This window comes from Myotis myotis, unplaced genomic scaffold (genome assembly GCF_014108235.1).
Source record: "Myotis myotis isolate mMyoMyo1 unplaced genomic scaffold, mMyoMyo1.p scaffold_m19_p_3, whole genome shotgun sequence".
Classification (NCBI taxonomy): domain Eukaryota; kingdom Metazoa; phylum Chordata; class Mammalia; order Chiroptera; family Vespertilionidae; genus Myotis; species Myotis myotis.
In genome coordinates, this window is record NW_023416335.1 from 49,385,386 (window position 1) to 49,529,564 (window position 144,179).

Genomic DNA, 144,179 nt, shown 5'->3' on the forward strand with positions numbered 1-144,179 from the left:
GCAGCTGGGTGCCTCCTTTTTTTCATGGCGGCATTTGCATTTCAAAGGTAAATTGTGGAGACTTCACATGCTGGAGAATACAGGTTACAAAAGATTGTTTTGTTGGTGGTGTTTGAAAAATCCAAGTAAGGGTGTCTAAGAATTGGGTGGAAAATGAAGACAAATATTAAGTTGAAATGTGATAGAACTATGGAGTCAGGGAAATAGAGATGACATTCATCTTCTACTGCTGCTATAACAAATTACCACAAACTAAGTGGCTATGAAGCAGCACAAATGTATTACCTTGCAGTTCTGTGAGGTAGAAGTCCCACACAAGTCTCACTGGGACAGCATCAAAGTGTTGGTAAAGCTGCACTTTTTGCTGAAGGCTTTTTGGAGAAATCTGTTTAGTTGTCCTTTCCAGCTTTGAGAGGCTATACATATTCCTTGGCTCATGGCTTCCTTCATGCAAATTCAAAACCAGGAGCACTGCATCTCTGACCATTCTCTTGTAGTTATCTCTCTCTCTCTCTCCCTCTCTCTCTCTCTCTCTCTCTCTCTCTCTCTCTCTCTTTTTTTCTTCTTCTTCTTCTTCTTCTTCTTCTTCTTCTTCTTCTTCTTCTTCTTCTTCTTCTTCTTCTTCTTCTTCTTCTTCTTCTTCCTCACTGTTCCATTTCAAGCATCCTTGTAATTACCTTTAATTTAGTGAGTTAATCAAGGATAGTCTTCCACTCTCAAGATCCTTAACTTAATCTCATAATTAAAATCCCTTTTGCCATATTAATTAGCACTCATTGGTTCTAGATATTATATCATGGAGACATGTTATTCTTATTCTGTTTATCATATCCTTACAGGTTCTTGTGTGTGTGTGTGTTTTTTAAAAAATATATTTTTATTGATTTCAGAGAGTGGAAGGGAGAGAGAGATAGAAACATCAATGATGAGAATCATTGATTGGCTACCTCCTGCATGCCTCTACTATGGATCCAGCCCACAGCCTGGGCACATGCCCTGACTGGGAATCAAACCCCAACCATGGCCTCCTGGATCATGGTGTGAGAGTGAACCAGCGATCTTTTCTGTCAAAGGAGCTTGCCATCATCTTGTGTTCCACCACATCAATATGACCTTCAGATTCTCAGGGGGCCACCATCTTAGGCTCCATCTTACCCCTCCCCTTCCTCTGAGTTAGCCAATCACACAATAATGGAAACCCAAGTTCGGAGCCCTGACCAATCAAGTCAGAGTCAGAATGAGGGGTAAGGCAGACCCACATCAGAAAATAAAACCTGAACAGACTTCCCATTCAATGTTCTTTGTCCATGATTTCCAAGCCGGCAACAGCACCCTTCTGCAGAAGGAAATTTGCCTTGCCAATCCATTTTCAAGTGTTTGTCTCATTCCCAGGGCACTGCCCATGAGCACTTCAACAATGGGTTGCTGCTCAACCACTAAGCAACACCAGCCAGGGTCTTGTGTGTGTTTGTGTGTGTACATGACTGTGTACACAAACCCACAAACATGCACATGATCCACGGTATTTTCAGAACTTATGTTCTATAAAGTCACTCACTATGATCCATTAGAGCAGCGATTTTCAACCTTTTTCCTCTCATGGTACACATAAACTAATTACTAAAATTTTGTAGCACACCAAATTTTTACTGATCTGACAAAAAAATAGGTATAATTTTGATTCACCTACACCAGATGGCTATTGTATTGGCTGTTGTCACTTTTTTTTACTGGACAACCTAAGGTTGGTACCCCTGACTAAACAGTTAGGTAGTGCATGCTTTAAAATTTATGCAACACATAGGTTGAAAATCCATAAATTGAAGAATAAAAAGTCATTGATCTTAGGAGCAATACAGTCTTAGGTTCCACTGAGCCATTGGTCACACATTTAGGTTGACTGATCAATAAATAACCTTGTTTTATGTGTATTTGTTTAAAGACACCTTATTTAATATATATTGTTGATTTATTAACATTGAACTCACAACCAATAGCACTATAATTCATGCTTACCTAACACACATATTCTCTCTGTAAAGCATCACAGTCTTGTGCTCTTAGGAACAAGGAGATCACTTTACCTCTATGCTTAGGTGTTATTTTAAACAGTGAAATCAATAAAAGCAGAAAACATGAAAAATGTGGCAGTAAATACACCACAAAAAGACACTTGTTTACAGTATGAGAGCTGAAACAAAAGGCAGATCCATGCCTTGTTGAACCTCATCTGGGAATGTGGGTAACAGGGGACTCAAACTTTCATGACATCAAATGACCACAAAATTATTCGGGAACAAAAATACATTTTGGTGAATAAGCAAATTAAAAAATGTAATATATATATATATATATATATATATATATATATATATATATATATATGCCAAGTGACCAGAACACCAGACATAGGAACGACCAGAATAATCAGTTGCTATGATATGCACTGCGGCCAGCCAACTGGCCCAATCAGGGGGTGGCCCCTCCTCCCGGCTGGCCCCAGCTGCATCAGGGGTGGGGCTGGCCAGCCAGCCTCTCACAGCTCCTCCCCTATAATCAGGGCAGGCCAGCTAGACCTCACCTGTGCACAAATTCATGCACCAGGATTCTAGTTTATAAATAATGACAATAAAGAGGGTTGACTATAAATATATTTACATAGCCATATGTATATGAAAATTTTTACAAAAGCTAAGATGTAATCTAATTTGTACATTATACAGTTTAGAGAAATATGGTAGTATCTTTAAATCTCTCTTGACTTAAATTATTATTAAGATTTATTACTTGATACTCCTTAAAAACTTTTTCTAAATTACCTATTATCTCTTCCTAACAACATTTCATATAAAGCTTCATTAAAATAATAAAATCAATAAAATGCAAAATATAGCATTATTGAATAAACAAATGTAGTTGTTTTGTCTTGCAGATCTACAAGATCATATAAAATGCTATGCATGGAAGATGGTAGAGCTGTATCCTATTTTTTTTTTTAAATATATATTTTATTGACTTTTTACAGAGAGGAAGGGAGAGAGATAGAGAGTTAGAAACATCAATGAGAGAGAAACATCGATCAGCCGCCTCCTGCACATCTCCCACTGGGGATGTGCCCGCAACCAAGGTACATGCCCCTGACCGGAAACGAACCTGGGACCCTTCAGTCCGCAGGCCGACGCTCTATCCACTGAGCCAAACTGGTTTCGGCATATTTTAACAGAGAAAAATGTTGAGCTGCTCCATTGTTTAGGGAAATTAATGAGAAAAATGCTGGTAGCCAGATAGAAACTCAGTATTAGAAAAACATATTTAAGAAAGATTAAAAATACTTTATGCTTTCATCAATTTGCAAACAAGAAAAATTACACTGTGGTCTTCAGTAGGACAAAATGAGCCACCTGGAAAATACCACCCATACATCTACCTACCACATGGAAATACGGAAAGAAATTTCTTTATGTGCTTTTATAAGTTAAACTTAGACAGTAACCAACCAAATTAAACTTATTGAAATTACAAATGTAGTTATCTAATTTTCTTTTACTAATAGAGTCAAAATATTCTGACATGGGACTATGGGTGAAAGATACAGGGGGGTACATATATGTTTACATCTTTAGATGCAAGTATTTGTATTTCTGTTTTATGCTTAGACATGAAACTTAGAAATTAGTGGTAATTTATTACTGCCTCTATTTCTTGTCATATAGACCAAAAACAAATAAACAAGATTTCTCCAAAGTTGTAGACTTCATCACCCCCATGTGAAAAACAGAACTCTTGTTTCCCCACAAATGAAGCCCTAAAAACTTGCTCCAAACTCTTAATTTCCCTCACATACCCAGCAAATTACTGAAGACAAGAAAGCTAAAAATTACCTTTGATTCCTGTCTTTATTTTACTACCATATCTAACACATCATCAGGTATTCTTAATTCTACCTTTACAGCATATTTTGATCTACCCATCTCCACCTTTACCACATTAGTTCTAGCTAATTTTTTTCCTCCTGGACTTTTTTCCAATAACCTCTTAATTGACTCCCCAGCTTCTACTTTTGCCCCTATAAAATCATCCTTGAAAGCAAATGTGTATTCATTGTTTAATGTGAATCATGCCCCATTATTTGCTGCTTGATATCCTATAGTTACTTTCCATTTATAATATAAATTCCTAAGCAATTTATAAGCCTTTATATAATAAGGCCCTTATCTATTTCTAACATCATCTTATACCAATACCTCTACTTTTTCCTTTAATTCTCCACACACCAAACCCACCCTAACCCTGGGACATCTGCCCTAACCCCTTTGTAAAGTCTAATAACTCCAGACCCCTTTACTCTCTCTATTTTTTTTTCTTAACTCTTATATACATTTTAAGTGACATTATCATGTATTTTAAAATTCATTTTTCTTTTCCAAGTTTAGTAGAGTATAAACCCCAGAACAGGGACTTATTTATCTTATACTGTACCCTTGGGTATACACTAGTCCCTTGCATCTAAGAAGCTTTCACTGAATATGTATTGAATTCAAGCCAAACTGTTATTACAGAAATAACGTTATATTTAATATTAGTTACACAGAACTAAAAACAGTAAATATTAATTAAATAAGACCAAGTGATAGTAGTATCCTGTATGTGTGATGTTATTCATTCATTTAAATACTCTTTTCTTTATTTTAAATGACTTATAAATACTGTTTATTATAGGTATCTCTTTTCAACAAATGATATCAATTCACTCAATATTTATTAGGACTAATAATATTTTGCTGGACATGGGTGATATGAAGATGCAAACAATCTCAAAAGAGCTTGTTCACAGGGGGTTTGTTGGTCAAGGCCTGAGGAAGAAATTCATATCAAATCTAGACACATACAAGTATTTTCAATTTTATATAAAAATTCTAAGTAATATTAAATGCATTCCTTTTATATTTCTTAGATATTATTGATGTAGGAGTAGAAAATAAATACAAAGAAATATAAGTTATGGAAGAACAAAACAAAATACCCTCCTAAAAGCATAAATAAGTGATAAATTTTTTTAAAAAATAGGAGCTTATACAAATAAATAGAATGTTTCAACAAATTTTAGAAATTTGAAAAGAATGGAATTAGCTTGATTATGGACAAGCAACAGCCTTAAGTTTATTTAGAGGAAACTGCACAAAAGATAGAAACTGATCCCTTGGTTGGGATTGGAAATGCCCTGGCCTCAGTGACAACAGGCTTTGCCAAAGACAAGAGTAAATACTGAAGTTCAAAAACTGAAGAGGTTATTTAAAATCATTGGTTTGCAAAAGCATAACCATAAAATTAAAAATGGTAATTGGACTTCATAAGATATTTTTAAGCCATCAACTGGGAGAATATTTTTGCAAATGATGTATTACAAAAAGGACTTAAATCCTATGCACAATATATGTACTAAAGGACTCTCAAAATAATTATTCTGAGTGAAAGAAACCAGACAAAAAGTGACTGAATTATTAAAAATATGGAAAATTCTAGAAAACTTAAATTGATCTATTGTGACGGAAAACAAATCAGTGGTTGCTTGTGGAGGAAGTCATAAGTAACTTTGAGAGTAATAAATACTAGTATGTGCATTATTTTGTTTATGGTGATGTTTTCTCAGGTCCTTACATGTGTTAAGTATACCAAATTATATACATTGACTTTAAATACATGCTGTATATAGTATGTCAATTATACCTCAATAAAGCTGTTAAAGTAAAACAAAGCCAAAAACAAAATTAAGACTTGGTTAGTCAATTTCAATCCATCGGTATCAGAAGAGCTATTATTTACTTCCATATTGTTCTTCTTAAGGCCTGTATGTGAAATATTTGAAGGAAATTCATTTTCTGCTGGATGATTGTGCCACAGATTAAAATAGAAGGTCTCACTACCAGATCCTTGTTTTGTCCCCAAAAAGCCTATAGTCAAAATTTTTACTGATAAAACAGTCCTACCCATTAGTGGATGAAACTCACTCAAACTATAGATATAATGTGTTCCAAATATTATCTGTTACATGTCATAAGCCAAGCAAGAACCATCACACATTTGCATGGAACTACTAACAAGGAAAATAAAAATTACAAAAAAAAAAGCAAAATGTATTAGTAGGATATAAAGCTAATTGGGATACGAGGACGTAACTGAAAGCAAGCATAAGATAAAACAAAGTCTCCACAATTATGTTTTACTTATTTTATTTTTTATTGATTAAGTTATTACATATGTGTCCACAATTATTAAAACCAGAGAAATTTGTAAAATAACTTTAGCTATTAAACAAAGGTAAATCTTACAGAAATGAAATAATCAGAGATCAAGACTTAATTCTTAAATTTTAAAGTATTATGTTGATATATTGTTGAAATATAATAACAACAACAAAAGAACTAAATACAATAAAGGACAAGAAGCCTCTAAGATTATGGAACAAATGATAAAAAGAGAAAATATGAGAGACAAGGCTTAAAAATAACATGAGGTCTAAAATTTGTCTAATACAAGTTTAAAAGGAAAGAAAATAATGGAATGTAGAAAATAATAAAATAAATAATGGTCAGTAATTTTCTAGAACGGGAGAGAAATTGAATCCTCAGATTAATAGGATTCAGTGACCAGAAGAGATGAAAAATTGCTTACATATAGGTACAACTACTTAAGTGCTTACATAAATGGGAAAAATACAGAAGAATAAGAATCAGAGTGACATTGGACTTGATGTCAGCAATAGTAGGTGCAGAGACAACTGAGCACTTACTTGGGTGCTCTGAAGAACACGATTTAGAACAAAGTAAATTGCACTGTTATTAGGCCCGAAGGATAGTCACCATTCAGACAGGCGTGTTACAGAATGTTCACCTCATGTAACTTCTTTTAAGAACTTTCTTAGGGTATATGTTAGAAAAATGGGGAACAAAGGGAAGGTAGGAGGTCTCAGAAAGCTGTTACTCTCCAAATTTAGGAGAGTAACAGATGTAAACCCAGTCTTAGCAGAAAGACCTGCTGGGAATATTTTTCTAGGTAGGTAAGAGACTTGATAGAAAATAACCAATGGATGTAAGTGTGGGAAAAGGAAGATGCAGTATATAACATAACAAATGACATTGTAAATATATATCAAAAACAAGAAAGGCTAGACCAAACTATGAAGTGACTAAAAATACATCAATATTTAAAGCGAGTGAATGACTGTAAGAAAATTAAATTTTAGTGCTCAATATAGGTCAAGAAATCCTACATTAGACTTACAAAGAAGGGCATTAGTAATTAGAAATACAATTTAGCTCAGCTGAGTATAAAAATAGATTGTGATAATAATCTGAAGACAGTTTATTATTTTCTAACTTTTAAATTAAACCTATAAACTAAGTACCAAAGATTTTCTTGTGATTGTAAAATGGAAATATTAATAACATTGCAGCTAAATGTCAGTAACTGTAAAATCAAAGGTAGAGCTGAAAGAAGATGGGGCACGGACTAGAACAGGAAGATTGACAAAAAAAAAAATCTAATATATTCATCTTACATATCAGGGACTAAAGAGATGGAAAACTTAATTGAGGTTTAAGTATATTAAGTCAAGTTAGAAAAGCAATCAAATGAAAAACCTAAAAACAATATAAATATCAGATACTGGGAAAGGAGATGTGGGAGTGAGGATGGCACAATCCATTTAAATCTACACATTTCTTATTGGGGGATGAAAAATAGTATGCATTTGTTAATCCAAGAATAGAGCCATAAACCTAATATCTAGAGTAATAAAACTAAATATAAAGAAACTTAGGAATAAAAACATTTAAAAAAATTATAGCAAGAAGAGGAAACAAGGATACAGGAGGAGAAAACAGATGGTTGCTATTCAATGCTTTTGATTTGATACCTAATTCATCCATTACTTTGATAAACATAACAATGTTTGTCTGGGTGGTGTGGCTCACTGGTTGGGTGTTGACCTTTGAATCAGGAGGTCATGGTTTGATTCCCGGTAAGAGCACTTGTCTGAACGGTGGGCTCCATTCCTAGTTGAGGGTGTGCAGGAGGCAGGCTATCAATGATTCTCTCATCACTGATGTTTCTATCTCTCCCTCCCCCTTCCACTCTGAAATATTAAAAAAATCAACATAACAACATTTGAAAATCAATTAATGTTAAATATTCTATTTTTTAAAATTTTCAACCAGTAGTAGGTGACTATTTCATTTGTGTTATAACCAGCCACAACACTTTACACATATCTGCTTGATTAGTTTTTCCTGCTTAGTCATTAATGGCAGTTTGTAGCATCAGATTGTTTCTGGAGTTAGTACCCAACCTCCATAGAATGCAGCAAGTCACACATAGCCCTCCCTCTACCTACCTCCACCCCTCTCCTTCTACCCCCCTCTGGTGGATGTAAACTTCTTCCTTCATCCCCAAAGTTCCCTCTAGAACTTACAGAATTCACTGCCAGTTAGCATTTGTATATTCAAACTTTTGAAGGTCAAAACAGTAGCAGAAACAATAATGGTAACTATTTTTTGCTGTCCTAAAGAAAGCATGGCAATATTTTATCTGTTTATTTGTTCTGGATTCTATATTTTCCCCAAGCAGATTCCAAAACTATAATTTACATTTTTTAATAGTTTTCAGCAGACTTATGATTTTTTTTCTAATATTTTTATTTTATTTTATTTTTTGCAAAACAGATGTACTGGGGAGCACATGAACAACAACAACAACAACAAAACCCATGTAATTTAAAATATATTTTTTAATCATTCCCAATATGGGAAACCTCAGAAAATGAATGTATCAAGCAGCAAGTTCTAACTTATTTGTGTTTCCGTATTATTGACTGCTACCATGTGTCTTCTGGGAACTTTGTAATTCAGAAGTTCAGAAAAGACCACAACCCTGAATTACAATCACAGCTTCTTATTCAAATCCAAACACCCAACATTGGTATTCAGTCTTCTCCATCCACTACCCTCCTTACAGTTATTTGACCTCATCTTCTTTTTCCCCACTTTATCCAGCAAGCATTTATTTATACCCTAGGTTTACTTCTCAAGGCTTTTTAACAGAGTGGTTTGTTTCTGAGTAAACATGGGGTAGATTTTTCCCATTAGTGAAATTCACAGAAATACCCTAAATGTTTTCTGCACCAAAGAGAGTTTATCCATCCTGCTTACATTACATATACTTAAATTAGCTTGTTAGGTGAGCCTAAATCTTGAAAGAACATTATTTTTAAATTCCAGTCTTTTTCCTCTCCTCGAGAGATTGCTATTCTACCACAAATATCATAAAAAGATTCAGAAGATAATCTTAAAAGAAAATTGTTAATATTTATTTTTGTTCCACACTATTTTAAAGATGTATTTATAATTTTTCAAAGTTACATATATGTGTTTACTGCTGTGCAAAAGCAAGGACACAACAATAAACACATATATGTAATTTAGATGATTTGTTATACTATTTTGTTAATATATACATGTTTTATACCAAACTCAAATGCCTTCAAGAGCCAAGCACACCATCATTTTATATTACATTAAGGAAAAGATATGCTCCCAATTAAACTATGATAAAATACTTACACATTACTTAGAATACAAATTTTACCTATTCTAAAAATTAGTATGATCAATTTAAACATATGTTATCAACTATCTTGTTCATATATAAAAGGGAAACATAAGCAATAGGATAGTTGAAAATTTTTAAAACATCTTCCCACTTAAAACAAAATATCTTAATCTTTTTCAACCCATGTCCACAGTATTTTGGTCAATATCATCAGCTTTATATTAAGAATAGTACTGGGCCCTGGCTGGGTAACTTGGTTGGTTAGAGCATCATCTGGATGTACCAGGTTTGTGGGTTTAATCTCCAGTCAGGGCACGTGCAAGGGGTAACCAATGAATGCATGGGTGAGTAGAGCAACAGGTCAATGTTTCTCTCTTTCTCTCTTTGTCTCTCTCTTGCAAATAAAAAATAAAACAGTGAATATTGGTAAGGGAGCATTTCTTAAAATGGTGGTCTACTCTGGTGTGGGAACACTAATCAGAGTACGCCAGATGTTCAAGACCAATTTGCCACAGGCATATGCAAAAGCAAGGACAGCTATCTTACCGTATGCACTGCGCAGGCGTACCTTTTTATAACCCAAATACTGATGTCACTATTTGGCAAGAAGCCTCTTTAGTCTAAGTTGGTATAAAGGTGTGTTACTGACCAGCCTAGGTGACTGCTTTGCGTAGCTGCTTTGTGAGACTACTTTGAAGAACTGCTTTGTCTGAGGGCTCCTTGTTAGCAATGGCTACTTGCCCTGCATATCTTCTCCACCTAATACCCGGCATTTGAGGACCTGTGCTCCCATATCTGGTCTCTGAGATTTTCACCCAAGCTACTGCCTCCAATTTTGCAAATCTGGATGGCATTTATTCCTTGATCTTTCTAGAAAGCAGGTTTCCATACAACAACCAGGCTTCTATTATTTCCTCAAGGATTTTTAAATATTTTAGCTGACTGAAACGTGGAGGAGTTGCAGTTGTCCTGTCAGGCTACTTGGGATTCCAACCAGTCGGTGTAGCCATGTCCAAATGCCTGCTGCCCAACAGCATTTGAACAATGCCATCAATTTTAAGATCTGTCATATTTCAGAAATGTGCTGCAAGAAAAGGTCCTTCCTGGAAACAAAATAATGTGGTTAAATAAAGAGTTGGATTTGCTGAAAACTGGATAGTAAATGCAGTACCAAAAGACCTATACATTTAGGAATTCTATTTTCTTTTTAAGATTGAGCCAGTCAAATAAAAATAAATGGAAAATTAAAATTCAGAAAATACGTTTCAAATTCACAATCTCTTTTTTAGACCATGAAAATATCAAGATAATAAAAAAACAGCACTCTTATACATGAATTACCTGCTTCATAACTGTATACATATTTAGGTTGTTCACTTATGTGATTCCCTCATTCTTTTCTACTACTAAAACTCTCAAGATAAAAAAAAAGCACAAATCTACCTGATTTCACTTCATGAATAATTTAATCTTAAAAAAACCTAACAACAAAAATATTAATTCACTAATATTTTATTTTTTGTTAATCCTTACCTGAGGATATTTTTCCATTGATTTTCAGAGAGAATGGAAGGAAGGAGGAGTTACACACAGAGAGAAACATGGATATGAGAGAGAAATATCGATTGGTTGCCTCCCACACATGCCTGACCAGGGCCAGGGATTGAGCTTCCAGCAGAGGTACACGCCCTTGACTGGAATCAAACCCGGGACCATTCAGGCCTCAGGCCAATGCTACAGTCACTGAGCCAAACCAGCTAAGGCACTTTGTTTCTTTTTTTTTTTTTTTTTATTTCACTAATATTTTAAATGAGTTTGCCCTTTTGTTTTAATATCCAAAGTATATTTAATACACAAAAATGTAACATGTTAACGATCTCTTGCTGAATAATGAGTTATCCCCAAAACTAGCATCTTAAAACAACAAACATTTACTACCTCCCTGTTTCTGTGTATCAGGAATCTAGTTGCAGTTTAGCTGGATGCTTCCGGTTCAAGGTCTCTCATGAAGTTGCATAGGAACATCAGCCAGTCCTATGGTCTCATCTAAAAGCTCAGCTTGTATGACTATGACCACAGGCAGGGCTTGTCATGCGGTCTGATTCTCCATAGGCTGCCTCAGGACATGGTAACTGACTTTCTTAAGGTCAAATGATCCAAAAGAGAACAAAAGACAACAGTGAAGGCCAAAGTCAGAGTCATTTTATAACATCATTTCAGAGGTGACATTCCATCATTTAATGCCATATTCTATTCATGTATACCAGGAGAAGGGGTCATTAGAGCCACCTTAGAGGCTGCCTACCACATAGAGCTATAATATGGTGCCTGAGGGTAATATGGGAGACTAAATTTCATCATCCATTCTTTTGTTGATTCACTTCATAAATATTTATTGAGTTGCATTTAAAACTAGTCAGTTTGTTGCTCAGGTTGAAATTCTTAAACAAAATAGAATGATCATTGGAAGTTAATGAAGGCATAAATCACATAACGTTTTGAAAGATGAATGTATGTTACTAAGAAGGGAAATAGTTCAAGATGAGGGAATAATAGCAAAGTCAGGGAAGAATGAAATACTATGGCTAATGTTGACAATTATAAATAGAAGGTACTACTTGGAAGGAGAGTGAAATAGATAGTCATTGGACATAATTTTGAAAAGCAGAGAAGACCCAATAAAGGATCTTATGTGCCTGTTAATAGGATTTATAGATTGCCATTTAAGCTGTGGGAAACCACTCTACTGGAGAGTACCTTGATCATCTACACTAATAAAAGAGAAACATGCAAATTCATGTCACTCCACTATGCCCACCAACCAATCAGATGTGTAGGCAAATTAATCCAACAAAGATGGCGGTTAATTTGCATACGCAAGCACAGAGCGAAGACTGAAGACTGAAGACTGAAGAGGCTTGGCTTCTCCGCTGCAGCTGGACCAAGGGCCTGAGTCCCAGGTGCCGGAGGAAAACTGGTGCCGGCAGCCAGGGGAAGGAAGGCCTATTTCGCGAACCTTCGTGCAACGGGCTTCTAGTAGTAATATAAAAATCCTTCAGGGTTACAACATTGAAGATTAACTAGAGGACAATGTTACAGACAGGAAAACAATTTCTATAAGGCCCTACTCAAAGTAGGAGGTGATTAAATTAGCAGTAGAGATGGACTCTGAGGGGAAAAAAAAAAACAGATTCAAGAATTATTTAGGAACTATAATTAATGGGTTATACTCCTCAATGAATGGTGGGGAAGTGGAGGCTATAATCAACACTGAAGTGCATTCAGGTTATTGCTGTCTTTGGTAAAAAGTGGTGGCATAATTTGAACTGTTAAGAAATGCATTTCTAAAGCAGTTTAGATGATGTAATTGTGACATTTCAAATCTGAGGTGCCTGTGGCAGTAGAGTAGTGGTTGAAAGCACAGGCTTTGCAGAAAGAAATATGTCCATTATAATAGTATAGAGTCTATAATATAAATGTGACAAGGATTTTAACTTAAAGTAGAAACACAAATCTCTGTAAGCTTGATGAAAATGGACACCTTGACCCATAAATCTTATAAAAGTAAAATTTTATTTTAATAGTGGGAAAGATATATAGGGTGTCCTTAAAATGTATACACACACTTTGAGTAATTATAAAGGCAGTATTTATTAAAATACATTTCTTTTTCAAACTTGAGCTATCAGCTGTTAAAGTGTATACACATTTTTGGGAGACACCCTATAATATTGTTAAGGAATCCGAAATATACCTGGCCAGGATCATTCAGTGAAAGGATCACTTTGAGTCTTCTCATATTCACTCAGGAGATCCTTAGCTGGTGATATTGGTATTCTGCTCCCCAAGTCTGAGTGGGGTGTAACAGAATCTCCTGTATTACAGTGAGATTTACCAAGTCTCACCACCTTGAACCAGGTGTTGGATAAATATACCTTCTTTGTCACACCAGAGTCAATTCACTACATTGTTCTCATATCTATATATATAAAAGCCTAATATGCATAGAGTCCCCTCGGGAATTCGATCACTCGCTATAACTTGTGTTGACCACCAGGGGGCAGCGTGAAATGAAGGAAGGCCCCGGCCGGCAGCCAGGAGCCACTAGGGACCCTATCTGTGCACGCATTTTATGCACTGGGCTTCTAGTTTTATAATAAAGATCTAGTATCATGCATGCATAGATAATGTAACTATAAAATTATGTTTATGGGTGTGAGTTTACAAAATATAAGCCTGGTAGGACTGACTGTATAGGGACTTGCCACATTTAGTCTTCTGATTGTGATCTGTTCCCTGACCAAACTTAATAACAAAGAACAACATGGTGCAGATTTTTTTCAATCTGGTTACAAAACATGCTATTGCTAGCTAACTTAATTACTGCAAGGTATAGCATTGCTCTCATTCTCAGAAATCAATCAGATCTATTTTTGAGCCACCTCTAGTTCCAGTTATCTTGTTTTAAGGGACAGTGACTAAGAGATCCTTATAATTTTAAAATATTTTTCCAAAATTCTCAATAGATTTATGTGTACAAAACATGACATATTCACAAAGTCTTCAAACTTCAAGAAATAAGTTTAGGATCAAGTGAACTAGTATTACAAGTTTATAAATTCTACTTCCTGTTGAAAAGCCATTTTATTTCTTGTGATGCTATTACCAATACTTTTTGATGGTGAAAATATTAAAAACTAGAGGCCTGGTGCATGGATTCGTGCACATTGAAAGGTAATTAATTAGAAGAAATATTTTAGAGGCCAGGAAGAGACCACGGGAGGTCTTCAGGGCATGTCCAGTCTATCTCACCCAGTCCCGATTGGCCAGACCCCAGCAGCAGGCTAACCTAATGGTTGGAGCATCTTCCCCTTGGTGGTCAGTGTGCATCATAGCGACCGCTTAAACAGTCAAATGAACAGTTGGACACTTAGAATATTAGGCTTTTATTATATAGGATCATATTTTTCAATTTCCATTCTCTTATTTCCAGAGAGCTTGTGCATAATATTTTTGGAAAAGATACACTACACTGTGTAGATGCTCACTGGTTCACAGCTCTAGTCCTCCTTTCTGATCTGCCAAAATGAGGCATTGTGAAAGTACTGAGAGTAACAAGTGCTACTGCTGGCATTCCTTTCCCAATAAAAGAAAATATTTTATAAATTTATGAGTCACCTTATCAGCAATATCACTTTAGTAGGAAAAATTATTGGTATTTAAATTATGTCATAGTATGAGCATTATTTAAGGTCATCTGTATCGTGAGACCACTTCCAATCTATTAGCCTCACTGTGGTGGCTATTGGCATGACGATATTATGATTGTACTTCAGGGACCTTGTGTATAATTAACATTGTGCCTCCTCCTACATTCTGAGGGCCATCACTGAAGAAACATTAAATAAACATTCTCTCCTTAGACTGTTCTAAATCTGTTGGCTTGGTTGAGTGCTCTAGCTAGGTATATAGTTACAAGTGGCATGGGTCTCTATTTTATGTTTCAGTACGGGTTAGGCAAATGAGAAGTCCAAGGCTTATTACCAATCTGTGCCTAGCCTTTCATGACTTTGGGTGTAAATTTATTTTCTTTGTCAATGGTAATCATTTTGATTTTGAATCATTTTTCTAATTACTTACTTATAAATCATTTTACTTATGAGTATAAAACGTGATTACTGAGGGTGGTAATAGCTAGGTTGCTGTAGCCATGGTGTCTCCATATACAGAGAAGTAATTCAGTTTGATCAGTTTATGACATATTATTCATTTGGAACATTGAGAAAGATAATAAAACTCCTGTTAGTCCACTCATCAAACGTGTGCTTACCTTATCCCCTGGAGGACAATTTTATGATGCTATTATTATGGAGAGTCCTTGCTGACTTAAAGAGCTGTTGGGATGATTGTTTTTTGGTTAGTAGCATTGACGTTTTTCTAGCCCACAACAAGATACCACCCCAGCCACCCTGGTCCTGCTGATGTGAGCCCAGGTTGCAATTTCAGTCATCTGCATAAGAACAACTTTGGAATTCCAAAGGACAGGTGGAGAACTGCCCCTTTGGTACATTGAACACATTGGGAGGTTTGTTCTATTTCTATCCAAAGCCTCTGGCTTCACTATATAGATTCGTGAATGAATCTGTTTTTGACGAACAATTTTGCCAAGTCCATTACAATTCCCATATGTTTTGCATACAATTATCTGAGGTACTTGGTTATAGTAACTTTGCTGAACATCATCTAGGTGATATCCAGTGTTGCTCACATTGGGCAGATGGACCAAGTCAACCATCAGTGGTATTAAAGCATCTGTCCTCCAATTTTTAAATAAAAGATAACAGCTATCTGAGTCAGTAAACACAGGATAAGCATAACTGAAAGACATGTTCAACTTGGCTGTTCAGGATACAAGAGCTTTGGAAGATGAGTCCCAGATATTAATAGACTCTCGTACTATTAAAGTTTATTTTTTTCAGATAGTGTACCAACTCAATAGGTAAACCAGATGGGCACATTTCTGGATAAGCCATTTTTTTTGTTTGTTTAAGGATTGTTGATTGCTATTATTAGATGGATTTTGTTAGATGTGGGAAACCGCCTATTGTCTTCACTAGCAGAGAGGTGTAGACAGAGAACCTGGAAGGCTGATGACCTTTGAAGCCCTAGCAAAGGTCAGAGCTGTGCACCACCTCTGTTAATCCAGATAATGGTAGCTGAAGCAACTTCCCCACCAGATAGTCATGTAAATCCTTATTGATAAGATAGTCTGTGTGTTACTGGAACTTCCCTGCCTAAGGGCTATGGGTGTATATCAAACCAATAAAAGCTTGGTGAGGCCTGAGCACCGATGGAAGTCCTTCCCCTTGAGTTGGACTTGCCCGCCTGGCCCCCCCAATATTTCCAAATTATCTCTTGTCTCTTCTCTTTCATTTGTGTGCGGCTCCTCTTCCAGATCCTGAATCCTGAACCACGCAGGATGTGGAGGGAAACATTTACCCAGTTAGATGAGCCATCTTGCTATGTCAGTCCTGGTATGTGTCTTTTCAGCTTCTACATGGCAGCATGTTTCTTCATGCACATTTCAATGGCCTCCAGGACACAATATCATACAAACAAATTTTTTCTAATATATCTTATATCACTGGTGTGTATAAGAGGATATAGATTATAATCAAGAGAGGCTGGGGTTGAGTCCTGTAATTTAAGTTTGCACAAACTTTAATTTGGTTTGAACTAGCTGGGGCAGTGATATTATCAGTTGTTGAGTGTTAGATGGCCAAGTTTCTTAAGTTCATTTTAAATCCTGGGCTTGTTTGGTTCCTTTATTGCATTTAAAATAACTTGTAGAGGTTCACCAGGAATGTCCCAATATCGGCTTTACTAGGGACTGATGAAATTTGTAGCCTCTTGTTTCATCCTTGGTTTACTTCTCTGGGGAACACAATCTACAACAAATGTTCCTTGTTATATTCACTTGAGATATTTTCACCAATACAATTAGTTAATATTGGTTAATGTTATTACTAAATATTACCCTGGACAAACTAATATTAACATTAAATAATATTAATATTAGGTTGTCCTCTAGTATGTAGTAAGCCTCTAAATGTTGTCCACCTGTTCATTTCTAATAAAATAGTCACACCAACATATGACATCAGCCATTTCTTCCCCATCCTAGTACTTTCCTAACCATACCGATAGCCATCATTGACCTGTCTTTTGAGCTATATTACACTGCTGTCCTATAAACAACTTGTATCTGTCACTCAGGTAGCAAAATTTAATATATTAACTTACTATGTCACAGTGGCTGGAGTTACCACACAAGCAGGACTTTCCAATGAGGTACAGTCTCTGACAATAATAAAACCTCATGAAGTTAAATGTTCACTTCTAAGAACATCCCAATCTGGAAAAAAAATGTGAACTCTCCTCCCAAGAGATGACATCCGATCTCTTAGTAAAGCTATGTATATTACATATTTTATCAAGTATCATTACTTAATGTTGGTTAATGCTTCTCTGGAACTCTTACACTGCATAACCAGGACAGAGGGTACTATTTTCTTCAACCATATTTTTGTAAGCCACAGGTACCATTCGCACAGGCTGAGGATGAACCCTACCAGAAAGACAATCTTGTGGAATTTATTTCATTTTGTTAAATCAGTTAACCTGCCATTCTTTTGGTTTGAAGACGTTGTCCTTAGTTGCTGTCATTCTAGGGATACCTACTGTGAAAAAGAGATTTTTGAAGATGTACTACTTTGTGGTCATTATTACTTTACCCATCCATTCTTTCTAAATTATTAGTCATGGTGTAATTTAGGGCCAATATAACAGAGTAGGTAGGAATATGGACTGTAAAGCAAGACTGCCTGGGTTTCAGATGTATGGAGTCCTCAAAAATACAAATCAAAATAGTACCCATCTTACATATAGGGTTGTAGTAAGGATTAGAAGTTAATAAGGGCAGGATGCACTTTAAAACAGTGTCTGAAACATAGTAAGCACTGCATACATAGTGTGAACCATTATTTACTATTAACTGGACAGACACAGTCACCAGGTATTTGCTTGAGGAAATGATTTGCTTCATCCTCTGATCTTGAAAAAGAGAAAATAAAGCACAGCCTGGTATTACCACAGTACTCAGGTTTTCATTTATAGGACTAGAAAAATAGGGATTTCCACTTCAAGAAGCCCCCATCACCAGACTCTCTCTCATCTGTCCAGATTTGTTCTTTCTGAAGAGCATAAATTTTATCTAACAGAAGGAACTTGTGTCTGCTTGGAGTATGCCTGTGGGCTCAAACCTCTCCACACTTGAGTAGCAATTAAATCAATCAAATCTTCCTCTGCTATGATTCCAAGTGCTTTCAGAATGTGCAAGTTGCCTGAAGCAGCTTCTCTCCTTCTGCTTTCAATGAAGTTATCTCTGTACCCACCTGTCCAGTGAATGGGGGAAAAGGATAGCATGTGTTTTCCAAGAAGCCCCCTCTGTACCTGCATTGAATGCTTCTTGTGCTTCTTGGCTGGTGCAAGGACTCACTTGGATCCTGCTCCCCATCAGACTACTGAGAAGGGGAGAGGGGACTCTCAGCTGAACCCGTGCATTGTGGGCCATCGCTGTATGAGAGTCTTTTTCTCCCATTATCTTTTTAAGACTTAAAGTAGGAGTTCATTTATCAAAAGCATGTTTTTGTGCCTAGTAAAGCAGAACACAGGGACAAATGCTGGTGAAAAATGAGCACTCCGCTTCCTGGGTGGGATTCTTTTTGCAATAAATATAGCGGAAGCAAGTAAGGGCTGGGAGTCATAAGTCAGTAGACTGGATCTTACTTGTGCTGGAGGCACTGGTGTTGGGTGATGAAGGTTTTCAGTCCTGTTCACGGGAGATCCTTTCAGGCTGTAAGAAGCTCTGAGCATATCCCCGAGAACCCCCAAACCTATCACTGTGAAATTCCAACATAATTACTTTACATCAAGGGTGGGACATGTTTCTCTCAAGGGCCATCTAAGACTCATAATATCATTTGGTCTGGTCCTGCCAAGGCTTTAGGGGTGAGTTAATTAAATGTTTGACCAACTATAGCAGGCTAATTTTTAATTTGGTAACTTTGTATGGCCCTCAAATGATGTTATAAATATCCAAATGGCCCTTGGCAGAAAAAAAGGTTTCCCACTCTGGCTTTACATGAATGTGAAAATTACTTTTTTTTTAGCAAGCCACTTCACCTGGATCTAATATCTGTGTTCCGGTTATAGTTTTTATTGCTGCACTAGAACCATCATGTCACAATCTACAGGAAATGCACAGTGACTAGGCAGCACACATATGGACTCATATTATGGCTATATCACCATGATCAGTATGTGCACAGTATACGGAGGGTGTCAAATGGCCCCGAAGATCCAGCCTGTAGTCCTTGGCTCTCTGTCACTTACTAGTGGAGAGCTGTTAAGCTAGTTACTTAATGTCTCTGTACTATAATTTTCTCCACTGCTAAATGTGGATAATAACATGCCAAGATATGTGAGATGATTAATGAAGCTAATTCAAGTAACCTAAATGAGTAGTGCTAAGGTTATTGTTGTTACTACTATTACTGTAGCTATTACTATGCTTCTTAGCATGTAAGAGCTATGTTTTCTTACCTAAGAATGATTAACAGTATATATTAAGTTTATACTCTGTAAATTTCTGTGCTGCATACCCTATAAGGATATTTTTTATTCTAAAGTTTTATAACAGCCTACAAAGTGGTTTTTATTCATATTGCCATTTTTAGATAAGTAAACTGAAGGAGAGAAAGTTTAAGTAATTTGCCAAGGCCGCCCCCCCCAAAAAAAATATATATATATATATTTACATGTTGCTACTTCTTCCCTTCCCTTCCTCTCTCCCTTCCTTTCTGCTTCCTTTCCTTCTCCACACAATGCTTTGTAGTTTGGTCTTTAACTGAATTTGGTAATTTCACAAATATGTAACCTTATCACGATCTCTTTTCCAGTCTTCAGGTACCAGGTGTAATTTTACACATGCTCAGCAAACATTGGGAGCCTTTGCCCATTGTCAATAGAGCATATAGGCAGTGGAAGCAAGCTGAGTTCTGATAGAACAGTATGTCTGTAGTGGACGGTGTGACCTGGATGGAGTTGGTGAGCCTCTCAGGATTTTAGTTCATGAATCTGCATTCATTAAATTATCTTCATTGGTTTGAGTTAACATCCCATCCACCATTGAAGATGGAGACGGCATTTAAGAACTGCTCCATAAATACTAAGTCACATCCTCCAAATCAACTTCTTCAAGAATGTCTATGACATTTTGTATGACCATCTAGCCTCACTATCATTTAAATTGTATTTCTTATATCAACACTGTAATTATTCCATTTGGATAAAGATAGTAAGCTTTTTAATTTTCTCAGTTAAAGCATTGGGTGGGTATTCATTTTCATACTTCAAATTGGAATCAAGATATATTTCTTCACACAAAAATTCTCTAGTCCTGCCATAGTTGATGAATCTTGTATTCAGAGTGGGAGAAAGGGTGTTTTGGTTTTAAAATATCTTAGGTTTTTCAAATAGGAAGAAGGTTTGTACTATATTTGAAAGAGCAGAAACAACTTTAACCGGTGATAGATATGATGAATATTGGGAATTCAGTCTAGCATAAGGGCTGTTCATAATTAAAATGAACACAGGGAACATAGACTATTTCAGTGTAAGGACTGTTTAAATAAGTGGTCTCTGAGGTAGAGCTGGCAAACGCTGTGAGAATCAGCCTCTAAAATCCTGCTTTAAGCAGAATTTTCCTGCTTATTAATTTGACAGCTTTTTCTGCTGCTCTCAAGCTAACTACAGCAGTTTTAATCAGAGAGAGAACATGTTGTCAAATTGCTGTGACTCCAAGCCCATCAAAAGTGTAGAATGCCTTCAGGATTTAAATGAACCTTGAGGGGTCAAAGCTCTTACTCCCTATTTACTGTGTCTAATGCCATCAACTTCGGGGACTGTAACCAATGAATGAAAACTCTAATAATGCCTGTCTTCTGCTTTCCATTGACAACTTCCTCTATTCTGTAGAGCTGTGCCAAAATTATGTCTCCACTCACTGTAGATGTTATCTTCTTTTTAAGTGCTGCAAATTTAGATACTATCATATATAACAGAGTATGCTGTGCTTTAATGCTATGAAGAAGTCAGTTACAGAAAAAACTAGTGCTAATCATACTGTTACTGGTGGGGAGAAGTTCTCATCCCCACCTGTTGCTTATGGGAGTGCATTTCGTTCTATATACCAAGAAAAGGAATTTTCTAAGACTCACCTCGGAGGATGAGATATAGTAGAAAGCTTTATTTCTGTGGAATCAACCTCTGCATTTCCAATGCCCCATTTCCTTTTATCACACCCCTGGAGAAGTCCCATTTTGCTTTTAGGGCTAAAATCAGAGCCAGTGTCCAGAGTTCCCATTCCATATTAGGAGATAGTCCAATACAGCATCAGGTTAGCATACTTGGTGTTTTTAGTTATGGTCCATTAGTAAATTGCATGTGGGGTCTGCATGGCCATGGGCCACATGGGAGATTGCAAGAATGCCAAGAGCAATATGAGCCGAGAACAGTAAGAGAGCAAAATCCTTTGTTTAGGGGATTATGTATTCCCAAATTTTCACACACTTGAAGTGGCTCTGCCTACTATGGCCAATGATCCCTGTTTCCAGTTGTGACTGAAACAAACATGTCCCCCAACTTCATTGCACATGCATCTATCTCCCCTTTGTCCAGTTCCTTCCCCCAGTGATGTTCAGGGAATGGGCTGGTGGTTCCCTTGGGATTGTGAAATTGCAGCTTCTAAAATGACCTAACTTAGAATGTCTGGTATTCCCTTTGCTCCTTTCCCATTATTAATAACTAGCTAATTACAATGATAGCAATAGTACTGCTTGAGTCTTTAATTTTTTAAATTATTTTCCCATGAATATTTTCATATCAAATCCATCATAGAATAACACAGGTAATAGACGTACCCTTGGCTTTGTGCTGCACCTTTTTAAATTAAAACATATGAATACAGGAACCATGCCATTCCTTTGTACGGTTCCATGGTAGCCAAATACAGAAAATATCTCCAAAATTTCAGGCCCATGATCCTTTCTAATATGTATAGAGTTAAATTTAAAATATAGTATTGGGGCCCTGGCCAGATAGCTCAGTTGGTTGGAGCGTTGTCCTGTATACCAAAATGTTTGCAGATTCAATCCCTGGTTGGTGTACCATATGGAAGGCAACAGATCAATGAGATTGATGTTTCTCTCACATCTCTCTCTCTCTTCCCCTCTCTCTAAAATCAACAAAACCTTCAGGTGAAGATTACAAAAATAGTGTTAGATGGCAGAAATACTTTATTTTGTAACTTCTGACATATTTTTATGAATTTCATTCAATTCCTCTCCAATTCTTTTGGTATGTCTCATTTCAATAGCATCTCTTTCTCATCCTCTTTCCTCACCTATTTCAATAGCTGAGATGAGCTGAGAGCACTGAGCTGCCAAATGTCAAGTGGTCAATTTAGACAAGTCAAAATGGAAGTAATTATCAAGCCCTTAATCACTTACCACAATAGTATAAGCTGTGTAAACAAGAGAAAGCCTTACCTCCCTCAATGTTCCATTTTTTCCACCTGTGAATGAGGGTCTGGTGGATCTGTGCAGATGTGGCATTTTCTCACTGCTAAGGGAGCCCCAGACAAAAGGCTGCTGAAATTTTATTCACCCAGGAATCAAGGGAAGGAAGAGAGGGAAGGCTTAGGAGTGGAAAAGTACTGAGTATGAGTTAGAATGGAGAAAAGTGTCTCCAAGACACTCCGATAAAAAGGGGTCTTGGCAGAGATGTTTAAGAGAGACGCCAAATAGAGGCTGAACTGCAGATCTGAGTAAGAGCACCTGGGCGGGCTGAGCCCTTGACTGCAGCTTCCTTGAGTGTGCGGTATCCTAGCTATGCATTAGACCTGATGTAAGTACGGCCACTTCACCATGAGATCTGCCAGGTAAAACAGGACCTACTAGTATGTAATTTCCAATGGTCCAGACTGAAAGATCACACAGAAGGTTTTGGGCTGGAGTGTGAATCCATACCAATGCTTTTTTTTGTTGAAAGATAACAGACTTGTAGAGTTATTCATGTAATTAAAAGATAGCACTATGGGCTGCAGTGTGTGTGTGTGTGTGTGTGTGGCGGTGCGGGGGGCAGAGGGGTGAATAAGAGATGTGACTAGTGTTTGCTAATCCTGAAAAACAAAAGTTCCTTATTACTCTCATGTTACTAATAATCTTACATCACAGGAAAAGGCAGAGAATCTTAGCATTTTTTTTCTGTGTGGAAAAACATACTATTTGGTATAAGATAGAGGCAACAGAAACTTGCCTAAGCATTTCTAAAATGTACAAATTAAGCTGCTAGGTCTTTAAGAATATGAACCGTGATATTTATATGTGCCATGTCACTAAGTTTATAGGATACCAAAAAATTTTTACTTGGTATTTTCAAGTACATAGTAGCCCAAATAATTCTTAGCTGGCATTTTCACTTTGTGCAGAAAATTAGTCAAATTTGAAGCTCAATGATAGCAAAAAGTAAGTCCATCCTGTATCTATACATATAGTGTTTCTCTTTTCTTTAAAAAAATAATTTTTCACATTTCCATGGGAAGCATTTGTAAAGAAAGGAAAAACAATGGAGTATTTCACACATGCATTTGAAAAGAAAGGAAAAACAGTGGAATATTATAAATGCATATTTATATAACTATATAATGTGCATATTTGTAAACAGATTTGTATATAACAGTGATGGCGAACCTATGACACACGTGTCAGAGGTGACACACGAACTCATTTTTTTGGTTGATTTTTCTTTGCTAAATGGCATTTAAATATCCTATCTAATAAAAGAGAAACATGGTAATTAGCCGTACCTCCGCTACCCTTCCCATTGGCTAATCAGCGAGATATGCAAATTAACTGCCAGCCAAGATGGCGGCCGGCAGCCAGGCAGCTTGACGTGAACATGATGCTTGCTTGCTTCAGTGATGGAGGAAGCCAACGTTCCCACCTACCACTGCCAGTCTCTGAGCTTGCAGTTTGAAACATTGTTACAAATATAGAAGCTAAACAAAACCCCAGAAACCTGCTTTCAGCCAGCCGGGATCTCAGAGCTGGAGTTGAAACAGTGTTTCGATTATAGAACCTAAACAAACCAGATACCTGCTTTCAGCAGCTGAGGCCTCAGAGCTGGAGCCAAGCCTCAGAGCTAAAGCTGGCCCAGAATAAAAAAATAGTAAAAAAGGAGCAGTTGGGAGCATCAGTCACCCGCCAGCCTGAAAACAGCCCTCAGCCCCTCACCCAGACTGGACAGGCGCCCCAGTGGGGACCCCCACCCTGAAGGGGGTGTGACCAGCTGCAAACAGCAATCAGCCCCTCACCCAGGCTGGACAGGCACCCAAGCGGGACCGCCACCCTGATCCAGGACACCCTCAGGGCAAACCAGCTGGCCCTCACCTGTGCACCAGGCCTCTATCCTATATAGTAAAAGGGTAATATGCCTCCCAGCACCGGGATCAGTAGAGCTGCGAGGCCTCCCAGCACCAGGATCAGAGTGACAGGGGGCAGCACCCAAAACCCCTGATTGCCCTGCGGCTCTGTGTGTGACAGGGGGCGGGGCCACAAACTCCTTATCCGCCCTGCTCTCTTCATGACAGGGGAAGGCACCCCAACCCCCTGATCAGCCCTGCTCTGTGCCTGATAGGCGGGAGCTCCCCAATGCCCTGATCACCCTGCAGCTCTGTGTGTGACAGGGTGCGGCGCCCCAATCACCTGATCACCCTGTGGCTCTGTGTGTGACAGGATGCGGCACCTAAACCCACCCACCCCCCACTTGCCCTGCTCTCTGTGTGATGGGGTAGAGCGATAACCTCCCCATTGGCCCTGCCCTGAGTGTGACAGTGGCGGCGCCCCAACCCCCTGATCGGCCCTGCTCTGTGGGTGATAGAGGGCGGTGCCCCAACTCCCCTATCGGCCCTACTCTGTGAGTGACAGGGGGGAGCTCCCCAACCCTCTGATTGATCCTGCTCTGTGCGTGACAGGGTACGGAGCCCCAACCCCCCTGATGGGCCCTGCTCTGTGTGTGACAGGGGGTGGCGCCGCAATCTCCCCATTGACCCTGCCTTGAGTGTGACAGGGGGCGGTGCCCCAACCCCACAATCGGCCCTACCCTGAGCGTGACTGAGGGTGGCATCGCAACCTCCCAATCTGCCCTGCTCTGTGCATGTCAGGGTGTGGCGTCCCAACTCCCAAATCAGCCCTGCTCTGAGCCTGACCAGGGGCTGCACCTAGGGATTGGGCCTGCCTTCTGCCACCCGGTGGCAGGCCTGAGCCAGCAGGGCATTGTCTCCCAAGGGGTCCCAGACTGCGAGAGGGTACAGGCCGGGCTGAGGGACTCCCCCCCCCCGCCCCCCCGAGTGCATAAATTTTTGTGCACCGGTCCTCTAGTATAAAATAAATATCAAAAATGTGTCTTCGTTTTACTATGGTTGCAAATATCAAAACATTTCTATATGTGACACAACACCAGAGTTACGTTAGGGTTTTTCAAAATGCTGACACTCCGAGCTCAAAAGGTTTGCCATCACTGGTATATAAAGAGAATATTTAAATTTGTTCTATGTATCATATACATTATATATACTCTGTTCCAAATTTTCAAATTTTATATAAATTTTCCTAGTAGTTTATCCTGTTTATTTTTAATATGTAAAGTTCTCATTTTGTTATTTTAGTAGACAGAATTTTATAATTAAAAATATTATGTACACTTGCTTAAAAAATTGGTTTACTAAATGTTTTTCTGATACTAAGAGTCATGTCACTAAAAAGCATTTTGTCAAGTTCTTAAATTCTTGTATCGGTCCTATTATATCAAGCACCATTAGTAGCCCTAATTTAGAGGTGCATGAAGTAAGCTTAGATATTTAAGCAACTTGTCTAAAGCCACACAGAAATCAATGTCATGATTTGGAAGCCAATAACTGATAATAGACGTTGACCTTAATCACTTTTCTGTGATCTTCTCATAAGTTAATGGCTATGTGAAAAATGTAGAATTAAATAATATTATATAATGTGACTTGTTAATGTTCTATTATGCAATGCCTATATACATAGGGAGGGGCAAAAGTAAGTTTACTGTTGTGAATGCAAGAAACACAGTTTATTCTTATATTATTATTTACTAGAGGCCCGGTGCACAAAAATTTGTGCACTCAGGGTGTAAGGGGCTTCCCTCAGCCTGGCCTGTGCCCTCTCACAGTCTGGGACCCCTCGGGAGATAACGCCCTGCTGGCTTAGGCCTGCTCCCAGGTGGCAGAGGGCAGGCCTAACCTAATCCCAGGGGCAGCCCCTGGTCGGGCTCAGAGTAGGGCCGATTGGGGAATTGGGGCACCGCCCCCTGTCATGCACAGAGCAGGGCCAATCAGGGGGTTGGGGCACTGCCCCCTGTCACGCACAGAGCAGGGCCCATCAGTGGGATTGGGGCTCCTTACCCTGTCATGCACAGAGCAGGGTCAATCAGGGGGTTGGGGAGCTCTCCCCTGTCATGCACAGAGCAGGGCCGAACAGTGGGTTGAGGAGCTCCCCCCTGTCATTCACAGAGTAGGGCCAATAGGGGAGTTGGGGCACCACCCCATCACACTCAGGGCAGGGCGGATCAGGGGGTTGGGGTGCCACACCCTGTCACACTCAGGGCAGGGCCGATGGGGAGGTTATGGCTCAAGCCCATCACACATAGAGCAGGGCCCATGGGCGGGGGGTTTGGGCGCCGCACTCTATCACCCACAGAGCAGGGCCGATCAGGGGGTTGGGGCACCACCACTGTCACACTAAGGGCAGGGCCGATGGGGAGGTTATGGCTCAATCCCATCACACACAGAGCAGGGCCCATGGGCAGGGGGTTGGGCCGTCGCCCTCTATCACCCACAGAGCAGGGCCGATCAGGTGGTTGGGGCGCCGCCACTCTCACACTCAGGGCAGGGCCTATGGGGAGGTTATGGCTCTACCCCGTCACACAGAGCAGGGCCCGTGGGTGGGGTGTTGGGGCGCTGCACCCTGTTACACACAGAGCAGGGCTGATCAAGGGGTTAAGGCGCCGTACCCTGTCACACACACAGCCACAGGGCGATGAGGGGGTTGGGGAGCTCCCCCCTATCAGGCACAGAACAGGGCTGATCAGGGGGTTGGGCGCCTTCCCCTGTCACGAACAGAGCAGGGAGGATAAGGAGGTTGTGGCCCCGCCCCCTGTCACACACAGAGCCGCAGGGTGATCAGGGGGTTTGGGCGCTGCCCCCTGTCACGCTGATCCCGGTGCCGGGAGGCCTCTCAGCTCTGCTGATCCTGGTGCTGGGAGGCATATTACCCTTTTACTATATAGGATAGAGGCCAGGTACATGGGTGGGGCTGGCTGGTTTGCGCTGAAGGGTGTCCGGGATCAGGGTAGGGGTCCCCACTGGTGTGCCTGGCCAGCCTGGCTGAGGCGATGATGGCTGTTTGCAGGTGGTCACACACCCTTCAGGGTGGGGGTCCCCACTGGGGTGCCTGGCTAGTCTGGGTAAGGGGGATGATGGCTGTTTGCAGCCGGTCACACACCCTTCAGGGTGGGGGTCCCCACTGTGGTGCCTGGACAGTCTGGGTGAGGGGCTGAGGGCTGTTTTCAGGCTGACTGAAGCTCCCAACTACTTCTTTTTTTTTTTTTTTTTAATTCTGGGCCAGCTTTAGCTCTGGCTCCAGCTCTGAGGCTACTTCTGCTGCTGAAAGAAGGTATCTGGTTTGTTTGGGTTGTATAATCGAAACACTGTATAACTTCAGCTCTTAGATCCCAGCTTGCTGAAAGCAGGTTTCTGGGGTTCTGTTTAGCTTCTATATTTGTTACAATGTTTCTTAAACTGCAGGCTCAGAGGCCAACAAGGCAGGCGGGGAACGTTGGAGTCCTCCGTCACTGAAGCAAGCAAGCCTCATGTTAGTTTCAAGCTACCTGGCTGCTGTCCGCCATCTTGGCTGGCAGTTAATTTGCATATCTCGCTGATTAGCCAATGGGAAGGATAGCGGTCGTATGCTAATTACCATGTTTCTCTTTTATTAGATAGGATTGTATTAATTTCTATATAAACAACTGTAAACCTACTTTTGCCCCATCCTGTATGTGTACACACACAGACACCAATCCTTATTCTTCATTTATATGATACATCTAACTAATACTAGTATGGGCTAGATTTATAAAAGAAAATTTGACAATTTACAATTTAGCTAAGATTTAGTTAGGACCCTTCTTAAGTGAGCTTACTGCTGACATGCACCCATTCAATTGTTGTATTTTGAATCATGCAGTACTGTTTATTGAGGACAAAAATTAATTTTATTTTATGCTAGTTTTGGAGACTGATAGATTTCACTGAATGAAGTAAATAGGAGGCAAAGATATTGAAACAGGGTTAGTAACTCCTGAGTATATGTATTCATGGTTGTGTGGGATGTCCTGGTAAACAAAACTCATAATAATCACTTTAAAAATCACCTTGGTAAGTAGTACTCACAGACACAAAATAGATGGTTCTAGTTTTGAAAAAAGGTATCTGTACCATGGGACTGTCTCCAGTGGCAGCATCACATATGGATTTAGGCAGATATTTTACTTTGGACAACTTAGATGAAAATGAAGTGATGTGCTATAAAAAAATTGTTAAATAATTTAAAAAATTGCCTAATTCATGACAAAGATGCTGAAATGAAACATATACAGCAATAATTTAAGTGATTTTTTTCATAAAGTATAACAATAGAAAATAGTTCTATTTCATATATTGTTCCATGTAATATTTAATTTTAAGCTTATATACTGTAATTACTAAATTACAAAATAGTGATTAGACCACTAGAAACATGGGTGGTTTTCTTATATTCAAGGTCACCTTATATATTTTCGATGGATACTACATTAAAATTTCTTTATATGGCCTTATATTTTGCCCCCAATACAAAATCACTAAGTCAAATGACAAAGATCTCAGTATGTTAAAGAGAACTTTATATAAAGCACCATTTTATGAAAACGTATTATCAGTTTTCCTCTCAGAAGTGAATGTTCAATCACAAAAACAATGTCTATTTGGAACAGGTTTTGATTTTGTGAAGAGGAAGGCATATTATTTTGTACCAGGTGATACTGACCGACTAATCCATTCATGCCCTTGTTTTCTGGCACAAGAATAAAAGCTTGTTAGGGTTATTTACATAAGTTTTGAAATAAAAAAGAAGAAGCCCTGTTCCAATATTTTATTTCCTAGTTCCTTACTTTTGGCTGAGCCTCATGTAAATATAGTACCTTATGTAATGCCTTATGCCAACAGATTTGAAGAGTCCTTTATACTTTTGATTATACAGGTAAAGAGCTTTTATAGGACATTTTGTTTTTATCCCTTTTCATATCTACTTGCATGCTTTTTCTTGGCACAGGATCTCCAGAGATGTCTGTTGTCTGGCCAGGAGGTCCGGCAGCATAACTAGCCTCTCAGGCAGCTGATTTTATTGTAGCTGCTTTCCCAATTGCCAGCAAATGAAATAAATTGTAGCAGACTGAAAAGGTCACCTCTGCACTTGTCCCGCTTATATTAGCTCAATGATCACTAACCTAACGCTACACAAAGAATTTCACAGCAGCTAAGGCAACAGTCTGGTGACTCAATCCCCCCATAGTTATCTCCTTCAAAACAAAATCAAAGCAAATTGCTGCTGCCACTGACTTAAATGTGCATGTGGCAATTAAATGATTTTCCCCCTGACGTTTTGCTTATTTACTATAAGTAATCGTGCACTTTTTTTTTTATCACTTCAATATGTTTATATAATACTTAAATATATGGTTGAAAGAAAGGTCTTGTTTTAAATAAAATATAAACTTAAAGCATATGTGATATGAATATATATGCATAAGTGTAGAATTCAATACAAATATAATGTGTCTGTATCATTCCATTATGGTTCCCTAGAATGTTATCAAAATATGAGTGTGTAAATGTAGCACCTCTCTTTTTAACTTATTATAATACCCAGAACTATACAGTATTGCTTATGGAGTTTGCTTCTGAGTCACAATGTTTGCATGTAAATTCCAGCTATCCTAGCTATCCTTGGGAAAGTAGCTTAATCTCTCAGTATCTCAGTTTTCATGTTGCAAAATGAGTATAGTCAGAGGTACATTAACAGTCAGTGCAGCCAGGCAGTACTGGTGCCATTTTTGACAGGATCCCGTAGTCCTCCTCCTGGACCAGTTATTAACCCTTCAATTTCTAGAACATGGGGATATTGAGCGTGTTGCTTGTGAGAGGGTGGTATGGCTAGGATAAAAGGGGAGAAATAGCCACACACACATGGAAATATTCAAGAGTTTATCATCAGGTGTGATGGCACTGGAGCATGCTATATTAGCCCTGTTTGGGAGCACAGGGTAAATGAATATGAATTGCTTCTCCAAGGCCAACAGGACAATTTCTTTCAATTAAAATATCTCTGACTTCTTTTAACTGTTTAATTGATTAAACTGGACAAGTCATTCTAATATCCTTTTTATTAGTTCAAAGTCAATTGGCTAGGGACATAAATTATATCAGCAAAAGGCCTTCACCTTTGCTTTGTAATGTTAACATGAGAATAGCATCCCATTATACTCCCATGTTTTGCTCACACTCAGGGGAGAGGATGACACAGGGTGAACAGCACACCACAGGGCAGGAATCTTTGGATCAATCTTAGAATTCTGCCCATAACAGTGGATTTTAGGTGATCTGGAATTTAATGATATTTTATGAACAGAATTGCTGACATTTATTATCTTCCTTTCCCCAGAGATGGTATTTGATAACTATCTAAATCAATCTTTTTATGTAGAATAATATATTCAAGTACTCTAACCTATGTACATATAAATCATTTAATGAAAAGAATGGTTTTTTGTCATTAATTAGACTTAGAGTTCTAAACTCTTTTGTTCTTATTCATCATGGCCATATATTGTGGACTAAAGCAGACATTCTGTGCTAGTGATTATAATTGTAGAATAATAGAGAAATAAAATATAAATGTTGCAGAAAAATAGATGAGCTGTTAAAATTTATAATACTGATAAAAAAAACTTACTTTATGGCAAAAATTTAAAAATATATAATCAGATGATCTAGCTCAACAATAAGACTTTGTCTCTTTATTAACAGCAAAATAACCAAAGAAAGCAAAACAAAATGCTCTTGGAAAAAATAAGAAGTAATTTTTTTTCTCTATTGATTTTTTGTTTGTGGCTTGATAAAAAGTTTATTTCAGGCCTAAGGCAATGCTTAATTTAGCCATTAATTTAGTTATGTAAAAAATATCCCATACAATCTTAAAGCTTAATATATTATGGATTACAATCATACATTTTAAAGGTGAACATTTAACAAAGTAGTTAAGTACCCTGTGATATTTTCAAAGACCAGAGTAGAACTTCCAAAAAGAATAATTCAGCATTACTATATTCAAAACATGGTTTTTTTACTTGATATTTTATCAACATTTTTGATTACTTTCTCTGTTATCATAGAATGACAGCTTAAAGCAAAACAAACATTCTTCTTTGAAAATTGCAAGGGTATGTTATTTATATTGACATAATTCTGTGAATGTTGGAGGCATTCATGATCTTTACTCATATTGAAATTTTCCATAGATCTTTCCTTTTCAGAGATAAGAAGCCTAGGGGCTTCCCCTAGGACAGAAATGATAACAATAAAAATGACAGCTTTTCAGAGAAATATGTGTAAAATTGCTTAGTAGGCTGATTGGCTTTGTCTGCATAGAACTAATTTCTGGAATTGCATTGGTTAGATGGGGTAAGAGAGCTGTTTCTGGGCGAATATTGGTAAAATAGGTAAGGCTTTAAGTAATTCATGTCTGTCACTTCACATATACAAGCATTACCTTGATCTAATTTTTTAGAGTTATTTATTCTAGGTTTTTCAAGTAAAACATCAAATATTTATTTAGTCACTATTATATGTTCTATTGACACATAAAAAACGAGTATTTTTTCATTCTAGACTCAGATGGAACAGGTTCAATTTAGGCTCCCTTATTAGCTAGGATGAAGCTAATAAGGGAGCTTTAGATTTCTCATGATAAAATGTGGTTCTGATAACTAAGAGATAAATTAACCCAGAAGTCATTGGGCTATTTTTTCGTGGTAAATGAGGTAACTATCTGGACCGTTTTTCCTACTTTACCTCACCTCATGTATCTGGCTAACTCGAATTAGTCATAATTCAGCTGCCAGTTCAGATATCAAGCCTTGTGGAAAAATTCCCACGCCATTATCTTTATCCCCTCCTTCTTCAGATGGAATTGTTTCTGTTCTTTGCCCTCTTACTAATATTTCTATCCTAGCATTTAACACTACATTTCTCTTACGTTTCTCTCCCTAGTACTACAAGTGTGCCAGGAATATTATTTGTTCAATGAATATTTTTGAATAAAAATGAACTTATATGTTTTATTTAGTCCTGAGAGTACAAAACAGCAAATTAATATGCACTGGTATTTAAAGATGGGCAAACTCAGGTTTAGTGAGTTTAAGTGATTTTTCTGGATTGCACATTTTAACTGTAAATCATGTAAGCCCACAGGTTTTCTATATTTGCGTGCTGTCAAATAAATTTAGTAAAAAATGTGGCTACTCAATAATTATTTTTAAAAAATTAGTGAACAATAAATACCAATTCTTACATAATTCCAAGTACATAATTATATATATATGTATAAATACTTTAAAAAAGTTTGCTTTCACAAATCTGTCTTAATTTTTTGGTAATTAACTTTGTACTTAAGATGTTAATACTTTGAATTTAAAAACACCACACAAGAAAAACTTTAGATAAAAATGCAACACTTCATTAACTAGCAAAATAAATACATTACATGATAATCTCTAGATAACATAGAGATTCATATAAATCTACATGATATAAAACTGAGAGTGTTAAATTAGAGCTCTAACTTGAAAGGTGAAAACATAAACACTGAAAAAATAAGAGAAAATATTTTAGGGAGGTTATCTAAAATGCCTGAAAGCATAAAAGCTAAAAAATAAAATTATAAGGCAAATAAAATAATAGCTTTATAATAAAGGTAAAGCTAAAATATAAAAATCATGTAATGATGGAAATTATGCCAACCAATTTTATGTTGGACAATACTATAAAACTATTTAGGTAAATCTACAGTGAAGCTAAATAAGCAAAGACAGTTACTTAAGAATACAGAGAATGTTATATGATTGGAGTACTTGCACAAACTCTTTTGTGAGGAATACATTATTAAAAGAATAAGATTCCAAATTTGAATTGCTAATATTTCAAAAATTTGTATATATGTTGCATGTATAAGAAATTATTATTTAATAATCTGCATATGCATGGATTATCAAAATGCCTTTCAGAATGATACTATTTGCATTTATTTTCTTTTATTGTTTGATAAATAATGTAAACCTTGCATATGGGAAACATTTTTAAATGTAACTCATGGGAATAATCTTATTCTAGAATCTTGTATGGGAAATGACTATTAATATACATAACATGAGAATGGCCTAGTTTCCAGGAGTTACTCAAAATTCTAGTTAAATATATGTTGGATCTTAGCCTAAAATCCTTGGCAACCATTATTGTTCATGGCTACAGATAATTCCTTGAATGAATTAAATATTTTCAGTAGTAATTATCATGAATTGAACAAATAGTTTCAGAGTGCTGAACAAAATTTTTTTCTCTGGTATAGGAAAGACTTTCTAACCATATTAAAAAAATATATTTTAAAATGTACATTATGTTGGTGCTAATATCTTTATATTTCAAAGGATTCCTCCATTTCAAATAATTGCTTGGTTGTTCTCATATGGTGCATAAGAAAATGTTTTTTATTTGGTAATCTGTTGCTTAATATATACTCTAATTTTTTCTGCTCATCTTGAATTGATAAAAAAAGGACAATACCATGAGAAAAAAACAATGTTTGTTCCAAACCTTGGGTAAATAATGGAGAACTTATTCTAAAATAATAATAAAAAATTAAAAAGTGTGAGTTTTATAATACATATTTAAATTTCTTGCCCAATAGGGCATACATTAGTTAGGAGATGAAAGGAGTTTGAAATCTAATAAATATTAAAACAGTAAATTAAATTCACTCTTATCTCCTAATAACAAGGACATGTGGTTATTTTATTGGCTTTACATAAAATGCATGTTATACCACTTATATATTGTAATTTTTAAAATTCTATACTTGTTAATGGTAAAATATTTATAAAACATTTTAATGTACTCTTATTTTTCAGTTATGAGAATAAGTCACTATATCACCAATTAACCCAATATACAATTTTCATTTCATAGAGGAATGCATGCTATAATCAAGAAAAGGTTCAATTGCCTTCATTGCCTTCTTTGATCTTAAGGTCATTATTAGGTCAAAGGTCTATATATAATCGGTAATTCATCAATGAAGCTATATTTTACTGCACCAAAGATTATTCTGTTCATGTCAAAGATCACTAAACTCTACACAGAATTAGTCTGATGTGAATCTAAAAAGGGATACAGTCAAAGAGCTTAGGATAGAGAATAATTTGCAGAAATAGGTCAAACCTCTAAAAATCCGTAGCTTTAATGGAACAAGCTGTGCACAGCAGAAAGAAAATGGCACTTTAAGTATTTTTTTTTAAAACTTAGAGCAGTAGTGAATGCTTAGCAAGGAATTGGCAGATGGTCTCATTAGATAAAATGACTATTAAGGAGTGTCAATGTAATAAAATGCAGTGTGCTACCCACATTCAGGCTAGCGAGTTACAAAATATGTAATTCTGCATTATTGTTGTTTTGACTGTTATGATTGTTTTATTACAAATCCTGACATTCCTGCAAAGTTATCTTGTATGTGAATATTATGTGATAAAACCTGAAACAAACTCATCTCCAAAGAAATATTAAAACTTCATTTACCCTTGATTAGCAAACCATATTTTAGCCATAGTAGACAGAATATGTGTAGCATAAATGAAGATAGTTTTGGCACATTCTCAAAATATGATGAAGAACGGTAGATGGTAGCCCGATTGTGGAATTCAGGCCATGACACTAACTTCTGTGCCTTATGATCCAATTGCCCATGTACTAGGGAAGCTCTCCCATCTCTTATGGTGTGGGGTTGTGTTTTGCAGAACAAGCAGGGTTTTTTAATATACTTAAGTGACCTTTTCTGACATTTCTATATCTTCACTGATTGAAGAACAAATAAAATTTCTAAAAGCCATCTTTTGATTGTGTTTATCTGGACAAATAATGAAAATCCAGAGGTAAAGCTATTGAAAATTTCTGAGAGAATTTTTAGACTAACATCAACTTAATACCCTTTAGTAGAATGCTATAAAGGCACTTTTGCACACAGGGAGAAAAGAGTTCTAATTCTTTCTGTATAAATTTGTTATCCGTGTGCCTAGGCTGACACCTGGGCACCAATTGACGAACCAGATGACAATCTGTGTGCCAAGACTGGTTTGGTACAGGGAGGCTAGGACTATCCTGAGTGACATTGCCTCAGCCAGCTCTCATTAAATGTCACTGATGCTTTGTGAAAGAAATAGGTCCTGTGTCAAATAATAGGGACATACTATAAAAATTTTCAAAATGATTAAATGATTAATTCAAAAGTGTGTGTGCATGCTTAAACCTCTTCTTATGATAGATCTAGAATGAAATTTCAGAAATGCTAGTATAGAGAAGTCTAAAACATAGAATAATCTATCTGTCCCATTAATACTCTATTGTGCTCTACTTTAAAGTTGTATATGCATCTTTTTTTAAGAATATATTTTATTGATATTTTACAGAGAGGAAGGGAGAGGGATAGAGAGTTAGAAACATCGATGAGAGAGAAACATCGATCAGCTGCCTCCTGCATACCCGCTACTGGGGATGTGCCTGCAACCAAGGTACATGCCCTTGACCGGAATCGAACCTGGGACTCTTCAGTCCACAGGCCAATGCTCTAGCCACTGAGCCAAACTGGTCAGGGCTGTATATGTATCTTTTGAGGGCTAGTCATCCAATCTTTCTGAGATGTGATTTCCTCAATTGAAAAATAGGTTATTAATGGTACCTCAAATTGTTATTTGCCAGGAGCCAGTCCATCCTTGCTGCTTGACACAGTCGCTGCAGGGAAGAAACATCTGCACAGCATATGTTTCAAGGAACCTGGCGTATATGGCATACTGTTCTTAATATGTTTGCTCACCTTGGCGCTATGTGTTTTAACCAAGGTCACCTCTCCGAGAAAGGTTGTTTCCCCAGGTAGGGATTTTCCCCTGAAGTTAGGGAGGGAATAAAACCCCTTAACTAAGTGCCAGGCAGGTAGTTAATCACTTTAACTACAAACAATCATGCTTAAGCTACATAATCTTTACTCCCTGGAATGGAGATAAGAAATGCCCTAACCTTTGGAATAGAGATTGATAGGATTGGAATCAACTGGTATAAATACAGATGTAACAAGACAACAGGACACAGAACCTAGACGCAGAACCTAGACACAGAACCTAGACACAGAACCTAGACACAGAACCTAGAGAGAGAACATGGCAAAAGATCCTGGACAGAAACTGGCCACAGAACCTAGACACAGAACCTAGAGAGAGAACATGGCAAAAGATCCTGGACAGAACTTGGCTGGAGAACCTAGACAGAACCTGGCTGAAGAACCTGGCTACAGAATCTGGCAACCGAATCTGGGAGAACCTGGACAGAACCAGTCTGGAGAACCTAGCGACAGAACCTGAGGACAGAACCTGACTGGAGATCCTAGATAGAACCAGGAGAAAGAACCCAACCATGCTGGTCAACTGAATGCTGTCTCCGTGTCATTCCTTCTTTTCTGACTCCGTCCACACCTTTGGGGACCCCTGGACCTGCTGGGGCAGGACCCCAGCAGTTACTTAAATTAAAAGTATTTATATTTCAAAATTGGCTGGCTCATAGTAAGTGCTACATAACCATTTCTTTTTTAAAAAAAAAAAAATCAGATGGGGGAACTTAAAGAGAAATAGAAAGCTTTTCTTTCAGAATAGTTGGGATCTCTTGTTTATTACACAGGGATATAAATTATCTGAATTATATCTGATTTAAACTTTTGGTAGAGTTTTTTTAAACCATATTTTTAATAAAGTCAGAAATAAAAGTTAAAGTAACTATATTTAACAAATCACAATATTAAAGAGAAATATTTATAGCCATTGATCAAAAGATGACTGACTTTTGCACTGGCTAAATACATGGTTATCCTACAAAATTTACATTCTATATCTAAAATAGAACAACCTGACCCTCAGGAATATTTTATTCAGGCAATAATATAATAATAAACTCCCATTTTATAGTATTATTGCCTCATAGGAGAAATATAAATAATATTTTAAAATGGTTATTTGTCCCCTTTAGGGAATGTAATATTTATCAGTACTCTTGCCAAGAGGTAATTAAATTATATTTATAGTTTGAAAGAAGTTTTAAGAACTAAAGAAAATATAACTTAAACTCAACTGAGATGAATATTAAAAATAAAAATGTTATGCGTTTCAGCATGTGAACTAAAAGCCAGTGAATTTCACATTGCCCAAATTAGGTCCTCTCTCAAGAAACTAATGATCATTAGTAACATTGAAAAGCTGAATGTTGGAATGCAAAGCCTTCTAATACAAAAATATGTTCACATCTTTATATTCAGAATTGTTAACATTTAAAAAATCATTTTCTAATTATTTCTGAGGAGGTCCAAAATTAAGACACATCTGCTAAATTAGTGTATAGAATTAACTGGAATTTAAATGAAGCAATTTCTATGTTTAAATTAATCACAGGGATGATTTGGGCAGAAGGTTTATTGTTTTCAATTTACATTAATTGTACGCTATTTGTAAACTATACACACTTTTTTGTAAATGTACATGACTAAGGGATATAATACAAACAAACAGAATCTCAAACTGTAAAAAAGCAACAACTTTTCTTTTCAAAGTAACATGGACATGGCATTACAGTTATTTACCAGCTGGAGTGGTTTCACCTATTGTGAGCTACTTTTGCCTATCTTATGTGAACATCCGGCCAACAATGACATTTATAGGCGAGTCCATGTGCATTCATTACTGTGTATGAATGGAAAGGTTACACTTGGTAAAGCAAGCTTCTTTGCATTCTTAGTAACTGAGGAACAATTTACACATCAAAGACTGAGCTGACCAAATAGATTAGAGTTTTTCAATAAACCCTTATTAAGGAAGAGGTGATCTAATCCTCTAATCCAGTGTGAACTCTAGTCTGATCTTGAAAGTAAGCAGAGTCTGTCTGCAAGGATGAATTAATTTTATTATATTATTTGAAATCATTAAAAGTGGGGCATGAATGGGAATCCATATTACTGGGAATATGTATAATAATTTACTTGCACATACCTGGAAACAAAGATACTGCTTATTTGTCATTTATCAAAACTTGACATTGAAAAAAATGACTTGATGCTCACAGAATAAAAGTCTTTTTCTGGCTCCTTTTTCACTTCCTCTGTGACAGCTGGATATCTAAGATCTTTTAGTCATGCTACAAAGAAGAAGGAATGAACCAAACCCAAGATCAGAACTCGTTCCCTGGTGAAGTACAGAAGTTAACCCATTTTTTCTTTCTTGAAGTTCCTTCCCCTCTCAACACTTGAAAGCCGAGAAGAAAAACGATAGTGGCTGTGTTATTTGGGGTAAGAATGCAGAGGGGCAAAACCAGCCCTTTCTACTCTATGCATGAATTCTTATTCATCAGTGAAATTTTATGGAACAGATTTTGTGTGTGTAATCTTTGTCTTTTCTTTCATTCCATCAAGTTGCCTCACACAAAGAAAGAGACTTTATAATGGCATAGGTCCCTCAATTGAGATGTTTTAAGCATATTTAATTGAAATGAAATAAAGTAGAACAATAATTTCTATAAAGCTGTAGGTTCAAATACCAGCTAAAATTACAAGTTACATAACCTTTCTAAATTTCAAATTCTTTTTCTGAACTACAGATAATAATATATTCCCTACTTGCCTCACAGCATTTTTGGGAAAATGAGATGAATGATACAGGTGAAAACATTTAACACAGAGTACAAGACCATAAACATTTCTCTTGGCTACCATCCTTTTGTGCCTTGTTTATTTTTCTCTTTCTAATAGTGAAAATTCTCCTGAAAAATAGTTAACATAAATCCTGAAGTAAATATATGGAAAGTGAGCTTTACTTAGAAAAAGCTATAGAACATGAGCAAGTTGAAGAGCAACTGTGGGTTTTAACCCTGGTGCAAACACATCTGCTATATGAATTTGGACAAGTTAATTAATATCCTGGAGCCTTAATTTCTTCATTTGTAAAATATGATAGATGTAAAAATTAAATAAATTAATGTATTTAAAATGCGTATCATTACATTATAATTATCCAGACACATTGATTGCTTCAACAATGTGAGGTACGATTCACATTGCCTATTATGCAGATGAGGAATTTGAGACATCAGAAATGTTCAATGTCTTACCCAGGAGCAAAGAGTTAGTAAGTAGTCAAATAGATATTAGAACCAGTATCTCATTTACATCAAAATCTAATTGCTTTTCATTTAAAATGCTTTTCATTTAAAAGTCATCTGAATTTCAATGGCCTCATGAGAGGGAAATTCTCACAACTTGTAAAGAACTTAACAGCATACACTATGTTTACAGAAATAATAATCATAATCCAAAAATTTGGTGTTGATTACCTGGATGTTTGTGACATAAAGGAGAATCTGGAAATTAAACACAAATATATTTTTAAAATTATTTTGATTATTCTGGTTTTGATTAAAAGAAAATTCAATAAAACCTTTAAAATATAAAACAATTGAATAGCATGAGGTCTCAGGAATATTTTACTGTTTGTGTGTGCATGTACACACTTCTGTGTGTGTCTTTGAAATATGACAGCATATTCTGAACTATTTGTATGTATAGATGTCACTATGATTAAAATAAGTAAGGGAAACAAGTTTCCACACTATAAAAATTTGAACATCCTCTATTTTGTGGCCCTGATTCCCCCCCCCCCCCCCAGAATCATTTTTCTGAGATTTACCACACTTTTCAAACTAAACTTATATTAAAAGTACTAGTGAATCACCTAGAGGTTCAAGGAACAGGCAAAGGTTGTTAGAATATTTTACAGGAGGATTGCTAGATTTAACAATAAATTAATATATAAATATATTCAACATACTCAGTAAATTCAAATTTCAGATAAGAAACAAAATACTTATTTTAGTATAAATATCCAACAAATATTATGTCTGGCATACTCATGTTAAAAATATTATTTTTTTCCTGAAACTTAAATGGGTATATCAGTTTTATATGTTGCATAGTAAATTGTCATACATTTAGCATTAAAAAATACCCAATTATTATCCAATAATTTATGGGGTTCACATATCAGGCTACATCTGACCCACATGTGGGTTCTCTGTCCAGAGACCCAAATAAGGCTGAACTGAATGTGTCAGCTGGACAGTATTCTCATCTGGTAGCTCAACTGGAAACATATCTACTTGCAAATTCCTTCCAGCTGTTGACAAAATTATTTCCTTTTGGTTTGTAACTCATGATCTCCTGTTTCTTCAAATCGGGGCATGGAGATGCAGAGCCTCTGCTGCTTTGAGTCACTGCCTTCGGGGAAGACCTTGAGTCTTTTCAAAAGTGCTCACACAAAGGCCAAGGGACATATGAAAACATGCTCAAAGTCACTAATCATCTGAGAGATGCAAATCAAAACAACAATGAGGTACCATCTCACACTTGACAAAATGGCTGTCATCAACAAATCAACAAACTACAAGTGCTGGAGAGGATGTGGAGAAAAAGGAACCCTCTTTCACTGCTGGTGGAAACTCAGACTCGTGCAGCGACTGTGAAGAACAGTATGGAGTTTACTAAAAAAATTAAAAATAGAACTTCCATTTGACCCAGTAATCCCACTTATAGGAATATATCTCAAGAAACCAGAAACACCAATCAGAATGGATATATGCATCCCTATGTTCATAGCAGCACAATTCAACATAGCTAAGATTTGGAAACAGCCTAAGTGCCCAACAGCAGATGAGTGGATTCAGAAAAGAGTGGTACATCTACACAATGGAATACTATGCTGCAGTAAAAAAGAAGGACTTCTTACCATTTGCAACAGCATAGATGGAACTGGAGAGCATTATGCTAAGCAAAATAAGCCAGTCAGGGAAAGATAAATGTCACATGATCTCACTCATTTGTGGAATATAATGAACAACATAAACTGATAATCAGAACCAGAGTCATAGAAGCATTGACTAGACTGTCCAACCTATGAAGGAAGGTGGGGGGTGAGGGGTAAGAGATCAACCAAAGGACTTGTATGCATGCATATGAGCAAAACCAATGGGCACAGATGGGAGTGTGAGAGCATGTGCTAGGGTTAGGGGCAGCTGGGGAGAGGTCAATGGGGGAAAAGGGAGACTTATGTAATACATTAAACAATAAAGAATTTATTTATTTATTTTTTTAAAGAAAGTGCTCACATGATTATGTCAGACCTAACCAGGATAATCTCCCTTTTGATTAACTCATTGTCAACTGATTAGGGACATTAATTACATTGATGAAAATCTCTGCATTGTTGTCATATATTGTAACAGAATCACTGGTATGATATCCCATCAGCTTTACCATATTCTTTTGGGTAGAAATAGGTAGAAGTTCTGTCCACATTCAAGGAGAGAGGGTTACAGAGTATATCTCATTTGAGGTCACTCTAAGAGTATTTACCACACCTGACTTTCTGTAATTTATTTAGAAACTTTATCCAGGAGAGAGTGTGTGTTTTGACACTTAGAGATAGTAAATCTAGATGAATTATTTTCCAAAGTGGTATGTATAGAAGATAACACAAGAATCAAGTATTTAGAAGATATATGTGGTATACAGCTTTTTACTAGCTGTCTCTATGTTGCTGTTTACAAGAGTTATCAAATTATCCCCAAATCAGCAGAGATGACAAAATTAGCATCACATTTATTATATGAAAATTGTCAATAGCTTTAGAATTACTGTAACAAATGATTATCATTATTTGTTTATTAATTTTATAAATATATAAGTTCCACTCTGAAGGAAAATTTTGCTATGCCCCAGCAGTACAGAGATGAGCAATATTCTGCTCATCCCTGAAAATAGCTTGTGGTCTAGAGTGACACAAGCATATTCAGATAAGTGTGACTTCCACATTATAAAACAGAAAATGATTGATTGAAGCTTGTTTCACTGAAATTTTAGTTTGGAAAAAGATACTGCAGGGGAATTTTGCAATCAAATAAGTTTTGGACATCTCAGGATGTCTCATCCTATATTCTTTGCTTGGAGACACATGATGCACATTAAAATGGAAAGTCTTTGGAAATATACTATACTAGAGGCCCTATGCACAATTTTATAATATAGGATAAAGTACTTAAATTACTTTAAGTAGTTGGTGTAACCTGTTTTTTCAGACTCTTGAAAGAGATTTTCATGTACACATAGTGAAAATCCTGTAACTGTTATATATTGTTTAGAATTCTATCAAATACAGAGGCAATTGAAGGCTGGGGAGGGGAGGAATAGCCTACTGGTTGTGTATATTTAAAATGGCACATTGCACTCTTCCTGCATCTATAGTAGGATTCACCACCTACTAGTAAACATTTGTCTAAGTACCAATCTTAGAGTTGTTTTTTTTTTTTTTTTTTTTTTAAGAGATCTCCCTTTTCCTCTGCCCCATATCCTGTTGTTCAGTAAACCTTGTCTATTCTGCTTCCCAAATGTGTCAGTGGATAAAGGGTATCTCCCTGGTCGTTGCAGGAGTCCTGGCGGAGAAACTTCTTGGAGACAGATCATCAGCAAAGGTCATTTCTGGGAAGTTGTTAAAAGTGCTTTCAGCGGCAGAGATGTGTTGTTTCGCATCTGTGTGTGGATCTCAGTGAAGGAAAAAGGAGAGGAGTGATATCAGCAGTTATTTTACTCTTGACAATTTTATAGCTGTTTTGACATGTCTCGTAGCAGTGCACCTGGGGGGGGAAATGAATACATTGCATTTACATATTTCAACAATTGAAGATGTTAAATCTCACTAATTATACATAATTACAATTTAGTGATTATACTAAACAAACTATAATTTACAATTTAAGTGATTGTTCTGTAATTTATAACTAAGCGATGAACCTCGGCAAAAGATAAAAACATTTTTAAAGGGCTATCTTTCAAAAGATTCAACGTGCACATTTTCTTATGAGCTTGGTTGAAAGCATAAACTTCTTCCTTGCAGAGCTATACATGGAGAATATTTATGAACAGTTGGTCACCAGCTATGACCACTGCTTGCAGGACTTGTGCAGGGTTGTCTCTGTGCAGGGTTTTTTCCCTGCCCCAAGGACTACATGACATTTTTTGCACAAATCGAGCTTTCTCTATTCAGTGACTTACTGCTACTATAGTATTTTTTTTTCTTTTCCTGCTGTCACTTCTCAGCCATCAGCAATGTTTCACAGTGCTTCAGCTTGCCAAATAATGGGGTTTTGTGATGTTTGCTCTGCCTGACTTGTTTGTGATCATCCTGCTTCAACCCATCAGTCAGTATGAGGTTTGGCTTCCTGTCATTCACCCTGTCTTGCAGACTAGCCCCATAAAGCTGGATTGTAATGAGTGTGTCTCCATTTCCACTGGGCTCACAGTGTATCACAACCAAGGAATTGTTTGAGAATTTGATTTTAAGTACAAAGTATGAGCTGGAAGCCATAGGACAATATGCTGTCTGTTAACGTGCCAAAGATGTGCTCACTTTTCTCATTAGCCTCCCGAGCTCATCTCTGAGCACATCATTTGATTGGCATTTTGTTCAACTAATACACTTTCCTGTTCAATGTTAGCTGAGAATTTTCAGCTCCTTGTCTTGGTATTGGATCTTCCTGATAGTGGGTAATACATGACCTAACATGCCTTCAAGGCAGATTGCTAACTGAAAGCATTCCTAAAATTGTGCATTTACTAGTTTACATCACTACTTAATGATTCTTGAGGAAATGTCTTAAGGAATTTGGCAATAACATAGGCTGCTGGAGGAAAAGAGGTTTATAAAGGATTGAAAACCTTATAAACCAGTGAAGGAAATAGCAGGTGGCCCAGTCATCAGTGGTGACTAAGTTTGAAACTGATTATGAGGGAAAAACAGCCATGTTTTGGAAAGTAAATGAATGCAGATTGTTAAGCTCCAATTCTACAGGCGTAGCTGGGTATCTCGCTGTTTATTCCCAAATGATAAATAGCATGTGTGTATTCTCAAACAATAAATAACACGATGACATTAATTGTCTAGATCCATCTGTTCTGACATTATTGGTGTTTAATCTTGTCAAACCACTTTGTAGTCTTACTGTCATTTTTTCCTTTAAATGAATTTTAGAAAACATTTCTTCTACTTTATATGGCTGGTAAAATAATAAATGGTTATCTTTAAAAAAGGGATAAAAAAAGTGCAAAGATATAGAAAAGAAATAACTCAATTTTTTTCTTAAAATCATTATTATTCATTTTTTGGAATTTTATTTCAGATTCTTTTTTTAAATCCTCACCTGAGGATATGTTTTTATTGATTTGAGAGAGAGAGAGAGAGAAACATCAATGTGAGAGAGAAATGTTGATCAGTTGCCTCCCATATGTGCCCTGACAGGGGATCAAACTGGCATCCTAGATATGTGCCCTGACGGAGAAATCGAACCTGAAACCATTTTCAGTGTAAGGGATGATGCAAACAGACAGGGCTCAGATTCTTTATTACTATCTATTCATGTGATTAAAATAGAAAAGAAACTGCTGCTATCATAATTAGTAGCAGAAAGGCCATATTATCATTTTCCTGTGAGCCTTTCCAAGTATTTGATTGAAGCTGTATGTGTCTCCTTTTTAAGAAAGCATTTCATTGTCTATAAACAACTCAAAATACCCAGTAGCATTTGAATATTCATGTTGTCCTCTTGGAAAGAATAACATTTTTAGAAACACATTCAGTAACTAAACCTAGTGGTACTTGTGATTAGATCTCTCACTGCACTGGTTTTCTCCCTTTCTTGTCAAATACATTCTAATTCTTACAGGATAATTATGCCAATAAGCATCCATAGTTCTAGTCAGAAGGTTTATCTTGCTATTGTCTTGAAACCCCTTAAGTAAACTTGTGTGCATCATTAAAATGGCAGATTTCATGCCAATTTCCTAGTAAGTTGACCCTAACGTTTCAAATGGGAGTTACAAAATAGAAAAACAATCAAGCTGAGATATTCATATCAGACAAAACAAAGAACTTAAACCTTAACAGCAACCCACCATCTGGCAGTGACCACAGAGTTCTATAATTTGCTGTTTCTTAAGTTAGAATATTGGTATTCAGACTATGATGAGAATCAAACATTGACTAATGAGATTGGCACTACTGCCAGGGTTAAGTCAATTGTCTGGTTTCTGGGGCTCACACAACTTGATGATTGTCATGACATGACTCCTATTCTGGCTTCTGTTCTTTCTGATATACATATATATTCCCACAACGTTTTTCTTTAGCCATGATTACAACTACATAGCTCTTAGAGTTTTCTATATTAATTTTAGTCCTAAAGGGTGTTCTGGATATGGCAGAAACTCATTATATTAACTAGGATTATAGGAACAAAGACTTAATAAAAATAAATTTTGGGATAAACACCCTCATATTCAGCAAATTTATACAGATTTCTTCAACTCATAACATCTAAAAGCCTTTAATGTGCTAATGTGCTTTCTGAATTTCTGTGATACCATGCAGGATTTCCCAAATATATTTGCCCATAAATGTCTTACTGGAGGAATAAAACAAATTAGTTTTTTCCTTGGATTATTTTTGTGAAATCCTCTCTTAAGTAATTAACTTTAGGTTCTCTAGATTTTCTTCTACATCTGGGCAGTGATTATCATTTCCATTGGAGGAGATGAGATCAGCTTAAGATCAGTTCCTTCTGAGTATTGAGAATTGAACTCAGAATTCAGCTTTTTGTTTCTCTGTTCACAGTGAACTGTTTCCAGTGAAGGTCACTTTGTGCTTTGGTCTACGGGAGAGCTGTCATCCAGTAGTAGGGCAGCTAAAATCTTAGTGTTTAAGTTTACTCTCACTTCAACCATAGAAATAAGGTCCCTCTGAAAGAGACTATTTGTTCATGTGTAAGATAGCTTGTTAATTTTTGTTTACTTTTGTAAGGCCTTTAAAAAGTTTGGTTAAATTCACTGTATTACCATGTGGTAAGCTATGAAATAGCAACAAATAACCTCACTCTTATGAACTTAACACCACGGAAGTCTGTTCCCTGCTTGTGTCCGTCTGCTGAAGACCCTCACACTATTTCAGAGGTTTTCTGATCCTTGTAGCAAACCAGCTTTACCACATCATTAGACCTCATGCTTGTAACTGAATGGGGAAGAGAGAGCCTAAAGAATGGTGTGGGGAACTTACACTGCCTCTGCTGCAGTTCTCCTTAGTGAAAAGCAAAGAATGTGTAATTTAATCTAGAATCTATGTACTAGTTAAGGTAGGCCTCTCCTATACACTTTTTTGATTGGGTGCTCAGTCATAGCCTAATGGATCCTTTCTTCTGTAAGATCTTAAAATTTAATACATTTGTGCTGTTAAAACTTATCAGTATCTGTTTTAAATTCGTTCTCATATTTGCAGGATTTTGTTTTTCACTCGATCATTTGTCCAAGTGCTCCTCTGAATATGAAGGATACAGAAAGGGAAAGAAGGAGGGTGAACTCAACTTTCCAAAAGGGAAAACAAAAAGAGACACATTAGAAGTACATACAAATAAATGTATAAACCATTAGCATTTTGACCTACTTCTATAGTATATACTGTTTTAGTCAACAAACAGGCCAGCATTTTATTAAATATTCTTTTGATTTGCATTAGAAGTCAAATTCAAAGCAACATTTATAATATTTTCACCACAACAATTTGTTTTGAGTGCTCAATGGATAAGGTAAATACCGTGTAACTATAAATCTAAGAAAGAGAATAGTTTATCTTTACTCAAAGACCCCAAGGTCGATAGAGATCAGTTGATATCAGTTCTAATTTATGTATCAGTTCTAATATATTTGTCATTGTGTGATTTCGAGTTAGTTACACGTACTTTCTTGTTTAAGTTTTCCTTTCTTAAACAAATAAATTGGGTCTTATTATTCCAAAGTTTTCCTCATGTCCAAAAACATATTGCCATTTATTACATCTTTTTTTCACTTGCTCAAGTAGAAACCTTAATTTCTATTAGGTAGTAACATTTTCTCATTAACAATATAGTTTTAATAAGGTATAATACAATGGGCCAATGCATTATAATGGATAAAAAGCTCTAAATTTAGAACTGTTTCAAATTTTAGGTCAACTGCTTGCTAGTGGTGTGTCACCTAACAAAATATTTAATTTCTAAGCCTCAATTTCCCCATCTAAAAAATTGTAATAATTTTATTAACTTCTTAAAAGGTGGATTAGAGGTGCAAATGCTTTGCACAATACTTGAGTGTAATGTGCATTATAGCACTAAAAATAATGAATAATACTAAATTTTAAAAAAATATGCATGAAGGTATATCCTAATGGAATTATCAAAAAGTAAGGTAGTAGATTCGGAGCCTTTATGGAGCCTGTGATGTTATGTCATACATGCAATGCGGCCTGTGGTTCAGACAAATTTTTTCCTTATAGGTGTGGCCCACAGAAAGAACAGAAAAGGCAGCTATAGAAATTATTATATGAGGTACTATATGGCTGCTCTTAAGAGAAAATCCAGCTTTTCTGTTACTCTGACATTTGTAAGACTTCTTTTAATCAAGCATTTTTAGTTTGAGAAAATATAATGATCAAGGCAGGTGTAATATAAATTTTCTTTGGAAAATAAAAGGATATGTATCTTGTGTACTCACTGAAGAGATTCAAGCTCATAGAGGAAATATTTTCAATTATTATCCTATGGTACTTATCATTCAACAGAAATAAATATATTAAAATTTTTATTATTTTTGTGTATGGTGTGAGTTGGTGGTCTAGTTTCATTTTTTTGCATGTATCTGTCCAATTTTCCCAACAACATTTACTGAAGACACTGTCTTGACTCCATTGTATTTTCTTGCCTCCTTTGTCAAATATTAATTGAGCGTAGTGGTTTGGGTCAATTTCTGGGTTCTCTATTGTATTCCATTGATCTATATGTCTGTTCTTGTGCCAGTACCAGGAAGTTTTGAGAACAGTGGCTTTGCAATACAGCTTGATATCTGGTATTGAGATCCCACCTACTTTGTTCTTCTTTCTCAGGATTGTTACAGCTATTTGGAGTCTTTTTTTTTAAATTCCAGATGAATTTTTATAGAGTTCATTCTAGGTCTGTGAAATATGCCATTGGTATTTTAATGGGGAGTGCGTTGAATCTACAGATTGCTTTGGGTAGTATGGACATTTTAATGATATTGATTCTACCAATCCATGAACATAGTATGTTCTTCCATCTGTTTATGTCTTCCTCTATCTCTTTTTTCTGTGTCTTGTAGTTTTCTGAGTACAGGTCTTTTACCTCCTTACACCATACACAAAAATAAACTCAAAATGGATAAAGGACTTAAACAGGATGGGAAACCATTAAAATACTAGAGGAATCCACAGGCAGCAAAATCTCAGACATATGCTGAAACAATTTCTTCATTGATTCAGCCCCTAAGGTAATGGAAACTAAAGATAAAATAAACAAATGGGATAACATCAAAATAAAAAGCTTTTGCAGGGAAAAAGAAACCATCAACAAAACAACAAGAAAGCCCACTGCATGGGAGAACATATTTGCCAATGTTCTCACCGATAGGGTTTAATCTCCAACATTTACAGGGAACTCATGTAACTTAACAAAAGGAAGATAAACAACCCAATCAAAAAGTGGGCAATGGACCTAAATAGATACTTTTTGAAAGAGGACATAAGGAAGGCCAAGCGAGATTTGAAAACATGTTCAAAGTCACTAATCATCAGAGAGATACAAATCAAAATGACAATGAGGTACCATCTCACACCTGACAGAATGGCTATCATCAACAAATCAACAAATGACAAGTGCTGGCAAGGATGCAGAGAAAAAAGAATCCTCATGCACTGCTGGTGGGAATGCAGACTGGTGCAGCCACTATGGAAGACAGTATGGAGTTTCCTCAGAAAACTAAAAATGGAACTGCCATTTGACCCAGTTTTCCCACTTCTAGGAATATATCCCAAGGAAACAGAAACACCAATCAGAAAGGATATGTACACTCCTATGTTCCTAGTGGCACAATTTACCATAGATAAGATTTGGAAACAGCCTAAGTGCTTATCAGCAGGTGAGTGGATTAAAAAATGGTGGAACATCTACACAATGGAATACTATGCTGCACTAAAAAAGGAGGAATTCTTACCATTTGCAACAGCATGGATGGAATTGGAGAGCATTATGCTAAGTGACACAAACCAGTCAGGGAAATATAAATAGCACATGATCTCACTCATTTATGGAATATAATGAACAGCATAAACTGATGAACAAAAACAGAACCAGAGACAGAGAAGTATTGATTGGACCATCAAACCTCAGAGGGAAGGCAAGGGAAGGTGGGGTTAAGGGTGAGCGATCAACCAAAGGACTTGTATGCATGCATGTAAGCATAACCAATGGACACATACACCAGGGGGATGAGGGCATGAGTGGGGGGTGGGGTAGGGCAATAAGGACACATATGTAATACCTTATCAATAAAGAAAAAAATAAAATAAAATGTGACTCCTAATTTTTTTTATTATTGTCAAGTATTTTTCCCTTAATATGGGAGAACAGGAAAAATTATTGAAAATGTACAGCTTTCTTATAACACTTGTCAACTTCTTAGAGCTAGGGATTAACACAGACCTGCTGTTTTTACAGTATGCTATAACCAAATTATGCATTTACAAAAGTAAAATAAATGTTTTTACTTAAAATTTCAACTGAATCTTCCTGACATTATAACAGCTGTCTGGGTAAACAAGAAAAAAAAAAGGAGTCAGGAATATATGTGAATCAATGAGTAAAACAAATTTAAGCAGTTTTCTTAATTGTAAGGTTTTTCTCCCCATCACTTTAATATGCCTATTTTGAATCTTTAAGAGGAGAATATATTCAATATATATTTAACTCAACATATAATCACTATTTAATTATTGTTTATTAGAGGGCAAAATATTTAATTTTATACAGTGAACTATGTACTGTGCTACTATAAAGAGATTAAGAATTTCTTTAAAATGTTGTCCACGATTTTAAATAAACCCTAAGACTCTGAATTATGCTAAATTTAATTACTTGTGTCGCCCTTAGATTACCATAATAAAGTATTAGGTCTTATTTTGGTTTTGTTTCTTGAAAACTCCTAAGCACATGTACTTGATATGTTGTCAAAACTTCCAAAGCACAATCCACACTGGGCCTTCTGCTTTGGCTCTTCGTTTTCTGGCCTGGTGACAAAATAGGGGCAAAAAATGAAAGAAGGGGAAAACAAGGCAGGCTGACTCTGTTTTCTCAGCCTTTCTTCCCGATGAGCTAGCATTTGTTCTACTTTCCACAGGTAGTTCTGGAGCTACAGAGAAATTCTTTAAAAAACTGTATGTTCGAAGTCCCATTCTCTTTGCCTTCAGCCTTCGATCTATGGTTTGACTTTATTACCTTGGACTCTTTTAGTGCAGTGGATTGCAATAAAGATAAAATGCCATTTTTATTTTATTTTATGTTTCTGTTGAAATGAGAGTAAAGCCTTAATATGACATGTGTTGCATTTACATCTGAATTTAATATTGTTCAAATCCTGTTCTACAAATCCAAAATTTCATTATTTTCTACATCTAAAAGTTGCCTATGTACATTCATATAATCTTCTGGTTCATTTTTATATTTCAGCATCTATATAGATCTGTGGGAAAGAAGGTGTCTAATAACATTTGCATGTTCTAGGCCAGGGGTCCTCAAACTATGGCCGCGGGCCACATGCAAATACAAATATTGTATTTGTTCCCGTTTTGTTTTTTTACTTCAAAATAAGATATGTGCAGTGTGCATAGGAATTTGTTCATAGTTTTTTTTTTTTTAAACTATAGTCTGGCCCTCCAACGGTCTGAGGGACAGTGAACTGGCCCCCTGTTTAAAAAGTTTGAGGACCCCTGTTCTAGGCCCTAATTGAAGATCTACACTTAAATTAACAGTAGGTATAGGAAAGATGGTTGGTAGTTAAGAAATAACGTACATGGGCCGAAACCAAGTAGTTTGATGTTACGTGAGGTTTGCAGTTTCCCAGGAGCAATGACAAGACCTATCCCATTCCAGGCCAAAAGCTTTAAACACTTTCAGGAGACTTGGGGTGGGGTAGCAATTCAGGTGTTTTCTAATTTCAATAGTCTCTTCTTTCTAGGTTTTTCTCTACATATATGCAGCTTTGTGCTGCTTCTAGCTAATTGCTTTAACTAACAGGACTAATAGAAGATTTTTCTTCAGCTTTTAAAATTTAATTTTTAATATTTTAATTACTATGGGGTAACTGCTTCATTGGTTTACTAAGTTTCTCAAATTGCAGTCTCTTGTTTTATGTTTTAAAATCTTCAAAAAACAGTTATACAAATTTAAACTTATATATCACTCCTTTATTACACTATCTTTATGGTAGAATTAATCTACATAGAGGTTATCAATTACCAGTTATTAGCAATAATTAGAACAGGTGCACTTAATTTTTAAAAATCTGAAGTACTGTTGTAAATTAGAATTTTGAAGAACCACTATGTTTACTATAATATCCACATCTCAATTACTTAACTTTAAACTTGTTTGTATCACATTACTTGAAACAAACAAAAATAATGATAATTGTTATTCACAGAAGAATGATTATATAGTCTACAGATTTCCTAAATTTTTACTTCACATCCATCCATCAATATTTTCATTGATAAAAGTTTTATATATTTTTTAAAAAAACTCAGTTATATTTTTTACCCTTTTAAATGTTATATATTTGATTATTAAAAAAATAATCTCAAAAGGTTAACTTTCATCAAAAGGAACAATTACCTGTATACTTTGAATTCTGAGGCACTTTGAAATAGAAAGAAAAATCCAGAATTTTAAAACCTAAATCCAAATAAAGAAAAGTAATTTCTTGTGGTTTTTTTAAAATGTATATATCAACTTATTGTTAACATTGTGAAGAGCTTTGTGTCCAATTGCCTCCCACAAGGTTTCTCATTTCTAATGAGGGCTTCAGTTGACTGACATATTAAATGATGCATGATCATCTGAAAAGGATCTGTTCAAATTTTGGCCCTCAGTCTCCATCTGTGCTTTGTGTGTTGACATATCTCACATCACTTTCATGTTTGCTTTAAAAATGGTGTGACAGTCAGGCTTTTCATGATGTTTGTTGTTCCATACAACTAATTGTAGTGATGGTCATCTTTTGAGAATATAAAGATCCACTCACGAAACTATGGAGAGGTGCTTGAAAATGAAAACCTCCATTGGGCGGCGACTTTAATAATGTCTAACATTTCTCATAGCAATCATTCCAGGTACATATTCATTCAGGATTTTCCTTCAATAACAGATATTGGGATTGAACTTCCTTCAGAAAAGTCATTAGTGGGATGGTCCCTGATATAAATGTGCATAGCTTTATCATTTTTATTTAAAAAAATAATATAAACCATTTCTTAACAATTATCATTATAATCTTAAAAAAGAAAATATTATACAGACATTTACAAATGGAAGGTACACTAAGCAACAAAGATAAATACAGTGCATTAGAAACTAATATTCAAGATTATGGGGAAAATATTAGGACACATGCACTGGAATAGTAAGTAAATAAAACATTATTCTTTTGCAACCTGAGGTAGAATAGATCTAAATATTGAGCACTTGATTTTACTCTAACCTAAGCCCCAAGTATTTTCCTGCAATTCACATAAAATTTAATTTCTATAATTGTCATCTAAAATGGACACTATTTTTATACAATAGAGTAAAATCCTCTGAATTATTTTTGTTTTTACATATTACCTGTCTTATATTGCTCAGAGAAATGATTTGTGTTCTGCTTTGAAAATGTAATTGTATATGGCGAACCCTTCATATTGAATTTTATAAAAAAATATGCTGAGCTATATAAACTGTCATACTCTCCACAAGGAAGGACTTTCCATAAGTCCAAATATAACCGCTAGAAATTTTTATAAATTATTTTCTATTACTACTCAGCTCAAAGTTTTCTACCTTAACATTAGCTTCGTGGGCACAGGCAAAAATTCTAATTAGCTAAAAATGGTTCCAACTGTTAAAATGTTCCCAGAGAATAGGAGAGTAAAGCACAAAGTCATGATGAAGAAAAATGAGCTCATTTTCTTGGCAATCAAATAACTACTTGGAACCAAGGATTAAATAAAGTAGAATCTCAGTTACACCTCCTTTTCTTTTCCTGAAAGTAAACAGACACTGAACTCTTCTTAAGCTATTACAAAATCAAAGGTTATAGAAAGTTCTACCTTTTAACCTTGACATTTTGAATATAGACATTTCCTACTGATAGTAACTGTGAAAAAAAAAAAAAAGAGTTCTGGCTCTCAAGTTTACTACACCATTAGTAGGATTATGTGATTTAAAATGAAGAGGAAGAGAGGAAGTAGTTGTCTTAAAGCCAAGTACTTTTCTCTGATATCCTTTCCTATGCTCCTTTAAAGAACACTGTATTTAATCTTTTTTCCTTTGTTTGGAATGGGGGTTCTAGGTCCTATTTTTAGCTACTTTTGTAATTAAAGCCATTTTTATAAATTTAGAACAATCTCTAGCAACTCTGTTACAGCTCCAGCTTTTCTTGCCTGAATAAGACTCAGTATTCATAGCCATTCATGCTTTCTACACTATTGTCAATTTTTTCTTCTTCAAAAAGCTTACTTCAATCAAACTCTTCCTAAGTTCATCCTTTTTGATGTAGTCTTAACTTTTTTTTTGTATGTGTGTGTTCTTTTTGTTTGTTTTCCAGACACCATCAAAAACTTTTTAATTGACTTATAAGTGTAAAATTTGTATGTTATTTTCCTACCGTATTTGGTAGTACCATCCTAACTGTAACACCAAGATTTCAATCTTTTCCCTACAAACCTAAAATACAAAGAGCTCCGAAAGTGTTAGTTTGTGACAAATGTAATCATACAAAGTAGTATGATTTGGAACTATAAGTCATGAGTTGGCTTTCCCGCCCAACACGTGTGTCCAGCTCTGTGTGTCATTGCAAAATATTCATAGCCCAGCCCCCAAAGTATGTTATATGTAACATGCCAGATATATACTATATTCTTTCTAATAGCCAGTTTTTAACTCCAAATAAACTTGTTCAGTGTTTCCTTTAAAATATTGGTATTTTCTCAGGGTTTTGCCTTTGATCTACATCTTTTCTTACAGTGTGGTGGGCAGTCATGTGGTAGGCAGACAGACATGAGTAGAGCAAGGACACTGGACCAGGTACAGAAGGTCGCTAGCTAAGCCCTGGGTGCCAACCAAGGGACAATTGTAAGGTGGGACCTTGTCTCCAGGGTGACCTTTCCTCCTCTGGCATATCACTGGTCATGCAGATTGGACCTCCTGAACTTTCTCTTCTAAAGATAACATTTAGCCCTCAGTTGAATTTCAGCTCCAAGCCTAGAATAGCTGACCTCAGGAGCCACTACATTGAATAATGAACCCCAGCCCTGGTGCCTGCCAATCAATCAGGGGAGACCACAACCCTGAAAGGACACATCTGGAAAGTTGCTGAGTATTTTCCTGAGATCTTCTCCTGGGACTTCCCCTAAAATTTCCAAGGTTAAAACCCTTAGGAAAGAAGACCCAGAGAGCTATCCCTCCAGGGAGCATGCCCATGCCTTATCCTTTGCCTTCCCCTTCCGCCTCCCTGCCCCCCAAGTGTGTTACCTTTCCCTTCCTCACTCCCAAGCACCTAGAGCCCTTCCTTTGCCTCCATAACTTGTTTCTTCAGTTTGTTTCTTCTGTAGATTACTTTTTCTACTTCTGTTATTTTATAAATAAACTAGAGGCCCAATGCATGAAATTCATGCAAGGGTGGGCTTTTGCAGCCCCGGCTGCGGGGGCCCTTGCAGCTTTGGCTGCCTCATGGCCTCCTGGCCCCTGCTGACTCAATCCAGAAGCTTGTCCAGAAGGTCATATGTACAGTTGTTCTGCTGTTCTGTCAGTCAATCAATTTGCATATTACACTTTTATTACTATAGACTAGGGGCCCAGCACACGAATTTGTGCACCTTGAAAAGAACTGTGGGCTGTGTGCAAGGCTGCAGTGAGCACAGGGGTGGGTCTCAGCCCATCTTCCATGCTCCCGCCCAGCACCTCCTGCCATAGCCCCCGGTCTTCTGTGTGTCAGCAGCCCCGCTCCTGCCGCCGCTGCTCCCACATGCTGCCAGTACCAACCCCGCTCATACCTGCGGACAGTGCAGAGTGATTGAGGCTAGTGCCAGCAGCAGGTGGGAGTGGGACCAATGCCATCAGCATGTGCAAGCAGCGGCTGCTGCCCTAATCGCCCCTCAGGAGCAGGGGGAGGTGGAGAAGCCCTGAGGGGCAATCAGAGCTGGCAGCCACCACTCGCACCTGCTGACAGCACCAAGCAATTGGGGCTGGCACTGGGCACCAGCAGCAGGTGCAAGTGCCAGGCAGGACTGTGGCGCAGGAGCAAAGAATTTTCAGTAACCAACGGAGGCTTGCCCCGATGACAGCGAGCTTGATCTGGTGGCCCCACTCACTTGCTCCACCATCCCGCTGCGGCCAATGCCCTCCATGTTCTGCACACGCCCCCTGGTGTTCAGTGCAAGTCATAGCGACTGGTTGATTGGTTGTTTGGTTGTTCCAGCTTTTGGTCTATTTGCATATTAGGGTTTTATATATACAGATGTTCTCTTATAGTTTGGGTCTTGGCTGTGAATTCTTTCCTTGCCAGAACTCAAGTACTGAGGTTGCTGAACTCTGTTCTGGTCTGATTCCACCAGTCTAACACCTGGTGCTTTTTCCACCACCCATAATATTACTGAGTAATTTAATCTATGAACATTTTTCTATAACAATCACTTCTAAAACATCAAGTCTGTATTTCTAGAATGGATCTTTCTATGGAGTCATAGACATCTTCATCTCCATCTAGATATTTTGCTACTTATAGTAATCAGAGATTCTATTTATATAAAATTTATGAGTCAGGGAGTGTGACACCTTCCAAACATTATCCTATATATCTATTCAACCACCCAATGAAGTAGTTATTAGAATTTCCCTTTGACAGATAATAATAATATTCAACATCAATCAATGTATCCCATAGGCTGTTGTTATTTCACACTCCACCTTTTAAAAATACATATATCATTAATCTTCATAACCACCTAATAGGTGGGTAACATTATTGTCCCATTTTACATTGACTGGAATTTTGGAACAGAAAAACTGAGTTATTTGCCCAGTGTTACACTTTGGAAGATTCACTCATTTTATTATTCAACCTGAAAACTGTTTTGCTATAAACCCTGTGCTTTATACCTACACTATACTAATAGACACAGCTTCACAATTCAATCTAATAAAAATATACTCTCATGTTTCCTTCACCATCACCCTTTTATTCTCCTCCACATTTAATTTTTATGAATGTCACCATGAAAATAATTTTAATGTTAAAGTTGGCCTGCATCTGTCATGCACACTACAGTGAATTTGTTGATATTTTGTCAACACTATCTCCTTAATAGTTCTCACATTAGTTGCCTTTTCAGAATCAGCACTGTTACTATTTAAATCCATCTTTTCCCACTAAGGCTAAAACAATAATCTCTTCTAAATTTTCTTCTTGCCATTATTAGAATTCCCTTCTAATCTGCCCTATCTTCTTTGATTTTAATATTTTAAAAATCAGATAGAAGCATATTGCTTAATTGTTCTAATCTTTCAGTAACTCTTTATCTCACACACCTTTCTAAGACCAGTGAGACTTGCTCTTTTTTATCATTTCAAACTCGTATCTTATCACAACTCATAGTTAAACCTTCTGCTTTTCATAGAAAACTATAGTTTTAACTAAATGAAATGGCTATTTCATTACTCTAGACCAGCTGTTCTCAACCTGTAGGTCGTGACCCCTTTGGCGGTCGAACGGCCCTTTCACAGGGGTCGCCTAAGACCATCCTGCATATCAGATATTTACATTACAATTCATAAGAGTAGCAACATTACAGTTATAAAGTAGCAATGAAAATAATTTTATAGTTGGGTCACAACATGAGGAACTGTATTTAAAGGGCCAGAAGGTTGAGAACCACTGCTCTAGACCTTTGGACATGCCAGTATCCCCTCAAAATGAAATTAACTTCTGTATCTATAGTGCATCTACTAATCAACCCTCTGTTCTGCCATCCCTGATCATAATATCATTATAATCGATCATTTCACCTTTGTATATATATCATTGCACCTTTGGTTAACCAATGTTTGTCACTATATCTCTAAGTAAATCTAGCCTTATTATGTACTAGAGGCCTGGTGCATGAAATTCTTGTATGGGGGGTGTGTCCCTCAGCCCAGCCTGCACCCTCTCCAATCTGGGACCTCTCGAGGGACATCCAACAGCCCAGTTAGTCCCCATCCCTGAGGGATTGGGCCTAAACAGGCAGTCGGATATCCCTCTCACAATCCGGGACTGCTGACTCCCAACCTCTTGCCTGCCTGCCTCCACTTCTGCCTGCCATCCTGATCACCCCCTAATCACTCCCCTGTCAGCCTGATTGATGCCTAACTGCTCCCCTGCCGGCCCGGTCTCACCTAACTGCCTTCCCTTGACAGCCTGGTTGCCCCTAACTGCCCTCTCCTGCAGGGCTGGTTGCCCCCAACTACCCTCCCCTACTGCCCATCTTGTGGTGGCCATCTTTGACCACATGGGGGCAGCCATCTTGTGTGTAGGTGTGATAGTCAATTTGCATATTACTCTTTTATCAGATAGGACTAGAGGCCCAGTGCACAAAATTTGTGCATGGGTAGGGTCCCTAGCACCTCCCTTCCCCCTGGCTGTCTGCTGCCACCGCCGCCACTGGCCCTCCCCCCTGGTCGAACTCCCAGTAGAGGGAAAAATTTGTATATTAGCCTTTTATTATATAGGATACCACCATACACATATTCCAATTATAATACTTAAGAGGATCTACTGAAATGATTTCTTAATGTATTTATTTGAATGTGAACTACATTTGTGAAATAGAATTATAGGACTTATTGTGGGAAGCAAAAAATAAATAAATAAATAAATAAATAAATAAATAAATAAGGAAAATTTGAGAGTGATTCCCAGAGATTAAGAGTTTGGCTGATCTGTTGTCATTGAAATTACTTAGAATAATAAAAAGAGGCATAGAAACTAATGGGTAGATTTTATATATTTTTACACTTCATTTTATTTGGACATATTTTTGAAGTTTTACTACAACCATTTAGCCCCAAACCTATGTTCTTTAAAATAGAGTACAAAATCATTTGTATACCTGAAATAAAATTACATTCACAAGGAACACAGTTAAAGGGAAAATGACTAAAATTAAATTTTAGAAAATTCATATATGAGATCCATTTTTATAATTATTTGAATTGCTTATGAAAACACTAGACAAGAAATATGAATTATTAAGGACTGGGGGCTAAGTGGTGTCTCTTTCATGAAGAGCACACTGACCTCTGGCCAGTTTGTTTTTTATTCACTTGAATACACATTTGCCCTTTAGCAATGCATACAGGCATATCAATGGTGATGTTTGGTAAACAGTAAAAGGATTATCAGGTTATGGAATTGCCTTGAGCCACCACTATCTCAACAATCAGTGCTTGGTGTAAGCCCTGCTAACGCCCAAGGTCCATTGGCCTTCCACGTTCCTTGGTGCACTCTCATGATAGTATTGGAAAGTGGTAGCTTCCCGCAAATAGTTAAAATATTGGTCCACGAATGCTAGATGGCAACATAATAAGACTGCTACTTCATTATCCTAAAAAGTATTGATGAGAATAGAAGAATCACAGAAATATCAAGAGGAGTGCCCCAAATCATCAAGCCAAAATTAGGGTAAGATAGGATCTAAATCCTGCCATTTTGACAGAGTTTACGCTATTTACCACTGACATATATTACTTCTGATTTGATTCAATTTTCACCAAGTTTTGGGGAAACAACTAAAAAGGTCTTGACTAGATATTAGATATCATTACTGTCCAAAGAGGGAATATGTATTTTATTTAATATATTCAAAGTATAGTGACCATTAATATAGTTTAGCCACATGTTTATGCTGCTATAACCTTATGCAACTAAATAGCATTCATAAATTTTCATGTGTCTTCTCCAAACTCCCTGGTTGTCAGAGAGTTTATTTTAACATACTTTATATTTCTAGGTTGTGCCAAGACCTGGTTTAAAGCATAACCAGGTTTTGTCTTTAACAAACTCTACTTAAAAATATACTTTTTAAAGCCAAGATTATCAGAATAGAAAACAACAACAATAATGACAATAAGCTTCTCATAGCTCAAACTCCTCATTAATTCATACACTTTTGAAATTTATAATCACCACATAAAAATCAACAATATTTAGAGGAATAATACAGAATCCATATGCATCACAATAGAACAATTACAATGTCTAGAGTGCAATTCAAAATTACTCAGCATACAAAATATGAAAAAATATAAAAAAATATAAAAAAATATAAAAAAAGATACATTCTCAAAAGAAAAGTCAATATCAGACAACCACAATGTGACCTAGATGCCAGAAGTATTATAAATAAATTTTAAGCATTTATTATAACTATGTTCAATGGGGTAAAAGATGCTACACCCATAAGAAAGAACAAATAGAAAGTTTACGATCTAAAAGAATAAATATAAAATATTATATATATTTGATATTAAATTTATTGCATATAAGATAACACAAATATAAGAAATCAACCAGATGAAAAATCTAGAACTAAATAATACATTTATTATCAGATGGCCTCACAGCAGATGTATGTGCCCGTGAACTTGAGATAAATCAGGTGAAATTATCTAATGTGAATGGCAAAGAAAAAGATTGAAAAAATGGATGGAGACTTAGGGATATGGGAACAATAGGAAAAGTCTAATACATATGTATTGGAAACACAGATGTGAATTAAAGGGAAACAAAGGCAAAAACAAATAAACATTAGAGGAAATAAAAGCTGTAAATCTGCCAAGTATGGAATAAGACAGAATTTTACAGATTTTAAGAGTTCAGTGAATTTCAAACAGAAAAAAAATATAAAATAAATCATAGGTAGGAACATTATAGGCAAACCACTAAAAAGAAAAATGATGAGATTATTGTGAGAGTGCCTAGAAAGACTTGACATCCTATCTAACAAAAGAGTAATATGCAAATTGACCATCACTCCAACACACAAGATGGCCTCTCCCATGTGGACACAAAATGGCCAGCAGGGGAGGGAGGGCAGTTGTGGACGATCAGGCTAGCAAGGGAGGGCAGTTGGGAGGGACCAGGACTGCAGGGGAGGGCAGTTGGGGGTGACCAAGCTGACAGGAGAGGGCAGTTTGGGGTGACCAGGTCAGCAGGGTAGGGCAATTGGGGGTGACCAGGCCGGCAGGGGAGGGCAGTTAGAGGCAATTGGGCCAGCAGGGGAGCAGTTAGGCTTCGTCAGGCTGGAAGGGGAGTGGTTAGGTGGTGATCAGACAGGCAGGCAGGCGAGCGGTTGTGAACCAGCAGTCCTGGATTATGAGAAGGGTGTCCAACTGCCCATTTAGGCCCGATCCTGATAGGATCGGGCCTAAATGAGCAGTCAGACATCCCTTGAAAGGTCCCAAGTTGGAGAGGGTGGAGGCTGGGGTGAGGGACACACACACACACCCCTGCATAAATTTCATGTACTGGGCCTCTAGTTTCCTAATAAAAAAATAATAATATTTATTATCAAATACTTCTCATCAGAAACTGTGGCAGCCAGAAAATGGGAAACATTTTTGAAGTCCTAAAGGAAGAAAAGAAAATAACTTTTAACTCAGAATTCTATATCCAGTAAAAATGTACTAAAAAAAATATGGGAGCAATAAAGACATTTTCAGCTAAAAAAAAAATAGAAAAGAAAACTAAGAGAGTCTGTCAGCAGCAGACTTACTCTACAACATTATGTGAGTGAAGTTTTATCAAGCTGACTCATAGCAGATACAAATTAAGATTTTAGGGAAAGATTAAATAGTTAATATGTGATAAAAAATTAGGGGAAGAATAATTTATCTTTGCTTTAAAATACATATGAGCATTTAAAATAATAACTAACTTTTTGTAGGTTTACAATACTTAAATTAATAATGACAATTATAGCGTAAATGTATAGGGTTAATTTACTTATACAATTGCAGATTTGCTGCATTTTATGTGAAGTGGTACAAAAATAACTATAAGTAAATTGTGAAAAGTTTAGAATACATATCGTAATTTCTTGAGCAACCAACCACTAAAACAAATAATACAAAGTGGTATAGCTAAATTGTCCATAGGTAAATTAATATCAATTTCTAACATTTATTTAAAGGCTAACCAGGGGTTATCTAAAGCAAGAATAAATAAATTAAATATGTTCACTTTTCTTAGCATTTTGCATGTTCACTGATATAATAATCGCCTTGCCTTAATTATAAAAAAAAAGCAAAACAACTGCAATCATATCCAAGAAGGAAGATGGGCAGAATCCCCATATGACTAATTAAAACGGCATGCTTTCATCCTCTGAAATGATATAGCATTAAGTACTTTTTCTTTCCTTCAGTATCCCAAAACCCAATGGTTCCTCCCACCCTCAGCCTCCTGATATACACAAAAATCACTACCTTGAAAGCTTTTGTAACTATAGGTGTGTTGTGGGGGAAAGATAATGAAGATATCTTAATTAGATTATTCCAACTTCTAAATAATAATTACATATTTCATAGCTAAATTTATGAATGGTCTAGGCAGGTTTTTTTGTGAGGTTTCTTTAAAAGAGTTTTCACTGCCCATTTGCTTAGCAAACCCTTTTTATTGATCTTTTACATATTTTTACTGATTTCAAAGAGGAAGGGAGAGGGAGAGAGAGAGAGAAGAGAGAGAGAGAGAGAGAGAGAGAGAGAGAGAGAGAGAGAGAGAGAGAGATCAGTGATGAGAGAGATCATTGATGGGCTGTCTCCTGCATGTCCCACACTGGGGATCAAACCCTGATATGTGCCCTGATCAGGAATCAAATTGTGATCTCCTGGTTCATAGGTCAACATTCAACCAATGAGCCATGCTGGCCGAGCTAGTCTAGGCAGGTTTTGATTTTGAGATATGTTAGAGAGTTCACAGATAACCAAATATATATCTTGTTATATCCACAATTCCATAATCAGAGATTTTCTCTTAATTGTGAAGCCTTCTTGATTTCCGTTAGTTACCCAGAAAACTCAAAGGGAATTCAGAAGGAGGTTTAAGAACTATGACTAAACCCATGGTACAACGGTAAAAAAAATCACAAAGAACTGAAAATCAGGAAAACAAATTATGCGTTTGCTTTGTAATCTTAACCACCCTCGCTTCTTAATGTAGTATCCACATTTGTAAAATGAAAGGGCTGAATTAGGTGGCAATAAAAGTATTTTAGTCCTGAAATTATATTATTATGATAATAGATACCATTGCTGGGCTTAAGCCAAGTGTTTCACATACATTACTTCATTAAGCTTCATTTCAAACTGCAGAGGAAATATCATTATCCTGATATTAAAAAGTATAAAACTAAATTTCAGAGAGTTATCTCTTCAAGTATGAGCCAGAATCCAAACAAAACTAGACTTTGAAGCTATAAACCTTGTTTTAAGAATTTGTGGGTGTTTGGGCTATGTAATACAGAGTCAAAATGATAACTATCATGTATTAAATATTTGTATTACGGTAGAAAAGGGGAAAAAATTTATTTGGTGATGCAGTCAACATTTATTAAATACTTAACATGAGGCTACCACCATGTTTATTCTGAGACTAAACAAAGATGTTTAAAAGCCTGTATCAAGTTGTCTCTGCCATTCAATATTTTCTTAAATTTACGGTATTGTTTAAAATATTTAAGACATCAGAATGTATAGAGGTCATGTCTTAGTAACTACTCACTAATAACATGTATCTATAAAGTAGCAAGTTAGCAAATGAATGCAACATATACATAACAATTTTCATTATCTTTTTAAGACAGTATTATAACGACTACTTACCCAATTCCTGGCACTGGCAGTGGACTTGGAACCAGAGCAGAATCTTTGTTGTGATTCTGCTTCTAACCTCAAACAACTCATTTAATTTTCTTGGCAATTATTATTTTTTCTGTTATATATGATAAGGGAATTAGAGTATATTATCACTGATAATACTACGCATTATTAGACATCATGTTAGAGTTATTTAGTGAAAATTTATATTATGATGAAAGCTTTAAAAACTAAGTTAAAAGCTAACATTTTGCAAGACGCTTTTTTGTTCTAAAGTGACTGTGACTCTTGTAGATGTTGTGCATAAATTTTTTCTCAAGATGAGTGATCCATGAACCTTGTTTTAAGAATTATCTTGGGAACTTTCCCATCAGACACACTTTAGACATTATTTCTGATTCTCTCTTTCTTTTTCCAGCTAATTAATGCACATATGGAATGGGAAGATTCTATCTCAAATTATACAGCAAATCTGGACGAGATGTGTGTATATTTTTCTTATATAATTAAATTTACATGTGTTTATAAATGATTAATCCAATGTAACAAGGTTTTTAAGAACGCTATGAATATCTTGGAAGTGAATAATAATGGCAACATTTTCAAATCTGGGAGGGTGGTTGTTTGTAAACATTAAGTCAATCATAATTAATATTTTCATGGACAAAAACAATGAAAAAAAGAAATTCTACTAATAATACTTGAAAGGACTTGATATTTTACATTTTATTCCTCAGCCATCAGTCGTTTAACTTTTGTTTTTATATTTAAGGTTTGGCTCAGTGTCCTTGTATCTCGTGCCAGCTAGTTTAATGCAATAATTAATTGGATCTTTGCACAGAATGCAGGGTTTTATATAACTGGATGTATTCGATTCCCTATCTAATATATACATTTAAATGATCAAAATATAGTTCTCTTGGTGGAGATATTTATAATGAAAAAATAGATAACAGCCACAGTCCAAATTGATTTAGAGGTGTTTGGTGTTTTTTTTTTTTTTTTAACTTTAGAGTTTAAATACAATTTTAATAAAAAGCAATGTTTAAATCCCATGTAAATGTTTCTTTTGAAATCCTAATGTGTATACACTACTTAAGTACTATACATAAATAATTTATTAACATATTGTGAAATGGAACTTCTGTAAGTTGTGTTTGAAGTGAGAACATCGGTCATATTTTGATGACATTTTACTTCATTACATTTTAATTAGCATTGCATAAATCATATAAGATTTATAAGGCAAGTTAATATTAGAAAACAATTATTTTCTCTGTGTTGTAACAATTTTTTTTGCAACTTTAATTAAAACGTACTGTATCACAAACAATTTATCTGTTCAAATAACAATTTTATGGTGTATATAAACCTCACAAACAGAAAGGGGTTGGGTATTTTATTTTTTCCCATTCTCTCAGTAGCCAAAAATAAAGTACTAAACAGTATATCTATCACCAAAGACTGTTTACTCCATATGTGCTCTTGGGTTGGTGACAGAGTGGTAATAACAGTAATAATAGATAATTGACAGAATATATTTTTTCCAATAGGAAGTTACATATTTTTCTGATTGAAACCTGTATTTAATTGCAGTTTTTACCTACCAAACTAGTGTTAGATGGCCAAGGAGGGAAATATCAGAGAACTCATTATAAAAAATTGTGAAACTGCTATTGCAAAGATGTCATAATCAGTGTAGTTCTGGAAAGGTAAAGAAAAAATGTGACATAGTTATGGAATTGGAAAATAAATGTCCACTATTCCACCTGATGATTACAGAAGAGATCTGTTGGGAATATTTCCTAATAAATGCAGAGAGAAGGAAATGGAATTAGTTAGGAGATATGAGGAATACAGAGGAAGAAGGAACAATACCATGATTATTCTTGTGTGTGGCAATATGAAAGCTTAAGAGGTTAGGGTGCTAAAATTAGGAACAAGAATAAAATGTAGGGTTCCCACTAGATCTAGTAGGTATTTGATATAGTAGAGTAGAGGTCAGAGGTCTATGAAAGAAAATGTGGAATAGTAGCTAGTTATGTACTTGTAACTAAAAAAAAAAAAATAAATAAATAAATAAATAAATAAATAAATAAATAAATAAATAAATAAATAAGTAAATTAGAAAGCTTACAGAGAGGAAGAATAGGCTGAGAAACTAAAATCTGAACATTTCTATGGGAGATTTTATGTAACAAAATATTTATTTATTTTATTTATTTTTCCCATTGATTTCTAGAGAGAGTAGGAGGGAGAGAGAGAGAGAGAGAGAGAGAGACATCGATATGAGAGTATCACACCGATTGGTTGCCTTCCATACAGGTCCCTACCAGGGCTGGGGAACCTGCAGCTGAAGTACATGCCCTTGATCGGGAATGAAACTTGTGATCCTTCAGTCCATAGGCTGATACTCTAACCACTGAGCAACCAGCCATGGCTGTAACAAAATTTTTAGAACAAGTGTCGTTGTATTAATGACTGAATCTTCTTTTATTTTGTAAATTTTAAAATTTTTATTTTATTGTTGGCAGTATTAAAGATGTCCCAAAATTCCATCCCCCCTTTATGCCCTTCTTCCCAGCTCCGCCTCACCCCAGGCCTTCACCACACTATTATCTATGTCCACTGGTTATGCATATGTGTATATAAGTCTTTGGTTAATCTCTTCCATCTCTCCACCTTCTCCCCTCTGAGATATGACAGTCTGTTCCATGCCTCCATGCCTCTGGACCTATTTGATTCATGAATTTATTATCTTCATTAGATTCTACTTATAAGTGAGATCATGTGATATTTGTCTTTGACTGGCTTGTTTCACTCAACATAATACCCTCCAGGTCCACCAATGCTGTCGCAATGGGAAGAAATACTCCTTTTTTTTTACAGCTGCATAGTATTCCATTGTGTAAATATACCACAGCTTTTTTAACCATTCATTTATTGATGGGCACTTGAGTTGTTTCCAAAGCTTATTATTGTAAATAATGTTGCTAGGAACATAGGTGTACATATGTTCTTTCTGATTGGTGTTTCAGGCTTCTTAGGATATATTATTGACACTGGGATCACTGGGTCAAACAGCAGTTCAATTTTTAATGTTTTGAGTAGATTCTATACTGTTTTCCATAATGGCTGCACCAAGCTGTATTCCCACCAGCAGTGCACTAGCATTCCCTTTTTTTCCACATCCTGCTCAGCACAGGTGATTTGTTGATTTTCTGATGGCAACTACTCTGGTAGGTGTGAGGTAATATCTCATTGCAGTTTTAATTTGAATCTCTCTGAGGATTAGTGACGCTGAGCATTTTTTCACATGTCTCTTAGTCATCTGTCTGTCTTCTTTGGAGAAGTGGTTATTCAGGTCCTGTGACCATTTTTTAAATTGGGTTATTTGTCTTCTTTTTATTGATCTGTATGAGTTCTTAATATATTTTGGAAGTTAACCCTTTATCAGATGTGTCACTGGCAAATATGTTCTCCCATACAGTGGGTTCCCTTTTCATTTTTGATGATGGTTTCTTTTGCTGTGCAGAAGCTTTTCACAGATCTAAAACAAATTTTCCATAAAAAAAATTTATATGGAACTAAAAATGAACTGGTATAGCCACAGTAATCTTGATAAAGGAGAACAAAGTTGGAGGGATCACAATACTGAGTATCAAATTAGACTACAAAGCCATTATAACAAAAACAGCCTGGTACTGACACAAGAACAGGAACAGAACAGAACAGAACAGAAACTCCAGATTGACCTACATCATTATGGTCAATTAATATTTGACAAAGGAGGCAAGAGCATACAATGGAGTCAAGGCAGTCTTTTCAGTGAATGGTGTTGGGAAAATTGGACAGATACACGCAAAAAAGTGAAACTAGACCACCAACTCACACCATACACAAAAATAAACTCAAAATGTACAAAGGACTTAAATATAAGTCATGAAACCATAAAATCCTAGAAGAAAACATAGGCAGCAAAATTATGTAGCAAAATTTTCACTGATACATCTCCCAGGGCAAGAGAAACAAAGGCAGAAATAAAGAAATAGGACTACCTCAGACTCTGAATCTTTTGGGGGCCAGTATTTTTGTGTGAAAAATCTCAAGAAAACTAATCTTTCAGGGTAAACAGGTGTTTATTTAGCTTTATATTAAACTTTCATGTTGGCACTCACTTGCTCAAATACTACCGTGAAAGATCAGTGCTTCCTTAAGATATAATCATATTTCTCTAATATGTGTTTGAAACTTCCACAAACTGGCCCACTGTCACATTTTCTTTTTCTTTTTAAAAATGTATTAAAATTATGGTTGGCATTCAATATCGTATTAGTTTCAGGTGTGAAGCACAGCACCGTGGTTAGACATTTATATAACTTACAAAGTGATCCCCCTGATAAACTAGTACCCACCTGGCACCATACATAATTATTACAATATCACTGAGAATATTCCATATGCTGTTCTTTACATCCCGGTGGCTATATTGTAACTGCCAATTTGTATTTCTTAATACCTTCACCTTTTTCACTCAGTTCCTTAACCCCCCTCTCATCTGGCAATCATCACTTTGTTCTCCACATGAGTTTGTTTCTGTTTTGTCTGTTTGCTTATTTTATTTTTTAGGCTCCACATATAAGTAAGGTCATATGGTATTTGTAGACTCACTTCAGATCTAAAGACACACAGACAGAAAATAAAAGGGATGGAAAAACATATTTTATGCAAATGATTTTTTTTAAAGCTGGGGTAATGATACTTATATTAGACAAAATAGACTTTAAAACAAAGGCTGTAATAAGAGACAAAGAAGGACAATTCACATGTATTAGCCAAGTATGGAAGCAACCTAAATGTCAGTGGAATAACTATTGGATAAAGAAGATATGGTGCCTATATAGAAGGAATATTATTCAGCCATTAGAAAATACAATTTTACCTTTTCTAACAACATAGATGGACCTAGAGCAGTGGTTCTCAACCTTCCTAATGCCGCGACCCTTTAATACAGTTCCTCATGTTGTGGTGACCCCCCCAATTTCATTGTTACAAATTGAACATAATTAAAGCATAGTGATTAATCACAAAAACAATTGTAATTATATATGTGTTTTCTGACGGTCTTAGGTGACCCCTGTGAAAGGGTTGTTCGACCCCCAAAGGGGTCGCGACCCACAGGTTGAGAACCGCTGACCTAGAGGGTATTATGCTAAGTGAAATAAGTCAGCCAATGTTATGTTTTATTTTATTTTTATTATTTATTAATCCTCAATCAAGGATATTTTCCCATTGATTTTTCGAGAGAGTGGAAGGAAGGGGGAGATGAGAGAAACATCAATGTGAGAGAGACACATGGATTGATTGCCTCCAACACACAACCTGACCAGGTCACGGGATTGAACCTGCAACTGACCGGAATCAAACCCAGGACCCTTCAGTCTGAGAGCCAACATTCTATCCATTGAGCCAAACCAGTGAGGGCTATGATATATTTTTAATAAGCATTTGCATTTCCTCATTTCTGAGTTCTATATTCCAAGATGAACTCACTAAATACAGTTCAACATTCATTCTACGTTTTCCTTTCATACTATGCAGAGTGCCCTTTTTCCTGCTTGTTTTATTTCTATTCATTTTTCAGATACTATAACATTGAGATGTCTTCCCTGATTATTCCAAGCTACAGTTATTACTTGTGGTGCTGGCGGCAAAATTGAACCTTGGTTCTTGATTCGTCAAGGAAATAATTCAGAGCTAAGAACTCAAATTATAACAGAAAGTTTATTTAGAAAGTTACACAAGTACTAGAAGTAATCAAGCTGGGTTGAGAAGGCTCAGAAAACAAGTTGCAGAGGCAAAAAGAAGGGCACTGAGGAGCTGAGGAAACAGAAAGGCAAAGGTAATGTGCCCCAGGGGAGAAAGGGGGGAAGGGGGAGGGGAAGCACCTGCTCCTGAGAGGGAAGAGGAGAGCACCTGCTGTGCCCTTTGTCTTGAGGGTTTTAAAGGCTGAGAATTTAGTGGAGGCCTTATGGGAAGATTTCAATAGAATATTCAAGAGCTTCATGCTCATAAGTCAAAATGAATCCTTCCCCCCCCCCCCCGCCCCGACTTTATCCATCCTTCAGTGTGGTTAGCATGGTATTTGATTCCATTTCTTTTATATATTTGGCTTCTTTTTTCACTGTCTTATAATTTTCTGAGCACAGGTTTTTTAACTTCTTGGTTAAACTTCTTCCTAGGTATTTTTTTTTCCTTTTATGCAACTGTAAATGGGATTGTTATATCAGCTTCTCTTTCTGAAAGTTCATAATTGGTGTATAAAAATACAACCGATTTCTGAATATTTATTTTGTGTCCTGCTACTTTACTGAATCCATTTATCAGTTCTAGTACTTTTTTTTTTTTGGCAGAATCTTTAGGGTTTTCTATATATAGTATCATGTCATCTGCAAATGATGACAGTTTTACCTCTCCCTTTTTAATTTAGATACCATTTGTTCTTTCTTCTTGTCTGTGGCCAGGCCTTCCAATACTATGTTGAAGAAAAGTGGTGAGAGTGAACATTCCTGTCGTATTCCTGATCTTAAGGAGAATGCTTTATTTTTTCTCCATTGAATATGATATTAGCTGTGGGTTTTTTATATGTGGGTTTATTATGTTGAGGTATTTACCCTTCTATTTCCACTTACCTGAGTGTATTTATCATAAATGGGTACTGGATTTTTGTCAGATGCTTTTTTCTTAATATATCGATATGATTATATAATTTTTATCCTTAAAATATTTTATATGATATGCTACGTTAAATGTTATCTTTTGTTGATTGCGAGCTAGGAGGCTTTTGACAGGCCTATGTCTTAATCAGTAATATATTCCAGCAAAATCCATGGGACCCCAGTGTCCCATTTTCTAATTCTGATTAGAATTTCACATTCAAGCACATTACATAATCAACCTGGTACATGAAATTTGTGCACTCACGGGGCAGGGACCCTCAGCCTGGCCTGTGTCTTCTCATAGTCTGGGAGCCCTCAGGGAATGTCCAACTTCTGGCTTAGGCCTGCTGGCTGTGAGGAGTCGGCCTAAGCCAGCAGTCGGACATCCTTAGCGCTGCTGCGGAGGCAGGAGAGGCTCCTGCCACCGCCACTGTGCTCACCAGCTGTAAGCCCAGCTCAGGGATTCTGGCTGAGCTGTGCGAGTGCACTGACCACCAGGGGGCAGCTCCTGCGTTGAGCATCTGCCCCCCAGTGTTCAGTGTGCATCATGATAGCAACATGTTATTCTGCTGTTTGGTTTATTTGCATATTAGCCATTTATTATATAGGATTTGCTCCAATTTTATTATTACCTGTCTTTATTCTGTTTGCTTTTTTATTGCATTTTAATTAAAGAGATTGAAAATAACTTTTATTCTAGAAATTAAGTGACTTTCAGAATAATCTAGAATGTTGATAAAGAAGTGCTACTTTGACCTTTTAGGGGTTATCCAAATTAAAAAGCAAGCAAAACAACAGACTGAGCTCTGCAGATCCAGGTTACCAAGAGGGCTGCTGCTACTTTTGCTGCCAGTTCCATAATCCTTCCACCATTTTCATAGTCAATTACTGTCACCAAGAAGAAAATTCCATGATGTAGACACTGTCATTGCTGTACCTCACCTGCGAGGATCAGCTCTAGCAAAAGACAACGGTTATGATTATGCTTTCCAGTGGCTAAATCAGCATCAGAGCAAGTGTATCCTTTGCTCCACTGCTGCCTTCCAGATGCAGCTTGAGTTCATGTGTCCAAGGGGATTTAAATCACATCCAGAATTTAGTAGCTTTCAATGATTCTGAAAATGTAGGTTTTTGGTTTTCCAGCAGTATAGTAAGGCATGCATTATTCATGTATACAAACCACAGTCTCTGCAATAATTATTGGCAATGCAATTTTAAAGGAATTATAGAACTATAAGAAATGAATTGCCTTGTAAAATGTAAAGTTTACAGGTCCCTTAAAACATACATTTAAATTAAGGGTAAACTACACAAAACCATGTGACTTACTTGATCTTACCTTTTATCTATGTCCCAAGAGACTAATGGATTAGAATGAATAGTTCATGAATAAAATATTGTTGGATATTTACTTTTATGTAGGTTTATAAAAGTTTCTTTTCTAACAGTTTTTTGTTATATTTAAGAGAAGGCTTTTTCTCTATATTAAGTGTCATAGGATAGTAAATAAGATACTGTGTGTGTTTTTTAAAGAATGAAAGGTAGCTTATTGGAGATAAAAAATGTGTATGAAAGGATTATTCTACTTCATAGAAGGTAAGATCTATTAGCATTCTGCTTTCTAGGACAGTGCTGCAGAGGGACTTGAAATTCCTTCCAAGGCTGACTCACTGCTCCGGAAGTAAGTAGCTAATGTAATGAGCAAAAATTCTGGGTCATCATTTCCAATAAACATTCACATGTTTACCTCATGGTCACCATGTTAGCTTAACTGTTTATGAATTGTAGAATCTCTTTGCTTTCTTGAGTTATTTATTTACCTAGTTGCTTGGGACTCTTCTTCCTGCTGTATGTCTCCATGGAAGAACCCACCCAAGCAGGACTCACCTTTTGCAGGCCCATGAAAGTGGATGTGCTCTCTGTAAGGCTACTCAGTTGTTTTGAATCAGCTGTGGTTGAAGAGACAGCATACTGTATTTTCCATTTCGGCTTTAACAAGTTTCCCTATAATGTGGTACTTACTGTTACAGGGTAGTAAGGAGATAGTGGAATAGAGAAGAGACAAGAAAGTTTAAACAAGGCCAAATAGTGTGGGCATTTTGCAGCCAGATTGTAAATAACAAGCCATTGTCTTCCCCAGCCCAGGACACTTGAGAGCAAATGTTTGTTAAAAGCCTCCCTAACAAGAGAATGCAGGAAAGGAGGTGAAAATGAAAAAAAAAAAAGACAGTTTTACTCCCAAAGCAGAAAAGCTAGCAGTCTCATGGCTTGGCAATATAAGTTGACAGGTGCTTCTCATGAATTCTGGGAAGGGACCTTGAGCATTAATCTGTACCAAAATATTCAGCAGAGGAATTCTGAGATCTATAGACAAGAGGGTATATATAATGCCTCAGACCCCCACCCAACTCACTTTTCAGATTATCTGAGAGCCTGTCTAGGCTTCATAAGCCAGATGTATAGGTTTGCTGGCCTTGCTTCTTTAATAACGATGCATGCTGTAATTACTTTATTAAATTGGCTTAATCGCAATGCAATCAATGCCTCTCATACAAGGATGGGGGTTGAGGACAGCCCTCTCCCACTGACTCAGGGGACTGTCCAGTACCACCGCTCTGGTGTCTGTACCTCTAACCCTTACTGCACAATTGTCTGGTTCAGCAATAAGCCAAGTGTTTGGTAGCCATTTAGCTGTTGCATATTTATGTGATCAGTGAGAATGCAGAGTGAGATCCCGAATGCTGGGGCTGTATACAAACATTGCCTTCATTAAAAATATGTGGAGAATTTTACTTTGGTTTTCGTTTTTGTTTTTTTTTTAATTTTAATCATATACCAAAAACATCTTCCACTGTAGATACATTGTCCATTCTTGAACCTCTGATGAGAAATGCTTTCATAGAAGCAGAATTAAAATATTTCTAGCATTTTAATCAGAAAATAAACTGGTTATTAACTTGATAACTAGTTTTAAGTTAAGGCACCACTCTATTAATGTAACAAAGGCAGCAAATTTTGTTGTAGGTGACAGGAAGAGCACGAGGTGTTAGACCAATGGGATCAGACCAAACCTGGGTTCAGCAAACTCAGAACTTGGATTCTGGCTAGGAAAGAATTCCGAGCTAAGACTCAAAGTGTAAGAGGACATCCTGTCTAATACAGAGGGAATATGCTAATTGACCCTCACACTGTCACAAAGATGGTGGCACCTACAGCCAAAAGGAGGGAATATGCTAATTGGATGCCCCGCCCTCAAAGATGGAGGCACCCACAACCAATAAGGAGGGAATATGTTAATTGACTGCCCCACCCTCAAAGATGACAACGCCCACAGTCACAAGATGGCAGTGCCCAGTTCTCTCAGTCCTGCTGGGGTGCCTGCCTCTGGAGTCCCCCAGTCCCCTCAGCACCCCAGCCATCCATGGCCGCCTGAGGATCAAGTAACCAGGGCCAACCGAGGCTTGTGCTGCCGGCAGTGGCAACAGTAGAGGTGTGATGGGGTGTCGCCTTCCCCTGATCTCTGGGTCTCCTCCCGCCCCTGAGGGCTCCTGGACTGTGAGAGGGGGCAGGCTGGGCTGAGGGGCCCCCAGCTCGAGTGCATGAATTTTCATGCACCAGGCCTCTAGTTTATTTATAAAATTACAGGGGTAGAAGAAGTAATGTGTAGAAGAAATGGGCTTTGGAAACAAGTTACAGAAGTAAAGGAAGGGTCCTTGAAGCTTGGGAGTGAGGGAGGTCATGGTGAAGCACTTGGGGAGGGTAGGAAGGAGGGAGGAAGGAGAGAAAAGGGGGAAAGAGAAAGGAAAAGGCAAGTGCATGCTCCCACTGGGAGCATGCACTGGGTTCTCCTTTCTAAGAGTTTTAAGGGTAGAGATTTTAGGGGAGGCCCCAGAAGAAGATCTCAATAGAATATCCAGCAGTTTTCCAGTGTGTGCTTTCAGGTTTGTGTCTCCACTGATTGATTGCCAGGTACCAGGGCAAGGGATCATTATTCAAAGCAGCTGGTCTTGAGGTCCACTGTGGCTGGTTTTGTTGCTCTTCTGGGACCTGAGCTGAAATACAATCAAGGCCTAGATGTTATCTTATGGGAACCCTGGTCAGAGTACGCCAGATGCTCAAGGCCATTTCGCCATACTCAGGTACGAAAGCAGGGACATAGTGATTGTACTCTATGTACTGCACAGACATAGAGCACATAACCCAGATATTGATGTCACCATTTGGCAAGAAGCCTCTTTTGTCTAAATTAGTATAAAGCATGTCACAACCAGCAGGTATGAGGCTGCTTTTATGTGTATGTGGCGGGGGGGGGGGGAGGGTACTGTGTGTACAGAGGCTGCTTGATATGGCTACTTCATTAGCAATAGCTGCTATGTTTGAATGGCTACCTTGTGAGATAACCCATCGGATTTTAGTCCCAGTTATAGAAGAAAACTTAGAGCCAATGCTCTCTTGATGAGAGACAGTTGGCAGCCATGTGTGCTGCCTTTCAGGTCTGTGTGGGGAATGGCACAAACCCCAACTTTAGAAAAGTGAGGGCCTATTTAGAGCAGAGGGCAGTGGTAAGTACCAGCCCTCTGTCACAGGAATTACAAACCCTGTTAGGTCTTGTGACGTATGAGACCCTGTCAAGGGATAAGGCTCTTCTAGAGGAGCTACTGCCTAGTCTGTTCCGAGAGGGTATACCACCCCTCCCAGAGACCATATAGAACATGGACAACTCAAGTAGAGGGAACCTTTAGGCTAGGTGGGTCCACCCCTATGTGGAGCTCACATTTCCTGTCCCCGCATATAATTCGTTAGTAGAGGCAACCCTACTACATGGACAGCTGTGACTGTCTGTTTAGGTACTAATGAATTATATGACTCCATTTAGATACTAGGCAAACTAGCCCTTTTATCTGTTAGAACAGACAGCGGGGCTGTCTTTACAGGCTTAACTATATAGTTGCCATGATAGCACAAACAACATGGCAACTATAGTAGGCCATCACCCCATGCGGGGACAGGAAATGTGAGCTCCACATGGGGGTGGACCCACCTAGCCTAAAGATTAGGCTAGAGAAATATGTGTGGAGGTATCCTCAGACAATACATGTACAGGTAAGAACAGCAGATGAACTATTGTGACCCAAGGCCTTCCCCCTTAGCAGTGGGGTAAGAGACAGTGTAGACCTGGCCATAGTTCATTACAGGAGAAGAACCTACGTAGCCCTCTTATCCTTTTGGGAAGTGGGCACGTTTATAAGTTACATTCACACCCCTTAATCCAGCCCTGGTGATATAACCAGTGTCCTTCAAGTGATGGACAATTAGTATTTTCCATAGTGCTGTGGAGATAGCAAAGAAATTAATTAAAAATGAGGAAGGTGCCGAAACCAGTTTGGCTCAGTGGATAGAGCATCAGCCTGCGGACTGAAAGGTCCCAGGTTCGATTCCGGTCAAGGGCATGTACCTGGGTTGCAGGCACATCCCCAGTGGGGAGTGTGCAGGAGGCAGCTGATCAATGTTTCTCTCTCATCGATGTTTCTAACTCTCTATCTCTCTCTTTTCCTCTCTGTAAAAAATCAATAAAAATATATTAAAAAAAAAAATGAGGAAGGTGACTTACTTGTCTACTGAGTTGACCTCTCCGAAGTGTGGCTTTACTTTTGGAAAAAATTAGAGCACATTCTCCTGGTGCAAATATCGGTTGTTATTAAATTATCAATCTTTCAATTTTTTGAGAAGACTGTTTACATACAAAAGCAAATATATAAGGAGTAAAGATGAATCAGTGACATTTTTAGAATAAGTTAATCCTCTGTAATGCACTAAACTTGCATTTTCTAGATTACAGAATAAAGAAGTCTTTCAAGCTTTTAGACTAAGACAAGAAGTCAGTCACAATCAGACATTAAACATTTCATGAGGACATTTTATTGTAATGACTCACAAATGCTCTACTAAGGGTTACAGATAACAAATGAAGCCATCCTCTCTAGGAACCTGGCAGTGAGAGTACATACAGGAGATAAAGCATCAGTACTACCTGGAATGCATTGCTGTTTCTATAAAACTCTCCTAAATTGACATACTTCCAAATAAGAAAATATATTCACTATGAAAATCTCTAAAATGATGTAGTCAATAATCTCTTCTATAGAACCTCATAAGATAATTTTATATTAATTGACATGATACTCTGATTAAAGATGTTTGAAAGTTATTAATATCACATTTTTAAAGCAGTGACAACTGATATTATTGGTGAGTTTTTTATTTATTTTTGATTTTTCCTTTAACAAGTCAACAGCTGTTTGATTATTAGTCTATCCTATTTTCGGAGTCTAAGATTTAGAACTATAATCATTTTGCCTAAAATACAGAAATATATTTTCACATATTATTTAAAATTTGAAGAAGATGCCCTGACTGGGTTGGCTCAGTGGATAGAGCGTCAGCCTGCGGACGATTCCGGTCAAGGCCATGTACCTTGGTTGCGGGCATATCCCCAGTAGGGGGTGTGCAGGAGGTGGCTGATCAGTGTTTCTCTCTTGTCAATGATTCTACCTGTCTATCCCTCTCCCTTCCTTTCTGTAAAAAATCAATAAAATATATTTTTTAAAAAAATTGAAGAAGATTAAAGAAGCAAGAAAGCTTATATATACTTTATTCCAAACATGAATACATAAGATATCACATTATATAGTTTTAAGCAGTACACCTTCATAAGTTTAGTTGCTACAAGCATAACAAATTATTTGTATTTTTAATTATTTAAATTACATTTATTTGGTTCTGTTAATTTTGCATGAAGCATAATTTTGTTTCTTTTTAATTAGCATTTGCCATTTTCAGAGGGCTGAAATAAAAAAACCACAATTTACAAAATTAAATATATGTAAAAAATATACCTAATTAAAGTTTGCAGGTTTTTTTTCTTCTAGATTTATAGTATATATCAAGGAAAAGTATCAGTAGCATTCCCTTAAATGAGCTTCCTAGAAAGAGAAAATACAAAACAAAACTCTGATTTGTAGTATTTTCTATAACTACTACTACTACAGCTGATTTCAAGCTACCAATGTCACTGGAAGAAGAGTTGCAGAATATGATACAAAAGAGCTGACTAAAAAGTAAAAATAAAAATAAAAATGAATTAATACAAAAAGAGATGGTGATATTTGAATAAAATTGCAAGAAATACCCTATATAAAAAACTCTAATATTCAAATTGACCGAATGGCGGAACGACCAGTGGCTATGATATGCACTGACCACCAGGGGGCAGATGCTCAGCGCAGGATCTGCCCCCTGGTGTCAGTGCACTCCCACAGGGGGAGCACCGCTCAGCCAGAAGCCGGGCTCATGGCTGGGGAGTGCAGCGGCGGTGGTGGGAGCGTCTTCCACCTCCACAGCAGCACTAAGGGCCCCTTGGGGATGTCTGACTGCTGGCTTAGGCCTGCTAAACATGGGGAACAGGCCTAATCAGGCAGGTGGACATCCCCTGAGGGATCCTGGACTGCAAAAGGGTGCAGGACAGGCTGAGGGATCACTCCCCGCCCCTCAGTGCACAAATGTTGTGTATAGGGCCTCTAGTATTTATATAAGAAAGAAAAACACATGATTTATTGTCAAGCATTGAATTTTGCAAATAATATTCTTATCTTGTAACTAAAAAGAAGATGCAATATATATATGTGTGTGTAATAATATTTATCTCTATTGCCAAGAAGTAAGAAAAGCTTGTGATTTTACTCACTTTACAAAATAGTAAATTTGTATGTCACAGTTTCATGGATACTTGCAGAAGACACACTTCTTGGGTCAGGCTCCATGGACTTCATTCATAAGGTATACTAGTATAGCAAACAGAATCTGCATCAAAAGATGTGCGTCAGTTTGCCTTGCCCAAGTCTCATAGAGAGACAGAGATGGGTCTAGACAACGGTCTTCATATGTAGGAGGTTACATTATAGGAGAGGAAACTGAGCTTATGGAACACATATCTTTTATGGTGCCCTTTGGTCAGCTAGGAACCATTATTTCTCTCTTCCAAGATAGTCTGAGACCAAAGGCAGTCAGTGCTTCTGTTGACAGCCTGAACAAAACTTATCTAACTCATGTAGGATGTTCAACGCATGGCCCATCACAGACTTCATCACTACGATTGGGACCATTTAATCAGTGAAATTACTAACAAAATACAAAAAAAAGTACGTGGTGTACTAACCATATCCTGAAAAGCACACATATTTACAGCATCACAGTTGAAACAAGAAGGCAGAGCACCACCTTGTTTGACCTCCTCTGGGAAGGTAGTCACTGGATGACTCAAATGTTTTGCAATTGCACATGGCCCCAAATAACCATATATTATCTGGGTTACAAATTAATTTTAGCAAGAAGGTGGTATGTAAATATAGAATTCTCAAATTATGAAGATCAATTGTAGGTCACTGAAGTATAATAAGAATGTAGATTGTGAAGAGAAGAAAATATTCTTCATTGACTACAGTTTGATTTATTAATGCAAGAGTACTCAAATATTTGTATCCAGAATATCCTAGTGAGTTAGAAATGAAGGTGTACAAAGTAAAAAAAAAAAAAAAGTGTGGTATTTGCTGAAAGATGTTTACAATCTATGGTTGAGAAAAGCCGAGTGTATACATTTCTAGAATCCAAGGGAGATAGTGAGATGAGATAGGTACCTGAATGCCCCTACATGAAGAAGGGGGAAATCTGTATGAGAGGGATATTTTAATAAATTTGAACTTAGCTTGTCTCCCAATACTAAGAGATGGGCTTAACCAACAAAGGAAAATTTGGTAGATAAATTTTGTTGAAATTTATAGCTTATTAGAAAGAAATTGCTATGTTAAGCTTGAAAAAATGTAAAATAAACAATGAGAACTGGAATCCTAATTAATTAATTCAGAACTATTAGTTTTAAATACAGGGTGTGTAAAAAATAGGTTTATAGTTGTCAGTATGTGAAACAGAATTTAGTCTTGTGTTATTATTTATTATTATATTAATCACCATATGAACAATTAAAAACCCACTTTAAAAATATACATTTATTAAATTGATTGGGGTGACATTGGTCAACATGAACATATAGGTTTCAGGTGTGGGTTTCTACGTTACAAAATCTGTACATTGCAATGTGTGCCCACCACCCAGAGTCAAATCTTCTCCCATAACCTTATATTAGGACCCCCTTCTCCCTCCACCTATAAACCCACTTTCCCCCCACCATATATATCTTAATCCTTTCAATTTCTACATACTCCAGGTTCTTCACACCTTCACAAAGTGATGGACTATATTTTGAGACTATTTCAGTTTCTTTCTAACCTACTTCAGGTTCTTCACACCTTCACAAAGTGATGGGCTATATTTTGAGACTATTTCAATTTCTTTCTAATTTGAAGCCTTACCTCCACTTTTTTTTCATCTCACACAATTTTTAATATTGAAATATTTCACATGCTATAAAATTCACCCTTTGAAAATACACAAGTCAGTGATTTTTAGAAAATTCATAAAGTTGGCCAACTATTAGAACTTCCTAATTCCAGAATATTCTCATCACTACAAGAAAAGAAATCCTGTATCCATTAACAGGCATTCTCTATTTCTTCTAACCTTCAGTTTCTGGCAAAGAATAATTTTTTATCTGTCTCTATGGATTAGCCTATTAGGACATTTCATAAATGAAATCATACAATATGTGGCTTTTTATGTCTGGCTTCTTTCAAGGTTCATTCATGTCATAGCATGTGACAGTAATTAAGCCATTTTTAGTATTAAATAAAAATTCATTTCATGGACATATCACATGTGCTTCGTGCATTCATTGTTTGATGGACATTAGGTTGTTTCTTGTTTTGAGTTATTATGAATAAATGCTTCTCTGAACATTAGTGTACAAGATTTGTTGTTTGTGAACATAGATTTCTAGCCTCTTGGATATATACTTAAGAAGAGAATTGCTGGATAATTTAGTAACTCTTATGTTTAACTTCAAGAAACTTCTCCACTCTTGATAATCAATTTACCAAAGTTGTTATACAGATAATAGAGGGAATTTAGCACATTCATTCCACAGTGTTAACCTGCCTATGTCATGGAGGTAAGTTGGAGATTATTTTCCTGGTAAGTGTAAGCTGTGTTTCATTCAGACTGCCACAAACCTGCAGAGAATACTGCAGCATTGATTTTATTAAGGGCTTGGTTTTGACAGCTCTACAGTAGTGAAAGAGTCCTTGTTTCTGAAACTGATTGCATTGGCCACTTATTGTCATATGAGGATAAAACTATGATCTGTACTTAATCAAACAGGTTATGCTGTCAAAATGTTGCTGGATACAGGGAAATTATTAAATGAGGCACTTGTAAGATTTTGCCATTAATATCTTGATAGAAAGAAATTTGCTTTTATGGCTATACCATGTTTTGGTCATTCAATTTATACTAATCTTTATCAGTGATTCTGAAATATTATTGGTGGGGAGGTTGCTTTTAATTCTCATTTATAACTTCCTGTCTGGTTTATATTGTATGTTCTACCTTATTTTTATTGTGAAACTTCACTATTTAAAATATTTTTGAACAATGTATGTGCTCTTTAGCATGTAAAAAGTTCTGCAATATTTATTATCGGCTATATAAATCATTTATTTAACAATCAAATTATTAAAATTTTAATCCTTACTTAAATGACATCTGCCATTTGTGACAACATGCATAAACCTACAGGGTATTATGCTAAGTGAAATGTGTCAAACAGAGAAAGACAAACATCACATGATTTTACTTACATATGGAGTCTAGAAAAATAAAACAAATAAAACCAAACAAACACAGACTCAGAAACAGATCAAACTAATGCTTGCCAGAGGGGAGAGGGGTGGAAGGATGCATGAAAAGGTGAAGGGAATACAGTTTGTACTATTGTGATAGGTTTGCAAGGTGACAGACGGTTGCTAGACTTAGTATGGTGGTCACACTGTAAGGCATATAAATGTTGAAGCACTATATTGTATACCTTACATGAATATATTAGTACATACCAACTACAGTTAACTAAAAATAAATTCTTATTTAATAAATAAGCTATAATTTTTATAATAAGTAAGCATTAATTTATTTTGTTCTTTTTTCAAATATCAAATTAAAGAAATGTTTAATACTTTTGTAATATTATCTATAAAAATTTAAAAATTTTATATTATCTAATTCTGCATTAAATAGGTAAGAAACCAATGTGAATATGTAATGATTCTTAGTGATATGTAGCAAATCTTTAATATAAGCGCAAAAGGGAAATTTTCCCATCTGTATCACCTGAATAATAAGCACTTTCCCCAGACAGCTGCGGTTGATCCAGCAATGGTTGCTCCCAGCTTCCTTGCTTATAGAACCAACCTAATTTGTTGACTCTTTGCCGGGGTCCAACCCCAGCAGGTCCAGGGGTCCCCAAAGGTGTGGACGGAGTCGTCGAAGAAGGAAGGGCACGGAGACAGTGTTCAGTTGATCAGCAGCCTAGCCAGGATCTCTAGCCAGGATCTCCAGCCAAGTTCTGGTCTGGATCTCCAGCGAAGTTCTGCTGTTTATTGTCTTGTTACATCCGTATTTATACCAGTTGATTTTAATCCTGTCAATTTCTATTACAAAGGTTAGGGCGTTTCTTATCTCCATTCCAGGGAGTAAAGATTATGTAGCTTAAGCATGATTGTTTGTAGTTAAAGTGATTAACTACCCGCCTGGCACTTAGTTAAGGAGTTTCATCCCCTCCCTGACTTCAGGGAAAAATTCCTACCTGGGGAAACAACCTTTCTCGGAGAGGTGACCTTGGTTAAAACACACAGCGCTAAGGGGAGCAAACATATTAAGAACAGTATGCTATATACGCCAGGTCCCTTGAAACATGTGCTGTGCAGATGTTTCTTTCCTGCAGCAACTGTGTCAAGCAGCAAGGATGGACCGGCTTCCGGCAAATTCCCCCTTTTTTATTTTTTAAAAGCGGGCATTAAAAAGAAAAACCCCAAATGCTCTCTTATATCCATTTTAAGAGTAGGATTGGCGCTTTCCGCTATTACCTGAGTCCTGATCTATCACCCCAGGTAGAGCTTGCCAATCCTGCACTTTCCCCGGGATGGAAAGGCTGCAGTGGGGTTAAAGATAAGGCTCCTTGGGCCTACCTTCTCCCATGCCTCTACATTTACCTTTCCGGCACCTTTCCTTCCTCAGAAAGCATGGACATATTTCTTGTATAAAATGTTCCATCTGACTGGGAGTAACCTTAACTCCTCTGCTAGCAAGCATATGTGTTAAAAGATCAATACAGAGTCTTATTTCTTTAGACTCAGTATGGCACATCTTCTTAATCTAAAGATCAATACAGAGTCTTCTTTCTTTGGACTCAGTATGGCACATCTTCTTAATCTAAAGATCAATACAGAGTCTTCTTTCTTTGGACTCAGTATGGCACATCTTCTCAATCTAAGTTCTGTACTATCCACCTTCTTACCCTACTTATCCTCTATAGGGGGGGCTGTAGCACCCTGGTGGAGTCCTATCCGTCCCGAATGTGGGGGTTCTCAATGGGGGGGGCTTACCTAGGGGAATCCTGTTCCAGGGGTTCCCAAAGGTGTGGACGGAGTTGGCGAAGATTATCCACCCTTTTCCTATGGTGGAGTCCTATCCGTCCCGAGTGCAGGGCGCTTACCTAGGGGTCCCTGTTCGGGCGCCAGATGCTGGGGTCCTGCCCCAGCAGGTCCGGGGTCCCCAAAGGTGTGGACGGAGTCGGCGAAGAAGGAATGACATAGAGACAGCGTTCAGTTGATCAGCAGCCTAGCCAGGATCTCTAGCCAGGATCTCCAGCCAAGTTCTGGTCTAGATCTCCAGCGAAGTTCTGCTTAGGATCTCCAGCCAGGTTCTGTCCAGGTTCTCCAGCCAGGTTCAGTCACCAGGTTCTAGTCAGGTTCTCTTGCCATGTTCTATAGTCAGGTTCAGTCCAGGATCTCTTGCCATGTTCTCTCCCTAGGTTCTGTCTCTAGGTTCTGAGGCCAGTTTCTGTCCAGGATCTTTTGCCATGTTCTCTCCAGTGAAGTTCTTCTGTCTCTGGAGAACGTTCTGTGTAGGTTCTGTGCCTAGGTTCTGTCTCTCCTGGTTCCGTATTCTAAGTTCTGTCTCTAGCTGTCTTATTACATCTGTATTTATACCAGTTGATTCAATCCTATCAATCTCTATTACAAAGGTTAGGGCATTTCTTATCTTCATTCCAGGGAGTAAAGATTATGTAGCTTAAGCATGATTGTTCGTAGTTAAAGCGATTAATTACCCACCTGGCACTAGTTAAGAGGTTTTATTCCCTCCCTAACTTCAGGGGAAAATCCCTACCTGGGGAAACAACCTTTCTCAGAGACCTTGGTTAAAACACATAGTGCCAAGAAGGTGAGCAAACATATTAAGAACCGTATGCCATATGGCAGGTCCCTTGAAACAGCAAGCATGGACCGGCTCCCAGCAACTCTTCTTGGTTCCTTCAGTGCCACCTCCAACTGGGCAGTGTCTCTCCTTCAGAGTCTGACTTCTCTTTGGCACTCCCTCTAAACTTGTTCCCCAGCCCTAAGGGGGAGATTTAATCTATGAATTATTATTTCTGTGATACTTCAGCATCTCCTTTTTGCTTTTAAAATACTCTAATTCTCCTACAGCAATTAAATCCACTTGCACAAAACTATCTTCATTGTGTAGAAGTTTCCTATGTATTGCAAACTATTTAGATTTTTTAAAAAAATATTTTTTAATAGATCTTTAGAAAGAGAGGAAGGGAGAAGGAGAGTGAAACATCTATTGGCATGCCCACAAGAATTTTTTAAACATTCAAAACCTGATTATTTAATCAGGGGCACTGATCTCTTTCCCCTACGATTGTCAAATAGAAAAAAAAAATGACAACTGCCAACACAACAATAGCCGTCCGGTGTAAATGAATATCGAAATTATACATTTTTTTTTGGTCAGGTTGGCATAAAAACATAGTTTATGTGTGCCATGCAATGAAAAAGGTTGAAAATCGCTGTGTTAATCCATGGAAGCCAAGAGAGTTAAAAGAGGTAAGTGATTTAAATATGTAGAATACTGCTGAAAAATTAATAAAATGAAAGCTAGTTTATTAGCAACCTAAAGGTCAATACTACACATATGTTCAGTTGGGAGTTACTGGACTGAATGAGGTAGAATTAAAATTAGAAGAAAAAAATTTTTAAAAAATATATTTTATTAATTTTCTACAGAGAGGAAGGGAGAGGGATAGAGAGCTAGAAAGATCGATGAGAGAGAAATATCGATCAGCTGCCTCCTGCACTCACCCTACTGGGGATGTGCCCACAACCAAGGTACATGCCCTTGACCGGAATCGAACCTGGGACCTTTCAGTCCGCAGGCCAATGCTCCATCCACTGAGCCAAACCAGTTAGGGCAAAAATTAGAAGAAATTGAGGAATATATGCTGCAACAGTGATCAGCACAATGTTTATACTTATTTCTATGGCCAGCCTCTCTGTGTATATGAAGTGGCTAGACAGTTTAAATTTAAAAAATTATCTTTCACAATCTGAATTGCTTTAGTAGACCCAGAATAAATAAGTAGGAATAAAGATTCCTTTGACCAATATTTTCAATCAATGCTAGAATTATCTTTTCTACAAAAAGAAAAATCCTTAAATAAACAAAGGAAATGGAAATTTTTAAAAAGCAAAAATATATGATCCCATCTAATAAAGAGGGAATATGCTATTTGACCCTCATGCTATTGCAAAGATGGCAGTGCCCACAGCCAATAAGGAGGGAATATGCTAATTAATTGCCACACCCTCAAAGATGGTGGTGCCCACAGCCACAAGATGGCAGTGCCCAGTCCTCTCAGCCCCCCAGCCACCCAGGCCTGGCCAGAGGTGCAGGCAAGCCTCAGATGGCAGCTGCCCAGCCGCCCAGAGCCACCCGAGGCTCAGGTAACCAGGGCCAGCCGAGGCTTGCGCTGCCGGCAGTGGCAGCAGCAGAGGTGTGATGGGGGCATCTCCTTCCCCTGATCGCCTGGTCACATCCTGCCCCTGAGGGCTCCCAGGCTGTGAGAGGGGGCAGGCTGGGCTGAGGGACCCCTCTTCCAGTGCATGAATTTTCATGTACCCTGCCTCTAGTTAATATAATAAGAGGCTATAATGAAAAAATGTATACATTTTAATGTTATATTAAATAATTTTGTGATTAGTTTTAATTATATTTTCACAGTTAAAATCATCTGTGTGTGCATACTTATGATCAATATTTTTACACTATGACACTGATGTCACTAAGTATTACAATAAAAAATTTACAGTACAAAATGTAAATGTCATCATTGATTAATTCACTTAAGTGAAATATTTCTTGATACTAAACACTGTCTCTAACAAGAATAAAGATAACGTTTCAGTAGGCACGCTCTAATAAACATCAGTGTAATTATATACAAGAGTTTGCAAGTGTTTATGGTTAAATATGTGGATGTGAATTAAGTCAAATAATTTTAAAACCTAAGTTACATTTTGAGACAGGTCATTAATATTTACAGACCAACTAAATACTCTTACACTAAAGCAAACATTGGCTGTTTTTTTTTTTTTTTTCTCCTAAGAAATAATAGGCTACTTAGAACTAAAAAACATCTTATATTTAGCATAGTCCAAATCATGACTCTACAATTTATTCTGGTAGGAGGGCACAGAAAGAGTTAAATAATGATTGGGTTTTAAGTACAACTTTCCATGAATTTATATACCAAAGCCAACATTGTTTCATAAACCATAACTAGACTATGCCTGCAATGGAATTATCTATTTTTTATATCTGTAGAAATGGATGATTATTTGATTGTATCACCATATAATGAAAATTATTTTATTCATTATATAATGATTATAGTTTTTTATATTTTTTGGGGGGGCAGAATGAGGTTTTTATATGTTTTTAATGCATTTTTTTGTTCAGTCTGAGCATAAGTAAAGACAGGATTACTAGCAGATTATTCAGATGAAAATTACTATATCTAGCTCTTCTGAACATGAATAGAAAAGTAAGTTTAGCCATGATTAAAGATACACTGCTTTCTAAAATAATGATGATTTTAGCTATCCAGGAGTTATATCAATGATTGACTCATTTGTATTGCTCTAATAATGTAGAAGAGTTTAAACTATATATATCATTACCATATAATGGCTGAGTTTTCCTCCTAATTTAAAAATAGTGAATAATTGGGTATAAGAAGAGGTCAGTCTTCCAGAGTTTTTTCAAGCATGTACTTTGTGCTAAGTAGTATGCAAATAACAAAGAGTATGTTTAATGAAAGATATGATCACTATTCCTGGAAATACATAATCTGAAAGAAACATGTTTAATACATTATCATTTCAACAGTGAATGAGATATTTATAAAATAGAGTGAGAGGCTTTGGGAGGGATTATGCCTAACTTTATAAATGTAAAACTTAAGTTGAAATTGGAGGTTATTCTTTTCTAATAAAACTAAAGAATATTTCCCTGATTATATTATGAGCATCTTGTAAATAGGCATCTGAATAAGACCGATGCTAAGAAATTAGTCATATGTTGCAACTAATTGGTGTTGGTGAAAATGTATTGAATTTTGGCTTTGGATGTTCAGAGACATTTTCACAAAGTTGGGAAACTAGGCTGGTTTTTAAATAGAAGTGAGGTCAAGAGGAGAACAGCAGTTATTTCTAAAAATGTGTGGAAACATGCAATAGTGTGTCAAGAGTGGAGTTCAGAGATGAATACAAATATTTGAATGGAATGAAAAATGTAAAAGAACAAGGTGATATGTGTCTAAATAGAAAGCAATTGTGCAGACTCTGGAATATTAGGTTAAGAAACCTATAATTTTTGTCCAATAGGTAGTCAGGTGTTAGTGCACGTTGAAATCAGGAATGTGACATGATAGGGGGAGGTTTAGAAACATTAATCTAGTGGTGGTTTAGGAAATAGATTATATTACTATTTACAATGAAAGAGAATTAAATTATAGATCCCTGTGGACTACAAACAGCTTGTGGAATGAACAAGATTAATGAGTAAAATATTGAGTGTACTAGAGTAGGAAGTCAACACTGAAAAAGCCTACTAGCATTTTCATGCATGGGCTTGAAAATTGTATACTAAGAGGTTGTCACAGGAAATGGTTTCAGAAATTTTAAAATGAATAGACATTGCTTCAGGGGAATTTTTCTAGGAGAGTTGTCAAAATAAATAAGAAATTTATAATCCCACAATGACAAAATATGTTTGTGTCCTTGGCACAGAGATGGTACATAAACAATGAAATATCAACATGTATCTGTCAATCTTACCTAAATAACTAGTTCCATTAACTTGGATGCTTACTCATACCTTAAGGTTATACATTCTTTGGGAGTTTGATTATATCACTATTCAATTATGATAAAAATAAAATTTATGTTATCCTACAGAGTCAAATATCTGTAAATGTCAACCTTACATGTATGCTTTACCACAATTTACCAAGTTCTTACATTTTTTCATGGTATCTTTCTCTTTCTCTTCATATATATATATAGTAAATATATATTAATATTGATATATTTGAAAAATAGCTTAGCTATTATGCTATAGGAAATGGATTTACCTCTCTCTAGTTAGTGATATAGGGTTTGCAAATCCATTGTTTGCAAGACACCTGGAACATGTCATTTTCATATTTTAGCTTATGTATGCTTTTGAAAAACAAACTAGGCTCCCTTATTGTGCATAAACTATGAAGGAAATCATATGAAAATCACATCTCCAGGTCTCAGCATTTAAATTTTATTTTCATTAATGTTCTCTCATTTCATTAACCCATTTGATTATTTCCCAGTCAAGGTACACACTTTTTTATGATTAATTTCAGAATCTGAACTATTGACTAAATAGATGTTTAAAATTGTAATGACTTCCACTTTTGCATAGTCATTTTATTTGTATTTCTGTCACTTATTACTTTCAAAGAGTGATGCAATTTTTATTGGGATATATCTTTGTAGATGATGCAAATAGTTTTCTTTATTTACTAGTAATCATTAAGTTACACTTGGTGTTAATTAAATAATGATTGTCTCATGTTCATGAGGTATTTTATTTTTTGGTTATTTTTTAAATAATCTATTTAAATACACTAAGCATAAGATGCACATCAATTTTTATTACTAAAGTCTCTTCATATTAAATTGTTTTTGAATATTGATGCTTATTTGTCTACAAGTTTGTAGTTTCTTAATCTTCTGTAAGCCAAACTAATTCTTAGTTACTCAGGATAATGAAACGAAAAGTAGTATGGGCTTTCAGAAGCGGTACTGAATCAATTTTTAAACTTAGTGTTGAAATATTTAATATAAAATTTCAATTATTTAAAAACTGAATAACAATTCAAAGAAATAACAATGTCAAAGTTGGAAAACTGGGTCTCCCTACTTAGCACTTTGCTTTTCCTATTCTGAATACCTCCATGTTGACAAGCAAAGCCTCTGCTCAGAACATGAATTAGGAAAACAAGAGTATTGTAACCTTAAGTGTATAAACTTTGGCCATTTATATTCCACACATCCATTGTTATAAAAAGGTTATTAGTTTAGATATAAAAATAGCTAAATTATGAAGTTGTATTAAAAATAAATTAAGAAAATGCAAATGTCATTAAATGTCTAAATATAGAATGACTAGAGGCCCGGTGCATGAAATTTGTGTACTCAGGGGGGACCCTCAGCCTGGTCTGCACCCTCACGCAGTCTGGAATCCCTCAGGGCGTGTCCAACTGACAACTTAGGCCCGCTTCCCCTGGCAAGCGGGCCTAAGTTGTCAGTCGGACATCCTTAGTGCTGCCGCAGAGGCAGGAGTGGCTCCTGCCACTGCTGCTGTGCTGGCCAGCCATGAGCCCAGCTCAGTTGGAGCACACTGACCACCAGGAGGCAACTCCTGCATTGAGGGTCTGTCCCCTGTTGGTCAGTGTGCATTATAGCGCCTGGTTGTTCTGCTGTCGGGCCAAAACAGGCTCTCTGACATCCCAAAGGGATCCTGGATTGCAAGAGGGTGCAGACCAGGTCGAGGGACCCCACCAGTTCATGATCAGGGCCGGGGAGGGACGTGGAAGGTTGGCCAGCTGGGAAAGGACCACAGGAGGGCTCCAGGGCATGTCTGGCCCATCTCACTCAGTCCTGATCGGCAGGACCCCATCAGTAAGCTAACCTACTGGTCAGAGCGGGTCAGTGCACATCATAGCGACTGGTCGACCAGTTGACTGGTCAACTGTTTTCCCCCGGTGGTCAGTGCATGTCATAGCGAGCAGTTGAGTGGCCTTAGCATATCATTAGCATATTATGCTTTGATTGGTTGAATGGCTGACTGAATGACCAGACACTTAGCATATTAGGCTTTTATTATATAGGATTATATGAAAAGTTTGTGAAAGCAGTGTCTGAATTTATGCATTCCATAAAAAGATGTGTCTGCTGTTAAGTTTGCCAACTGTGTTGTCAATAGTATGTGATTATTTTATTTTCATAGAGATAAAATCCACTTTATTGGTGGGCTTTATAACTACATTTTGGATAATTTTTTGTTGTTGTTGAGTTAGAAATTGCTAAATTGAATTTAGCAAATTGAGATAGTCAAACTTTATTCACTTTATGGATATGGCACCTTGACATTAGTTTAGTTGCATTTGCTTAGAAAATTCTCTAGGCCCTGACTGGTTTGGCTCAGTGGATAGAGCGTCGGCCTGTGGACTGAAGGGTCCTGGGTTCGATTCCAGTCAAGGGCATGTACCTTGGTTGTGGGCACATCCCCAGTAGGGGGTGTGCAGGAGGTAGCTGATAGATGTTTCCCTCTCATCGATGTTTGTAACTCTCTATCGCTCTCCCTTCCTCTCTGTAAAAAATCAATAAAACATATTTTTTTAAAAAGAAAAGTGTCTTACTAGAAGATGTCAGTTTGAAAAAACTAATTTGCTTACTGTCCTTAAGATCTATTTGAAACTATTTCAGTCATAATTTTTTAAAACTTTGAATATAGGTATATAAAAATACATAGATTGACAAAACACACACAGATATACATTTTTTTCTTTACTAGGATTTCCTGTATATTTTGCAGAAGGAAGTGAGGCATGATTTATCTGTTATATGCATAATCATGACTAGTTTTATCTTGCATAACTTAGTAGCAATTTTTCTTTCGGCATCATGGCTAGTCAATCTTTTCATGTTCCAACAAGACAGGCAATATTTTACTTTAGCATTACATTAAATCCTAGAAACTTGAAATAAGGACAAAATTATTTTTTTAAGAAAAGCATGCAGATTATACTTATAATCTCCATAGAATATTTTACATACTTCATATTAATTATTTTATTAAATATTATCAGAAATATAAAATATGCTATAAAATCATAATTATTCTAAACCCAGGCCTTTTAAAATTAAAGATGCCTTAGAAGCCAAGCATAAGCAGTTGCTATGATCCTCCAGGAGAGCCCAAATAGAAGCCCATATTCACATTTCTTCCCCAATGGTGTCACTCATCCCCAATGAGATTTTTTTTTAGTAGATCAATTTGCTTTTACTTTTGACTGGATCACTAAGATACATAAAGAGATACTTCTTTTTGTTTCTTTTTCTTCATGGAGACACACCTATACTAGTTTTTGGAATATATTCAACTTCTTTCCTTTGCTATTATTTTTCCATTTTATTTAATTCATTCCTAAAAGAATTCAACACTAGACATGACTTGTTCATAATTAAGCTCCCTTTAAAAAAAAAAAAGTTATGCAAAACCCTGAGTCATATTCATACATAATGAGAAAGGTGTCCAAGCATATGTGATTTTTGTATAGAGAGGCAAATTTTTCTGTTACTCATCTGTCTCTGAATGTTAGTGGTTGCATGGAATAGAGAGAGAGGCATAGAAGAAGTAAAACAGTTCAATTTCTAGGGGAGATGAAGTGAACATCTCATTTTCATAAGATATGATTTTATTGTTCTTAGTATTTCAAGCCAAAGCATATTTCACAATTACTGGTAAATCACCAAAGGAAGAGACCATTAACTCAAAGAATATAATAAAAACTCTAAGAATTCCAATATTGCTTTATCCGTTTATACTTCCGAGCAAGTGGAACTTACATAATTTATGGGTCCTAGTAAAAAGATGAAAATGCAGACCTCTTGAGCATAAAGCATTTTAAAATGCTGTTAAAGTAAAACAATACAAACCTGTTCATCCTCTGGAGTGCCTCTTTTTTGACTTGGCACAATGGTTTTGTTTCGGTTTTGCTTTTAATATTTTTGATTTCAGGGAGGAAGGGAGAGGGAGAAGGAGAGAGAAACATCAGTGATGAGGGAGAATCACTGATCACCTGCCTCCTGCATGCCCTCTACTGGATCTAGCCTACAACTCGGGTATGTGCCCTGACCTGGAATCAAACTGTGACCTCCTGTTCATGAGTCAAATATCAACCACTGAGCAACACTGGCCAAGCATCTCATTGTATTTTTAATTTGCTATTTAATGTTCTTATAAATAAAGAAAAAATATTATCATATATTTATTGTTCATTTTTTTCCTCTGTTAATAATTTTTATTTTTATTTTATTTTTTTAATTATTTTTTTATTGCGTAAAGTATTACAAAGAGTATTACATATGTCTCCTTCTTTTTTCCCCCTTGTTCATTTTTATATTATGCCAGTTTTAAATGTACATACAAGAGCATCAAAGTTATCTGCAGAGTCACTGAAATTACACAACTTTTATTTTGTTTCTTAAAAAACAAACAACAATTTATATTTCATTTATTGATATGTGCACATTCTGCCAACACAGTGTAACTTTGGCTTAATGGGAAATCAAGAGGAACTAAAAGGAAAAATAATATGTTATCCTGTCTTTTCCTGTCCTTCCCTGGCAATATTTTGGTTGGTGTGAGAAGATACATGAGTAAGAAAATATATGATAACTTCTCTTGGAGGGTTGTTCTTCTGCATTTGAATCAACTTTTGGTTCTAACAGAAAACATGCCTCTTGGAGTGCTACTGGTGTCCCATTCAGTCATTGACAGCACGCTTATTTTGTACCGACTCAGTTGCTTACTAAACTTTTGTGCATTGTGGGTCCCCTAGAGCTGGTGCTCCCGGAGCATCACCAAAGCTATATGCAAATGGGTTGACAAAGAACATTAGATGCAAATACTGTACATATATTTTTTACCCCTTGAATTTCACTTCCAAATCACAAGTTCAAAAAAAACCCAAAACCTGTAAGAATTTCAAAATGGTGCAGAAAGGCATTAGACAAAGCACAGGCCCTTTGCAAATGCACTGACATAAAGCCAGGCCTGACTAGTAAACATGTACTGTCTGTACTCTTATGTCACATCATTTGCTTTCATGAGCCCACATATCCTCCTTTCTTGGGCGGTGCCTTTCCTAGAACTTGTTTTATTCTGTTATTATAAGATCACAATAGTTGTGGTTATTAAGATGCAATTTGTGCCAGCAAAAAGAACTTTAGATATCATCATTCAATACACTGATTTTATCTAGTTCCACTATTTTTGTTATGACATTCATCTCCATCACTCTCACTACCAGGTGCTGTTGGGTGCAGAGATTCTTTTGATTCTCAAAATGTGACCTTTTTATTTTCCTTTAAGGTAGGGAAAATAGTCGCCTGACTGCAAAATCTAAAGAAACAGGTTTTCTCTTTACATATACTAGTGAAAAATGCACAATATTTTCAGTCTGTCTTATAACTTTGACCGCAGGGTAATAGGACACAAACTGCTAAGTCTTTTTAGATTTCTGTAATTTAACTGGCTCATTCCCACTGGCGTCTCATGCCACACCCACCCAACTGGTAGGTATGTTTAAGATGCTATGCCAGTTATGATTCAATGAATATCTTTTTATCTTCAGTATTTCACTAACAGGTTTAACTGATATTCCTTTCCTTCATGGTTTTATAACTTTAATTATTTCTTTACTAGGCTATTTAAGTCTTGTTTGAGTGTAGGTTTTATTTTATTTTATTTTTTTTTACATTATTTGCGCTTTTTTTGTGGCGGGGGTGGGGGGTTGTATTTATAATATATTTTCTGACAATTTCCCTGAAACCAAAATGTGAAAAATGAAAATTATTGTAAAGCCAAGTAGCTTTGGGCTTGTTTCCTAACATTGCAGAGAATCACTGATGCTTTATCTCTGAGGAAAATGCGTTGGCAGCTTTCTTTTTTTTGCATTAGAAAACAAAGCCTATAAAAATTCAGACTCACAAAGACTCTCAGATTCAATATCTTATAAGGGAATTTTAAGTAGCACTCAGACTTCAAAGTTTTTCCTTTCAGTGACCCTATGATGTCACCTGTTGTAAAGGCGCATTGTTATCTAATTAATTCATGAGGATTAAATTAATAGGAGCCTCATAATTTTGAGTTTTACAAAATGAATTCATTAAAATGTGTAAATGGAATTATGAATACTAATTAAATCAAAAGTTTATCACTGATTTTGGTTTAGATATGATTTAAAATATAATAGAAATTTAATATTTACCCAGACACAATATTTTATTGTAAAAATGCAACTACAGTCTCCAGTGATAGTCTTTAGGCATTGACCAGTTCAATGGGAACCATGTTACGCTAAAAATGCATTTAGATTTGCTTTTTACAGTTATATTCTTTTCTTTTAAATCTCTGTATGTTAGCTCCTTTGCTAACTTGTGGCTTCTTTGCTGCCTTATAATTTGAATTGTAATTGGTTAGGTCTAGCCTCAATCAACGATGATTTTAATTTTCATTTCTTCATAATAAAGTAATTAAAATCCACATTCCTACTAGAGGTAAGATTATATGTCAGTGGTTCTTTGAGTCCACTGATCTTCCAGGATCAGTTACCTAGTACAATCATAATCTTCAAAAGACTCGGTGGTGGACAATTCTCTAAGAAATATAGTAAGGATGGGGCAATTAAAGGCATATAGAGCACAAATATATCACATGAGTTGGTAGAATGGAGCTATCTGCAAAGTGCAATGTGAGCACATGAGAAGAATAAGGACTCAGTCAACTTAAAACTTCAGGCAAACTTCATCTGTTGGATAACACTGGGGTGAAATTGTTATATAGACATTCAAAATCCAAACAAGTAGTTGATGAAATGCCAAAATAAAAAGAAGTTGTATGTGGGTGGGGTAGGGAGTATTAAACATATGCAAATAGTGTATGTGCAGTATGACTTGGAAATAACAAGTTTAATATTATTTCTGGAGTTTATCTTAAATTTTAACACAATAAAAATATGAGTAATCATGTAGTGGGAATTGCAATTCATAGGTAGTCCATATTTATTTGTAGATATGCAGAAAATTTTGAGAATTGTAATCAGGAGAATTATTAAATTTACTTATTCATAGGTCATATTTCTTCCTTTCAAAATTAACACATACATTTAAATTTATAAAGTAACTATTAGATTTTGGAAATTTCTAGATTTGGGAACAAAAGACATAAAAAATGCACCAAAGTTCTCTGAATGTAGTTTCACTAATTCGGTTTTATAAATTTATAAGCAATTTTGGTATATATTTAACTAGAGTTGGAAATTAAATATTCTGATTTCAGTATAATGCAATAGCTTTCTCTATTAAATGACATACACAAATATAATCATTCTCTCACAAGCAGAATAGCTTTTTTATGCTTTAGATAAGCTCAGCTTCATTTTAATTTCTTTTCTCAAAATTTTAGGCACCTCATTGCTATTGTATTCCTTATATTACATTATTGTTGTAATGAGCTGAAACAAACATCAGCCTTTGTTAAAGTCCAAAATATTTATTGGCCCAATTTTTAATGTATAGTTTTCTTTTTTTTTTCTTTTTTACATTCTCTCAGACCTTAACTAATTCATTTTTGAGTAGGTATGTTGGGAACTCCTTTTAATTGTTTTCTAACACTCTCACTCTACCTTACTATTCATTGTTATTATTTGGGATAATAAATACTTATATAGAAAATATAATAGGCATCTTTTAAAACATGAAGGCTGGCAATGAACCTAGTTTCTGTTAGTGACCAGCACTTGGTGTAGTCATTCTATTGTGATACAAAGAATTAGGCTTTATTATGACACAAAGCCACTGTTCTGAGATAGTGGTAGAGAAGAATAAGCCATGATGACAGGGCAATTTTGAATTCTGTTTTTTAAAAAATCAAGCATTTAACAACACTGAATGCCTACTATGTCCCAGATATAATAAGTACTTGGCTTTTAATATTTAATCATGAACCAAAGTGTCCCTGACTTCAGGGAATGGATAATAAAGTAGAGGAGACAGACAATAAACAGAAAAATAGGTAACTAAAAATAATAAGCTAAGACTGACACTGAAATTTCTACTAGAGTTTGATATACCAGAGGCAATTAAGAATGCTTTTGAGTGCATGAACTATGCCTAATAATTTTCTCCAGTTTGAAAATTATACTTCTTTGGAAATGCCATTGTATTTTCAAAACCATCAACTATTGTAAATCATTTTAAATGATACCTTAGTTATCTTACAATAAAGGACCATATAAGGAAGCTCATTTTAAAGTCAGAGAGATGAGGATGGTGAAGTATTATTCTTATATTATTTAGCTATACCTAATACCAAATTTGATCCAGTAAACCGAAGACAAAATAATCTCGGTTCAGCTAACTTGCTCCTACTATAACTTTTATAAATCTGGGTGAGGTAAAATTAAAGTGCTTGAATAGATGCCAAGGTCATATTCAGAGATGTCAAGCGTTTGATGTCTAGCATTGAACATTGGTAGAACTTTGATTGCCAACAGTTTTCTTTGCTTATGACATCTGCTTCCTGTGGAATGGAAAGTGGGGACAGATGCAGAAATAAAGTGCAGGACATATATTACTTGTGACAATCAGTGTTCCTGAGGTTTTGAAAGAACAATTTTTAAAAGTCAAAAATGATCCAAATGATAACTGAATCTGTTAAAATACATAAGTTGATAAAAAGAAAAAAAAAACTAAGCTAAACAAAAACCCTTGGTGCCATTCATAGCCTTTTAAAATTTCGAATGAGAAGACAAAGAAAGTTTGTAAATGCTTAAATAGTAATTAATTCTTTAGTATTTACAATTTCACATTATTTTAAATAAAATGGTGTGATTTAATGAAAAAAGGGAAAGGAATTTATTAGTTAACAGGAAAATAACTATGGCTATTCTCAATTAACATTTCTTAATGTAGAAGATATGACAAAAGTTAATTCTATAAACAATTGCTACTAAATTTTTGAAGGTTTGGATCTTCAAAAATACCTGTTGAAGATACCTATTGATCTTTAATAATGCAGTCTTTGTTAGACTCATGTTGGTATGGTGGTAACAAGGAAGCCTTAGCAGGGCTCTCCACTTAGCAGTTTTGTGACTTTAATTACATATATAATTTTAATATTAATATATATATATATATATATATATATATATATATATATATATGCCTAAGTGACCGTCTGACCACCAGGGGTCAGACGCTCAACGCAGGAGCTGCTGAGCTGCGGTCACTTGTCAGCGGCAGTTCTAGGGTGATGCACCCAGAACCAGAGAGGCGGGAGCCTGATTCCAGACTGCATCACCCTAGAACCGCCCTCTCCCAATCCAGGACCCCTCAGGGGATGTTGGAGAGCAAGTTTCCTCTCAATCCCCTCAGGACAGCCCAAGGGACCTACCTACTGGAGGGACACCACTCACTCCGCAGGTGCCCTTGGAGCCATGGTGCAGGCCCAGGTGCAGCCTGCTGGGGAGGGACCACAGGAGGTTGGCTCCAGGGCGTGTCTGGCCTGTCTCACTCATTTCTCCCCCCCCCCCCACCCTACTGGCCACCTTCTAATTAATTTCCTTTCAATGTGCATGAATCCGTGCACCGGGGCACTAGTTTAATTATAATTTATATCCAATTTTATTTTGTATTAGTTTCAGGTGTACTGCATAGTGGTTAGATAATCACATACTTTACCAAGTGGTGCCCTGGATATATCAAGTACCCACGTAATAACCCCATACACAGTTATTACAATATTACTTACTGTATTCTCTGTACTGAAATTTGCATCCCTGGGACTATTCTGTAACTATCAATTGGTACTTCTTAAATCCTTCACCATTTTCACCCAGTCCTCTAAACTCCCTCCCCTCTGGTAACCATCAGTGTATTCTCTGTATTTATGAGTCTGTTTCTATTTTGTTTGTTTATTTATTTTGTTCCTTAAATTCCACACTGTATCCTAGCTTCCTCATGTGTGAGCAGAGACACCATGAACACTAAAAGGTTGTTGAGGACTGAGATGAGAAAATGTTTATAAGGAACTTTGCAATGGCGTACATTACATTACAAAGATATAACTGGCATAGAACAGGTGTTCAATAAGTATTTACTGAAGAAGGAATAAATATACTATTTTTAGAAATAAAAGGGGAGACACTTTCAGTATGACAGTGAATGTAAACTCTATTATCTAATATTAACTGTTAGAATTTTCTCATAACTAAGAAAACTTAGCGTGGTGCACTGCCCTGGAACTATGACTATGTGCACCTATGATTTGATCTATAAATTGCACTAGTGCAGATTTTTAATGAGAGTCCACCTCAGAGATAATATTTTAATATGGCATTTCGATATTTTTGACAATGGCCTTTTTCCTATTTTGGAAATGCTTCTAACACACTTTTCATCCTCCCTGCAGATGTAGCATATGTTGAGCATTTTTCTTAATAACACCCCACCCCCAACCCAAAGCTTGATCAAAGTCAATCGGGAAATGATTGCTGCACTTCATCAGTTGTAATTTCCTCTGCGTAAATTGTCCTTGCTCCAGTGCATCTAACTGCATGGCAGTTCATAACACATTCACCCATTCAATATTTACATACTTACCCGGCACAGCACAGAATCACTGTGAGCCTCCTAACATTAGAGACAAATGTTATTTTGTCAAATGACAGTAATAGAAAGTAGAATGTAATAAGGCCCTTAATAAAGATAAAATCTTTCTGGAAATTTATTGAATAACTGCCATGTCTCAGGCATTTGATTAGATTTTTAATGTACACAGTCTCAGTCTTACTTGATTTTCCCTAAACATTGTGAAATGGACATGAATATTACCACTTTACAGATGGCAGAGGGAAAAAAATAAATTACTGACGTTAGTAAAAGATAAAATACTCCTTAGTATTCTACCTCAATATCCCTTTCTTCAGATATACCTCAGTTACTTACTACCCATAGAATACCTTAAAATATCCATGGTCTCCCTTCTTCCCCATACTTACTGTCAGACTTGGATTTTAGTACTTTATTTTTATTCACATGCACTATTCCTAGTTACATCTCTGCCTCTGGTTTTAAATAACTCCCCTCTCCTTTACTCATATCAGCCAGGTCTGCTCAAGTTACTTTGTATAAACTCTTCAGGGATTCCTGTTTTGTGAGGACGGAGAGAAAGCCCCTTTGCATGATACGCTAAGCCCTCTTTGAGCTGCCTCCTCCTGTTCCACTTCACCTCTCTCCTGCAGCTCCACCCTTGAAACTTGATGCTCCCTCCTTACAAAATGATTTCTAGTTTGGGATTGTGCACAATCATGTCTCTGAGAACTTTTCCCCGCAGTTTGGATTTCCATATTCATTCAAGATCCAAGTCAAGGATCACCTCCTCTATAAAGCGTGCCAGACTGAATAGTCCGGCTATTCCTGAACTTGTTGATACCATATATCATAAAGGCCCCCAAAATATGGTTAATATTTTTTCCAGAACATGACTTGGAAAAAAGGAATCATCTCACAATTTGAATTTCTTATATTATAGGACTCATTTCCAGTTTCCTATGTAGTCAATTGCTATTTTGGAAAAAAGAATATTTCTGAGGAAAATACATGTCTCTGGAATGACTTTAATAATTTCTAACTTTAGATGTTTTTATAGGTACCTTCACAGACTTGTTTTAAAAAGTTGCTTTATGATTGATTAGTAGTCCTTCATAAATTTAGGACTTCACAACTACCAGGACTGTATATGAACAAAAATGACCCAATTAAAAATCACTTTTGAAAAGTCATGCATAAAAGTCTTATTCAGGGAAAACATATATCTCAAGAATCTAAAAAAAAAAAAAAAAAGCAAGAGAGAAAACAATCCTTTTAATTTGATGGCTTGGAATACATTTTCCAGTGACAGCATCGTACAGGATTTTTGAAATTCTGTATTTCAGGAAACAGGCAAAAGTGAATATGATGTGCTTTAGAAAGCTGTGTTAGATGACTCATAAAGTGGCTGCCATGATGACTAGACTGTAATGTCTAGGATTCACATGAGAGGCTTAAGAAAATTGCTTTATAAAATATGAATATAAAAAAGCCATAACCTTATGCTAATATTTTATACAGTGTTATTTTAAATGTGGTCTCATAATAAATGGAATAATAGTATGTATTAGAAGTGTGCACTTACCTACTTCTTTTTATTCAGGATAGGCAAAAATATTCTTGTTCCCTTTCTTGTATGAAAATAGAGAACTATCTTCTTGTCTGTCATTTTGGGGGACATAAGTAATACTTATTATGGCTCTTTTGTAAAAATATATTTTTATTGACTTCAGAGAGGAGAGGGAGAGGAAGAAAGAGATAGAAACATCAATGATGAGAAAGAATCATTGATTGGCTGCCTCCTGCACACCCCACACTGTGGATGGAACCCGCAACGTGGGCATGTGCCTTGGCAGGGAATCAAACCATAACCTCCTGGTTCATAGGTCAACACTCAACCACTGGGCCACACTGTCTGAGCTTAATATGGCTCTTGTGCTTTGTTACTTCTTTATTGGTCTCTTTGTCTCTTTTCATTAATATGCTACTAATTCCTTGATGAACAGAGTTGCATAAGGGAAGGCTGTCTTGTCAATAAATGGTGTTATCACCAGTCTTGAAGAGCTCTGAGGTCAGAGTGGGCACCTAATAAATAACACTGGAAGAGATTACCAAATTACTGTATACTCAGCCATTTCATAGGGTTTGATATGCAGTAAGCAATTAGTTTATTTTTCAAGTGGGAATCCATTATTGTAATGAATACTGAATAAATGAATATCACACAGTGGTTGAGTAGAGGAAGTCTGAATCAAATCCAGATTTGTCTTATGCTAAATCTCACAGTATTTCCATTGCCTCTGGGAAACAGAGAATGGGTAGATTGTTTCCATCTTTGAGTGGGGCAAGTAGCTTGATATGGAAAACATCAGGGATTTAATAAGGCTGAACTGAAATTTTCCACAGTTTCTCAACTTACTAATAGTGACTTACTAATATACTAAATTTATTTACCAGCCAATTTTTATGGGCATTTCACCAGCAAATGCTGCTCTCTAGGTAGAAGTTGACATTAAATGCTTGTGGCTGAATGACTATTCTTCACACTTCCAGGCAGAATCCACAGAAGCCTTATTAAATCAGAAAGTATTTATCCCCCCTTATATAGCCAGAATAAAAGGTCTTTATGCAAAGAACTTCACTAAAGCATCCATTTTCTTCAACCACTCTTCTGTAGCTCAGCTGGCCAGACTACTAAATTGCTGACACTGAAACACTGACACAGCCTGTTCTATCCCTTTGGAAATAGGATGCCTTGATTAGACCCAGGTATCCTGTGTCAACTCTATTAAGACTCCCAACAGCCTGAATCCAGTCTATTTGATTCTGAGAACCAAATAATCCCACACTCTTTGTATGCTAGAGACAAGTCAAAAGAAAGACCTTTGCTGAGTCATTATATTAAATCTTGATAACTTAAAAGAAATCTAATCATTGTTTCCTAAAAGTGCTTTAAATTTACAATGCCCTACTTTTTGTTCATGTGTCCATGAGCCCACAATTCTTCTTTTTTAAACTTGAATTCTCTTTGAAGTTTAAAACCTATAGAGATGCCTCCTTCCTTTGAAATTAGAACATTGTGTTTGGGTCTAATAATACAATCATGCAATGCCAAACCAATACCTCCCATTTTTAATGACTTCCACATATAACAAAGTACAACACAATAACATCACTTCTGCTTACTGAGGAATTGGTAAACTAGTCTTCATCTGAGTTAATAGCACTTGTCAGATGTCTTGCACTACACTATCGTGTGTGTGTGTGTGTGTGTGTGTGTGTGTGTGTGTGTGTGTTGGATCTAAGCTGTTGATGCATTGAAAAAATGTCCTCTGATGAATCTCAGAGGAAAGGTGGGGTGGGTGGGAAGAAATTAATCAAAGAATTTATATGCATATATGCATAATCCATGGGCACAGACAATAGTGTAGTGAAGCCCTGGGGTGAAGGGTGGGGATGGGTTAAAGAGGACAAAGGGTGGGTGGGATAAAGGGAGACATCTGTAACAATTTTAAAAATAAAGATACATTTTTTTTAAAAGCCCTCTGAATTTTATGTATTTAAATTTATAATAATCATCATAAAGGAGCCTGCCACCTTTCTCTGCTGCTTAGTGGTGTTTCACTGTCTCATTCTTGCTCTTTGAAAAATACCATGTTGCCTGTTCTTATAACAGCCTTTATCTTGCTACTTGAGATCCTTATGATGCCAGTCTCAGAGTTCTTGGCATTTTATGTACCCTACTTTTCTTTAATTAGACTGCTGTTTAGTCAAGTGGCTTAGAGTTTGAACTCCTAGTAGAAATTTGGGAAAAACACTCTTAAGAATTATTACAGAATACATGAATTTTTATATCTCTGTTCCCTTTGTCACATAATGCCTTCTCCTTACCTATTATAATTTGACTAGAGGCCCGGTGCAAGAAAATTTATGCACTGGAGGGGGGGGGTATTCCTCAGGCTGGCCTGCCCCTCTCACAGTCCAGGAGCCCACAGGGGCGGGAGGTGACGTCCCATCACACCTCTGCTGCTGCCACTGCCAGCAGCACAAGCCTTGGCCGGCTCTGGTTACCTGACCCTCAGGCAGCCCTGGGCGGCTGGGCAGCTGTCATCCAAGGCTTGCCTGAGCCTTGGACCAGCCTTAGGCGGCTGGGGGGCTGAGGGGATGGGGGACTCCAGAGGCAAGCAGCCGGGCCTGCCTGGGGGTGGGCCCGAACTTGCTCCACGCCTGCCGTCACAGCAGGACTGAGGGGACTGGGCGCCGCCATTTTGTGGCTGTGAGCACTGTCATCTTTGCGGGGCAGGCAGTCAATTAGCATATTCCCTCCTTATTGGCTGTGGGCATTGCCATCTTTGCAACAGCGTGAGGGTCAATTAACATATTCCCTCTTTATTAGATAGGATTCTTCTTTCCCAATATAGAACACATATATTCCTCTCTTAGGAGACAATGAGAGTCCCATCAAGTCACTGAATCCAGTTAAAAGTCTAGGATCTCTGGGTGATATAAAATTTTATTTATTAGGTCTTGGAACTTTTTCTGGTATTCATACCTATACTACCTATACCCTAAATTAATTTTCCTCCCCTCCCTTCCAAACTTGTACAGTCAACATACAATGGTGGAAACAGAGTAAAAAATTACCTTCTCATTAGGTGAAAGAACAGATTAAACATAGGCTAAACTGATTTGAAGCAATTCTGAAATACCAAGAGAAGAATGATGTCTTTCATGATTTTACTAATCATCTCTAAAACAATTTCCAGTTTATGGTATTACCACATTAACCATATTCATATGTGTGGGTTCTCTCATTTTGAAGATTGCTGCTCATTGCTTCAGATTCCACTTTTTAAAATGCTTTTAAAAATTGAATGTCCATTTGATGAGTTCTTTTTCATATATATTGATAATTTTTTAAATAAAAATAATATAATTTCTACAAAATGAAAAGTGAGCTTTAATATAAGATATTAAAGAGTTGTGGAGATGTGTGTGTGTGTGTGTGTGTATGTGTGTGTGTGTGTGTGTGTGTGTGTGTGTGTGTGTGTGTGTGTTTAACAACATTGAGGTTAGAAGTTTTGGAAGTTTTGAAGACAGAGATAACGCAGTATTTTCTGATGTTTACACATTTTTACACAGGTGCTGAACTATTCCTTATCCTCAAGTATAGTTGCTCATTTCTTGGTCACATGTATTTAGTTAAATCTGGTTGCATTCAGTTGAACCTATGCAGTAAATTTTTAAAAATCTGTTAAATTACATATTTTCTCTCAGTTATTAAAGTTTGCAAATTTACATGTTAGATTTTTACCAGAATTCATAATATTTTTATTTAAAATTCAGGTGAGAAAAAGTAAATAGTCAACTGTCAAGAGGAAATTAAACAGTATCATTAATGCTTTGAGTTGTTATTTCAGAGAGAGCTATCTGGTTAGGAGAATAAACAAAATCCCCTGTATGTTCCCTGATAAAAGAGCTAATCTAATAGTTTTGATGCAGATACATGAATGGCATAGTCAATAAATACAAATAACATTGATTTTTATAATATAAGAAACAAAATAAATGGGTATCTTTCAAATAGATAATTAGATAATCTATATTCTAGGATACATTATTATATAAAGAAGCTTTAAATAACAAAAAGATTAGCCAAAGTCTTTAAAATGAAAAGAATCTTTATGGTGTTCTTTAAAATATGTCAGAAGAAAACCACTACAGCCACAATGCATTTATATAACTGTGATGGTCATTTTCCTTAGTATTTGCTTGGAGGTGAAAAGGGGGTAATAGAGGTCAGAATTTCTTTTGAATACTTATTTTCTGGCCAATTCTTTTTATCATAATACTACTATAAGATTGATATTACTCAGGTTTCCCAGGTCAGTTTCACTTTGAAACTCTTTTTCCTGCATGAAACTTCAAAATAAAGGGGTGAGCTAGAATTTTTAAGTGAGCATTATAGTATTCTATGGTACAATATTAAATGAGAAGCATTAAATTTAATGTCAGATACATGATGTGATGTGCTTATATTGATTCAGCCAACTAGTAGCTAGATGTGCTTGAAAAATTATTAATTTCTCTGAACGACTATTTTTTATTGTAAAATTGAAATAAACTTCAGGTATTAAATATAGACATAAATTAATATACTTTTAATTGACTGGAAGAAAAGAGACATAATAAATAGAAGCTATTATAAGGAGAACTAAGATGTTGACGTAGGTAGATGCTGGTACTTGTTGCCTCCCACAACCACATCAAAATTACAACTAAAATACAGTACAACCCTTATTCAGAGCCACCTGAAATCTGGCTGAATGGAAGTCCTACAACTAGAAAAGTAGAGAAGAAAGCACCTTGAGACTGGTAGGCGGGGCGGAGGTGTGGAACAGCCTAGTCCAACACCCCTCTGTGACATTTTTTTTTTTTAATCAAGAAGCATATCTAGGCTGCGGAGGCCTACAATGAGGAACAAGGAGTCCAACCTCACACCAGACCCCTCAGCAGAGGGTTCCAGTGTTTGGATGATAATTCTCTGTAACTTTAGGCTCTAAAAAAAAAGGTAGAAATTGTGGCTGAGTGACACAGAGGCTGCTGGATTTACTCGGACTTGCTACCTCTGAGCTCCAATGCTGGGGCAGTGGCTTGGGGGAGATCTAGGGACATACTGGTCGAAGCTGGATTGTCTGGCACCAGGGCAAGAACTCGCGGTTGGCTTTCTTCCAGACAAAAATGCTGGTAGAGGTCATTGTTCCTAAGTTTAGATCTCCCCCGTCACAGAGCTGCCTGGCAGACTCTTTATCTAAATTTCCATCAATGTGCTCACACTGTTTTCTCTGCCCTGGTAATTCCCTGAGATCCTGCGCCACCCAATTTGCAGCCCCACCCAAGCTGTTTGTAGTGGCTATTCATATGAATGGCCTGTCTTGGCTCAGGCTTCAGACTTTTCTAATATCTCTCCCAACAAGCAGCAGCAGGCATCAGTGTGCACCACTCCTTTCAATAAGAGGCTCCAGGCCTGACACTAGCAGCAGCCTCCCTTGTTTCACAGCATGGCCTCCCTGGGCACTTCCAAGCCCAACACAAGTAGCAGCAATGCGTAGATCCCTCTGTAGCACCTGACAGGTGGCCTCAGGCAAGGCACAGGAAGTGGCTGACTTTATACCACCAGGGGGGCCCAAGAGCTAGTACACACAGTGGCAGTGGACAGTCTCAGACCACACCAGATTAGAACTCTACATATCCCTGAGAGACACACTCTAGCCAAAGACCCAGTGAGCACCAAAGCCCCACTGAGGCAAGTCCTGCTCCATAGGGATGTCTCCTGCATAGCAACTCTTCTTCTGTAGTCACAGATGGTCCTCATAGCCAATTGGCCTGGGGATCAATTCTTCCCAGTGATTACAACAGCAATCAAGGCTCAACTACAACAAGACAGTGCACACAGCCCACACAGGGGTGCACCTAGTGTGCTCAGCTCAGGTGACTGTGGAGACTAAGCCACTGGGCCCTACAGGACACTTACTACACAAGGCCACTCTACCAATTAAAGGAGACATAGCAGCTCTACTTAATACCTGGAAACAGACACCAAGAAACAGCCAAAATATAGAGACAGAAACATGTCACAAATTAAAGAACAGAAGAAATCTCCAAAAAAAGAACTAAATAAAATGGAAACAAGCAAACTACTTGATACAGAGTTCAAAACAATGATTATAAGGATGTTCAAGGGTCTTAATAAGAGCTTCAAGGGACTTAGTGAGAATTTCAAGGATCTTAGTGAGAACATAAAAGACATGAAAAAGGACCAGTCAGAAATGAAGGATACACTAACTGAAATGAAGAATAATTAATAGGGAATCAACACTAGAGTAGAGGATGTTGAGAATCAAATCAACAATTTGGAATATGAGGAAACAAAAAAAAATACGTTCAATTTTGAATCACTAAACTTTTGGTTTCTGTAAATTTTTAAGTTCAAACAAGTTAAAAATATATTGCTACACTATTCGTTTTACATTATTTTGCCTCTCATTTTTCTAGAGATACAGATTTTATTAGCCTGTATAGAAATCAATATAAAAAAATAAAATCAGAAACAAAAGGAAATTGATTTAAATAGCATACCTACAACCTAAAGGAGCCTTAATTATATATTGAATGTTGATACAAATGAAATAAGAATATTCATTAAAAGCCTCTCAGACTGGGTAGGTAATTTCAATGCTGACACTGGCACATATTAGTTTAAAGTGATTTCACAAAATCAGAATAGCTTGAAAATGGGTTTTATTGGATAAAGAGAAAAAAGACAGCTCATCGGTATAGAAATTCATCTGGGTTCCTGTGCTCCTTATCACCTGAAATGTGCTTCAGGTCAGGGCTTCTACTGGTCTCAGGTTCCATTCTCGCCCATGAGAACATACCTGGGTTGCAAGTTTGATCCTCACCTGTGAGGACACATGCAGGAGGCAACCAATCAATGTGTCTCTCTCACATTACTGTTTCTATCTCTCTTTCTCTCTCTTTTTCTCTCCCCTTTTCCCTTCCTCCTTTCCACTCTCCGGAAAGTAAAAGAAAAGATATCCTCTTGTGAGGCTTAGAAACAACAACAAAAATTTATAAGGACAAACATAAAGCTTAAATGATAAACATTATAAGTCAGTGTGGAATAGTAAGTGTCTTAAATTGACTTAAACATAAGATGGGAAACCATAAAAATACGAGAGGAATCCACAGGCAGCAAAATCTCAGACATACGCCAAAGCAATTTCTTCACTGATACCGCTCCTAGGGCAATGGAAACTAAAGAGAAAATAAACAAATGGGATAACATCAAAATAAAAAGCTTTTGCACAGCAAAAGAAACCATCAACAAAACAACAAGAAAGCCCACTGCATGGGAAAACATATTTGCCAATGTTATCACTGAGAAGAGTTTAATCTCCAACGTTTATAGGGAACTCATACAACTTAACAAAAGGAAGATAAACAATCCAATCAAAAAATGGACAACGGACCTAAATAGATACTTTTCGAAAGAAGACAGAAGGAAGGCCAAAAGACATATGAAAACATGCGCAGTCACTAATCATTTGAGAGATGCAAATCAAAAGGACAATGCAGTACCATCTCACACCTGTCAGAATGGCTATCATCAACAAATCAACAAAGGACAAGTGCTGGCAAGGATGTGGAGAAAAAGGAACCCTCATGCACTGCTGGTGGGAATGCAGACTGGTGCAGCCACTGTGGAGAACAGTATGGAGTTTCCTCAAAAAACTAAAAATGGAACTCCTATTTGACCCAGTGACCCCACTTCTAGGAATAGATCCCAAGAAATTAGAAACACCAATCAGAAAGGATATATGCACTCCTATGTTCATAGCAGCACAATTTACAAAAGCTAAGATTTGGAAAAAGCCTAAGTGCCCATCAGCAGATGAGTGGATTACAAACCTGTGGTACATCTACACAATGGAATACTATGCTGCTGTAAAAAAGAAGGAATTCTTACCATTTGCAACAGCATGGATGAAACTGGAGAGCATTATGCTAAGTGAAGTAAGCCAGTCAGAGAAAGATAAATGTCACATGATCTCACTCATTTATGGAATATAATGAACATAAACTGATGAACAAAAACAGATCCAGAGACAGAGAAGTATTGATCAGATCGTCAAACCTCAGAGGGAAGGTACGGGAGGGCGGGTTAAGGGGGAGAGATCAACCAAAGGACTTGTATGCATGCGTATAAGCCTAACCGATGGACACAGACAAAAGGGGGGTGAGGGCATGAGTGGGGAGATGTGGGGCCATGGGGGGTAAAGACACATATGTAATACCTTAATCAATAAAGAAATTAAAAAAAATAAATTTAAAAAATTGATGTGTGGTACTAATCAGAGAACAATAGGGCAAGTGCCAAATGACTTAATTGTGTTTTTTGCCATTTAAACATACTCCAGTTTTATTCTGTGCCTGCTTATTAGGTATATGCCTTATTTCTTTATCTTAGAAAGTCAATAAAGATTAAAGAAGCAGCTCCTCTAAAAATTACATAAGATCTTAAAAGACTGAGACTTTAGTGTGACTGGACTACTGGTGCTAAATAACATTTAAAATTAAATTAAATTTGAATTTTAGATAAATGAGTATCTCCCACATATTATATCATACATAATTATGTTCAATATTAACTGTTTATCATAACTTTAAATGTAATTGGGCACTCTAAATTTTTAATTTTTAATTATGACAAACCTAAACTATACAAAAACATAGAGCCTTCAGGGCATCAACTAAGTTAACTTTACTAAAGTGAAAAAAGATAATTTACCACTATTTTATTTTTTTCTTTTCTGGGCCAACCTTGACTAAAGCATATTGTGTTAGGACATGTTCTGTTTTTTGAAAAATCATGAATTATTTATTTATTGTTTAGTAAAGGATTTTTTTAAATTTAACTTAATTTAAAATTTACTAATTAAATGTTTTGGGATGACATTGGTTAATAAAATTAAGTACATTTCAAGTATACATTTCTGTGATACATCATTTGTATAATGCATTGTGCACCTGCTCACCAACCAAAGTCAAATCTTCTATTACCATATATTTGACCACTTTACCCTTTGCTACCCTTCAACCCACTTTCCTTCTGTTAACCACCATACTGTTGTCTGTGTCTATGAATTTTTGTTTTTTTGTTTTTCTTGTTTGTTCATTTGTTGCTTTAAGTTTTATATCCCACAAATGAGTGAAATCATATAGTTGACCTTTTTTGTCTGACTTATTTCACTTAGCATGATATTCTCAAGATACTTTGCATTCCATAAGTGGATTTCAGATAGTATTTTTTTTATTTTAATTGTATGACATTTATTTGAAATCATATTTTTTATTTTTCAGTTACAGTGTACATACATTATGATATTAGTTTCAGATGTATAACCCAGTGATTAGACTTTAAAAAACATACTAAGTGATCATCCCCATAAACCTTGCAACTGTCTGATATCATACATAGTTATTAGATATCAACTATATTTCCCATAACCATTCTGTAACAACCAATTTGTACTTCTTAATCCCTTCTCCTTTTTCACCCATGCATTCAAACGTCCTCCCATCAGGTAACCATCAATATTTTCTCTGTATTTATGAGTCTGTTTATTTTCTGCTTGCTTATTTATTATTTATTTATTTATTTATTTATTATTTATTTGTTTGTTTATTTATGTTGAGTTACTGATAGATATGTATTCATTGCCATTTTATTGTTCACTAGTGCCCCAATGCACGGATTCGTGCACATTGAAAGGAAATTAATTAGAAGGTGGCCAGAGGGGCGGGACTGGGCGTGACAGTCCAGACACACCCTGGAGTCAACCTCCCGAGGTCCCTCCCCAGCTCGCTGCACCTGGGGCAGCGCCTCAGCTCAATGGACATCTGTAGAGTGAGTGAGGTTCCTCCAGCAGGTGGTGTCCCTAGACCTGGCTTGCAGGGATTGGGCCAAAACCGGCTCTCCAACATTTCCCAAGGGGTCCCGGATTGGGAGAGGGCAGTTCTAGAGTGACACACCCCAGAATTTGGCTCTGTCCTCTCTGGTTTCAGGGTACTTCACCAGAGAACTGCCTGCTGCTAAGTCACCGCAGCTCGGCTGCTCCTGCACTGAGCGTCTGCCCCCTGGTGGTCAGTCCATGTCATACCTACTGGCCAGTCAGCTGGTCATTTAGCCTCTTATATACATAGATATTTTTAATCTTTTTTTTTTCTGAAGAAAAGATCCTTTAACATCTCAAGTAATGAAGTGGTATGGTGGTGATGAACTCTAACATTTTCTTGTCTGGGAAGACCATTATCTGTCCTTACATTCTAAATGATAGCTTTGCTGGGTAAAGAAGTCTTAGTTATAGGTTCTTGCTTTTCATCACCTTTAATATTTCATGCCAGTCCTTTCTGGCAATATTTCTATTGAGAAATCATCTGGGGGCCTTCCTTGTAGGCAATGAACTGATTTTTCTCTTGCTGCTTTTAAGATTCTCTCTTTGTTTTAACCTTTTGCATTCTAATTATGATGCACCTTAGTGTGGGCCTCTTTGAGTTCATCTTGTTTGGGCTCTTGTATGTCTATTTCCTTCACCAAGTTAGGGAAGTTTTCTGTCATTATTTTTTCAAATTGGTTTTCAATGTCTTGCTCTTTCTTTTCTCCTCTGGTATCCTTATGATACAAATGTTGGTACATTTGAAGTTTTCCCTGAGGCTCCTTACACTGTCCTTTTTTCAGTCTCCCTCTTCTGATTGGGTGTTTTTTGCTTCCTTATATTCCAAACCTCTGAGTTTATTCTCAGCTTCATCTACGCTACTATTGATTCCCTGTAATTTCTTCTTCAGCTAATATGTCCTTCATTCGTGACTGGTCCTTTTTCATGCTGTTGAGGTGCTCACTAAGTTCGTGAAACAACCTTATAAGCAGTGGTTTGAATTCGGCATCTAACTGATCGTTTTTCTCCATTTTGTTTATTTTTTCTGGTGTTTAAATTTAGGACATATCTCTTTGTCTCCTCATTATGGTGGTCTCTCTGTGTTTCTGTGTATTGGGTAGAGCTGCTGCATCTACAAGGCTTGTTAGAGTGGCCTAATGTAGTGGGTGTTCTGTAAGGTCCGGTGGCACTTGAGGTACACACCCTGTGGGCTGTGCACACCCTCCTTTGTAATTGGGCCTTGATGCCTCCTTTTATAAGTAGGAGACATTTACCCACGAGTTGATCAGCTGCAAGGACAGGTTGCAACCACCAACCACTGACCTCCAACCACTGTAGAGGATTAGCAGTGCAGGGGCCTATCTCACAGAACAGGACTTGCTTTAATGGAAATCTGGTGCCCACTAAGTCGGCCCCTTAAGTATGGAAACTGTTATTTAAACCTTGAGGATTAAACAGGCAAATTAAAATGAACAATTTATATATATATATATATATATATATATATATATATATATATATATATATATATATATATATAGATATAGATATATACAGATATATATATATGATCTGAACTGATTAATACCACAAAAGTAATCTTTTAAATTAAAACCTTATTTGCAAATCGACCAAACAGCAGAACAAACGGAGGAACAACCAGTCTCTATGATCTGCACTGCCCCATGAGAGGGAGGCGACCGGCCATGGTGGTGGTGGGGGGGTGCTGGCCAGAGGGCAGTGCCAGGCTTCCAGCCAAGGTGGGTGTCAGCAGGGGCCCCCAATCACCCCACTCTCCAGTCGCCCCGCAGATGGCCCTGATTGCCAGCCAGGCCTAGGGACGCTGCCCTATATACTGGAAACAGTCTCTTAGACTTAAAAATTAAAACCTGGCAAGGCTACTCTAACACTGAAAAAACAGGACGATGCAGTGATGACATGCATGGACTCTGGCTTGCACATTTTGAGGTCAGCCCTGATTCTGACACTTATAACTGTGTGACAAAGCCAATTACTTAACTTCTCTCTGCTTCAGTTTTTCCACCCATAAGATGGGGAAAATGGTACTACTGCCTCAGAGGGATCATGTCATGCACTACTTTTTATAATAAGGGCAAAAAATGTAGTTGCCCTTACAACAGTAAAATGCCTTTCACCTGTATGAAAAGTATGGTCACAGGTGCATGCAGTGTCCCGGACTGTGAGAGGGATGCCCGACTGCTGGTGTAGGCCTGACATCCCCCGAAGAGTTCTGGATTGCAAGAGGGTGCAGGCTGGGCTGAAGGACCCTCCTCCCAACAACCCCCCATGTACAATTTCATGCACCGGCCTCTAGAATCCTATCTAATAAAAGAGAAACATGGTAATTAGCATACGACCACTACCCTCCCCATTGACTAATCAGGGCGATATGCAAATTAACTGCCAGCCAATATGGTGGCCGGGAGCCAGGCAGCTGACGCGAACAGGGAGGCTTGCTTGTTTCAGTGACAGAGGAAGCCAAGCTTCCCCGCCTGCCTTGCCGGCCTCTCAGATGCACTCTAAGCAACATTGTAACAAATATAGAAGCTAAACAAAACCCTGGGCTTCAGCCAGCAGGACCGCAACATTGTTTCAAATACAGAAGGTAAACAAAGGCCAGAAACCTGCTTTCAGCAGCGGAGGTCTCATAGCTGGAGCCGAGCCTCAGATCTAAAGCTGGCCCAGAATAAAAAAAAAAAAAAAAAAAAAAAAAAAAAAAAAGGAAAAAAGGACAGGTTGGGAGCTTCAGTCACCCGCCAGCCTGAAAATGGCCCTAAGCCCCTCACCCAGGCTGGCCAGGCACCCCAGTGGGAACCCCCACCCTAAAGGGTGTGTGACCAGATGCAAACAGCCTTCGTCCCCTCACCCAGGCTGGCCAGGCACCCAAGCGGGACCCCCACCCTGAAGGGGGTGTGACCAGATGCAAACAGCCATCATTCCCTCACCCAGGCTGGCCAGGAACCCAAGCGGGACCCCCACCCTGAAGGGGGTGTGACCAGATGCAAACAGCCATCATCCCCTCACCCAGGCTGGCCAGGCACACAAGCGGGACCCCCACCCTGATCCAGGACACCTTTCAGGGCAAACCAGCCGGTCCCCACCTGTGCACCAGGCTTCTATCCTATATAGTAAAAGGGTAATATGCCTCCCAGCACCGGGATCAGCGGAACCGCGAGGCCTCCCAGCACCGGGATCAGCGTGACAGGGGGCAGCGCCCAAACCCCCTGATTGCCCTGTGGCTCTGTGTGTGACAGGGGGGAGCTCCCCAACCCCCTGATTGCTCTGCGGCTCTGTGTGTGACAGGGTGCGGCGCTCCAACCCACTCCCCCCATCGGCCCTGCCCTGAGTGTGACAGTGGTGGCACCCCAACCGCCTGATCCGCCCTGCTCTGTGTGTGACAGGGGGTGGTGCGCCAACTCCCCTATCGGCCCTGCTCTGTGACAGGGGGGAGCTCCTCAACCCCCTGATGGGCCCTGCTCTGTGTGTGACAGAGGGGAACTCTTCAACCCACTGATCGGCCCTGCTCTGTGTGTGACAGGGTACGGAGCCCCAACACCCCTGCTCTGTGCGTGACAGGGGGTGGCACCGCAACCTCCCCATTGACCCTGCCTTGAGTGTGACAGGGGGCGGTGCCCCAACCCCCCAATCGGCCCTACCCTGAGCGTGACTGAGGGTGGCATCGCAACCTTCCAATCCACCCTGCTCTGTGCATGACAGGGGGCGGCGCCCCACACCCCAATCGGCCCTGCTCTGAGCCTGACCAGGAGCTGCTCCTAGGGATTGGGCCTGCCCTCTGCTACCCGAGAGCAGGCCTAAGCCAGCAGGTCGTTATCTCCTGAGGGGTCCCAGACTGCAAGAGGGCACAGGCCGGGCTGAGGGAACCCCTCTCCCCCCAGAGTGTACAAATTTTTGTGTACCAGGCCTCTAGTATATTATAAATGCAAATAAAAGTAGATATGTTCAGAAAAATTATTTCTTTCTGTTTGATTTTATAGTTATTCTATTTTGTTCTGGGCTCAGAGCTTTAGTCGCTGGCGGGCTTGGCCAGCCTGAAAACCCTCAGCCCCTCATTCATACTGGCCAGGCACCCCAGTGGGGACCCCCACCCTGAAGGGGGTGTAGCCAGCCTGAAAACAGCCATCAGCCCCTCATCCAGGCTGGCAAGGCACCCAAGTGGGACCCCCACCCTGATCCGGGACACACTTCAGGGCAAACCAGCCGGCCCCCACCTGTGCACCAGGCCTCTATCCTATATAGTAAAAGTGTAATATGCAAACTGGCCCTAACAGCAGAAAGACTGGGAATGACTGGTCGCTATGACACACACTGACCACCAGGGAGCAGACACTCAATGCAGGAGCTGCCCTCTGGTCGTCAGTGTGCTCCCACATGGGGAAGCTCTGCTCAGCCACAAGCCAGGCTGATGGCTGCCAGTACAGCGGTGGTGGTCGGAGCATCTCCTGCCTCCTCAGCAGTGCTAAGGATGTCCGACTGCAGCTTAGGTCTGCTCCCTGCTAGCAAGTGGACATCCCCTGAGGGCTGCCGGGCTACCAGAGGGATGTCTGATTGCCACCTTAGGCCAAATCCCCCAGGGAGCAGGCCTAAGCGAACAGGTGGTCATCCCCCGAGGGGTCCCAGACTGTGAGAGGGCACAGGCCAGGCTGAGGGATTCCCCCTTCCCCAGTGCACAAATTTTTGTGCACTGGGCCTCTAGTGTATATATATATATAGTTTAATATATATAAATCTATCTTTATTCTTCATGCATAAAAATCTTAGATTTCACAAGTGTCCTAGTACAAATGGCTTAATCCCATAAAGACATTTACTTTTGCCCAGTTTCAGTTCATTGTGTTTAAAGATATTGGTAAGCTGGAGGAAAAGGTGAATGTGACTATAAAGGAGCAACATGGAGGATTTTTATAGTGATGGGGTTATTCTGAATCTTCATTGTATCCCTATTACTATAGTGGTTGAAATATTACACCATAATTTATGGATGATGTAAAGCAATCTCTGCTCTATCTTACAACTGCTTACTTACGTACAATAATGTCAAATTTAAAAATAATTAAAATATGACTTTTATGTGGATGTGAGACAATCTAGATATTTACTGAAGTGCCTTGTTCTAATGACACTAAACAGGAACATAACAATTTAAATCAGCAAAGTATAACTTCTGTATGGAGTTGCTAATGCTGCTACTCTTAACCTCTGGTAGAGCATTTTACATCTGAAGAAAGCGAGACTATTAAGAGAGCTTTCAAGAATATTGCTATTGTCTATGGATAAGATGCCGTTCAAGAGAAAGACATGTTATTTATAATTTTTACTATCTCCTTCAGCTAATAGGCATACATACAATGCTAATTAAATCAGAAAATTTAATTTTCAACAAAGAATTCACGTTTAAAAAGAACTGTGGTTCATACTTATTAAAATGGAATAAAATATTTGCCTGAATAAATGTATCTTAAAACACATATACACATGTACACACACAGTTTACACTCATACCAGTGTATACATTAGGCTCAAAGTTCTTTTAAAATAACTGTGCTCACACTAGCTGGTTTGGCTCAGTGGATAAAACACGGGCATGCAGACTGAAGGGTCCCAAGTTCAATCCAGTCAAGTGCCCATGTCCGGGTGCAGGCTCGGTCCCCAGTTGGGCGCATGCCAATCAATGGTTCTCTCTCATCTTTGATGTTTTTATCTCTCTATCCCTCTCCTTTCCTCTCTGAAATCAATAAAAATATATTTAAAAATTACTGTGCTCTATGAAAGATGACAAGAGGGTTCGTGTAAATTAATTTTTCTGACAAGGAAAGCCCTCTCTGAGAATGCAATCACTGATTTGAAAACTAATGCATGAATAGGGATTGAGCACATAAAGCATAGCTAGCAAGAATATTTCAGGAAGGAGAAGTACAATCTTCATTTTGGAAGATATTAAGAGAAGAAGATAGAGGAATTTTGAAAAAACCAAGGCTTATCAAAGAAACACTTAGCAGTGGGGGCAGGGGACTAGATAAAAGAAGGTGAAGGGATTAGCCAAAAATCATATAGACATAACCCATGGGCAGAGACAACAGTGTGGTAATGGCCAGAGGGAAGAGGAGGGGACCTGGAAGAAGGTGGGAAAGGTGGGCAAATGGGGACATATGTAAGTGTCAACAATAAAAATTAATTAAAAAGAAAGAGAGACAGCGTATAAGTTTAAAGATATAGTCAGAGAGAAAATACATATAAAGTCCTTAGATTCTAGGGTCCTCTGGCTTTTTCTGTTTTTGGTGGTATTGTTTGCTTATTTGTTTGTTTGAATAAGGGGAGAGATATTAATGGAAAACAAATAGTTTTGAGAAGACCCATGGAATTATTTTAAAAGATCATCTTTGTGGAGAACACTTGAAGGGTATAAGATTAAACCTATGGAGAGAAGTCAGAAAAATCTATTATAGACTTGGCAAGAGATGATGGAAAGTTAGACTGGAGAAGCAGGAAGTGTAAAAGGTTGACAAATTCAATTAAATTTGAATTAGTATTAGCAGATCTTGGATTGAGCGTGAAGAATGATAGCCAGATATATGGTTAACAAGGCAAATGTATTTATCATTTATTACTATAGAAAGGTAGGAGGAAATTCAAGCATGGAGGTTAGGACTGGGGTAGAAGAGGTTTAGATCAATTAGGTAGATTTATAAGAACTATTAATTTGAATTCTAAATAATGTCTTAAACTCTCAGTGAAATATCTGAATTGAAATATAAAATAGGAAGTTGGATGCAGAAATGTAGAGGTTAGAAATGAGTACTAGGCTTGATTTATATATTTAGGTGCTACACATAAATAAAATATACATAAAGCCATTAGGGAGTCAATGAAATCATTAGGAAGATGGTGGAAAGTAATAATAGAAGAGGGCCTAGGGCTAATTCATGAGGAGCTCCCATAGTTAGAGGTCAGGCCAAGGGGAAAGCACTGCAAAGCAGACTGAAAGAGCAGCCTATGGGCCGGAAGGAAACGTGGGGAGCTGGGCGTCATGGAAGTTCTTAGTGCTTGTTGAAGTTAGAGTAGTGGTAATGAAACATGCTCATCAGTTGACAAGACCAGTTTTGGTATAACATGGATGGTAAGAAATGAAAAAAAGCTATGATGACCTTTTAGGGAACTTAGACACCTTTCTGTGTCAAAAGCAATGTGTCTTAATCTTAGTATTAATGAAATGGTGATTAATGCTTCTGAACATGACAAATGTGCCCTAATTCATTGTCTCTGTGCATCATTTTGCTGTAAGCTCTGAATGTCACACTAGGGCAGGAAAACAATAAGATATAGAATTTATAGGAAAGAATACAAAAACCTAAGTCTTCACAGAAATAGAATTTTTATTCAAAAAAAGAATTTATAGAAAAGTTATTAAATTAAAAGGTAGAAGTTTAAAATATCATGCAGCTTTAAGTAAATAAACAAATGAATGAAAAAGATTTATGAAATTATATAAACTGGAGTGAATTTCAAGATATATTGTTAAGTAAAAAATGGAAGTGGAGAATAGTATAGTTTGCTACCTTTTGTGTAAGAAAAATGGGGAATGACAAAAATATATGTGTCTGCATGTTTCTGTAAAAATACTCAAGGATTATGAGAAACTGATGAGATTAATTACATATATTGGTAAGTGGGAATGGGATGGATAGATGAAGGATGGGAGACAGTATATGGGAATAATACTTCTCTAAGTACAATTATTAAAATAATTTTGACTTGAGGGCTATAGTATGTTTCATTATTCAAATAAACACACACACACACACACACACACACACACACACACGAATGTTAAAATACTAAAAATGTATTTTAATAGAAACTACCAAATAAATGAATCTAACCATAATTGAAATCAATAGGATAACCACATTTAATTAATGGGAAATAGCCTTGAACAAAATATATTTCCTCTATATAATCAGAATAAAAACAGAAAGAATTATAAACAAATACTAAAGTTTAGTAAGATCATTTTACATGATTTTATGGGTTGGCCATTCAGAATAAATGTAATTTCAATTACAGGATTGATAAAATAATAGGTAACACTGTAGATCATGAAAGACAGGTTATTCACAGTGTCTGGTAACCACTGACATGTGTTCCCTCTTAGGTTAGACATGATAATGACTTTATGCTTTAGCAACACCAGGGTGATTCATTATTTTCAGTTAATTTTGATTTATCTTGCCCATGCTTTTAAATTATTCTCCTTATTAAAATATGTTCCATTATCCCTTTTGTATGTGTTATCTATTTCTTGCTGGCACTACAACTATTACATTATTTTAATTCTTTGTAATAAGTACATATACATAATTCTGAAATTTCACACATGTTAAAATATATACAAAGAGAGATAAATAATGTGAAAACAATAATAAAGGTAGAACATTTGATGTATTTAAATATTCTGAAATAAATTTTATTGAAAAATATGATCTATTTTTTCAAATGCTCTTTTCATTAATCACAGTTTGAAGACAACAGCCTGAGCTCTTGAGGCAATCCAAAGGTACCGGTGGAACAAAGAATCTGAAGAAAAAATCTCTGAAATATTTGGCAGTCTAAAGAAGAGACAAAGATTAGAAATTCAGGATGTTCTAGTGTGATAAATATTTCAGGATTTCCCTTTTTTGTTGTTGTAAGTTCTAAAGTGACAGGAATGAAAGGGAGCTTGACCTAACCTTGTCAGGTTTACAAACCAATCTTGACTTAGAATAATTGCTGATTGACACATATTTCTGGAATATCATAAGAAAATATTAGACATTCAGAAGAAAGGAACTTATGTCTAAAACTCAAAGGCCAAATGGACAATAGAATCAGACTAATAATGATGAAACTTTGGAATTGGCTGAAAAGGATGTAAATTATTTTTCTTATGCTCAAGAAAGGAAGAAGGATGCAGTAACAATAAAATTCCATAGAGGAGTCAAGCTGGCAGCGAGCAGGATGGCAGTGAGGAAGAGAGTGTGAGTGAGTGAAGGAGAGAAAGGGGAGTGTGTGGACGTGCATGGTGTGTTTGCATGTGAGTGAGGGACAGTTAGATCCTGCAGGAGTCTCAGGGGCTGGTATACCAGGCTCTCCTAGACAGTTAGCTCTTGCTACTGATGCAAGCACTCCCAGGGTGGCCGGCTCTGGCACAGAAACCACACCATCTTGAAGGGGAGAGCTGCTGTGACTAGGAGCCCAGCCTTATCATCACCCAGACTGGCCTCAGACACCATGACGGACCCTACAGTCACTCTGGTCAAAGACATGCTACATCATCTGTAGACCCACAGACACTGGGACTGTAGTCTCCCTCGCTACAGGCTCCTGTGAGGCCCAGAGTACACTCTTCTCCCACCAAGCCCATTACTTTAGCCACAGGCCCCACCTGACTCAGCGCCTGGATCCTCTAGTGAGTCTCAGAGTGTGTGACCCTTCTGCCAAGCCCACTGCTTCAGCCACAGGCCCCATGTGAGTCAGCACCTGAACCCTTTGGTGAGAGTAAAAATGGGGAGGCAAGATAACCCCCAAAGGAAAGAGAAGAAACCACCAGAAAAAGAACTAAATGAAACAGAGATGTGCAATATGTCAGAAAAAGAATTCAGAGTAAAGGTCATACAATTCATAAACCAGATGGATGGGAAAATCAACAACTTATGTAAGAATCAAGAGGAAATGAAGAATGATATAGCTACAATATAAAAGACAGTGGAAGGTTTCAACAGTAGACTAGAAGAAGTGGAGGACCAAATTAGCGAGTTAGAAGATGGGGTGAAAAACACCAAATCTGAACAGCAATTTGAGAAAATTTTAGGAGGTAGAAGGAAAGCCTAAGGGAGCTTTGGGACAACATGAAATGAAGTACCATCCCTATAATAGAGGTACCAGAAGGACAAGAAGAGGAGCAAAGTTTAGAAAACCTATTTGAAGAAATAATGACAGAAAACTTCCCTGATTTGGGAAAGAAAAAAGTCACACAAGCACAGAGAGTTCCAAACAAGATGAATACAAAAAGACCCACACCAAGACACTTCAAATTACAATGGTACAAGTTAACAACAAAGAGAGAACCTTTGGCATGTTATATATGATAAGGACCTAATCTCCAAAATTTATAGGGAACTCATACATCTTAACAAAAGGAAGATAAACAATCCAATAAAAAAATGGGCAAAGGACCTAAATAGACATTTTTTGAAAGTCCGAGACACATATGAAAACATGCTCAAAGTCACTAATCATCTGAGAAATGCAAATCAAAACAACAATGAGGTACCATCTCACACCTGTCAGAATGGGTCATCAACAAATCAACAAATGACAAGTGCTGGAGACGATGCCAAGAAAAAGGAACCCTCATGCACTGCTGGTGGGAATGCAGACTGGTGCAGCCACTGTGGAAAACAGTATGGAGTTTCCTCAAAAAATTAAAAATGGAACTCCCATTTGACCCAATAATCCCACTTCTAGGAATATATCCCAAGAAATCAGAAATACCAATCATAAATGACATATGCACCCCTATGTTCATAGCAGCACAATTTACAATAGCTAAGATTCGGGAACAGCCTATGTGCCCAACAGCAGATGAGTGGATTAAAAACCAGTGGCACATCTACACAATGGAACACTACACTGCTGTAAAAAAAAAAAAGATAAATATCACATGATTGCATTCATTTGTGGAATATAATGAGCAAATAAACTTATGAAAAAAAATAGATTCAGAGCCAGAGAAGCATGGAACAGAACATCAAACCTCAGAGAGAAGGCAGGAGAGGGCGAGGGGTTTTAAGAGATCAACCAAAGGACTTGCATGCATGCATATAAAAGAACCAATGTGGTATTTTTCCTTCATTGACTGGCTTATTTCACTTAGCATAATGCTCTCCAGTTCCATCCATGCCGTTGCAAATGGTAAGAGTTCCTTCTTAATTACAGCAGCATAGTATTCCATCTTGTAGATGTACCACAGTTTTCTAATCCATTCATCTACTGATGGGCACATGATCTCACTCATTCATGGATAATAAAGACCATTATAAACTTATGAACAATAATGGATACAGAGGCAGAGCTGCCTCAAACTGACTGTCAAACTGCAGCGGGAAGGCCAGGGAGGGTTGGGGGACAGGAGGGAGGGGGGTAAGAGATCAACCGAAGGACTTGTATGCATGCATATAAGCATAACCAATGGACATAAGACACTGGGGGGTAGGGGAGGCCAGGGGATTGTCAAGGGCGGGGGAAAAAAGGACACATATGTAATACCCTTTGTAATACTTTGAGCAATAAAAAAAATAAATAAAAAATAAATAAATAAAATAAAATAACCAATGGACACAGACACTAGGGGGGAGAGGGCATGTGCTGGAGGGTAGGAGTTGCTGGGGATAGGTCAATGGGGTAAAAAGGAGAGATATATGTAATACTTTAAACCATAAAGCATTTTTAAAAATCCATAGAGGTATTGGGATATATAAAAATATTTTAGGTCAAAGTATGCAGAGAATAAGATGATCCCTTTTAAAGTGGCTGCCTTTTTGTTTTGTTGGCAGTTTCTTTTGCTAGGAAGAAGATTTTTACTATGATCTAGTCCTATTCACTATTTTTGCCTTTATTTCCCTTGTCTTTGGGGTCAAATTCATAAAATCTTCCTAAGACCAAAGTCCATAAGTTTATTATCTATGCTTTCTTCTAAGTAATTTATTGTTTCAGATCTTATATTTAGGTCTTTGATCCATTTTGAGTTATTATATGTTTTAATGGGGACAAACAGTAGTCTAGTTCCATTCTTTTGCCTGTGGCTTTCCAATTTTCCCAACACTATTTATTGAAGAGGCTTTCTTTACTCCATTGTATGGTTTTGGCTCCTTTATTGAAAATGATTTTCCCACATACATGTGAAATTATTCTGGGCAATCTGTTCTTCTCTATTGGTCTGTGTGTCTATTTTTCTGCCAATACCATGCTGATTATTGGTTACTGATTGTTGCTTTGTAGTATAATTTGAGATCAGGGAGTGTGACACCTCTGGCTTTGTTCTTTTTTATCAAGACTGCTTTAGCCATTCAGGGTCTTTTTGTGGTTCCATACAAATATGGTGATATTTTGTACTATTTCTTTAAAAAATGTCTTTGGGATTTTGATGTTGATTGAATTAAATCTGTATATTACTTGGGGTAATATAGACATTTTAACTATGTTGATTCTTCCAATAAATGAACATGGAATATCCCTTTTATTGTGTCTTTTCAATCTCTTCTAATAATGCTTTGTAGTTTTCTGTTTATTTAATCTGAACATTTAATGTAGGAAATCTACAATAGAAAGAAAGGATAAAAGAACTGATGACCAAAAAGAAAGTCATGTCAATCAAAACTTATTTAAAAGTTCAAAAAGCTATGTGAATTATTTCTGATCAGGGGAAATAATCATTAAAATAATTTTTGTATGCTGATTTTTTTGTAAACAGAGCTTTTCTTTCTATAGATATTTTATTTTAGAATAAAATGTTAGTTTTCTTTTATGAAAGTTTTTCAAAATCAAGTTCTCTCTTGAGAGAATAAAAAACTATATGTCACTAATAGAAGTTGCACTAGTAGCCTGTGTCTGTGTCAATGTTTTTATTATTATATTGTTTTTTATTAGATTGAAAAGATAGAAGAAATCTTTTAGCTTACCCTAGGAATAGTTTCTATAATAAAATGTGTGTTTTTAAGAAATATCATAACTGTTAATTAAAGTATTATTTTTTTCATGATCATATCTGCTTTTGATCTATCTTTGCAATTTATGTCAAACCTTCTCTAAATTTTAATAGCTGTCATAAGCTGTGCCTATTCTACCCAGCTGTTGATTACGTACTTCACTGTACTGTCTTTTCTTCAGAATCAGAATTGTTATATATATATATATATATATATATATATATATATATATATATATATAATAACTGATATCCTCAGTGTTAGAATTAGGGAAATTGAGTCTCAGGCATGTGAACTATCTTGCACAGACTTACATAGCTAATAAGCAATAGAGTTGATGGTATAAATCACAAGAAAAGAGTCAGATTTACTTTCTTCCTATTGACTCTGCTCCTCTTATTTTATACTAGAGGCCAGGGGCACAAAATCCGTACATGGGGGAGAGTTCCCCTCAGCCCAGCCTGCACCCTCTCCAATCTGGGACCCCTTGAGGGATTTCCGACTGCCCATTTAGACCTGATTCCCAGGATCGGGACTAAACTGGCAATCAGGCATCCATCTCACAATCCAGGACTGCTGGCTCCTAACTGCTCACCTCTCTGCCTTCCTGATCACTCCTAACTACCCGCCCTAAGAGCCTGGTCACCCCCAACTTCCCCTCTGACAACCCTGTTTCCCCAACTGCCACCACTGCCAGCCTGGTCTCCCTTTTCTGTTCCCCCTGACAGCCTGGTTGCCTCCAACTGTCCCCCTCTGTGGTTGCCCCTAACTGCCCCCCCCCCCGACCAGCCTGGTCACCCCTACTGCCCACTCCCCGACACTCTGGTTGCCCCTAACTGCACCCCCTGCTGGCCTGGTCACCCATCACTGCCCCCCTCTGCCAGCCTGGTCATCCCTCACTAACCCCCCTGCTGGCCTGGTCACCCACACAGCCTGCTGCTCAGTCGCTTGGTTGTCCCTCACTAACCCCCTGCTGGCACTGTCATCACACTCAGCCTGTTTGGTCGTCCATTTGGTTGTTTCGGATGTGACGGCCCTTGGCTCTTTATATATAGAGATATGTCAATCTTCTTTTCCAAAGAAATTCTAATCTTTTTAGAAGTATCAGTGGTGTGTAACAAAGTGCTGAGTACAATGTAGATATTGAAGGCTTGTAGATTTGTAGTCTCTTGTTGGAATTCAGCTCTTTTAAAAAAAATTAAACAAAGAAGAAAGATGGTTCAATTCCACAGAAAAATAACATTATGATATATCTTAAAAACAAACTTGTCAGGCCACAATATAATTTATTCCAATATGGCACCACATCTTATAAAACATATACTTTTTAAACATAATGAAATAAATTTATTTATTGATTTTCTCAAGAGAGAAAAATAACTTTGAATTTGTTATTGAATATTTTCCCATTGAAGAAAAACATCCTAAAATAAAATATATGCACAAAATGAAATATATGTTCTGTGGTATATAAATATAGTGCTATACATGTGTGTATGCATATATAGTTAATTATCAATGAATGGAAATGGATAGTTGGATGATGGATGAGACGATATGTGATATAGAGAGATGAGAAGAAGAGAGAGACTTTGTAAGGAATTAATTCTCCAGTTCTGTGCAGCAAAGGCATCAGGCTGTTTCTGGAAAGGTGGTGACATTAACTACCATCAATAATAAGGACCCTCCTTAACAACCTGAATGGAACTGTTGAGAATACATAACACTGTTTCTTGGGAGGGTGATTAATTACAGAAAAGCCATATGTCAAATGAAAGTTCAAAGCTTTTCCCTTTTTTTTTTTTTTCAATCTTGAGATTAATTACTAGTCATTTAATATTGTCTTTGTTTCAAACATACTTTACTTTATTGAATTAATTTGTTATTAACATTTCCAAAGTGAAACAAGTAAACTTTATTTTTTGCTATTACTTTTTGCATGGTCATTCCACACATCATTTTTTTTTTTCCCCACTTCTGGCTTCTGTAAAGTTTAGATGACTTCATTTAACTTAATATAGATGTGATATTATTTTTAACAAAGCATATCATAAAGTGCAAGTTTACGAATCTAGTAGGCCTGTTTTTCATCAGATCATTATTATTATTATACTCAATTATTATTGTGAATAATCATTATTATTATTATCTGAAGAGCATCGATTACAGGTAAGCTCTTTAGGATGACCCTTAGAGATGATTCTAAGAGACTGGCATGGGAGGAAGTGGGAGCCCCACAGATTCAGCTGTGAGTGACAGAATAAATGAGAGCTGGGCCTGATGAAGTCTGAAAAGAGCAGTGAGTGAGAAATAATACACAGATGGAGTAAAAACCCACAGCATATGTTTTAAAGCTGCTCTACATCAGAATGAAAGGAGGAAGTGAAGAGCATCTCAGGCAAGATAAAGTTAGAAAGGAACCAATAGAAGATTTTTTAAGACTTGAAAAAAAAAAAAATTGGAGTGACTAAAGCCAGAATACAAAAAGCAACTGGACTGATGGTCTGGGTTGTTGATGTCATAAATACAAAACAAGTTGCCTTCTTTTTTTGCCAATAAGAATTACCAATCTTTAGCTCTCATTGTGAGATATAATAACTGAGTTTAATAAGAGCTTAAGAAATACAAAATGAATCTCTGTTTATTTTTCTTTTTACCAATAAGAGTCAACAATATTTATGAGCTGTAATAACTGAATTTAAATAACTAAAATCTTAGTAGTATCTACTGGAAAGTTATATAGGAAAATTATGTTCTAATAAGTCATGTCTTCCCTGAAAAAACTGTCAATCAGAGATATAATTTTTATAAGAGTAAGTTATCAAAAGCTTAGGAATACCTACTAAGGATGGTTGAGCTTAGACCCTTTTGTACCCTAAAGCCTTCATATAAAACCAAAATCTATTTGTCACTGCAGAAATTTCTATTCATTATTCTTTCTAGTTATCAGATTTTGTTTTATGTAATGTTTTATATTAGCACTAAGTCCTCTCCTAAAATATTATGAGAATATGGGATGTTAACAATTGAATTTTAAAAACTGATTTTAGCTATCATTAATCAAAGAACTTTCTCAGATTAAAATGAAATATAACAATAAAAATTCTACTCTGATATTGAAGTTTGTAGTAAGAGTAGCCTAGGAAAGATTGATAGATACTGGTTTATTGATAAGAAAAATATTTAGGAGCACATTTGGGACTAAATATGTTTTGATTAAATCTGTGTTTATCAAAAGCTTAATAAGAGACCTTGCATATTTACTAAAATTACAAACAAAATAACTTCAAGGCTTGGATAAAAGAGTTTAAATTTTATTTCTATTAATACATAGTTGTTTGGCAGAGAGCTCTCTCTGTGGCTCTAAAAGCTCAATATAAACATATTTTGATACCAGAGTCAAAAAATATATAAACAATTTGAAAAAAAAGTTTCTCTTCCATTGCATTTCTAAAAGTTCTAATTCTCATTTACACTTGTAAATTATTATTTGTAGAAATTAGATTAGAAACAGGGAAACTCATGATTTATTTTTTCTGATATCAGAATTGACCTAAATAAATAAATAAAGGTCTCAATACCTTTCATTATGAAGGCACAGCAGCAATGGTCCAAATGATAAACTTTTAAACTCCCTTTTAAAAAATTATATTCTCCAATGAAAGTGTTTACTTTGAATGTCATAGAATAAAAATAGAAATAATATCCTCTAGTAAAATGAATTTTTTCATATAATATACTAGATGCCTGGTGCACAGATTCGTGCACGAGTGGGGTCCCTCGGTCTGGCCTGAGGGGATTGGGCTGAAACCAGGGAGGGACCGCTCCACAGCATGTCCCGCTCATCTTGCCCAGTCCTGATCAGCCAGACCCCAGCAACAATCCAACTGACCAGTCAGGGCATCTGCCCCCTTGTGGTCAGTGCGCATCATAGCGACTGGTCGAATGGTCAAGCCAACAGTTGGACACTTAGCATACTAGGCTTTTATTAAATAGAATAGTTTAATTGATTATCTGACATTGGCGGTCAGATGACCCTTTCACAGGGGTCGCCTAAGACCATCCTGCATAGCAGATATTTACATTAGGATTCATAACAGTAGCAACATTACAGTTACGAAGTAGCAAAGAAAATAATTTTATGGTTGAGTCACAACATGAGGAACTGTATTGAAAGGGCCTGAAGGTTGAGAACCACTGAGCTATCTGCTTATCTCAATATCTCTTTTGTTTTCCACTTTCTTTTCTTAAGTTTTTCAACAAGACATTTTTGAAAGGTGTTACAGTCTGTACTTTTTACTTGACTACTTAGGAAAGACAACATTTGAAAATCTATCTCTCACTCAAAGCATGAAAATTTTGTCTTAAGTTCAAATAATTAGGCTACCTGCAAAAGGTTGGGTATGATGGAAATCCAGATCATTTGTAAAAAGATTCAGTTTTTAATAAATGTATAAGTCCTGACTAGGTTATAGGCACTGTTTTACATGCTATATGAGAGAGATGACATTCCTTGTCTTCATATAACATATAATATATTTAATAAACAAACACTGAAAAAAATATTCTAAACATTATTGAGAGTTAATAAATTATAAGTTACTAAAGTGAATATTTTTAAAAAGCGATTTTTTTTCTATCAATTGAAAAACTTTTTCAAGTTAAAATGAACTACAACATATAAGTCTTACTCTGACCTAGAAGGCTATAGTAAGGATATTCCAGCAAAGAAAAGAATTCATTTACTTATCAATCAAGAAAAATTTCAGAGTATTGATGAGAAGTTTAAATATACCTAAAGAATTTTAAAGAATAGAGAATTGGAACAAAGGGAAATGGTGGATATAACAAGGGGATTCTACTTGGTCCACTAGGTGGTGAAAAGAGTCTTGTGTAAATGGCATAACAGTTGGCATTTGTAACGGTGAGTAAAATTTACTTAGGTTAATACACAAAATAAGAGTGCTCAGAACAATGGAACAGCATGTCAAAATGCTGGAAGTGGGTGTGATTATGGCTGAAGTTACCCTAACAATAGTGAAATGATCTTATACAGAATGAACCAAGTCTTTTTGAGGGAGTGCTACTAGAATTGTGTCTGGGATTTACTTCTTTTTCATTATGAGGTCATTGAAGTATATTAAGTATCCTGATCCCCTCTCAGTCATTTATTTTCTTTTAAAAATATGTATTTTTATTGATTTCAGAGAGGAAGGGAGAAGAAAAGAGAGATACAAACATCGATGATGAAAGAGAATCATTGATCGGCTGCCTCCTACATGCCCCATACTGGGAATCAAGCCCACAACCTAGGCACGTGCTCTAACTGGAATTGAACCTTGACCTCCTGGTTCATTGGTCAATGCTTAACCACTGAGTCATGCAGACCAGACCATTTATTTTCTTATGTAGTTTATAGTTCATGGTCCACAGTTTTCAGCCAATTTTTTGTCAGTATTTGCAACTCCTTGTATCATTATTCTTCTGTTGTACACACAGAAAGGCCCATGTAGAAGCAGTTCGAATTTTGCTGTTAGCTCATTCACTTAATTGCTAGGAACTGCTTAAGAAAATACCATAGTTTTTTCTCTCAGTGATACCATAACACTTGTTCTTCAGCCTTTTGTCAGTCCTTTAATCTGTCAATAGTCAATTCATTCTGCTTCCTATGCAGTGGCTATTTAAAGCCCTTCCACTTTATTTTCTGAGTTCTTAAGGGATCGTCCCATCACTCTCAACCTTAACCACCTTACCTACTTCCCAGAGAAAACAGAAACTAGTAGACCTTAATTGCCTGACATTTCCATCTCTAAGCTACCATATCTTCTTTTAGTATACATAAATAATTTCCTATTCATACTCACTACACAGTAGTAGTGAGTTCTTATAGGTCAAAATCAATTTCTGACATTTAATTTGTATCCTTTTCTCAACATATTTAATTTCTCAAAAAATTAAGGGCTCATTAATTAGTTCTACTCTATAATGCCACTAATGTTTTTCTCTCAATTGCCTTTGTCATGCAGCATTTAAATGTGTTCAAATTTACCTATTTTGGATCAACTCAAGGAAAAAAATCTCTCTGGAGCAATGCATCCCTCCAGATTTATGCTTCTCTTTGGTTATGACACTTATCTTTCTTCAATTTATACTGACTTTCTTAAAAAGAATTTTTTTTTATCATGATTCCACCACCCAATATATTCTTCAACACACCAAATCCAATTTCAATCAACTTAATTTTTCCAATCACAATTAGAAAAAAACAACACAGCACAATTGTTCTGCTATTAATTTCAATGAACACTTTATAATTCTTACATGTTAATATCTCATCCAAAAGTGTTGAAATATCATCTTCCTTTAGATTTCTCTCCCTTGCTCTTCTCTGGATTTAACTTCTGTCTGAATATACAGTTTAACATTTCTTTTTCTTCTTATTTGTTCACACTTATTTTAAAATTATTACTCATTCTGTGTCTATTTATATACATTTATGGAGTATTCTTATCAGTTCCATGTATTTATTTTCCATTTATAAAAAAACTAGAGGCCCAATGCACGAAATTCATGCAAGAGTAGGTCTTCCTTCCCCCAGCTGCTGGCACTGGCTTCCCTCCAGTACCTGGGATCCAGGCTTCCCTCACAGCCCCGGCTTCATCTGGAAGGTCGTCCAGTCTGATTAGCATATTATGCTTTTATCTTACAGATATTTTTTTTGCATGGTGACTTTCAATTAATTTTTTTCTGGGTAAATTGAATAATTTCTCCCCCTGTTTTTAAATGTTTCCACTAACAACAAAATGTGCTTAGAATGTATCTTGAAGAGGAGAAAGATTTATGAAAGGTAAATGTTGGAGGTCAGCTTGGAATCTATAAAATAAAATTAATATATGCATGGTATTAGCATTATTTTGGTTTTTCAATATCTTTTTTATTAAAAACAATCACATAAAATTACATAAGTCTTCTTTTTTCTTCTTCATTGTTCCTACATTATGACTGCATCTTCAAATTGCTAATAAATGACAGGTTCATTCATTATCCCTATTAGCATTGTGATAAAGGAAAAAGAATCAGGACATCCTTCTGATTTATACCCAGCCTCAAACTAGATGTGTGATCTTGGTTAAATCATATAACCTTGCTGGATTTCTCCTTCAAAGAAGGCCTGAGGACCAAATGCTCCCTAAGGTAATTTCAAACTTGTAAATATTTTGACTCGCTGATCCGTACTCCTTTCACATTTATTTTCTTAGTAGAAATGCTCTTGTGTACTTTCTGGCTCTTTGTATTTACATCAACACTGCGGGAGTGCTGAAGAGCTTCTAAGAGCTGGCAAAGAAACACATGGATGCAGGTCTCAAAATCCATTAACCTCAACTGAGCTGGTTTATTCTCAGCTGCATGTTTGTGTGGAGACATTTCATTGTCTCTTCCTTTACTGTCATCTGCCAAGATGCTTTGGTGGTCATTTGCATAATTTAAACTGCTGTTATTAACCATCTAAATGTTGTTTTACTCCATCTCTTGACTTTAATGTATAAACAGGCATGGAGGGAGGCAGGGAGGGAGAGATAGGTTGCCCTGGCCCATGTCTTCAGTGGTTAGAGTGTTAGCCTATACACTGAAAGGTTGCAGGTTCGATTCCTGGTCAAGGACATGTTCCTGGGTTGCAGGTTCCATTCCAGGCCCTGGGCTGGGTGTGTGGGGGAGGCAACCAAACAATGTGTCTCTTTCACCTCTCTCTCTCTCTCTCTCTCTCTCCCCCCCTTTTCTTCCTCCCTTCCACTCTCTCTAAAAAAAGAAAAAAAATCAATGGAAAAATATTCTTGGTTGAGGATTAACAACAACAATAACATCGATGTGCTGCCTCACCTCCGTTTAGATACTTGGCCTGAACAGGAATCCAACTGCCACCTTTTCTTGGTGAATAGGACAATGCTCCAACCAACTGAGCTACCCAGCCAGGACTAAACATGCATATCTTTTAAGATGAGACCCAAATTAATCGTAATGTAACTCTATCAAAAGTGTGCTAATTTTTATTTTTGCCTTTAAATTCATTATTGTTGAGAAAACTATAAGAATGAGGAAGCCTAATTACAAATGCTCCAGCTTATCATGAAATATGTAGTCAATATTGCTTACGATTATATTTACTTCTCAAGAAGTTCATCTCTACCTCAGATATAATCATATTTTTTAATGTCATGTTTCTAGTTAGCTTCGGGTCATCTTTGAAGTATACTTTAAAATAATTTTTAAGATGTAAAAGTATTAAGAAAAAGGACATCTCAAAGGTACATTTTGTGCTGTGGTTTGGAGTAATTTACCTGAATGCAGGCCACCTTGCCCCAGAAGGCCGAATAAATCACCTGTCAGTCTAATTTAATTGTTTTTCTTCTCAATCTCACTTCCTTACCTCTATAGCCTGACTGCATTTCTGGAATCCATTAAACATTTTATATACCGCTTACTATTACCTGCTTCTTTTCATATCATTTAAATTAACCCAATTCCACTTGACAATCAAGCTTCTAAGAGAAAGTTCAGTCCATCATTATATAGCTGACTCAAAGGAATGGGTAAAGAGGCTTTTATATAATAAAACACTGAGCTCTGGCAGTCACAACTTTTATTACCTGGCATACCCCAAAGAGCCTAAGCAAACACAATTGAGAAATTGATTTCTTTTGGTAATATTCCTGGATGCCCTAAGTAAAACCCTTTGCTGAGTAGTTAAGTTGGAAAAACTGAAGTGAAAAAACTTTAATGTATTTCTACCCACTATCATTTCTTTCTTCCTTTCTTTTTTTCTTTCTTTCTTTCTTTCTTTCTTTCTTTCTTTCTTTCTTTCTTTCTTTCTTTCTTTTTTTTTTGCTTTAAAAACATACACAGGAGTCAAGAAGAGAACTGCATATAAATGCAAAATTTATGAATGATGATTTGCAAGTAAATTTGACTGTGTCTGAGTCTAGATATAAAGAATTAAGTTTGTTTAGTTTATTCTTTTCCTTTTTAAATTTTCTGATCAAGCTTAGATTTCAAACTACAAGAGTCTTTTTATGTGTTTCTATTCGATCATAGGCTTAACTGTGGTAGAAATAATAGTATGGTACTATAATGTCCTGTTTGTTTTTATTTTTTGAGAGGAGGAATGCAGTTATACTAATTTTTGTATTCTCAAGGTCCTGTCTTAGTTTATTTTAAGACTGAGAAAAAGAAAGCGCTTTTTGATTTTTCCTGTGCATGAATATTTGCTTACATTTTACATTTTACCAACAATTTGTGTACATTGTGCCCTAAGGCCAAGAAATTTTTATTTTTTAAAATTTGTCAAGGAAAAAAGTAAAATAAAACACACAAAAATTCCAGAAAGTTTGAGTACCTAGTTGTATGTTCCTATATAGTAACACAGGATTATGCAATAAATTTTAATAAGTAAGTGAAGGTTAACTTATTACTTACCAAGCGATGCCTTGAGGATTTGAAAAGAAATAAAAGAAAGCCTCAAATTAAATTAGTTTGGCATTAAATGCACTCAGTTTCTAAAATCTTCATAGTATTGCTATTGAGGAGACACTGCCACTATTTTTTTTTCCAAAGAAAATAGCATTCATAATATAGTCACATATTAGAAAGAGGATTAAGAATGTATTTAAGATTGTGTCTCCATTGTTATTTCTTAACTTTCTCTGGTTAAAAAGTTAAAAATAACCTTTATTGATGTCTTTTTCCACCTCAACCTTACATGGGAAGTTTAACTGAGGCCATGGTAGATAACAGACCAGAGGTTGAATTTTGTAAATATTATAGTCAGTATTGGGCAAACAAAACCTTCAAGTTCATGGCAGCTAAGAGTCTGTCAGGGGTTTATCCTGGGGGATTAATTCCTAACAGATGAAGAACCTTTAATATATTTATTCAATCCACATCTTTGGATATTTTTAATGTCCTTAAAAATGTTCATAACTAATATTCATCAAACTAAAAAGGGATACTATTTTCCTGTGTAAAAACACGTTTGATATTTATGAAGTGACTTAGTAAATAGATGTTAATAGAGATGCTAGCAGTAGAGCCTCTTATAGTGGGTAACCCTGGGGTGTGAAAGTTTCTAATAAATGCCCACTGTCAAACACTGACTATGCATCCTTGATTAGACTGTCATCAGTACCTGGGTTATAGTTTAATCAGAAAAGGACAAATATAATTAAATATTATGCATCCTATAATGTTTTAAAGTCAATTAGTATTCTAAGAATGAGAAGATTGAACAAAGGCAGAATTCAATAAATTATGATCCTAGGGAAATATGATGACAGCTTGGGAGTAAGGATGTCCTCTCACATATTCCTCTGTAAGTATAAAAAATACCTTCCTGGCCTATTCAATCTGTTTATTCTCTTAGGATAATGGGCTAACCTGCAGCCAAGAGTAAGGATTAATTACAAATAACAACTTAATTGCTACGTGAATTTGAAAAAATTAACCTCTCTTCTCAGCACAATTTACTCATCTGTACAATGGTTACCAAAGCTGTGATTACCTCAAAGAAGTTTTAATTTATTCCTTCAATATTATTTAGTAATGTTTAGTATGTGTCTAGCTTTTTTTTCTTAGTTAAATATTTAGAAGATAATAGTAAACCATGTCCCATCTTATTTGTGTGCTTCAATTCAAGTGAGTAAAATAAGATTAGATATTAAAAAATAAGTGCATATATAATATCAGTAATTTATAACTAGGATGAAACACTGAGGTAATAGGGGAGGAAGCATGTACAATTGGATGGTCACCATTTTATACAATGATATATGGACTGAAACCTAATATAAGACTATTCCAGTAGAGAGAATAGAAGTACTGAAACCACAAGTAAGCTGTGAAATCTAGAATTCTGGGTCCAATGTGTGGGACAAGAAATAAATAAGGTGAAAAGTTCAAGGAGATGAGACAAAGAAGTGAAGAGATGATTGCCATGTTGGTTGTTGTGAGAATCAAATGAGGTGACAGCATAGCACTAGTATATTTCTTGGCATATAGTATGTGCTAAATAAGTGTTAGACATTAATTTTTGGAATCAATTTTATTAAGAGAGAGATGCCACCTAAAATATACTCTATTGGAATAGCAATGAGAGTTAATTATCAGTAGTTTATAAAAAAAAGGAGTGCCTTAACAATGTAGTGGCCAGAGACAAACATTGTCTGATCTAGTTTTCTAAGGACAGATTCCTTTGGAGATGGTAATCCATTTAATTCTAAGACTTTCTATGGTAAATAAGATTACTGAAGGATTATAATAAAAGGTATGGCTCACCAATGCCAATCTCATTATTGTTAAATATTGAAACATTTTTAGATTTAGTTGGTTTCAAATGTTACAATGTCAACCACTAAAGGCTGATCATTTTTAGGCCTTATTATTCATATTTTCCATTGTATAAGTGAAAAGTTATAACTGATTAACAAGAAAATCACCAAGAAACTGCTAAAAAGAGGGGAAAAATAAATTAAATAAACATCAGCATGCTCTTGTGTATATATTTTTTGTGGAGCTATACATGTAAATTTTAGGGAATAAGTTAACAGATGTCAATTAGGTATAAAGGAATATTCAATATATAATAATCAATTCTTTTGCAATAATTGCCTCCTACTTTATAACATTGATTCTTTAAGGACTTATTAGAAGTAATTGATGAATATGGTTCATAGTAAACGAGTTTAATAAAATCATATATGTATGCATTAAAATTTGTGAGGAAAATAAGAAGATAAAATTGTTTTTGAATGTCAAAATGTATTATAGTTTCAGGTACTTTACATTGTTTAAGGCATTTCATTTCTTAACATAAATCTTCTGGTGGCATATAAGTAATGATAAAAGTGTGATCACTGAAGACTACACTTCAAAAAATATGTATGGTTGGTTCCATTCTCAAGTGGGTCTGAAAGAAGTAAAGGAATTTTCCATTAAGGCTGGGTGTGGTAGGTTTTCCTACAATTTCATTAACTTTACAGGGCTTACCACTTCGATCTAATAGTACTGGCTGGTTCATAAATAATCCTCAAATGGTTACTTGCCAAGTATGCTCTTTACCCATTTTAAAACTGATTGGCATGACTCATGATAAAAAAATTCTCTGCCAAAGTAATGTCTAGATGGAATGATTAAACTGATTGATTTTCAGTCATTCCTTTCAGTTTATTTGTCTAGGATGGGCTTTTTTTTAGAGATAAATAACTAAAATAAAACTTCACAGAAGAATTAAAAAGAAGTACATTAAAGGATTTAGTGAATTAAAAGACCTTTGCTCATGAAGAAGGAAAATCGTTCTTAAACATTCAATACAACATGGGTTAAAGCCTTGCAACTTAAAATCATAAAATGATAAAATTAGGTAATAGCTTGTGTTTCTTAGAGGTTCCAATTGGAGGAAGCATGAACAAGAACAAATAAATTAAAACTTTATCCTTTAATCCCAGACTGAACAGGATTCTTTTAATACTTTTTTTCTTATCAATACTTGAATTGTGTATATATTGTATACAAATACAAACATTATTATTATATGCTAGTATTATTTAATGTTTTCTCTGGCCTATATACTTTTTTCTCTTTCTCTTCTTTTCCTTGCCTTTTCTTATCTTTTCCTTATTTTTTTAAATTGACAGTCAACAGTGAAACAAGCCACCTGTGTCCCAAACCACACCCAGGTTTCTGTTTTCTTTATTTAGATTACTTAGGGAGAAAGCAGGGCTCTATCTTGCTTCTACAGAGGCCTGGGATAATAATGAGTTGAGGTACATACTCTCCTTTCTTCCAAACTGCACCAACAGAACTCATTTGTTTCTTTCAGGAAGATAACTACTTTTAGGAAGTAGAAGTCGATATACTTGAGTTCCAAATGTTAGTCTTCTTGTTTATTAGTTGGGATTCTTTCTAAGGATGTTGGATAACTCAGGAATAATTAAATTGCATATTGTCAAGGGTCTCAAGAAAACTGAAACAAGAACACCTTATATAGACTTAGAGATAGCTGAGTTCTCTCTCTCTCTGTCTCTTTCTCTTCCCCTCACCTTTGATCCTTTTACTTTTTTACACACTCTCTTCCAGCCAGAAAATATGGTCACAGTCAGCAAACAAATTTTATATATTAAAGCTTTAAGATAAACATTATTATTCAATTACTCAGATTCAAAATTATAAATGTACAAGAAATTTAAATGGTCTACTATTTATCTGATATACATCTAAATTAGTTGATTTTATTCTGATGTAGTCCCATTTGTTTATTTTATCCTTAGTTTCCATTGTCTTAGGAAATGTTTTGGTAAGATATTGCTACAACATATGTCTGCTATTTTGCTGCTTATGATTCTTCTAAGATTTTTATGGTTTCCCATTGTAAGTTTAAGTCTTTTAACTATTTTGAGTTTATTTTTGTGTATGGCGTAAGTTGGTAGTCTAGTTTCATTTTTTTTTGCATGTATCTGTCCACTTTACCCAGCACCATTTATTGAAGAGACCATTTCTTGACTTCATTGTATGCTCTTGCCTCCTTTGTCAAATATTAATTGAGCATAATGGCTTGGGTCTATTTCTGTGTTCTCTATTCTGTTCCATTGGCCTATATGTCTGTTTTTGTGCCAGTATCAGGCAGTTTTGATAACAGTGGCTTTAGAGTATAGCATGATATCTGGTATTGTGATCCCTCCAACTTTGTTCTTCCTTTTCAAGATTGCTGAAGCTATTTGGGGTCTATTTTTACTCCAGATGAATTTTTGGAGAGTTTGTTCCAGGTGTTTTAATGGGAATTACATGGAATCTATAGATTGCTTTGGGTAGTATGGACATTTTAATGATGTTGATTCTACCAATCCATGAATATGGTATGTTCTTCCATTTGTTTATGTCTTCCTCTATCTCCTTTTTCAGCGTCCTGAAATTTTCTGAGTACAGGTCCTTTACCTCCTTGGTTAACTTTACTCCTAAGTGTCTTAATTTTTTTGTTGCAATGGTAAATGGGAATTTTTTTTAGTTTCTCTTTCTGTGAGTTCATTATCCTATCTAATCAAGAGGGGATATGCTAGTTGTGATACGCCATCACAAATATGGTGGCATCCAAAGCCAATAAGGAGGGAATATGCTAATTGTCTGCCATGCCTTCACACAAGATGGTCAAAGATGACCTCCCATGTGGTCAAAGATGGCCACCCCCTTGTTGTCAAAAGATGGCCATCACAAGATGGCTGGCAGGGGAGGGCAGGTGGAGGTGACCAGACCGGCAGGGGAGCAGTTAGGCATCAATCAGGCTGGCAAGGGAGTGGTTAGGGGGTGATCAGGCAAGCAGGCATAAATGGTTAGGGGCAATCAGGCAGGCAGGAAAGTTAGTGTTTGGGAGCCAGCAGTCCCAGATTATGAGAGGGATGTCCGACTGCCGGTTTAGGCCTGATCCCACAGGGAAAGGGTGCAGGCTGGGCTGAGGGACCACCCCCAACCCCCAATGCATGAATTTCATGCATCAGGCCTCTAGTTGGTGTATAAAAAAGCCATAGATTTTTGGGTGTTAATTTTGTATTCTGCTACATTAAAGAATTCATTTATTAAGTCAAATAGATTTTTGATGGGGTCTTTAGGTTTTCTACGTACAATATCATGTCATCTGTGAATAATGACAGTTTTACTTCTTCTTTTCCAATTTGGATGCCTTTTATTTCTTCTTTTTGTCTGGTCACTATAGCTAGCACTTCCTATACTATGTTGAACAGGAGTGGTGAGAGGGAGCATCCCTTCTTGTTCTTGTTCTTAGGGGAAATGGTTTTAGTTTTTGCCCATTGAGTATGATGTTGGCTGTGGGTTTGTCATATAAGGCTTTTATTATGCTGAGGTATGATCCCTCAATTACCACTTTATTGAGAGTTTTTATCTGGAAAATGTGCTGGATTTTGTGAAATACCTTTTCTGCATCAATTGATATGATTATATGATTTTTGTCTCTCAATTTGTTTATGTGATATATCATGTTTACTGATTTGTGGATATTGTACCATTCTTTCATCCCAGAATAAATCCCACTTGGTCATGGTGTATGATCTTTCTAATGTAATGCTGAATTCGATTTGCTAGAATTTTGTTGAGGATTTTAGCATCTATGTTCATCAGGGATATTGTCCTGTAATTCTCTTTTTTTGTAGTGTCTTTATCTGGTTTTGTGATTAGGGTAATGATGGCTTCATAGAAAGAGCTTGGAAGTGTGACCTTCTGTTGAAATTCTTTGGAATAGTCTGAGAAGGATAGGTTTTAGTTCTTTGAATGTTTGTAAAACTACCCTGTGAAACTGTTCAGTCCAAGACTTTTGTTTGCTGGAAATTTTTTGGTTACAGTTTCAATTTCATAAACAGTTATTGGCCTATTCAGGTTTTTTGATTCTTCCTGATTGAGTTTCAGAAGCTTGTATTTTTCTAGGAATATGTTCATTTCATCAAGGTTGTGCAGTTTGTTGGAGTAGAGTTGTTCATAGTATTTTTTTACAAATTAAAAGTTTCTGCACAGCAAAAGAAACCATCAACAAAACAAGGAAGTCCACTGCATGAGAGAACATATTTGCCAATGCTATCTCAGATAAGGGTTTTTTCTCAAAAATTTATAGGGAACTCATACAACTTAACAAAAGGAAGATTAACAATCCAATCAAAAAATAAGCAAAGGACCTAAATAGACACTTTTCAAAAGAGGACATACAGAAGCCCAAGAGACACATGAAAACATGCTCAAAGTCACTAATCATCAGAGAGATGCAAATCAAAATGACAATGAGGTACCATCTCAAACCTGTCAGAATGGCTATCATCAACAAATCAACAAACGACAAGTGCTGGTGAGGATGTGGAGGAAAAGGAACCCTTGTGTACTGCTGGTGGGAATGCAGACTGGTACAGCCACTATGGAAGACAGTATGGAGTTTCCTCAAAAAGTTAAAAATGGAACTTCCATTTGACCCAGTAATCCCACTTCTAGGAATATATCCCAAGAAATCAGAAACACCAATCCGAAAGGATATATGCACCCCTATATTCACAGCAGCACAATTTACCATAGCTAAGTTTTGGAAACAGCCTAAGTGCCCATCAGCAGATGAGTGGATTACAAACCTGTGGTACATCTACAGAATGGAATACTATGCTGCTACAAAAAAAGAAGGAATTCTTACTATTTGCAACAGCATGGATGGAACTGGGCAGCATCATGCTAAGTGAAATAAGCCAGTCAGAGAAAGATAAGTATCACATGATCTCATTCATTTGTGGAATATAATGAACAACATAAAGTTATGAACAAAAATAGAACCAGAAACATAGAAGCATGGAACAGACTGTCCAACCTATGAGGAAGGCAGCGTGTGAGGGAGTAAGTGATTAACCAAAGGACTTGTATGCATGCATATGAGCATAACCAATAGAAATAGACAGGGGGCGGGTGAGGTCATGTGCTGTGAGTGAAGTCCAGGGAGAGGTTAATGAGGGAAAAAGAAGACTCATCTAACATTTTAAACAATAAAGAATTTAAAATAAAACACAGAAAAACAGAAAAATAATAAAAAATTAATTAATTAATTTTAGCTCAAGGGTCAAAATCATGCCACAGTGTTTGCTTCTTCCTGTGTTAGCTGTCTTGAAAGGTTGCCAAAGGTTAGTTTTGGTGATGTTTAGCAGAATATCATAAATGCCTTATATAATGTATGCAAATACTTTTTCTTAAAGATATTGGTTATTTTTAGTATGCAGGTATTTTAACACCAAATGCAATTTTCCTGTAATTGCATATGTAACATCTACTTATAATAATCCTATATAATAAAAGGGTAATATGCAAATTGACCCAAATGGTGGAATGACCAGGAATGAGCGGTCGCTATGACACCCACTGACCACCAGGGTGCAGACACTCAATGCAGGAGCTGTCCCCTGGTGGTTAGTGTGCTTCCACAATGGAGTGCAGCTCAGCCAGAAGCTGGCTCATGGCTGGCTAGCACAGCAGTTGTGGCGGGAGCTTCTCCGGCCTCCTTGGGAGTGCTAAGGATGTCCAACTAACTGCTTAAGTCTCCGGAGGGATCCTGTGCTTCCAGAGGGATAGCTGACTGCCAGCTTAGGCCTGATCCCCTGGGGAGTGGGCCTAAGCCATCAGTCCGACATCCCCCAAGGGGTTATGGACTGCCAGAGGGCACAGGCCAGGCTCAGGGACTGCCTCCTGAGCACATGAATTTTCGTGCACTGGGCCTCTAGTTTAATTATAAGCTCTTTAGAAAACTAGCTTTCTCTGCTCGTAAGTTCATGGAGACCCAAGGAACTTAAAAACTACTATTTTAGTGAGGTGGACTTACGGCCTACCAATTTTAATTCTGTAAGCAAGGGCAAGAATAGAGACAGCCCAGAAAATAGAATTTATAGACACTATTAAGAGGATGTTCAGGTTCTTGTCTGATTTAAAAAACAGAGAAAGAATATTTCAATGGACGGTTTCTCATTCAGAGAATACTTAGAAAGGCTGTCTAAGAACTAAGATTCTGAAATTAAACTTAATTGTTTGGACTCTGAGCAAGTAATATAATTAAACTTCCTTAAATTAAACTTAATTGTTTGGACTCTGAGCAAGTAATATAATTTTTCTACTTTTCAATTACCACATCTGTGAAGTTGGTGTAATATAAAAATCTATCTAGTGAACTTATTGTTAGAAAAATAAAGGATTATTTCATGAGAAAAATTTAGAAGCATACCAGGAACACAATGTAGACCTCACACATGCTATCCATTATTATTATTTTGTTGTTTGTCAGAAAGGAAAGTTGAATAAAACTGATGCAGATGTTTCTGTAAACATATTTTAGTAAAAATATTGAAAAATCAACTACAAAATTATAAAAAATAAAGGTAGAATATATGCTTTTCATTGAATGGACATTTAAAGTAAACACTAAAAAGTTATTCCATTTTGATATTATATAATTTTATTTATTATTACATTTAAAAGTATGATGATTTTAACATCTTCTAGAATTTGAATATCTTCACTAACCTATTTTGTTGCTAAAATCACAAGTTTTTCTTGGTAATAAAAAAAGCAAGTTATTTTAAAGCCTACAACGGAAACCTTGAGCTATGTATAAAAATTGGCTATTAAACTGTAGCACATCTATGTACATAGGGCATTGTCCATGTTCTACCATTACTCCTCATACAGTTACAACTGGTTATAAATATAGAATAAATAAAAGCTATATAATTAAATAATAAGTTTTTATTTTATGTGAATTATATAATTAACAGGAATTCTAGAACATTTTTAACAGTCTTAAAAGCTCATGAGTGGAGATCAGTTTCTTAAAAGGGGGTCATAGACTAGCCGGTGTGGCTCAGTAGTTGAGCATCGACCCATGAACCAGGAGGTCATGGTTTGAATCCTGGTCAGGGGTCAGGGCACATGTCCGGGTCGCAGGCTTGATTCCTAGTAGGAGGCATGCAGGAGGCAGCCGGTAGATGATCCTTTTTCACCACTGATGTTTGTATCTTTCTCCCTCTCTCCCTCTTTCTGAAATGAATAAATACATATTTTTTTTTAAAAAAAATGGGCATCATTGATTAGGTAAATATTCTGAAATTGTATCTATGTTATTCAATAGCAGCCTAGTGCTTACAGGGCACTGTAAGAACTTGGCATACAAAATAAAAGAAAGAGCCAAACTAGTTTGGTTATAATAGTCACTTAGAAGAAGCCTTCTTAAAATGTTCAGATTCCTGGATCTTGCTCCAGACCAGGGGTCAGTAAAGTGACAAATGATATTTTAATACAAAAATATGATACCTTTCACCAATTTTGTACACTGACATTGTAATAAGAAAGCAACCAGAGGCAATAGGGAATACAGGTACCCTTGTGTTTCAATAAAACTTTACCTACAAAAACAGGTTTTGGTCTAGATTTAGCTGGAGAGCTATACTTGCCAACCCTGTTCTAGACAAACTGAATCAGTCTAGAAACCCAATAAAGATTTTTAATAAGCAACACAGGTGATTCTCATGATCAGACATATTTAGGAAACATCAGGATAAACTGTATAGATTGAATATGGCATGTGTCTTTAAGTAGGCTTCAGTTTTGGAAAAGGAATTAGTCAAATAAACTAAATATTTTACAATATGAAGATATTATATTTGTGAGGTGGTTTGCAGCTAAAAAGGATCCACAGAGACTAAGTGAGTTTGTAAGAGAGTTTTTGTTTGTTTTTTTTATAACCTTGGGATATTCAAATCTTTAAATCTTTATTTGGATAGAATATAAAAGCACTTGAGCTAATAATAAAAAAAAGGCCATCATGGAAATAAAGAAGTTTCACAAGTACCATATATGTTATTTCATGTGAGTGAGTCCCTTCAAGAATACTAAGGAGTCTAATCAAGCTTGAGGGTCGTTCTATATTTCTGGTTAACCTTGAAAAAACTGAAATATTTGTCATCCACTACGTCGCTTTTTCAAAAGGCAAAGCTCACCTGGAGTTGAATAGTGCATCCCACTTTGAACAAAGGAATGTTTTCTCTGATTTACATAATCCCCAACTCTCATGCTTAACTCATTTGGATTACCTGAATGTCCTGGTAGGTATTTAATTTTAGACACTGTTTAGAGTTATTGTTCTCAGAAGAGAACAGAAGATCCAAGATGGATTTCTTTAGGAGAAATATAAATTGCCTGTAAATGGAAATATTTTAAAGGTTACCAACTATATAGTTCATTTCCGGAAAGTACTTATTTATCAATTCAGATTGATTATACATCAGCATAATTTGAGTACTTTAATGTATGCATGCTTAGCATTACATTTTCCAATAACTCATATTCCAAAGTAATTTGACAAAGACTAAATAAAACAATACTGAACCAAGCACTTTCTCAGGGCAGGTTAAACAAACCTTGCATTAAACTTAAGTAAATAGAAAATTCCTATGTCCTTTAGACATGTTACATTTTTTACTGAAGCTCATAATATATAAGATTAACTTGAATATATTTTAAGCATATTTTATAATGTAATATTTTTTAAAATATATTTTATTGATTTTTTACAGAGAGGAAGGGAGAGAGATAGAGAGTTAGAAACATCGATGAGAGAGAAACATCGATCAGCTGCCTCCTGCACACCCCCTACTGGGGATGTGCCCGCAACCCAGGTACATGCCCTTGACCGGAATCGAACCAGGGACCCTTCAGTCCGCAGGCCGATGCTCTATCCACTGAGCCAAACCAGTTTCAGCTATAATGTAATATTTTTAATGTAAAATGAGGATTAAGTGTTGTTTTGGAATCCAAGGCCATGAAATACAAACCTCAAACATGAGAAGTAAAGGACTTTAGAAGTAATAAACAATTTTAAAATGTCAGTACATAAAAATAATCTTACATTTGACTTGATCTCATTTTTTTTTCTGTGTTTGAATTGTGATATTTTAAGGTCTATTCTTTAGTCTTATTGGAAAATTCTTTCATCTCCCCCTATCATCACTGATAGAGGTCAGTACTGTGACAGTTTTTTCAGCAACTTAAATTGTGCAACCTAAGTTCACAGGCCAGCCATATCTGCCCATACTTATTACAAAGATTTATTTCCTTCCATAATCAAGGGGCCCTCTTTCAGTAGATTTACAGAGTTAAATGTAGAACAAATTCATCTCCATGTTTGCTTTTATGTAGAAGTACATTGGGAAGCTGCTTTTATGGTTTAATTTACCTTATTTCATTCATAATGATTCCCACTCCAAAATTAATATGCTAGCATTAGACATTCATTCATTTGAGATTAAAGATATTGCTGCCTCTTAGCACTTCCTATTTAAATGCAGCTATACTTGGAAAGGTAATTATCGTATTCTTTCTCAACTAGTAATAATTGAGTAGGGCCTAATGGAACTTCTTGAAAATTGTGATAATTAGCCAAACTTAAAGTTTTATGTACATCTCAGTGGAAGAAAAAAAATGGAGTAGACCTTAAAAGTCTCTTTTCTTTGGAGACACAAATGGATAAGGCAGAACAATGAGGAGATAAAGGAAATCTGGGGCTAACATGAGCAAATAGTATGATACAAAATATAATTTGAAATGATATTTCCAGTAATGGGGCTGCATCTAGTTAAAAAATGGAGCATTTTCCCCCCATTTTTTTTCCCTTTTCCCTCCCTAGCACTGGATCTCCTTTCCCTGATCTTCCAAAATGACATCTTAGAAAGAAACCA